Source organism: Vipera ursinii, assembly GCF_947247035.1.
Source record: "Vipera ursinii genome assembly, chromosome: 1".
Lineage (NCBI taxonomy): Eukaryota > Metazoa > Chordata > Lepidosauria > Squamata > Viperidae > Vipera > Vipera ursinii.
In genome coordinates this window covers 229,361,037-229,505,215 of record NC_139512.1, presented here as the reverse complement: position 1 = coordinate 229,505,215, position 144,179 = coordinate 229,361,037, and the positions used below count along the sequence as shown (strand labels likewise).

The window sequence follows — 144,179 nt, the reverse complement described above, 5'->3', positions numbered from 1 at the left end:
ACCTATACTATTTCAGACAAGTGACTGTCTAGTCTCTTCTTTAAAATTTCCAGTGATGGAGCGCCCACAATTTCTGAAGGAAGCTGTTCCACTGGTTAATTGTCCTCACTGTTAGGAAGTTTCTCCTTAATTCCAGGTTGCTTCTCTCTTTGGTCAGTTTCCAACCATTGTTTCTTGTCCTGCCCTCTGGTGCCTTGGAGAATAATTTGACCCCCTCTTCTTTGTGGCAGCCTCTCAAATACTGGAATACTGCTATCATGTCACCCCTATTTCTTCTTTTCTTTAGACTAGCCAAACCCAAGTCCTGCAGCCGTTCTTCATGTGCTTTAATCTCCAGGCCTTTGATCATTTTAGTTGCTCTTCTCTGAATTTTTCCAAGGTCTCAACATCTTTTTTGTAATATGGTGACCAAAATTGGTTGCAGTATTCCAGGCGTGGTCTTACTAGGGTTTTACAGTATAAAGTGGTACTAATACTTCGTGTGATCTTGATTCTCTGCCTCTGTTTATACAACCCAGGATTATATTAGTTTTTTTGGCTGCTGCTGCACACTGCTGGCTAATAGTCAAGTGATCATCCACTAGGACTCCAAGGTCCCTCTCGCAGTTGCTGTTTTTGAGCCAGGTCTCACCTAATCTGTACTTAAACCTTTGGTTTTTCCTGCCTAAATGTAAAACTTTGCTTTTCTCCACGTTAAAATTCATTTTGTTGGTTAGGGCCCATTGTTCAAGTTTGTCAAGATTGTTTGGATCCTGAGCTTGTCTTCTGGGGTGTTGGCTATTCCTGCCAGTTTGGTGTCATCTGCAAATTTGATGAGTTCCCCTTCAATTCCCTCATCTAAGTCATTAATGAAGATATTGAAGAGATGGAGTAAGTCACATTTGTTGGGCTGCCTCAAGACAGAATGCTGCTTCAAGGAGATGTTGCATCAGATTAAGGCAGAGCAACTGTGCTTCTGTGAGCTAAAATTCCTCATCAAGATAGATAGAACATGGCCTACTATGTAAAGTCTTTCTAGTTTTGCAGGTGTAACTTCTTCCTATTTCCTTCTTCTTCAAACTTTCACCTAACATGGCTCACTAGGGAGTATCCCAGGTCTTTTCTGATTCAGCCTTGTTCATCAGAAGCCCTCCGTCTTGACTTGGGATCTAAAATGTTCACCACTCATCCTGGACTTAGCAGAGACTATATCGGCAGGAAATTTGCTGTCCCCTTTGCAGTCCCCATTGAGCCTCTACTGCCCCTGTTCCTTGCCACTGTCAGTCACCCAATTTTTTCCCCAAGCAACCAAGAGTAGCTTATTTTATACCCCTTGAGCCTGCTATTAGATAATGTTGGAATAAGGAGAAATAGGCTACCTTAACATCAAACAAACTCAGTACAACTTAAGTCTGTCTCACTCATGGGCTGGGGATGAAATGGAAACATCACCATGGGAATTTGCAGAAACATAATGTTACCAGGGCAAGTGCAGAAAGGTTTTTTAAATTATGATTGGCTTAAACAACGTGGTCTCCTAACCCTATAAATTTTGAAGATATCAGCTGGATATTTCTGATATTGATCAGAAAACTAATTATCATGTACGACTTACAGGTAATCCTTGACTTATAGTACTACTATTTGTTTAGTGACCATTTGAAGTTACAGTGGCACTGGAAAAAGTTACTCATGACTGTTCTTCACATTTACAACTGTTGCAGCATCCTCATGGTCACATGATCATAATTTAGATGCTTGGCAACTGGCCTGTATTTATGATGGTTGTGTCCTGAGGTCATGTGATCACCTTCTGCAGCCTTCTGACAAGTAAAGTCAATGGAGAAGCCAGATTCATTTAGGGTTACTAACTTAACAACTGCAGTGATTCACTTAACAAATGTGGTCATAACATGGGGCAAAACTCACTTAACAACTGTCTTGCTTAACAACAGAAATTTTGGGCTCAATTGTGGTTGTAAGTCAAGGACTACCTATATATAACTCCAGTTTTAATGCTAACAACAAAAACTGTAATCCTGATATCCTATCCTATGGGGATTCAGATAATTATTTACCCCAACTTGGGCACTAATTCTTCTTATGCATGCACAAACTATACACATGTTGTTGTTGTTGTTAGCTGCGAAGTCGTGTCCGACCCATCGCGACCCTATGGACAATGTTCCTCCAGGCCTTCCTGTCCTCTACCATCTTCTGGAGTCCATTTAAGCTCACGCCTACTGCTTCAGTGACTCCATCCAGCCACCTCATTCTCTGTCGTCCCCTTCTTCTATTGCCCTCAATCTTTCCCAGCATTAGGCTCTTCTCCAGTGAGTCCTTCCTTCTCATTAGGTGGCCAAAGTATTTGAGTTGATTGATCTCCTCTAGGACTGACCGGTTTGATCGCCTTGCAGTCCAAGGGACTCGCAGGAGTCTTCTCCAGAACCAAAGTTCAAAGGATTCAATTCTTTGGCGCTCAGCCTTTCTTATGGTCCAACTTTCACTGCCATACATTGCAACTGGGAAGACCATAGCCTTGACTATACACACTTTTGTTGACAGGGTGATGTCTCTGCTTTTTAGTGTGCTGTCTAGATTTGCCATGGCTTTCCTCCCAAGGAGCAAGCGTCTTTTAATTTCTTGGCTACAGTCCCCATCTGCAGTGATCTTGGAGCCCAGGAAAATAAAATCTGTCACTACCTCCATTTCTTCCCCATCTATTTGCCAGGAATTGAGAGGGCCAGATGCCATGATCTTGGTTTTCTTAATGTTAAGTTTTAACCCAAGTTTTGCACTCTCCTTCTTCACCCGCAACAAGAGGCTCTTTATTTCTTCTTCACTTTCTGCCATTAGAGTGGTATCATCTGCGTATCTTAGGTTGTTGATATTTCTTCCGGCAATCTTAATTCCAACTTTTGATTCATCTAGCCCTGCCTTTCTCATGATGTGCTCTGCATATAAGTTAAATAGGCAGGGCAACAGTATACAGCCTTGCCGGACTCCTTTCCCAATTTTGAACCAATCAGTGGTTCCGTGTCCAGTTCTCACTGTTGCTTCTTGACCCGCATATAGGTTTCTCAAGAGACAAATAAGATGGTCTGGTACTCCCATCTCTTTAAGAACTTGCCACAGTTTGTTATGATCCACACAATCAAAGGCTTTAGCATAGTCAATGAAGCAGAAGTAGATGTTTTTCTGGAACTCCCTAGCTTTCTCCATGATCCAGCGTATGTTGGCAATTTGATCTCTAGTTCCTCTGCCTCTTTGAAATCCTGCCTGTACTTCTGGTAGTTCTCGATTCACATACTGCTGAAGTCTAGCTTGTAGGATTTTAAGCATGACTTTACTAGCATGAGAAATGAGTGCAATGGTGCGATAGTTTGAACATTCTTTGGCACTGCCTTTCTTTGGAATTGGGATGTAAACTGATCTTTTCCAATCCTGTGGCCACTGTTGAATTTTCCAAATTTGCTGGCAAATTGAGTGTAGCACTTTTACTGCACTGTCTTTTAAGATTTTGAATAGCTCAGCTGGAATACTGTCACCTCCACTAGCTTTGTTGTTGCTCAGCTTTTCTAAGGCCCACTTCACTTCACATTCTAGGATGTCTGGCTCGAGGTTAGTGACCACCTCATTGTGATTATCTGGGACGTTAAGCTCATTCTTGTATAGTTCTTCTGTGTAATTTTGCCACCTCTTCTTAATCTCTTCTGCCTCTGTTAGGTCCCTGCCATTTTGGTCCTTGATCATGCCCATTTTTGCATTAAACGTTCCCTTCATCTCTCCAATTTTCTTGAAAAGATCTCTGGTCCTCCCTATTCTATTGTTTTCTTCTATTTCTTTGCACTGTTCATTTAAGAAGGCATTCTTATCTCTTCTAGCTATTCTCTGGAATTCTGCATTCAATTGGACATATCTATGTTTTTCTCCCTTGCCTTTCGCTTCTCTCCTTTCCTCAGCTATTTGCAAAGCTTCCTCAGACAGCCATTTTGCTTTCTTGCATTTCTTTTTCTTTGGGATGGTTTTGGTTGCTACCTGTTGTACAATGTCGCGAACCTCTGTCCATAGTTCTTCAGGCACTCTGTCTATCAGACCTAATTCCTTTAATCTATTTGTCACCTCTACTGTATATTCAATAGGGATATGATTTAATTCATACCTGAGTGGCCTAGGGCTTTTCCCTACTTTCTTCAGTTTAAGCCTAAACTTTGCAAGAAGAAGCTCATGGTCTGAGCCACAGTCAGCTCCTGGTCTTGTTTTTACTGACTGTATAGAGCTTCTCCATCTTTGACTGCAGAGCATATAGTCAATCTGATTTCTGTGTTGACCGTCTGGTGATGTCCCTGTGTAGAGCCGTCTCTTGGGTTGTTGGAAAAGAGTGTTTGCTATGACCATTGTATTCTCTTGACAAAATTCTATCAGCCTGTGCCCTGCTTCATTTTGTACTCCAAGGCCAAACTTGCCTGTTATTCCAGTTATCTTTTGGCTTCCTACTTTAGCATTCCAATCCCCCATGATGATAAGGACATCATTTTTTGGTGTTAGTTCTATAAGGTGCTGTAGGGCTTCATAGAACCGGTCAATTTCATCCTCTTCAGCACCGGTGGTTGGGGCATAGACTTGGACTACTGTGATATTGAATGGTTTGCCTTGGATTCGAACTGAGATCATTCTGTCATTTTGAGGATTGTATCCCAGTATTGCTTTTCCTACTCTTTTATTGACTATGAAGGCTACTCCATTTCTTCTGAGGGATTCTTGCCCGCAGTAGTATACCTGATGGTCATCTGAATTAAATTCACCCATTCCTGTCCATTTTAGTTCGCTGATACCTAAGATGTCGATGTTCAGTCTTGTCATCTCTTGTTTGACCACGTCCAGCTTTCCTTGATTCATGGATCTTACATTCCAGGTTCCTATGGAGAAAAAATCTTTACAGCATCGGACTTTCCTTTCACCACCAGACACATCCACAGCTGAGCGTCCTTTCGGCTTTGGCCCAGTCGCTTCATTCTTTCTGGCGCTACTAGTACTAGCCCTCTGTTCTTCCCCAGTAGCATATTGGACGCCTTCCGACCTGAGGGGCTCATCTTCCAGCATCATATCGTTTTGCCTTTTGGTACTGTCCATAGGGTTTTCATGGCAAAGATACTGGAGTGGGTTGCCATTTCCTTCTCCAGTGGATCACGTTTTGTCAGAATTCTCGGCTATGACCTGTCCGTCTTGGGTGGCCCTGCACGGCATAGCTCATAGCTTCATTGAATTACACATGTACATATAACTAATCTAGTTTGGGTCTGAATTTCAAAGTGTAACTTATTCTCTCAATAGCAGTCATATGTTACATAAATTACATTATATATTCATTTCTGGAAATGTTAAGGAAACAAACAAATCCATCTTGTGAACTCAGAGTAATTTGTATAATGCTTGGTCAATACTTGAATTAAGCAGTTAAACCTCATCAACAATACAAATCGGTGGCTAGGATGGTTAGCATTTATTTTGCTAATGTGCAATATATTGAAGTATCCCTTAACCTTGTCAACGCTTCGTTTCACCTCTTACAAACTTAGATATTGTCAGATGGTTATGGATTGTGTATTAAATCTGTGCAGCAAAACTGCCCCATATTAATATTTCCAAAGAGAAGGAATTAATTTAAAACACACACATACATAGTAATAATAGAGATGCTGAGAATTCTGGGTCTGGATTCTACTAGGTACAAAGCACACTATCCTAAATAAAATAGGAAACTTCTGCCACTTGCCTGAAAAATTGACATCTGTGCAAAGAGCTTATTAAAGCCATGTGAATACAGATTAGAGGGCTGACCTAAGACTGATGCAGCCTCATTTTAACTATGAAGCTCCCTGGATTGCCTAGTACCAGTGAAATTCTCTCAGCCTAACTTATTTCCTAGAAATATTACATGCATTATTTATTGCCTCCTGCTGCCTTTTGAGGGAAGGAAAGAACAAAATAAAAATATAATTAAGAAAATGTATTTTCTCCCAAACTAGAACTAACATTGGAATAACGCAGAAATGCAGGGTACTATTGAAGTGGTTCTCGAGAATGGAAATATTTTTGTATCAAGAAACCCAAAACAAAACAAGAAGAGCTGCTTACGCTTCCATACCTAATGACTGAAAACATTCAGAATTGCTAGAGCACTTCTGCAGCAAGAAATCCTTGCTGACAAGTGAAGCCTGGAAAGCTGGGTGTCGAAAAAGTTACTGCAGCTAGTATTCTTATTAGGAAAGTTGGAAAAAATGATCCTTCTGAACATAAGACTTAACTCTTTCTTCATTACACATCATACAACCTGAAAAGTAAAGTACCCTCTATTCAGTGATGACAAAGGGGACTGGGAAACTAGATAAAACAGTGAATAATTATTATGCATTAAAAAAACTATGGAATAATATAGCTAGAGTGGAATTTTGCTTATATAAGCAGGGGGAAAAAGGCATTTGCAAATTTCAAAACATGCAAGAATGGGAATAAAGCTACTTCTGACTCATTAAAAGAGTTACAGTAGTAGCCAAAATTGTGGAAACCTTTTGGGAAAAGTGTACAGTAGGTTAGGTTTCCACCAATTTTTCTTCTAATTTCTTTATAACTGTAGCCTTGTTCACTTAATAATACTATTTTACATCACTTTCTGGGCAACCAGTCAACTCTTTGCACCATTAGTTTAATTTTATTACATTTTAAAAGTTCACTAAATGAAAGAACACAAAAAAACCTAACCAACTTGATAGCGATCACGTAACACACTAACAAATGTCCTCCTCTGAGCTTCAATACATGACATCAATCACTGAATCCTACTGTGATCCGATTGGCTCATTGCCAAAACAAGATGACACCTCTAAAAAGTTCCATTTAGCTTATGAGTAAATTTTAGATTGTTATAATTTAAAAAATTTTTATAAGTTGGATATATTAGAGTGCTTGTAATTATGTTATAGGCGGGTTAAAGTGTATTATGTATTTGGTTATTTATATAGTTGATTAATGTTAGTTAGATTATGATTATTATATATCTGTAACCCTGTAACCAGCTTTGGGAAGTGGGGGAGGGGGGTTTAGGGGGGGTTGTGGATGGGATAATATTGTAACCTTTATAAAACTTTTCAATTAAAAAAAAGATGACACCTGATTGGCTCTCTAAACACTCGTGCTCATTGGCTACAATCAGATGAAGGAAAGCTACCTGATATCAACCTAAGCAAGTTGTGCTTCTTTTTTCTGGTTATTTGGCTATAACTTTTCATAGAATACAGTACAGATAATTGAACAAACTTTACATTCCTGATTAAATTATCTTTCCATTGATATATAATTTTATGGTTCTACTCCCAAAAAAAAGTGGTGTTATTAGCCATCAAACCTCAAATGTACACTTTTCCGAAAAGGTTTCCACAATTTTGGTCAGTACTGTATATCACTTTCTATGGTTGTGCAATGATCCTGGAAGCAGATGTGGCTGTCTTAATGAATAACAGACAAATGCAACATTTTATTCTGAAGCATGTACTGAAGCATCTGTTTCGGATTTAATCTGAAATTCTGCACAGTCCTAGCATTTGCATAAAGGCGAGAAGGCTATCACAATAAGGAAATCTGTCTTTACTGAACTTCCCTTCTAAGTACTTCTATAATATTGTTGCAACTTTCTTTTAGATATCATGAAGTACTAGTGAGCAGAAAAACAAAAAAGGAGAAGAACATCTCTTTCTACTACCTTCCCTGCCTATAAAAATCTTGAATGCTCACCTCAAACTACCCATTTTTCCAAACAGCACCCAGTTGGACATAATAATAGTAATACAGAAATGTTCCAGAGATCAGAGGTCAATTGCCTCATTTTCATTTTGAAGCAATTTGCAAATATTAGATCTCACATTTCACTTGGTTTGAAGCTTTCAGAGCTTCAATAAGTAAACACCGTAGTGAAGAAATTCCGTTTTATTTTGTCTTATAAAATACTGTAATTTTAACATAAGGAATAGAATTGCTTGTCTATTTCAAAAGTAGGCCATTCTGTAAAGCTATTAGCTTCCCACAGCCCCTTAAATTACACATTGGCCTAGAAAAAGCATTTAACGTGGAGCTGATCTATCTTATCTTCCACTTTCAAAGGTGGATGTTAAACTGGAATCATTTTGAAAACATTAAAGAACTTCATTTCAAACCATAAGAAGTCAAGGACTTCCCAACAGTTGATATGATGTATTCTTCCTTCCTGTCTTTAAAAATATGTGCGGGTAGTCCTTGACTACGATCACAACTGAGCCCCAAAGTTACCTTGTTAAGTGAGGCAGTTTGTTAAGCGAGTTGCATATCGTTTTATAAGATTTTGCCACTTGGTAAGTGAATCACTGCAGTTGTTAAGTGAATCATGCAGTTGTTAAGCAAATCTGGCTTTGCTTGTAGGAAGCCAGCTGGGAAGGTTACAAATGGCCAGCACATGACCCCAGGATAGTGCAACTGTCATAAATACATGCCAAGTACCAACCACCCAGATTTTGATCATGTGACCATGGGGATGCTGCAACGTTGTGTGAAAATGGTCATAAGTCACTTTTTCCAGGGCTGTTGTAACTTTGAAACGTCACTAAATGAGTGGTTGTAAGTCAAGCACTACCTGCTATGCTATCATACACACATGAATGCACATGAATGTATAGCTATGCTATCATACACACATGAATGCACATCCAAATATTGGAATTATTTAATCTGTCTGTACTACAGTAGTGTGACTAAGTTTCATTGTTTTTTTCCTAATAATTAGTTGCATTACTAGAGGAAGAAGAATTAAGAACTGTTTTTAGAACAAGAAGGAAGCACCTGATAGTCTGATTCATTTTTCTTCCAATATGCATTAATGCCATACTGCAGGAGGTCAAGAACATATTTTCATTGTGGGTTCCAGGAATTAAACTTTTCCCAAGACTAAATCACTGGGTTATTGTCATATTTATCTAGCCAACAAATAGCAATAAAGAACAACCAATTCTTCGAATTGTAGACTTCAGGAAGCTTTTAAGGTAAATTGATTGATTTGCCACCCAACTCACTGTCATGCAATCCTGAGTGGCTTATTATCCTATCTTCTTATCTAGCATATTAAATTATCTTAAAAGTTTTTTCTGTTACAAACCATTATATTTTAAATCCAAAGAATTTCCACAGGGGTTTTTGGAAGGTGTATTCCAGTAACGGGTCATGTAAAGAATTCCTATTGCTAGTGCTATGCTATCATACGTAATCCTTTTTCTCCAGTTTTCAAAAACTGAAAATTTTCAAATTATTATCCAGGAATAATGTTATTCTTATTATTGTTGTTAAGTGATTGTGAAAAAAATATTTTACGTCGATTAAAAAAAACATTAGTGTGCAAATAGATGTGCATAGGAGGAACAATTTATGCATTCGTGCATTACTCCAAATTAGAAAAAAATGGATATTAGATCTGCATAAAATGTGCACATTATTTATGTATGTTGGTGCAGACTTGAAATAATGTATGAATCTGTGTAGAAATGCCAACATATTTCACTATACCAGAGAAGATGGTGGGAGATTACCTTGTCCGCCTACTCAGTCAGGTGTCTATTTGTCAACTGTTGATAGGCAATGTCATACTACCTGCTGCCCTTTCTTATGATTTTTGATACCTAAATTTCCTACAAATAGTCCTTTAAATAAATGGTTGTAAAGTAAGACGCTATACCATTCTAAAGTATAATGCTTGGAAACAAAATATTTGCTTCTTTAAAGTGGCTTGATGCCTAATGATGGGGTGAAACTGCAACAGGAATTAGTTTGCTGAGAGACACTTTTTTCGTGCAAACACCATTCTCACCTTCTTCTTCTTCTGGAGAACTCCAACGAGAGTGAGGGTCACAAATGTCTAAACCATGTGAAATAACTTGTAATTGGCAAGGTAAAATCAGAAGGGTTAATAAAGCTTGTGCAGGGAACCCTTTTGAGCGGGTTCTTTAAGATGAAAAGCTAACATGAAGGATTCAGGTCTGTGGAGTTCTGTCTGAGCTTGGTTGTTTGCTTGGAGATGCTTCATGACCCAACTAGTGTTGATGAAGCTATCTAGTTGGGTCATGAAGCATCTGCAAGCAAACAACCAAACTCAAAGAGCACTAAAAACTCCACAGTTCAACTCTGAACTACAGATATCCTCTAGTACCTCTACTATTGGAGATGCAGATTCCTGACAAGATATTGCAAGCAAAACAACTGGCAAAGCAAAGCCACATTAGTCCCAAACAAAACTCCCAAGAGGTTGCACACAAAGAGTCCCTCTCTAACCATTTCCATGTGCATATCTTTTCAATGAGTCAAAAAGGGGTCAAAAACTTTTCATAAGTCCATACGGAAATTACATTCTTTTTTTAAAAAAATCCTAAATTGCATTGTTTCTCAACTATAAAATCCCAATGGGGAAAAAACAGACATGTTTACCTTGTCAAGTTCTAGGTGCAATTCTTCTATTGTAGTCTTTTTTCCTCCTGCTTATTAACAGCCAAAAAAAATCCTTGAAAGTGTTTATTTTTTTGTTAGTTTTGGTACTTAGTAGAATGTGTGAATAGAACATTTCTTGCTCCTTTCTCATGCAAAATTGAAATTCCCTCTTTGTCAAATACTCATTCCCAAACTGAAACAAATCTGTGCTATGCTGATATTCTCAACCATGGTGGGCACTTGATACCAGCCTTCCCCAGTCTGGAAGCTGTCATCCAACAAACCTGAAGGGAATTCACAAGGATTTCAGGTTATATATGGCTCAGTGGGTTAGGACGCTGAGTTTGTCAATCAGAAGGTCGGCAGTTTGGCGGGTCGAATCCCAAGTGCCACGTAAGAGTGAGTGCCTGTTAGTCCCAGCTTCTGCCAACCTAGCAGTTCGAAAGCATGTAAAAATGCAAGTAGAAAAATAGGGACCACTATGGTGGGAAGGTAACAGTGTTCCGTGTGCCTTTAGCGTCTAGTCATGCCGGCCACGTGACCACAGAGACGTCCTCGGACAAGCGCTGGCTCTTCGGCTTTGAAACGGAGATGAGCACCGGCCCCTAGAGTCGGAAATGACTAGTACGCATGTGCAGGGGAAACTTTACCTTTACTTTATATGTTTGAAATCAGTAAAAATAAAAACGATGAACTCCGGGATATAATAAACAATTCTTCTTTATTGCTGAGCTTTCGTCAACAGGCTGTTGACATCATCAGAGCAAGGGCGTCAGTACATACACTTGTATGGCAGTTATAACGGTCAAATTGTGGAATGCGGGTGTGGCCTGTTCATGACAAGCTCACTCATGTATAATCACAGTGGTTCCGGCTTTGCTGGAAAAGTCCGGTCTCTGGTTGATTTTTAAAAGTCGCACCTAGCAGCTGCTTGGTGCATATCAGCTGTTAGGCGTGTAAGTCTCGTCACGTCGCATGTAGTCATGCGCTGGCTGACAGGCTCTTCGTTCGAACTAGAGTCAAGGAGGTCATCTCGTTCCCTCACATGCGGTCATCGCAGGCTTGATTCTGCTGTGGAAGGGAGCAGATGTCCTCGTGGAGTGTCTAAGTGATTCGCTCTCCGTGTTTGTTTACCTAGTTGCTGTAAAATCGGCTCTGTTGTGTGATTTGGTTTGTCGGATCTTAAAACTTTTAGTGTGTGGTTGTTGTGTGTGTGTGTCTTGTTTTGCATGGTTATTTGGTGTGTTTGAATGAAAGTAAGTGTTATGGTTGTCAGTTGTGAGTGATTTTGTGGGATGTTTGATCTGGCTTAGTTTTTGTTTTATTGTGCATGGTGGGACAGATTTCAGTTTTGATTGTGGTCTCAACACTCTGTTGTTTGGGTGTTTTGTGTGTTTGTTTTGTTGTGTGGTTATGTTGTGATTCAGGGTCAGCCTGTGGGTTCGGCAGTTGAGTTGGACGACTCAGAGGAGGAGGGCGGTGTTGAAGAGCTTGCTGAGGGGGTTGGAGAGCTTGCTGATGAGAGCCCTCAGCCAGGCCCCTCCCACCTGGTCACGACGCAGACCCAGCTGTGTGAGCCTGACAGCATGGATGAAGATGACCCACAGCTGGCCCTGTTCAAGGACGCCCAATGCAGGAGGCAGTCAATCAGGAGTAAACAGAGGAAGGCAATGGGGCACCTCGGAAGGAGGCAGAGAGAAGCCACGCCCTGAACTGTATAAAAGGGGAATGCGTGGGAGGGCTGGTTTGCTGAAGGCAACCACTTGAATAGCTCGTTTCATGGTTCGTGTCTTGTTCTGTTTGCTTTTGTATCCATAAATTTGGCAGGCTTAGTTCCAGCCTCTTGCCTTCTTGTAAAAGGGGTTGTCCCTGCCTTTTCTGCAGGGCCGGTAGCAGGCTGGTACAGAACAGGTTATTTAGTGAAGTTGCAAGGTTTGTGTCTTGGGTGTTGTGGTCAGAAGTAGTGTTGTCTTTATGTGTAGAAGTGTCAGATGGTGTGTTGGTTATGCAAGCTATCATTGTTTTGTTAGAATTGTCTGTTGTTTAGTTCAATTGGAATGGATTGTGTTACAATAATCTCATCTGTTATGGTGTTTGACAGGTGGATGGAGTAGTGTGTTTGTGTCTTTGTTGATTGTATTTAAGCGTTTGGATGTTTTGTGTTGTTGTAAATGCCTTCTCAGAGTTTGGTATGGTGGTAATAATTCGTTATGTCTATTAATTGAGTTATTATCAGACAACCAAGCCTCTTTCAATAGACGGCCACCTTTAGTGGGGTCTTGAGAGATGACCATAGCTCTTTTGAAATCAAAGGTACGGCCAGGTTCAGCTATATGGGCCCAGACTTGGGAGCATTGTTTTTGTCTTTTAACTGCTAGAATATGTTCATGTATCCTGGTTTTTAGTCTTTTGGATGTTTCTCCGATATAATTGCAAGAGCATTTGTTGCAGTTGATTTTGTAGACAATAGATGATAAATTGTCCTTGGATAACGGTTCTTTGAAGCGCATTACTTTAGAATGTAAAGTTTGGTTGTTAATATTATATGGTGCCAGGATTCTAGCAGTTGCTTCAGAGACTCCATTGATATACGGGATGGTTGCCCAGGTTGTGGTGTTCTGTGAATCACGGTTTGAATGTGATGCATTATCCTTGCAACATCGTTGGACAAATTTAGGTGGATAGCCATTTTGTTTGCATACGTGGTAAAGGTAAGCTTTCTCCTTGGATTTAGCTGTCCCTGTGCTGCAGTGTGTTTTGACTCTCTTGAACAGTGTTCTTATGCAGCTAGTTTTGTGGGAAGTTGGATGGTTGCTTAGATAGTGTAAGATGCAATCAGTGTGAGTACTTTTGCGGTAAACTGTGGTTGAAAGATTGCCATCTGGATGTCAGTGTACCATTACATCTAAAAAAGGTAAGGAATTGTTGCTTTCCTCCTCTGTTGTAAATTGGATGCTCGGATGTACTGAGTTGAGTTTTTGTAGGAATTTGGTGGTGTCACATCGTTTAATGACTGCAAAGGTGTCATCTACATACCTAACCCAAAACCTGGGTTGGTAATCAGACATGACTATCTGTTCAAGTTTCTGCAAAACAGCCTCAGCAATAATGCTTGATATGGGTGATCCCATGGGTGTGCCTTTAACTTGTTCATATATGGTGTTATTAAAAGTAAAATAAGTTTGAAGGCAAAAACCTAGTAATTGGATGTAGTCATCTGTATTGGGGGGGCAGGTTGTCATGGTTCTTCTCTTTCTAATAGATTTTTAAGAACAGAGATGGCTAGGTTTTGAGGGATAGAGGTGAACAAAGATACTACGTCAAATGAGATCATGTTCTCATCATCATTCACCCTTAACGCATGTAATTTTTTTACAAAATCTTCAGAGGATTTTACAGAAGTTGTAGAATCATCAACCAAGTGTTGGAATTTTAGACTTAACCATTTTGCCAGGCCAAATGTGGGTGTACCCCTGAAGGACACAATGGGTGTTAAAGGGACTCCTACCTTGTGGATTTTGGGGAGTCCATAAAAACGTGCCATGGCTGTAACTCTGGGTCGAGTGGTTCTGTGGTCTTCATTTATTTTGTTTTGTTTCTTTTAAAAAAAAGGTAAAGGTTCCCCCGCACATCTGTGTTAGTCGTTTCTGACTCTAGGGGCCGGTGCTCATCTCCGTTTCAAAGCCGAAGAGCCAGCGGACATCTCCGTGGTCATGTGGCCGGCATGACTAGACGCCAAAGGCGCACGGAACACTGTTACCTTCCCACCGTAGTGGTCCCTATGTTTCTACTTGCGTTTTTACGTGCTTTCGAACTGCTAGGTTGGCAGAAGCTGGGACGAGTAACAGGCGCTCACTCTGTTCCGCGGCACTCGGGATTTGACCCGCCAAACTGCCGACCTTCTGATCGACAAGCTCAGCGTCCTAACCCACTGAGCCACTGCGTCCTGTTTAAAGTCTTATTAAGTCAGTTGATGAGTGTATGTATGTATGTATGTATGTATGTATGTATGAATAAATCCTATTATTTTCTAGGCTAAATTAACTAGGGGCTAAGCAAACAAAATATGCATGCACCTTTTTACACAGTCAATTCCAAATGGGGCTTTTTAGAGTTTCTTGGCTGTTTCACTATTTCCCTGCATGCATTGGTTCTCAGTACTTTCACTGATGAAAGTCACTTGTAGCCTGGGAGGAGAGATGAGAAGAGAGAAAAATAACTTGCTTGGACTTCTTGGATTCCAGGCCTTATATCTGGCAATACTTGCTGTCTTCCCTCCAGAGCTGCAGTCTTTGCATTAGCCAGTCCCCACCCTGCAGATGTCTCCCTTGGTTCTACTCACCTCCAGCTGGGTCTTCCTCCCTGGATTACTTATTCCCTGATGCACACAGGACCCCGTTTGCATCACCCTGGGCAACTCACCCTGACACATCAATATTTTTGATTCCTCAGGAAGGAAATTGCCTGGGGAGGGACAAAGAGCTGGGAAGAGTTTTTCCAATGTTCTCTTATACAGAGAGACAGAGATGTTAACACAGTCTTCTGCTCAATCTAGAGTCAGCAAGACCAGAAAAGACAGTTGGGAGACCAAGCACAACATGGCATCTGAAATAGAAAGCCTTAGTTTCTTTGGGCCCCCTCCTTCTTCGCACGCTGTGTTCCTGCACCTATCTTCCCCATTTAGTCACCAAGCAGTATCACAGTAAGAGCTTGGAGCAATATAGCAAACAATTTCAGGTCAAGACTGAAAGCAATTGTTATTATAAGCTACAAAACAGTGCCTTAACAGAGGGCAACGAACACGGCCATTGATTTCAGAACTAAAGCAAAATTGGCTACCTCTCCCTTCCATTCATCAAAATCCTGTGGCTTTCATTTTAAAAGGAGGATGGATGATGATAAATGCAGTGCAAATTGCACACAGTGCAAACTCTTTCCACCAAAGGGATCTAGACTGAACTCACTGAATATATATATATATATATATATATATATATATATATATATATATATATATATATATGTGTGTGTGTGTGTGTGTGTGTGTGTGTGTGTGTGTGTGTGTGTGTGTGTGTATCTTTGGTTATTCGGGTTTTTCCCCACGTAGAACTAAAGGTGTAGGGGCGACGTTTCGACGGAATCCCATCCGTCATCATCAGGCTGGAGGCTTCTGCTTCCTTCTTCTGGGAGAAGCATGTGGCTGTTTGTTCCTCCTAACTATACCCAAGCACTCCGAGTTTGCTGGCGATGTTCACTTTGCTCTATGAGTTCATGCTGACTTAACCCTAACCCTAAGTGGGATTTTCCTACAATGGGATTTTCCCATATATTTTACCAGGAAACATAGATAGGGCAGCCTGGAAAAATAAGTGCCCTCCTAACCATACCCAAGCACTCTGAGTTTGTTGGTGCTGTCCATTTTGCTCTATGAGTTCATGGTGACCTAACCCTAACTCTAAGTGGAATTTTCCTCCAATGGGATTTTCCCATATAGGGCAGCCTAGAAAAGTAAGTGCCCTCCTAACTATACCCAAACACTCCGAGTTTGTTGGCGATGTTCACTTTGCTCTATGAGTTCATGCTGACTTAACCCTAACCCTAAGTGGGATTTTCCTCCAATGGGATTTTCCCATATAGGGCAGCCTAGAAAAGTAAGTGCCCTCCTAACTATACCCAAGCACTCCGAGTTTGTTGGCAATGTTCACTTTGCTCTATGAGTTCATGGTGACCTAACCCTAACTCTAAGTGGAATTTTCCTCCAATGGGATTTTCCCATATAGGGCAGCCTAGAAAAGTAAGTGCCCTCCTAACTATACCCAAGCACTCCGAGTTTGTTGGCGATGTTCACTTTGCTCTATGAGTTCATGCTGACTTAACCCTAACCCTAAGTGGGATTTTCCTCCAATGGGATTTTCCCATATAGGGCAGCCTAGAAAAGTAAGTGCCCTCCTAACTATACCTAAGCACTCCGAGTTTGTTGGCAATGTTCACTTTGCTCTATGAGTTCATGGTGACCTAACCCTAACTCTAAGTGGAATTTTCCTCCAATGGGATTTTCCCATATAGGGCAGCCTAGAAAAGTAAGTGCCCTCCTAACTATACCCAAGCACTCTGAGTTTGTTGGTGATGTCCATTTTGCTCTATGAGTTCATGGTGACTTAACCCTAACCCTAAGTGGGATTTTCCTCCAATGGGATTTTCCCATATATTTTACCAGGAAACATAGATAGGGCAGCCTGGAAAAATAAGTGCCCTCCTAACCATACCCAAGCACTCTGAGTTTGTTGGTGCTGTCCGTTTTGCTCTATGAGTTCATGGTGACCTAACCCTAACCCTAAGTAGGATTTTCCTCCAATGGGACTTTCCCATGTATTTTACCAGGAAACATAGATAGGGCAGCCTAGAAAAGAAAGTGCCCTCCTAACCATACCCAAGTATTGTGAGTTTGTTGGCAATGTCCATTTTGCTCTATGAGTTCATGGTGACCTAACCCTAAGTCCTTTGCAGCGAATCTATGGGACGCATGCCACAGGTGGCATGCAGAGCCTTCTCTGTGGGCATGCACGCTCTCACCCCAGTCCTAGGCCTTCAGCTGGCTTTTATCAAACCTTTTCGCTTTAGGCCACCACCGCCGTGTGCAAAACAAACACGTTCAATCAATCAATCAATTTCAACTTCTCACAGGAAAAAAAGTTCTCGCAAAGTTGGAATTGTTTGACCTTTTTAGTCCCACCCGGTCTGCTATTACTACCGCAGCCACACCCACCCAATGGGCCACGCCCACCTGGCACCCAATGATACATAAATGGGTTTTGGGTCACAGTTTGGGCACTGGGTCTCTAAAAGGTTCGCCATCATTGCTCTAGAACTTCTGAAGAGTATTACGTTGGGGAAGGTTGAATTAGCTCATTAAAACATTAAAACCTCGTTGTCTCTCCTTGCCAAATAGAACACCAGGCTTGAAAATGGTCCTAGTAGACACTTTGGCTTCATTGAACAGTCCTGAGACCAAAGTCTCTGACTGCTACTGAAGTAGGAAGAGTAGCAAGGAAAACTTAGCTTAAGTTCTTGCTGCAACTTCTGCTGCTGTTTTGAAGGCCGTTTATGACTCACCACTCTGTTCTGGTTTTGAAAACTAATTTCTTCATTGTCCTTTTTTTCTTCCTTTGCTCTTATGTGACTTACTTCATGTATCAGTCCATAAGCCTGATGCCTTTTTTTTCCCTAACTGAAGCAAGCTGGTTTTAAAAGCAACATTTCTCCCAAAACACATTAAAAATAAATAAATAAATAAATAATGAAAATGGACTATTTTCAAATTAACCAGTGTTTTAAATTTTTTTTAAAAAAATTAATTTTAAAAAGTCAGTTAAAAATAAAACTCTGCTTTTCTAGGTGGATTTCCCCCACCACCCCTTGATACAGTAATTTTCTAAGAGTCTAGATAGTTAGATTTCTATATTAAAATTCTAGGACAAGGGAAGGTAATCTCTGTATCCTGCTAAATTATAATTCTCGGCAGGCTCAGCTGTTAAAATTGATTCAAATTTTCTGTGATTTGCAGACTCCTGATAGGTAACTAAGCTGTAAAGTTCTGCTAAGAAAAGGCAGTGGAAAAAGTTCCTGTGCTCATTGCATAATAAAACTTAATAACGTACTATAAGAATTGCAGTCTAATATATAAATGTAGATATTACTGTGCTTTGTTTACAGCTATAACAGCAGCAGGCAGAAAGTCTACTGAGATCTACTGGTAAATTGTCTAAAAACAGCAACTGTAATATGATTCTGTCTCCAAATTACAGCACTGAAATGAAAAAGGTACAAGAACCATTAATTAGTTTTGGGATTAGAAACAAACCCCTGGCTTCAAATTCTCTAATTCTAAATTGGATCTTAGGTGTACAGGGAGAAAAGCATATAAGTCCTAGAAATATGGCAGTACTTACCTGGAAAAAATACATTATTAAAAAATAGTATGATACCTTATGACCAACCAAAAATATTATTAATGCAGGAACTTTGACCAGCTACATAGCATCCTCAAGTTGAGTTGGCTGTTCTTGAAAAGTGAAAAAGGGATCAGAACTGATTACAACTTGGATGGAGACTGCCAGGGTTGTAGGCTAGTCTTGGAAATTGAAAAGATACTCTGGAAGAAGATAAGAGACATAACGCTTAACATACAGTTGCCAGGATAAATACATGAACATACCTGTGAAGCCACCAGGAGTTGAACTCGGCTTTATGTTAAGAGATTATATGTGATAAGTCACTTGTTCTTGACTTATGACAACTGGGCCCAAAATTTCCATTGCTAAGCAAGACAAGTTGCTAAGTGAGTTTTGCTCCATTTTACAATCTTTCTTGCTACAGTTGTTAAGTGAGTCATAAAGGAAATATGGCTTCCCCCATTGACTTTGTCAGAAGCCGGCTGGGAAGGTTACAAATGGTGATCACATGACCCCGGAACAGTTCAACTGTCATAAATACATGCCAGTTGCCAAGTATCCAAATTTTGGACATGTGACTGTAGGGATGCTGCAGTAGTCGTGACGTATGAAAGCTGGTCATAAGTCATTTTTTCCAGCGCTGTTGTAACTTCAAACAATCACTAAAAGAATGGTTGTAAGTTAAGACCACCTGTTCATTTTAATTCTATATTCTCAGTGCCTAAAATATCTCTGCTGTAAATCCCAAGTGTTCTCATTATCAGATAGAGGGAATAGCTACATGAGTGGCAACACCAAAATTAGTGGAACGTATGCAAGGCAAACTGCTTCAGGTCCCAGTGCAGAAAGAATATCCCCCCCCCCCCGATGATCTAATCCAGGAATAGGCAACCTTTTATGACTTGTGGACTTCAAATCCCAGAATTCCTGAGCCAGCCAAGCTGAGGGGAAAGAGAGAGGTTTCCATGCTGAACCATGCTGGCTCAGGAATTCTGAGAGTTGAAGTCCACAAGTCATAAAAGAGCCAAGGTGATGGCTCTGATGATCTAATCCCGTTACATTTCAGGTTGTTCTTTTATAACACGGTTATTTTTCTACGTTGTCTTTAAAATTTAGCTTTAAAAAAAAAAGAAATTGGTTGTTACATGAGAGGTAAGTGCTTAAAGGGCAGAAAAGGCATTTCTGTAAAGATATATATTCTTGCTTTGAAATGATTGGCATTTTCAAAATGTTGAATCAATGAAAACAGCAAACACGACTATTAATGTCCTGACCGTCTTCAAAAAAAAAAGCAACAACAAAAAAAAGCTCATGCCATAGCAGGTAGGATTTTATTCCAGACAGTATTTTACTTTGGACTGGAGTGGGGCATACAAGCATTGTTTCTTTCTTCCAAATTTGTCCCAAAGCAGCATTGCTCACCAATCGCTCCATATATGTTGTAAGTAAGATGTGTCAACCTTGTCTGCTCTTGAGAGCAATAGATCCTGGGCTGTCCTGTTCTAGGACATCACCTTCGGGTAACAGTGCACAGGCATGAAATATTAAGAGCCCCAATAAAAGGTTACACCGATTCCATTTGCAGCAGCTTTCCTTTTGAGATGCTTATGAGAGGCACAGTCAATGCCGAAAGGTTTTTCTAAACCGAGGCAATTTGCCAACAGCAAAGCTGAAAATATGACAGCCTTTATCTTTCCACCTCTTTCCATTTCATGTTCTGTAATTCAAGCAACGTCTTTCTAAGAAATGGTCAACCATCAGGCACTTTTTTAAAAAAACAACAACACCCCAACGTTCTTTAAAAGGAAGGCTTTTTGCTTCACTCAGGAAGGAATAGATGGAGAGAACCAGAAATAAGCGATGTTTCAGAGAATTGATCTTTGATGGGGCACTGAGGTTTAACAGGAACAAATGCAACATGAATTTTATCCTGCAAGAAAATGATTTTTGTAAAAAACTGAAATGGTGGAATTATGTTATAATATGGACAAATGAAACAAAATTAATGCAGTTGCTATGTACATAATACAATCAGGGTTCATGCATCTTTTTAGAGAAGAATAGGAATAGGAATAGGAATAGAATAGAGAATAGCAACCCCAGTATCTCCTCCCCCTGAAAAACTATCTCCTATCACGTGTATTTAAGATGAAAATGTTGGTAGAGAGAAATTTGCAGCGAGGCAAGAGCAGACAACAGCCACAGAACTCCCTTTGCTCTTTCAACATGCAAGTACAAAAGCACAGCCTTTCTATTTAACCAGCACTATGCCTCCCATTATAATGGACACTTCATGCTTTTATTAGTCCTAGAAAACTCAGTAGTGTAGTTTTCACTGCATTTTTCCCCCAAAAGTGCTGCTCTATTATCTGAATTTTGGAAGCCAGTCCAGCTTCCAAAGGAAAGGTATATGGCCCCTACTTGGAAAAGGTTCCTTACAATGAAGGTTTCGTTGCTGCAAAGGTACATTTTATATTGCTTCATCTTGGTTAAAATCTCTCCCAATTTATTCTGAATCTGGATAAGGCTGCTCAGTATGACATAAGTTTCAGGGTGTGATTTAGTTTAGGGGTTAAGGCACCAGGCTAGAAAGAGGGAGCCAGTGAGTTCTGGTCCTGCCTTAGGTGTTAATGCCTCTGGAGGACTTTGTGCCAGTCACTCTCTCAGACCAATCCACATAATAGGGTTGTTGTGGGGAAAATAGGAGGCGGAAGGTATGTTGGCTATGTTCACCACCTTCACCATTGTTTGTAAAAATAATAAAGGAGGGATACAAATAAATAATTAAAAATAATACCAGAAAGTATAAACTCCAGGTTTAACTTTATCTAATAGTTTTCCTTTTCGCTTTTTAAATAATATTACGTTTTGAGAAGCTGTAAGAAGCTCAACACATCACCAAGATTCCCTAGGTTAAGCTTACATCTCCAAATCAAACCTTGTAAGCATGGGATACACAGAAAGCCTGTCCCAAGAGAGACAGCATGCACTCAAGTCACAGAGGATCACATCATGTCCAGAGAAATATATTGATGGTGTCGGTAAAACCCACTGAAAACAGACTATTTTGGTCTGTCAGGTTCACAGATGGCTACTTAGAAACCTAAAGAATATTTGTAGTGATGGTGGTATCATCCTCTTTTATACTCCTTCAGTGCTAGGTTAAATAATTGGAACTATTAAACTCCATAAACCAAAGAGAGAGCGAGAGCTTTTTAAAGAAGTTTAAAAAATGACAGAAGCCCACAATTATGAAAGACATACCTGTGTAGCAGCCAGTGATTTGGAAGACAAATCTTTATAGCTTCATATTCAATTGAGAATTCACTGCTTTCAAATTCTTAAAATGCCATGAATTGTGAGGAATAGCAAATATATTGCTTTCTACAGCTTCTGAATATGTAACAAGGGCATAACCGTTACAGCATATAGGAGCCTGCACTAATGGCAATTCATTGAAGCATTACCTGAAAAGTAATAGGATTACAACTTATATAGCAATTGAGATAACCTAATTACTGTAAATGCTAGAGCATCTCATTAATGGTTAAAAGTCTACTGCATATGTATACCAGTAGCAAAGATTTTTAAGTTTCTGCACAAAAAAACCCTCCACCACCTTCTGAGAAAGTTGCATACCTGCGCTCTTACAGCAATCATAGATGTAGCTAATAAAAAATTAATTCCACCAAGTTAATGGGGTTTCCTTCAATGTAAGTGGTTACAAGACTGAACCTGAGGCTACATTTACTACTTTCCTTCAAGGTAATTTTCATGAGATTTCATTCATTCATTCACTCTTGATTATGTAAAACTAATTTCATTCATTTGATTTGGTACTCTTAATGTAAAGTGCCCAAACTGATCAATCTTGAAATGGAAACTTTCATTGTAAGTATGTAGCCTTTTCATCGTAAATATGTAGCCTTTTTCAGATGCAAAATACGTGTTAAAAATGTCTGATTTTCATAATTATGCCTGGTTTCCAAAACACCCTTATCTATATTAGTACTTAGCTCTACTTCTAATGTACCCAGTTCATTGAGGCTTCTGTTTTTTGTCTTCATGTTTCACGTAGACAACTTTCTTACATGTAAAGAGAAATCATGGTTGGAACCTTAAAAGTAAATATAAAGCTACTCATTTTTAATTGTACAGGCTTTAATATGTAAATTTAACAACATGCATTTAAAATCTTGTTTCCTTTTGAAACAGGCTTTGCTGCTTGAAATCCCGAGCAAGAAGACTTTGCATTTTAGGAGGAATTCTTAAAGTAATCACGAATTGTTTATGATACAAAATATCTTGCATGAATGACCTAAACTGCACTATAAGTGTCTGCATTTCTCTATATTTCAAAATCAGTTCTACCAAGAAAAAAGACTTGGGAGTTAAAAGAAAATGAAATAGGGTAACACTATGATGGAAAGCCTACAGCTCTAGCATTTGCCCGTGGAAACAGAAATGTGACTTGAACTATTTTATTGCTCAATCTTGCAACTGATTTTTGTGCTTACAAGAAAAGTCTGTTTTTCAAAACTTTTTATATCGCAGTATACTGTTCCACACTTTCTATGTAGAACACAACTCTGCACATTTACAATGTCTTCATACATCATTCACACGGCACCGCTTTGTAATATAGGAAGATTATAGGAAGTAACCGGAAAAATGATAACATTATTTAATCTTCAGCAAAGTAATCCTCAAGTCCCTCCAGTTCCATTTCTTCTGTTGTACTTAAAGAGGGAGCTGTAGGTATATCTGCCCGTGTCCTGCTGCTGGGTTTCACGTGGGAGCTTTCAAATTGCCTGTCATCTTTTTTTATTTCTTTGGTGCCACCAAGTAGCTGCTGACTTTCTATAAAGTACTGATTGGGATGGCTCAGAGAAAAACCAATTTCTTTGACCTGTATAGGAGGAGGGGAGGGGGGGGGAGAAAGGGGCGGGAGGAGAGGGAGCATATTCAGTTATTATATTCTATAAAGTTTTAGGGTAAAATTAAATTAGCTTGAATGAAAGAATGCAATTTTCAGTATCTTCTTTTCCCTGTGTCCTCCCCACAAATATTTTTTTTAAAAAAAAAGATAACTAGAATCTAAACATCTACATATATACAGGTAGCATAAAAATCTAGGTGAAATTATTTCTTCTATTATTTTTATTGGTAATTTTTGCCGACCACCTATTCCTGAAAACCATACGGCATGTAAGTTTTCTTTAGAATGCACACTAACATTACACTTTGTTGAAATGTTGCAACAATTCCATTTCAAAGGATAGTTTGGCTAAATACTGTAATTGGATTTAACCATGTCTTTCTACCAGTGGTATGGACATAGTAATAGACCTATTTGGATTTTCCAAAGCAATACTGGGGTGCATATCAGGAAAAAAAGGAAGAAAAAGTAAATCTTCTGTATTCATAAACTTTTTTTTCTGGCCTCCTTAAAATAGCGATTTCTTAGAGTCACTATTTAAGAGAGGCTAGTTATGAGTCAAAGCATATTTTGAGACTTGGTTACCCGTGTTTTACTGCAAATCAGAGCAAAAATAAAGATTAAAATGTCAGACAAACATACAGGCTACATTGTAAAGGGCATTCATTTCTTGCTTTTCTATTTTTACAGATTATTTGATCAGGTGTACAAGCAGCAGCAACAAAGCTAAACTACATTCCCTGGTTGTATATTCAGTTCCTTGTGACTCTTGTTAAGAGACTTGTTTGCTGGTTCTTAATTTACAGTCCTGTATGATTTTGAAATAGGGACGCGGTGGCTCAGTGGGTTAGGACGCTGAGCTTGTCAATCAGAAGGTCGGCAGTTTGGCGGGTCGAATCCCGAGTGCCGCGTAACAGAGTGAGCGCCTGTTACTCGTCCCAGCTTCTGCCCACCTAGCAGTTTGAAAGCACGTAAAAATGCAAGTAGAAAAATAGGGACCACTACGGTGGGAAGGTAACAGCGTTCTGTGCGCCTTTGGCGTCTAGTCATGCCGGCCACATGACCACAGAGATGTCCTCGGACAAGCGCTGGCTCTTCGGCTATGAAACGGAGATGAGCACCGGCCCCTAGAGTCGGAAACGACTAGCACGCATGTGCGGGGGAACCTTTACCTTTACCTTTACCTATGATTTTGAAAAAAGATGCCTCCTTTCTCCCTAGAAGTAGCTGAAAAAGAAGGTTCCTATAACTGCTAAAAAGGATTTGAAAGGAAAACATCCTTTGGCTACTAAACAAATTGAAGATTTTGTCACTTTTTTCCTGGTATTGAATTGTTGTGTATTGACTTTTCCCCCCACTTTGGAACAAACCAAATCCTTTGGATTTATAATTTCCAGCAGATTCTGAATCCAACCTAACAGGCAACCCATAATTAAATCCAAGATGCCCTCTCCACTGCCTTAATATCCAACTGCCAATCTTTTGCTTCTAGAGAGAAACAAGCAACTAGACACATCATAGCTTAGAGCCTTCCAAATCAGAGTTTGTTACTACCAAATCCTTACAGTATTTTCTTCACCATAAAGAAAAAAAAACTTCAGATATTTTAAATCAAGGACATTATTTTCAAAAAATAAATGTAATTACATGCTTGTAAAGAAGTAACTTTTAAATTGAGGAGAATGGAAAATGAACTAAAAATTATCCCTATAGGATCAGGCCATGGTGCATCTTAGTTCAGAACTGTGTTTCTCCTAATGGCCAGCCAGATGCCTCTTAGTTATTTTTTTCATTTTTTACCTGCCTTTATTTTTGATCAACTTAAGGCAGCATACATACCTAGTGCTCCTGTCTCCTTTCCTTTCTCCACTCACTCCTTTGAGTTGAAAAAAACTTGAGGGCACATAATCAATCACTCAAACATGATTTGATATATCTGGATCATGTCTCCTCTCAATCTCATTTTTTTAAGAGTCCCAAAGTCCTAGCCTTTCTTTTATGAAAAAGTGTTCATGTTTTCTGATCATTTTTTTTACATTTTTTTCCCAATTCTTTTTTCAAACATGGCAACCGGAATTGCCAAGATGCAGATGTACAGGAACTTTGTTCCTTTCTTGGAAATAATTTAATTTAATTTATTAATATTTCTATACTGCCCTTCTCCCGGAGGACTCAGGGCGGTGTACAGGGCAAGAATAAAACACAGAAATTTACAAAAACTAAAAGATAATTAAATACATGCCCGATTAAAATACAATTAATACATAGTAAAAAAAACCCCAATAAAAATAATAAAAAAACCCCACCAATCCCCCCTCAGGCCAGGCCGGCTTGCTCGAACAAGTAAGTTTTCAGATCGCGGCGAAAGGAGCGCAGATCGGGCGCCGTCCGGAGCTCAACCGGTAACTGGTTCCATAGCTCCGGGGCGCCCACAGAGAAGGATCTCCCCCTGGGAGCCACCAGTCGGCATTCTCTGACCGGTGGCACCCTGAGGAGGCCCTCTCTGTGGGAACGCACAGGGCGCAGGGAGCTTGATGCCAGCAGCAGATGTTCCCTGAGGTACTCCGGCCCCATGCCATGGAGGGCTTTGAACACCATTACTAGCACCTTGAATCTCACCCGGAAGACAACTGGCAACCAATGCAGCTCACGGAGCAGAGGTGTAACATGGGAGTATCGGGAGACTCCCAACACAACTCTCGCGGCTGCATTCTGTACCAGTTGGAGCCTCCGGGTGGTCCTCAAGGGAAGCCCCATGTAGAGAGCGTTGCAGTAGTCTAGACGAGAGGTCACGAGCGCGTGAGTGACCGTGCATAAATCATCCCGGCTTAGATAGGGCCACAACTGGCGCACCAGGCGAACCTGGGCGAAAGCCCCCCTAGTCACAGCCACCATGTGATCTTCCAAGGTGAGCCGCGAATCTAGGAGGACTCCCAAGTTGCGAGCCCTATCTACGGGGGGTAATAATTCATAATCACTAGCATAGACTCTTTTTTGTGGCAGCTGTTCATTGAACCAATATCTTCAGTGAGAAAGATCTTTATTTCGGTTAGTTAAGACTGCTCTAACTTCATCAGTGTGCATGTCATTACACACTTCCTTAAACCGAACCACACCCACTTTCACATTGGGTTGACTATTCACCAAAGAGATCCTTTTGGAGTTTTTCATGTTCATTTTCGATCATTTCCATTCTGGATAATGTAATGCCAGCCACTCACTTGGTCAGCTTGCTTTGTATCCCTAAGTCAAAATCATTGATGGCAGCGTCCCCCAACCTTTTGGACACCGTGGAGAGAGGTTTTTCGGAGGACCGGAAGGCGCGTGATTTCGTGTGCTGCCTGTATCCTGTGGATGGGGCTTTGCTTGTTTGTGCAGCCCAGTTTCTGGCATGCTGCGGATTGGTGCCGGTCCATGGCCCAGGGATTGGGGACCCCTCGTTTATGGGACAGACATATGTATATGAGATTTTTTTTAAAAAAATTGCAATCTAAAAATCTACATATATATAGTACATATGTCTGAGTGTGGGGGGATGTTGTAAAAAAAAAACTAACTGCAATTATTCTTCTTTTTAGCTGAAATGGTAATTTATGCCCAAAAAACATCCCTAAAGAGTCACTTAAATAGAAACTAATCTTCTACCACTACTTTGGCCACAACGTTCTGCTGCACAAGGAAACTAAAACCAAACACATTTATTGTCTATACTTGAAAAACAAAAAAGCAAAGCAACCCTCCCCCAAACCTTCCAATACAGATTGACACAGCAATAAAAGACATTAGATTAAAAGCAGCTTCCTCTATTTTGCACACCTTGTGCTTCATCTTCTAAAACTAAACATTTTTACAGATTCTGTTCAATCTGAACTGTACCCTTCATGTAAAACCTGGCATTCTTTTGGTGTTATACTATGGGGCTTTAAAAAAAGCTGAACCCATGATGTTGAAGCTGTGTGATCTTACAGCTTTAATCAAGAAGTTGCAGAATGGCAGGTGATAACAAAGCAAGCTGTTATTACAAAAAAGGTCATATGGAATTATTTCTTACTTGCACACTTTCCCAAGCATATTATTTGATCAACCAAGAAACTGAAGTTTGATCACCAAAAAACTGAAAAGTAAATCAGTCTTTCTTCTTAATAAATCAAAATGCTATTTTTCATGAAGGAGAATCATTAGAAAGGCAACAGTTAGCACAATGTCAAATGCATTATGCTTGTGAAGCTACATTACAACTGGCAGTTTCCTTATAATCATGAATATGTGTGTTGCCGAATTTAATGGCAATTGCTCTAATTATTACTGGCTTTGACAGCTTACTAACATATTTCAACACACATTATATTTACTAAGAATATTGGCTCAGCCAAATCATTTATGATAGCAAAGCATTCAAGCACAAGAATCCATTAGTGGGGGTGTAAATGCACACGTTTATCAGTTAAGGCAAACAAATAATTGAGACAAGAAAGAAATGGAAACGTGAGGAAAACAATTATTTGTCTTGACTGGCAATACAGTCATCAGGCATTCAGTTTTCACCTTATGTTCTAGCAGTACTCTTATCTTACAAGACTCCATATTTGAATTTCTCCTTTCTTAGCCTACTAGATGTCAACGTGGCTAATATTGGGTATTCCTGCTCTGACAACTGATGAAAATGCAGCCATTTTCTCTTCTCCTTTAACATGCTTTTTCTTGCTTTTAGAAATTAGGTGCAGCGGGGGACGGAATGTAAGCTCAGCTAGCCATAATAATAACACTGCTGTGGGAACGCAAGGACAAGCTGATAACGTTTTGGCGGCTGAGGAGCTGAGGAGCAAGCCCGCGCTTTAAGCTAATTGGGGAATGTGCTTTATGACAGTTTATTGGGGGTGGGAATTGAAATTTGTTACTTTGTATCGGGGGAAGGGAATTTAGTTTTGGGGTTCAACTATCTAGTGCCGGTACTTTGTTTCCCGAATAAATATTCTTTAAGGAAGAGTTTTGCCTCAAAGTTCTTTTGATGGGTTTCATCTGTTGGAACCATGACACTAGAATTAATGGGCTCTGAGAACGAGAGGACACCAATTGCTGTAGAGTAGCCTTACTCAAGCTTTTTACTTCAGAAGAAAACTTCAAATAATTTTCAGATCTCAGTCAATCGCTGCATAAAAGTTATCTTTTCTCCAACTAGCTTGGCACTATAAATTTTGTTGTTGTTGTTGTTAGCTGCGAAGTCGTGTCCGACCCATCGCGACCCTATGGACAACATTCCTCCAGGCCTTCCTGTCCTCTACCATCTTCTGGAGTCCATTTAAGCTCACGCCTACTGCTTCAGTGACTCCATCCAGCCACCTCATTCTCTGTCGTCCCTTTCTTCTATTGCCCTCGATCTTTCCCAGCATTAGGCTCTTCTCCAGTGAGTCCTTCCTTCTCATTAGGTGGCCAAAGTATTTGAGTTTTAGCTTCAGGATCTGGCCTTCTAAAGAGCAGTCAGGGTTGATCTCCTCTAGGACTGACCAGTTTGATCGCCTTGCAGTCCAAGGGACTCGCAGGAGTCTTCTCCAGCACCATAGTTCAAAGGCCTCAATTCTTTGGCGCTCAGCCTTTCTTATGGTCCAACTTTCACTGCCATACATTGCAACTGGGAAGACCATAGCCTTGATTATACGCACTTTTGTTGACAGGGTGATGTCTCTGCTTTTTAGTGTGCTGTCTAGATTTGCCATGGCTTTCCTCCCCAGGAGCGTCTTTTAATTTCTTGGCTACAGTCCCCATCTGCAGTGATCTTGGAGCCCAGGAAAATAAAATCTGTCACTACCTCCATTTCTTCCCCATCTATTTGCCAGGAATTGAGAGGGCCAGATGCCATGATCTTGGTTTTCTTAATGTTAAGTTTCAACCCAGGTTTTGCACTCTCCTTCTTCACCCGCAACAAGAGGCTCTTTAGTTCTTCTTCACTTTCTGCCATTAGAGTGGTATCATCTGCGTATCTTAGGTTGTTGATATTTCTTCCGGCAATCTTAATTCCAACTTTTGATTCATCTAGCCCTGCCTTTCTCATGATGTGCTCTGCATATAAGTTAAATAGGCAGGATGCAGCAGCAGTGAAAATGAATGTCCTGCCCAAATTTTTATTTTTATTTCAAATGATACCGATTCTTAAGAAAGATTCTAATTTGGAGGAATGGCAGCGTGGTATCAATAAATTTGTGTGGGCAGGGAAAAAGCCACGAGTTAAACTTAAGATTATGCAGGATATTCGTGAGAGAGGTGGCCTTAAATTGCCTAATTTTAAATTATATTATGAAGCTGCTGCATTAGTAGGAATAAGTGATTGGATCAATTTGACGCAATCGAGGTTATTAAATCTTGAGGGCCATGATTTGTTGTTTGGCTGGCATGCATATTTGTTGTATGATAAGAAGGTAGGTACTGTGTTTAGGACGCATATTTTAAGACAGGCATTGCTGAGAGTTTGGAAGAAGTATAGACATAAGCTAAGTTGTAAGATACCATTGTGGGCAATTCCAAAACACGCAATAGAAAATATACATGCTGGTTTCAAACACGATGAGACTACCTACAAGGAAATTTTAAGTTTGGAAAGGAATGTTTGGTGCTTGAAATCATATAGCTTCTTGCGAGAAGAGAAGGTTGTTCAAACATGGTTTCAATATACTCAGTTACGGGCCAGGTGGAAAGAAGACCAGAAAATTGGATTTGCAACGATTGATGAAAATTTGATAAAGCAAATTAGAAATCAGGGACCTGCACACATTAAACGGATATATCTTGCATTGATAGAGATTGATTCAGAAACAGAGCTTGTTAAGGACTGTATGATAAAATGGGCCCAAAATATCCAGGAAGTTATTACAATGGACATGTGGGAGAAGATTTGGGTGAGGAATGTGAAATTTACTCAAGCTCAAAATTTAAGAGAGAATTTTTATAAGATGTTTTATAGATGGCATTTAGATCCTAAAAAGCTTGCAAGTATGTACCCGAATTATCAGCCTAAGTGTTGGAGGTGCGGGGTTGAAGATGCAACATATTTTCACATATGGTGGACATGTAAAAAGGTTAAGGCCTTTTGGATTAAAATCTGGTGGAATATACAGAAGATTTTTAAAAGGAGGATAAAGTTTTGTCCGCAATTTTTTTTGTTGGGAATAATTGTTGATGCTACAGTGGTGGACTCTAAGTTGACGCTGAATTTAGTTACGGCAGCAAGACTTTTGATAGGACAATATTGGAAGAAAGAGGAGCTGCCGACCATAGAAGAATGGACTTTAAAGGTTTCCGACCTGGCAGAGATGGCGAAGATATCGGCTTATTTGAAAGATCATTCGCAAGAACGTTATATTATGGAATGGAGAAAGTGGATTGAGTTTATCCAGAATAAGTATAGGGTTAAGAAGTTTTATCTAGCATTCGAATAAGTCTTCTTTCGTGTTTTCTCTTTTCTTTTCCTATTTTCTTTTTTATATATATTTAATAATGTTAAGTTTTGTTTGTTCTTATATAAGTTAGAGAGTGATGGATTTTAGAATTTATGGTTGTTAGTATATGGTTGCTTATGATTGCTTTTATATATATATACCTTGTATTTAGCTCTGGGAAGTCCGGGGGGGGAGGGGGGTGGGGGGGAGGTAGGGGAGGGAAGAGGGAGGGGGGAAGGGGGGAGGTAAGGGGGGAGGGAAGAGGGAGGGGGGAGGTAGGGAGGGGAGGGTGGAGGGGGATGGGGGTTTTTAATGGAAAATTGTATTGTAAAACTTTTCAATAAAAAAAAAAAAAGTTAAATAGGCAGGGCGACAGTATACAGCCTTGCTGGACTCCTTTCCCAATTTTGAACCAATCAGTGGTTCCATGTCCAGTTCTCACTGTTGCTTCTTGACCCGCATATAGGTTTCTCAAGAGACAAATAAGATGGTCTGGTACTCCCATCTCTTTAAGAACTTGCCACAGTTTGTTATGATCCACACAATCAAAGGCTTTAGCATAGTCAATGAAGCAGAAGTAGATGTTTTTCTGGAACTCCCTAGCTTTCTCCATGATCCAGCGTATGTTGGCAATTTGATCTCTAGTTCCTCTGCCTCTTCGAAATCCTGCCTGTACTTCTGGTAGTTCTCGATCCACATACTGCTGAAGTCTAGCTTGTAGGATTTTAAGCATGACTTTACTAGCATGAGAAATGAGTGCAATGGTGCGATAGTTTGAACATTCTTTGGCACTGCCTTTCTTTGGAATTGGGATGTAAACTGATCTTTTCCAATCCTGTGGCCACTCTTGAGTTTTCCAAATTTGCTGGCAAATTGAGTGTAGCACTTTTACTGCATCATCTTTTAAGATTTTGAATAGCTCAGCTGGAATACTGTCACCTCCACTAGCTTTGTTGTTGCTCAGCTTTTCTAAGGCCCACTTCACTTCACATTCTAGGATGTCTGGCTCGAGGTCAGTGACCAACTCATTGTGATTATCAGGGACGTTAAGCTCATTCTTGTATAGTTCTTCTGTGTAATTTTGCCACCTCTTCTTAATCTCTTCTGCCTCTGTTAGGTCCCTGCCATTTTGGTCCTTTATCATGCCCATTTTTGCATTGAACGTTCCCTTCATCTCTCCAATTTTCTTGAAAAGATCTCTGGTCCTCCCTATTCTATTGTTTTCTTCTATTTCTTTGCACTGTTCATTTAAGAAGGCATTCTTATCTCTTCTAGCTATTCTCTGGAACTCTGCATTCAATTGGGCGTATCTTTCTTTTTCTCCCTTGCCTTTCGCTTCCCTCCTTTCCTCAGCTATTTGCAAAGCTTCCTCAGACAGCCATTTTGCTTTCTTGCATTTCTTTTTCTTTGGGATGGTTTTGGTTGCTACCTGTTGTACAATGTCGCGAACCTCTGTCCATAGTTCTTCAGGCACTCTGTCTATCAGATCTAATTCCTTAAATCTATTTGTCACCTCTACTGTATATTCAACAGGGATATGATTTAATTCATACCTGAGTGGCCTAGTGCTTTTCCCTACTTTCTTCAGTTTAAGCCTAAATTTTGCAAGGAGAAGCTCATGGTCTGAGCCACAGTCAGCTCCTGGTCTTGTTTTTACTGACTGTATAGAGCTTCTCCATCTTTGGCTGCAGAGCATATAGTCAATCTGATTTCTGTGTTGACCGTCTGGTGATGTCCATGTGTAAAGCCGTCTCTTGGGTTGTTGGAAAAGAGTGTTTGCTATGACCATCGTATTCTCTTGACAAAATTCTATCAGCCTGTGCCCTGCTTCATTTTGTACTCCAAGGCCAAACTTGCCTGTTATTCCAGTTATCTTTTGGCTTCCTACTTTAGCATTCCAATCCCCCATGATGATAAGGACATCATTTTTTGGTGTTAGTTCTATAAGGTGCTGTAGGGCTTCATAGAACCGGTCAATTTCATCCTCTTCAGCACCGGTGGTTGGGGCATAGACTTGGACTACTGTGATATTGAATGGTTTGCCTTGGATTCGAACTGAGATCATTCTGTCATTTTGAGGATTGTATCCCAGTATTGCTTTTCCTACTCTTTTATTGACTATGAAGGCTACTCCATTTCTTCTGAGGGATTCTTGCCCGCAGTAGTATACCTGATGGTCATCTGAATTAAATTCACCCATTCCTGTCCATTTTAGTTCGCTGATACCTAAGATGTCGATGTTCAGTCTTGTCATCTCTTGTTTGACCACGTCCAGCTTGCCTTGATTCATGGATCTTACATTCCAGGTTCCTATGGAGAAAGAATCTTTACAGCATCGGACTTTCCTTTCACCACCAGACATATCCACAGCTGAGCGTCCTTTCGGCTTTGGCCCAGTCGCTTCATTCTTTCTGGCGCTACTAGTACTAGCCCTCTGCTCTTCCCCAGTAGCATATTGGACGCCTTCCGACCTGAGGGGCTCATCTTCCAGCGTCATATCGTTTTGCCTTTTGGTACTGTCCATAGGGTTTTCATGGCAAAGATACTGGAGTGGTTTGCCATTTCCTTCTCCAGTGGATCACGTTTTGTCAGAACTCTCTGCTATGACCTGTCCGTCTTGGGTGGCCCTGCACGGCATAGCTCATAGCTTCATTGAATTATGCAAGCCCCTTCGCCACGACAAGGCAGTAATCCATGAAGGGGGCACTATATATATGAAGGTTAAAAAAGATTTATTTGTAATTATTATTCGTGGAAATACTAACAAGAATGGGGACCAGCAGCTGAGTTGTAATGCATGAAAATATCAACATTTTAAGTGCTAGAATTTTGCAGAATGTAGAAGTTTAAAAAAAAACAGCACAACAACCTTTTGTGGAACTCTAGGGCTCCATACAACCTCAGTTGGGAAATGATGCTCAGAGCCAACAGTCATGATTAGGTCTCTACTGTAAATACTCCATTTAAGCTGCAATCCTTCATGTGCTGCTCTAGGAGGAAGTCTGACTGAATTCCACAGGAATTACATAGAAACACATTATTAAAAAATGCATGCATTTCTGTTTTAATATTATTGTTTTAATGTACTCAGGTATTCTGTGATCTCTGAGGGTCGAAAAGGACATTAAGTCAATAGCTGCTGACAAAGAACCCCCACTGAAACCCCCCACTTTCACTACAATACCTGCAATGCCATCAGCTTTTTTCACTAATCATATACAGGTAATCCTCAAGGTACAAACCATTCATCAAATGAATCAGACTCAATTTTACAAATTTTTAAAATCAAATTCATTAATTGAACCAAATGGGTCATTAAATGAGCAAAGATGTGACTTACTGTTTCCTCCAATTTGTTAATTGATTGCTGCCATTGTTAAGTGAACTGAGAGGCTTTCCCGCTGGCTGCCCATCAGCTGTTTCCGGTGCAGCCTTGGCTCAGGAACTAAATTGCTGCAAGCAGGCTTGCAGCCATTGCAGTTGCTTTTTTTTTAAAAAAAACCACTTGTTGCTAGTCAGCTCAAGCGTTTTCAGCTGCCGGGGGGGGGAGTTGCTTTTTTTTTTAAAAAAAAAACCCACTCGCCATTAATTAGCTTAAGAGTCTCTAGCCAGGTACCCAGAGGGAGATGTGGGCGGGATTTGCAGAACTCTCGGCTTGCAAAAGTAACAGAGATGAAAGGGACCTTGAGGTCATCTAAGTCCACTGCTCTCACAAGAGATTATTTCTGATAAATGCCTATCCAGTCTCTTCTTAAAAGCTTCCAGTGATGGGGCACCCACAACTTCTGGAGGCAATTTAAATTTAAAACCTACAAACTACAGTACAGTAATATACTGTAATCTCCAAAATAAAAGCAAGGAAACACAATATTATAGAATGTTTTGTGTAGATGCTACCTAGCATTTCTACAAGCAGTTTCAACACAAATACAAACAAAGTTTATCTTTGCAAAGTAGTGTACTTACAAACACAATACTTTGCAAAGTACAGTACTTAAAAAGCAGAGCAGTTCCCACACTACTTGCAAACAAACAGTACAATACTATAGAGTAACAAAAAAGAATATTTTAAAATACTTACAGAAGCAATTCTAGCACTCCAGTCGTCAAGGCAGCAGATTCTCCATGCAGCACCAAAAAGCCCCAAAAACAAACTCGGTGCCAGCTGCAAAAATCACCGGTTCGTTTGGCCATATGACCAGAGACAAAAACAAAAAACAAAAACCGCCAGCTTCTTGTAGCCCAGAATGGCACAGGCAAGTCACAGACTTAAAATGGCCACCACTGCAGCAGTGTCACATGGCTACAGAGGTCTCTTTTTGGTTGTAGTTTTGAATTTCTAACATAAGTACCCTTTTGGAATAAATTTGTTCTTGTGAAAATTCACTAAATAAACGCTCGTACCTGGGGAATTACCTGTATTATGCTGCAACTGTGAATGAGTCTATGCCATAAGTGGGTTAGAAGGTTATTATAACACTAACAGCAAAAAAAAACAACAACAACAATCCACTGTTACTACTTCAAGCTTTTTTGCTTATTTATAATAATTGCATTGTTTTCAGTCTAATGCTTAATTTGATATTTGACACCTAAAGGTAAATCCATTTGAAGCTCATGCTACTGTAATCACTTTCCATTCCTTAATATATTTTCAAAAACAGTACCAATTTGCATTTTAAAAAAGAACACACATGCTTTATTCTTTTAATGCTTTGTTTAGAATTTAATCAGTATTCACAAATATTTTCACTCAATATTGTTGGAAGAGAACTTTCATTTACTTGACCAAAATTTAAATCCAGATGTAAATACCAGAATCAACAAGAAGCTGACAATACAGCAGTTAAGAACAAGGCTAATAGTACCTAGAGATGCTCACTACAAATAAGCTATGCACAGTATTAAGAGTGTGACTTTTTCAGACAGGATCAAGCAGTTTGCTTGTGGTCTTCCCAATAAGCAAATACTAAACTTTGGAAGTTCTGCAATTGGCTCCAACACAGTCTTTAAGTTTTTATCAAGTAGAACTTTCACAAAGTAAAGATACACTGCTATTACACTCTGTGCTCAACATGTTCCTTAAATGTGTCTTCATTGCTTACAATTGTTTCTGTTCATACTTTGAAAAGCAGAGTCCTAAGAAGGTCAAACAAGCCTTCCTGTTAGAATATTTTTCCCTTTGTCTGTGAGATTCTGGCACTATAATGACCCAGGCCAAATGCGTATCCATTAGTAGCTGCTGACATGACTCCACCAGTGTTCTTCCCTCTTTCCATAACATGGCATTTTAGTATCCTAAAATAATATTTCAACTAGACTTCCGGTTTTGCATTGTAGCACACAGCTGAGGGATTGCGGAGCTCTGCACCCCACGGCTGATTTCACCTTGCCAGAGGACCTAAATGGGTCTAAGTCACCCCAGAGAGGCAATGAGGGGGCCCCCGTGGATTACAGAAAGATGGCAGTTGATCCGTTTGAACCGGGGGAAGCCTTCCGACAGGAGAAAGGCTAACTGCACACCAATGTTTAGCCCAAGCTACCAGCAGCCGAAGTCCAAAAGTACTAACTAGAACAACCGTGAACAGCGTGTTTGGAGCTGGGTGAAAATATCAATCTTCTCTCTTTTATTTTGTAACTGATTTCCTGGGAAAGATCCCCAAGAAGCAAAAAATTCTCCAAAAGATCCCTCACCCTTCCATAGACGGAAATGGCGAATTAATTTTTATGGGGGACAGCAATATATTAAAATGAACTTAATAATACTACAGTCTGGATAAATCTGAAAATCATGAAAACTGTTAAGACAACATTTGAAGGAGTATTGATGAAATTAGAAGAAAATAACATTTTGCTTTAAAAGTTGGAAAATGAGTGGCTACTGACATCTAGTGGAGGATTGGGGCATAGAACAACAGCTGCATTGACTCAGAAACTGGCAAGATGCCCAGAAATAAAGAACAACTTGATCCTTTGAACCTCAGTGGCTTTTCACCAAATAGAGAACAGCTGGATGGGAACAGAGGAAAGAAAACACACTGAGCTATCTACTACAAAGTGAGAACTATATTTGTTTTAAAAACTGCTGACCTTCTGGAATTATAAATACTTACTGAGCTGTGATTTCTAAGCTCAAGAACTGTTTGCAGAGAAAGAAAAACCTTGACTCTTGGCTAATCTTCTAGGAGGGAACTTACTGGAAAATTCCTAGGTGGTTAAATATTTTGTACTCTAAATCTGACTGACTGATAATTGTAAGACCCCTGAATAGAAGAACTATTATAAAATACTGCTTTTAACAGTGCTTTGATAATTGGAAACTCATTGGCTTATAAGAACCATATATAAAGACAAGAACTATATAAGGTTTGGTTGTTTGGACTTTAAGATTGGCTGGTTTGAAAAGCTAATTACAGAGACTATGGTACTGGTGAAAGACAATCTGGTGGGGGGGAGACAAAATGGATGTTACATACCTATCAAAAAGTGGGAGGAAACCACACCTAATATCTCCTTCTGAAGGCCCTAGCCTGAAACATCAAAGATCTGCAGGAGCAATACTTCAAGACAAGGCAAATATTTTCCAGGAAGAAATGTATGCAATGCTGCGACAGATTCAAATGACAATGGTTTCAAATCATGATGAGATTAAAAACAACTTTGACAATATAAATGAACACATCTTTAACTTAAACCTACAATTAAAAAACTCTCAGACAATGATGACAAAGAATGAACAAACAAACCAAATAACAGAATACAAAGTAGAGGACAGGGATCCAAAGAGGGATGCTACAAATGAAGAGAACTACAGTCTAATATAACAAAAGAAAACTTGCAAGATTTTCCCACAATGGAAATGGAAAAGTTATTTTATTTTTCAGAACTTCAAAATAAACTTGAAGATAGGAAAGAAGATCTAACAAAATGGATTATAGAGCAGCCAGCAGAATTATTATGAGTTTAGGAGACAAAAAACACAGATTCTACCTAACTTGTCTTTTTATTCCCAATAACATTCACAAAAATACAGGAAGAATCTCCTGGAAAACTGAATACACTGACTTGGAAAACTACTTAGCAAAAGAAGGCTAGAGTTAGATTCAAGAGATTTGATTCGACCTACCAGATGGAGTACTATATGATTAAACACTTGTTTCAATATGGTTAAAAGAATAGATAAATCATGGTTATAAAGGGGCCCTACAGTAAGAGGGATATGATATATAAGTAGTATAGTATTCTTTATAATATATGAAATATAAAAATATTGAGATGGTGTATGTGAATGAAAAGTTTGGATATTTAAAGGTAATTGAGAAAATTATGACTGATAAGAATGGTTTGAATATAGAGGGGAAATTAAGTTTAAATAAGAATCTTGAAAACAGGATATATAGTGACTTAATAAGATGATTTTTATTAGTATAATTGAAACATAAGCAGATCAGAAAAGATGTTATATGCTAACGTCACTGTTATTTGTATAAAAACAAGAAAAATATTTATATTCAACCTTGCATATATTGAAAATATTAAGAACTATATTTGCTTAATGTGGATAAAAGGAGAATGCTATTGGAAGAAGAGAAGATCAAAGAAATATTAATTAATAGATTGATTATGGAATTATAGAAATTATTATTTGTTTTTAAAATATATGAACCCAGACAATATGCTGTTTACTAAGCACTAAAGATTGTTATTATAAAAAATCAATAAAAAATATTTAAAAATATTTCGACTGCAATACAAGATCCTCAAGAGGACTACAGAACAGTATTCCATAGGAACTGTGTCCAAATCATGAAGATACAGGAATAATAACTAGAGTTAATCCTATGCACTAGAACTAAAGAGAAAACTGAAAACTGATGGTTAGAATTCAATTCTAGATGTAATTGGCAATTAAAAAGATCCTTTGAAAATAATAAACTTGGCCTTTTGCATTATATTCTAGGTATGTGATTATATTACAGTACTGTAATACAAATCAAAAGTTGAAATTTGCCTTCTAACACGTTTAGTGAATAGAGTGAAAAGCAACATTTAAATATAGCAAACCATTGTAAACCAGAGAGTGGTTTTCTGTCTTCTGCTGCCATCTTTTACAGCTCCAGAGTATGATGGCAACAAGGTTATATTATGCCCGTGATGATTTGCTTTTATTCTGATTTAAAAAATGGATAAATTATACAAGAGGTACAAAGCATAGCACTAGCTTTCCACTGGCCTAGGAGACAATTTTATCATTGCCTTGGGTTGAGTACAAAACTGTGTTTGCTGGCTAGATCCTTCATCCAGGGCTCCCTTCCTTGTAAAACATAACAGGTTATATAAAATTCTCAAATGACTAGGAAATTCTGAGAGTTGAAATCCGCACCTCCTAAAATTGATGAAGTTAAGATACTGTAGGCTATGATCAGAGATTGGAGCTGAGGAACCTGTAGAAGCTGCAGAAATTAGACCCGTTTCAGATTCCAGTCTCTGAGCTTCAAAAACACTTATGATCCACACTCGTACACCTTTCTCTAGGAGAAGAAAAGCAGAGAAGCTATAATAGTTTATAATTACCAATTGTTAATCGTTACATGGAATCAAAGATATCTGCTACTTAATCATTAGCTCAGCATAACTAATAATGGGTTATTATATAACAACAACAACAACAATGCCTGTGAACAGAAAACTTTCCTGGTTTTTCTAGAGGCATTGATGTGGTTTCCAAATACAACACTGAAATATATACTTACATCATGAGTCAGTTCAAAGTATTTTTGGCAGGCCAGCTGATAATGCATACCTTTCACCAAGTCCAAAATCTAAAAAAAGAAATTGAACCAATTAATACACACACACACACACACACACACACACACACACAAAAATTTACCCCAATTCCAGTCTGTAAAGAGAACACATATTTAGAAAGCATGATAGAATTGACATATGTGCTTCTATGCTTCTAAAAAAGACTCAAACTCAAATAAAAATTTAGAAAAAATTGTGGCTATTATATTTAGAATGATTATTTCCAGGATATATATTTCAAAAACATTTTTATTAGTTGCAAATGCATGTTTTGCATTTGAGAAACTGAAACATATATTACTCAACATATGTGAACACTCCTCAGCCATAGCTTGTTCACACATGGGTTACAATGGGACTGTGATGCCAACTAAGAAACTGTAGTAATTTAGAAAAGAAGTAGCGGAAAACCACGTGTTTCGCCTTTTGAAAACCTCAAAGTAAGTTGTTTCAAAGCAGCAGTTCCCCGAACAAGAAAGGAAATTGTCTGTTTTGAACTCCTACTAGAAACATTTTTCTATCTCTTGTAAATACAATTTGCTTTCCAATTCTACATTGTAATCGCTTCTGCCCAGCAAAAAGTACTCATTCTTATCAGCAGAAGGCAATGGCGTTTTAAAATTTAAGTTGCATGTCATTTTTTCCCCTCTGCTGATCCATAATTATTCTTTATACGTGCTGCTTATCAGCCATAGAAAACTGCTGTAACTGAGAGATAGCTTCAGTAGAAAGAACATTTTTGAGGAATGCAAATTTCTAACCCTTTTTCTGAGAGGCTGACCTTTTAAAGTCAAGAGTGGCAATAAACTCCAGCACAAATCCCTGCTGTCCTCATTATGGAGACTGCCTTATAGTTATTGACAGACGTACAAATAATATTTGCTGAATATATCAAACCACACTGCTGCCAAAGAAGTGCTTACTGGGTCTGTTTTGCTGTTACAAGCCAAACTGATTAAATATCTGCCTTTGCTGTCACCTCCTGTTAAGTACAATGTGAAAAACAAGTCAACCAGCCAAAAGAATCTGAAGCTTGGTACAGTCTCTTTGCTTTTGAACTGAAACCGGTTGCGGTTTTGAAAAAATAGCTATGCATTGCAACCAACCAAGATTTTACAATATTGTATCATAGATCTAACACATGTAGAAAACTTCCTTGGCTTACAGTAAAAGATGGACAGTATACTGACAACGTTCTGAGTGGCCTACGGGCAGTTAAATCTGAATCACAGGACCCAGGGTATGCAGAACTTCACAGCCTAGTAACGGGATGTTCTGATGTTTCCTAGAACATTTGATTTTTCTCCTGGAATGTGCATGTTGTCTTATTTTCTTCTAGAGTGTGCCAATTCTGATGGTATTTTGTTTTCTAGAAATGATCATTCCAGGTCCTTTAAAGCAGGGGTCCCCAACCCCCGGTCTGTGGACAGGTACTGGGCCACGGCATACCAGCAACCGGGCCGCACAAACAAGTGAAGCCCCATCCTCTGGATGCAGGCAGCACGCAAAACCATGCCCCCTCTATTCCGTAGAAAAATCTTTCTCCAGAGAACTGGTCCCTGGTGCCCAAAAGGCTGAGGACCTCTGCTTTAAAGCACAAATATTCATATTTTTCTATGTGTATTTTAGCAGGATTTAGTTATCTCATGAACCATAAATTTGGTATGGTGCTTACGGTGTAGACTGGGGTTCATTCCAATACCCATGATGCTGATTTATTTTTTCACACAAACATGGTTTCGTGTAATCTCTAAAATCCTGCTAAAGTCCCTATAGAAAACCATGAGTACTTCGGCTTCAAAAGGTCCCATTTTGTTAAAATTGCAGCAATGAACCTGGGAATCCTATAAAGCGTGCAGGTATTTATGCTGTAGAGTTAAATGAACTAATCCTGCAATCAAGTGAAAGATTTGGCAAATGACCTGTGAAAACAATATTCCAAGAAGCACTTTCTGGATCACACTTTTATTCAATCACTTTGTGCAGCCACTGTCATATAAAACTGTTGCATCTCTGAGGGCAAACATAGTTTCTGCCTGATAGGTAAGTTAAAAACTTTGCAGACCAATTTTACTTTAATCTCCATATTGCCTTGGCTTCTGAAAGAAATATAATCAGCAGCTGAAGCCAAGAACTCTATATCTTTAACAGCAATATAAAACAGGTTTTGTCAAATAAAAGGTAAGAAAAAAAAGGTAATCCTTGTTTAGTGACCACAATTGGAACAGGCAGCTCATTTGAGGCAACAGTGCTTATGATTTTACTTTAGTTTTCCTCTCCCCCCCCCCCTTGCTTTGGAATACTTATCCTGGCACTGGGATAATTAGTAAGTGAAATAATGTTTGTATTTTTATTGCATTTGGAGAGGAAAGGATTACAAAAGAATAAGCAAGTATACAAAGGGGAATCAAAAGTTACATGCTGGAGCCAGCAGCCCTGAGTGTGCTGGTGTGTTCCCCAATGTGTGCCTGCTTACTCTCTTGTAATCCCTTTCTCTCCAATCTACAAGAGGAAAAAAAAGAAAAAAAATAGGCGTAGGACAATGTATACTGACACTGTCTGCAAGTATGGATACATTCATGTGGCATTTCGTAAGAACACAAATGTATTGATTTTGACCCGAAAAATATTCCACTTGCAAAAGCCCACTACTATCTGTTTCTGAAAATGCTCTGACCTGAAGGACTGCTTTGATCAGGCAATGGGTGTGAATGAATGAATGAATGAATGAATGAATGAATGAATGAATGAATGAATCTTTATTGTCAAAGTACAACTATGTATACATTGGGATTAGCTGAGCCTCCCTTTGTGCTCCCACCCCCCAACACACAGTGACAACAAACCCTCCATCTTACTACACCATGTGAACCAACTACACCACACACCGGCCTCCCAAGTCAATTCTGCATAAAATTCACACAAGTTATTTCTCATTCAAAAGCCTGACAGCCCACGGATAAAAGGTGTTTTTCAGCCTGTTGGTGTGGCTGGCTATACTCCTTGATCTCCTACCCGATGGTAGGAGAGTTAAGAGACACCATCCAGGGTGTGAGTCATCCCTGAGAATTTTCCTCACTCTTCCAAGGCAACGAGCCCTGGCGATGTCATCCAGTGGTGTCAGGGGACAGCCCACAATGTCTTGTGCTGTACTCACCACCCTCTGTAATACTTTCCTATCCGTGGCTGTCAGACCAGCATACCAGACCACAATACCATACGAGAGGACGCTCTCTATAGTAGACCTGTAAAAGAGGGTCATTAGCCTGTTCTTCCGCAAGACCCTGAGAAAGTGAAGCCTCTGTTGGGCCTTTCTAGCCACCTGGGTTGTATTAACTTTCCAGTTCAGATCTTCACAGAGGTAGACTCCCAAAAATTTAAAGGAGGAAACTCTCTCCACACAGCCCTCCCCAATGTAAACTGGGGCAGGTTCCTCCTTTTTCCTCCGGAAGTCTAGCACCATTTCTTTCGTCTTGCCGATGTTCAGGTGAAGGTGGTGTATAAGGCAGGAAAGCTTGTTACAGTCTTCTCTGGAGCTTATCAATGAAATCAGATGATGGGCTATTCTGCTACATATAAGCTTAGCATGGTTAACTTCCTTTAGCTTTACAATCCTTGATCTCTTCATTTACTCAAAGTCAGCATGAAGCATTTTTCAAATAAAATAGTTACTTTTATTCCTAAAGTCTCAATCTTTCAATAAAGGCTTGCTGTATTTTATCTACTTCCAACATTCATTTTTATTTGAAAGGTGACTTTAAATGTGATTGAAGTGCAGCAACTGTAACATATTTAGAAACATTTTTGTAGTTCCAGGTCAGTTTCTCACTACCCCAGTGTAACTCAGCTTGTTCTTTAAGGGTTTTACAAAGACATTCATTTCTTTGCCTAGCCAAATCTGCCATCTGCTTTCTCTAAGGATTTAATTTTTAACATCCAACAGTGAAAATTATAGGAATACCTCTATTTATATCACTGAGGGATTTCACTTTATTTTTAAAAATCCTAATTTTTAATTTGGAAAGAAACCAAACAAAAACAATGCACTTCTATCTTCACAGACTCAAGGTAATTAGAAGAAATGGCATAAAAGTTTAGAACTTCTCTTGCCCCTTATCATAAGAAACTATATTATTCTATATACTATAGAAAAGAAGCAACATTTGTTCAACTATTAATAAAAAAATAACCATCTAGTTAGTACATTCTCTCAATCTTCTTCACCATGTAAGAGCTGCAATTGGTGTCATCAAAATAAGACGACAGAAATTAATTTTGTAAATGGAATTATTTAACACCATCCAGGTGGTCCTTAACTTATAGGCATTTGTTCAATGACTTTTCAATTATGGTAGTGCTGAAAAAATGGACATACAACCCATGCTAAAAGTTCCAGCCCCCACAGCACCCCTGCAGTCATGTGGTCACAATTCAATGTCCAGTTCACTGCTAAAAGTTGTGGGGAGTCACAGTCACATGACTATCATTTGCAACCTTCCCTGCTGGCTTCCCCAAGTCAATGGGAAAGCTGGCAGGGAAGGCTGCAAGTGGTTAAAACAAATCACTCCCACTTTTTCTCCCACCGACAGTACCTCGCCTTCATGTAACCTATGACACGTGTGGCCAGCAATGGCCTTCCAAGGCTCTCCTTCAGTCTCCTACAATTCATGTATGGCCAGCATTGACCCTCCCCAGCTTCCAAGTGATGCACGGCTCACATCAGTCCTCCCAAACCCTTCCTCAGCCTCTCCCACCCCTACACCACCGTGTGCTCCTTATCTGGGTTCCCAGCGCTTTCCCCGTAACAGTCTGCACATCTTGTGGTTACAACAATAACTGGACCTACCAAGAATCACTAAACAATGCAGTCATGTGCCATCATGCTTTACAACCACATTGCTTAGTGATGGCAACCCGGGTCCTAATTGGTGTTATTCCCCCAGGACTAGCTGCATTTATGAAATCATGTTTATTTAGACAGTCTTCAACTTTAGTAGTATTTGTTTTGTAAGAAACAATACATTACATAAAGCTGTGCAGATTTACACAGAATTGTTGCACAGGCCCATGGCCTAGGCTGATTTCTGGGCACAGTTTGAACCTGATGGTCCTGATGAAGTGCACATTGTCCTAGGACTTACGAGTTCAGCTGCGTATATTCTAGATCTTTGACTCTCCTGGTTGGTTAAGAATTATTGATGCTTCACATTAATTGAGTCCATTTGCCTATTAATGCCTATTTGCAGGAGGTGTCACGTCACCTCCTCTAAAAATGGTGACTATCTGCTTTCTCCTCAAGGAACAATCAATGGACCCAACAGAAATGGACAGTTTTTAGGGAAGACAATTGTTGAGAAGGTGGTTGGTTTGTAGCTCCAGAGGGCCCTGGAAATGATTTGAACCTCTTTAAGTTAGGAGTTAGACCTGATTACAGCACTGAGACAGCAATAATCACACTTGTCAATTAAAGATGTCGAGACTCTAGAAAGAGTACAGAGAAGGGCAACAAAGATGATTGGGGGACTGGAGGCTAGAACATATAGGGAACGGTTGCTGGAACTGGGTATGTGTAGTTTAATGAAGAGAAGGGTGAGGGGTGACATGATAGCAGTGTTCCAATATATCAGGGGCTGCCACAAAGAAGAGGGAGTCAAGCTATTCTCCAAAGCACCTGAAAGCAGGACAAGAAGCAATGGATGGAAACTAGTCAAGGAGAGAAGCAACCTAGAACTAAGGAGAAACTTCCTGACAGTTAGAACAACTAACCAGTGGAACAACCTGCCTCCAGAAGTGGTGAATGCTCCAACACTGGAAGTTTTTAAGAAGAGACTGGCCAGCCATTTGTCTGAAATGGTATAGGGTTTCCTGCCTGAGCAGGGGGTTGGACTAGATGACCTCCAAGGTCCCTTCCAACTACTTCTTCTTCTTCTTCTTCTTCTTCTTCTTCTTCTTCTTCTTCTTCTTCTTCTTCTTCTTATTATTATTATTATTATTATTATTATTATTATTATTATTATTATTATTATTATTATTACTGTGGTAGGGTTTGGGATGGGGTAGTATGTCCATCGTAGCCTTCGTTGCTCTCTTAGCAAACTTTGATATCTTCAATCATGGTATCCTTCTGGGCTGGCTCAGGGGTTTGAGAGTGGGAAGCATCATATTACAGGACCACTTCCAGGCTGTGGAATTCTGGGAGTTGAAGTCCACAAGACATAAAAGGGCCAAGTTTGAAGACCCCTGCATTCGGGGGGAAAGACTGAACTCAAGGCCCCCTGCTTTGCAGACTTCCCAAGGATTTTATTTATGGAAGTTCACTGAGCACTTCTACTCAGCATTTCTAACCCATACTCTTTCATAGGATCTTGAAGTCTGATTGTAAGGAAAAGCTGACAGGTATTATAGATGCTAGGGGGAAGGCAGAAGACAGATGTAATGCAAGACAAATTACATTTTCTCATTCATCCCACAATAAAGAATGTGAAAATATGTCTTGCCTCATATAACAGGTGAATTTAAAGGAATGAAAAACTGGCTACTTTTACTTCAAACATATGTTGATAGTAGGGCATTACAAGAAATGTAAAATGTGTCTTGAAACAAAATTTCCCATCAAAAATGGCCCACTAGCTATATTTTGAAAAATCAAAACTGCATGGGAATAGAAGCCAATTTTTCCTTATTCCCACTTTGAAAACCGCAGAAGCATACATACATACAGAACAGAACAGAACAAAATCAGCCCCTAAAAATAGCCTGGAACTTAGAGGGTAGATATGTGAGCTAGAGGCCTCCCCGAGTTTTTTGCTCCCTTTTGCACGCTTACTTTTAAATAAAACTTAAATCTAAAACAATGAGCCATTTTGCTCCCAATTTCAGGAAACTAAACTAGATTTGGGTGCTGGGATGACACTGACTTCACTGACTAAAAGTTTATCATAATGGATAGGGAATTAAATGGAATTCTTGGTTTAATTTTAGATGTAGGTTTTCATCTATAGTGAGACATCAGTCTTCAGTTCACTTAGCCCTGAAGGCTGGTTTAGTTCTAGCAAATGTACCTTGAAAAACATATTTTCTTCTTTATATGAATTTTTTTTTGCCTTTGCTTCACATATATAATATTTATCATATAGCCACCCAGAATTGGTTATAAGATGGGCAGCTATATAAAGGTGATATAGATAGATAGATAGATAGATAGATAGATAGATAGATAGATAGATAGATAGATAGACAGACAGACAGACAGACAGATAGATAGATAGATATAGACAGACAGACATATATGGATGGAATTGCAACATCTGATCATGCCCCAATTTAGTTTCTGTGCAACTGGGGGATTCTTTTAAGGTGAAAGAAACATAACATTTGGATGTTTTCTGATAAAAAGGAAATTTTCTGGGTCCACAGCTTTTTGATTTCCATTTAGTTGCTCTTAATATTTTTAAAAGATACTTTAAAATACGTATATACTTGAGTATAAGCCGACTCGAGTATAAGCCGAGACCCCCAATTTCACCCCCAAAAACTGGAAAAAGTTGTTGACTCGAGTATAAGCCGATCCGCCGTTCTGCAAGCCTCTGCCGCCAGCAGAGGCTCGATCCGCCATTTTGCAAGCCTGAATACACAGGAATACCCTGTGTGGCCGCGGCTCTCGGGGAAGCCCTGGCTGTCAGCTTCCTCGCTCCACGCTGCCATTCGGGGCCCGCGCGTTCCCCGGGCAAATCGCGGCGCCCAGCAGGCGAGGAAACACGCCCGCTCCAGTCGCCCCCCCTTCCCTCAGGAGACGCGAAGCAAGTGACCGCCCGGAGCTTACCGAGGACTTGCTTCGGTGCTTCCAGGATCGCGCGCACCTCTCCCAAGCCGCCGCCGTCCGGAGACCTGCCGAAGTTTGGGGAGGTTTGGGGAGGTGCGCGCGCACCTCCCCAAACCTCCCCAAACGTCGCCGGGTCTCCGTTCCTCCGCGCCCTGCCTGCCTGCTTCTTTCCACAGCGGAAAGAAGCAGGCAGGCAGGGCGCGGAGGAACGGACACCTGCCGACGTTTGGGGAGGTTTGGGCGCCTCCCCAAACCTCCCCAAACGTCGCGGGGTCTCCGTTCCTCTGCGCCCTGCCTGCCTGCTTCTTTCCGCTGTGGAAAGAAGCAGGCAGGCAGGGCGCAGAGGAACGGAGACCCGGCGACGTTTGGGGAGGTTTGGGCGCCTCCCCAAACGTCGCCGGGTCTCCGTTCCTCTGCGCCCTGCCTGCCTGCTTCTTTCCGCTGCGGAAAGAAGCAGGCAGGCAGGGCGCAGAGGAACGGAGACCCGGCGACGTTTGGGAAGGCGCCCAAACCTCCCCAAACGTTGGCAGGTCTGCGCGGAGGAACGGAGACCTGGGGAGGTTTGGGGAGGTGCCCAAACCTCCCCAAACGTCGGCAGGAGGAACGGAGACCTGCCGACGTTTGGGGAGGTTTGGGGAGGCGCCCAAACCTCCCCAAACGTCGGCAGGTCTGCGCGGAGGAACGGAGACCTGGGGAGGTTTGGGGAGGCGCCCAAACCTCCCCAAACGTCGGCAGGAGGAACGGAGACCTGCCGACGTTTGGGGAGGTTTGGGGAGGCGCCCAAACCTCCCCAAATGTCGGCAGGTCTGCGCGGAGGAACGGAGACCTGGGGAGGTTTGGGGAGGCGCCCAAACCTCCCCAAACGTCGGCAGGAGGAACGGAGACCTGCCGACGTTTGGGGAGGTTTGGGGAGGCGCCCAAACCTCCCCAAACGTCGGCAGGTCTGCGCGGAGGAACGGAGACCTGGGGAGGTTTGGGGAGGCGCCCAAACCTCCCCAAATATCGGCAGGAGGAACAGAGACCTGCCGATATTTGGGGAGGTTTGGGGAGGCGCCCAAACCTCCCCAAACGTCGGCAGGTCTGCGCGGAGGAACGGAGACCTGGGGAGGTTTGGGGAGGCGCCCAAACCTCCCCAAACGTCGGCAGGAGGAACGGAGACCTGCCGACGTTTGGGGAGGCGCCCAAACCTCCCCAAACGTCGGCAGGTCTCCGTTCCTCCGCGCCCTGCCTGCCTGCTTCTTTCCGCTGCGGAAAGAAGCAGGCAGGCAGGGCGCGGAGGAACGGAGACCTGCCGACGTTTGGGGAGGTTTGGGGAGGTGCGCGCGCACCTCCCCAAACCTCCCCAAACTTCGGCAGGTCTCGGACGGCGGTGGCTTGGGAGAGGTGCGCGCGATCCCGGAAGCACCAAAGCCTCGGCCGCGCACAAGTCCTCGGTAAGTTTTTTTGTTGACTGGAGTATAAGCCGAAGTGGAATTTTTCAGCCCAAAAAGTGGGCTGAAAAATTCGGTTTATACTCAAGTATATACGGTACTTTTTTTAAAAAATAAGATGAACAATACATGAGATAAGCTACACTGATTGCCAGTTTGCTTCCGGGTCAAATTGAAGATGTTGGTTCTTACCTTTAAAGCCCTTCATGGCATGGGTTCACGTTATCTGAGGAACCATCTCTCCTCAATGGGATTGATCCATCCCACCTGCACTGGCAGAAGGGGCATACTCCAGACCAACCATTCAAGAAATTTTGGCTGGCAAGCTCCAGAAGAGACTTTTCTGCTGTGGCTCATACCCTCTAGTGAGATCCACACTCACCCTCTTAGCCTTCTGAAAGGCCTGAAGACCTGGCTCTTCCAACTGGCCTGGGGTCCCAAAGGGGATAAGTCACTCTGGAGATGGTTAATTGACGAAAATTAGACCCCAGTTCCTTCCTTCTTCTTCCCCATCTTTGTCAATTTTAAACCAAATTTAATGTTATTATTTATTGTGTTAATGTTTTATATTGGTCCTTTATTGAATGTAAGCCACCTAAAGTGGCCTCCAGGTGAGATGGGTGGCATATGTTATATAAGGTAAAGATGTCTCAATGATTATCCTAAATGAAAGGTTTTCTGACTAGATTTTGTGCCAGCACCAGACTGTGATAAAATTGAACTCTGAAAAAACACACTATAGTTATTCAAAATGTAATTTCTTTCAAATTCAGAATCAGAAACCGTTTTTTTTAAATGTCTATGGAGATTCTCAGTCATCCAGGTCATCGTTATCCCAAAAATGCTTTCTTTTTCACGAAACAACTGGACTTTCTTTTTTCTTTGAAGACGTTTCACTTCTCATCTAAGAAGCTTCTTTAGCTCTGAATGGATGGTGGGGAATGAAAAGATTTATACTCCTTCCAGACAGCTGTTCATTTGCATTCTTTTAGTAAGTCATTAATGCTACATGGAGGCTTATCTGTATCTTCTAGGTCACCTGAGCGGTGCAAATGTGTGTGGAGCCTTCTTGGAACTGTTGAAAGGACTGCATTGTAGACTGGAGATAGATGATGTCGTATCCCTCCCCCTCTGTTGAGAGAGGGCTGTTCAGTTTTGACATAGATGGCCTCTTTGATCCCTCTTTCAAACCAGTGGTCCTCTCTGCCCAAAATGTGAACCTTACACCACAGAGTCAGAAAGAAGAAAAAGAAAAAGAAATAAAACACATTAAGGAAGCCCTCAGAACATATGGCTATCCCAAGTGGGCCTTCATCAAATCTCAAAAAAGACCTAGCAGGAATTCCTCCATAACAGACCAAGAAGAAAAAATCAATGAAGCAACGGAGCCATTCCATACGTTGCAGGAATATTGGAAAAGCTCAGGAGAAACTTCAGCCAATACAACATACGTGCACACTTCAAACCCAAGAATGTATTAAGGCAGAAGCTTGCCCACCCCAAAGATAAAATACCCAGACACAAACTGAGCAAAATGGTATATGCACTACAATGCAGTGAGCCATGTGCAGATCTGTACATTGGGGAAATGAAACAACTTCATAAATATATGGCACAACATAGGAGACAAACTCATCAGGACCAGATTCAGCTGTCCATCTGCATTTAAAAGACAAGGGCCATTCTTTTGAAGACAGCAAAGTTCATATTTTGGACAGAGGGGACTGCTGGTTTGAACAAAATTGAGCAGCCCTCTCTCAACAGAGAAGGAAGGAGATGACATCACCTATCTCCAGTCTACAATACAGTCCAATACAGTTCCAAGAAGGCTCCACACCCATTTGCACCACTCAGGTGACATGGAGGACACAGATAAGCCTCCAGGTAGCATTAACAACTTACTAAAAGAATGCAATAAGGGACGCGGTGGCTCAGTGGGTTAGGACGCTGAGCTTGTCAATCAGGTCGGCAGTTTGGCGGGTCGAATCCCGAGTGTCGCGTAACAGAGTGAGTGCCTGTTACTCATCCCAGCTTCTGCCAACCTAACAGTTCGAAAGCACGTAAAAATGCAAGTAGAAAAATAAGGACCACTCCGGTGGGAAGGTAACAGCGTTCCGTGCGCCTTTGGCGTCTAGTCATGCCGGCCACATGACCACGGAGATGTCCTCGGACAAACGCTGGCTCTTCGGCTTGAAACAGAGATGAGCACCAGCCCCTAGAGTCGGAAATGACTAGCACGCATGTGCGGGGGAACCTTTACCTTTAAAAAAATGCAAATGATCAGCTTGTCTGCAAGGAGTATACATCTTTCCATTCCCCACCATCCAGTCAGAGTTGAAGAACCTTCTTGGATGAGATGCGAAACGTCTTCAAAGAAAAACAAGAAAGTCCAGTTGCCTCATGGGAAAAAAAAAGCATCTTTGGGACTTAAAAAAAAAGAATTTATTTTAAAAATATAGCAACAAGCATGTATGTCTGTATATACACACCTACCCATGTACAAAGCTTAAACTATATCCCACCTTTCCATTTAAATGGGAACGTTAAAAGCATCACCAATATTCCTTGATGGTTACTTCTGTGGTTCTTGTCTGCAATATTACAGGTTTTAACAGGAAAGGAAGTATTTGAAGACCATAAGAGAGCCCCCTAGCGGTGTTTTCAAAAGCATGCACATACTGTATCTACTCAAGTAGGTGAGAACATCATAACAGGTTGTACACTTATGATTTAAGAGACAGTGGCATTCATTGTCCAAAATTGTGAAATAAAACTGAAAAGTTATTTCTGATGGCTTGTTACCAAAATATCAGAAGAATAGATTCTTTACCTGACTGATTCCAGAAGGAGGTATTTTATATGACTGAAGCTTCTGCTTCAGCAGCTCTGGGTCACTGTGGCGAAACGGGCATCCTAACAAAAAGAAAAAGGGTAGAGACATACCGAGAAAATTATTCATAAACTGGCATAGCAAAACGCCTGAGAATCTAGCAAACAGTGCTTATTTATTATCTACCAAATACAGAAAAATAACTACTCCCGTGTGCAAACCTTCCAACAAGATCTGCTCAGCATGAGTATTTGTGGTTCTTGGCCTATATAATCTGACACAATTCTCAACCAACATGCTGGCATTGATATGTGAAAGAAGTTCTGGCCAAACTGGAATGTTTCAGGTTAGGTAAGGCTATTCTGAGAGTTCAAAATACATAATTCAGTAGGTTCAGGCTGCAACAGGCATGAAAGATTGTACACATAAAACAGTAATTGTACCACCAGAAGAAACTGCAGCAGCTTACAAAATAGGTGGAAAGAAACACCTGTTAACATAGAGGACTAGCTAATAGTAATTAAACTTGGTGTTTCATTTCATTCATTTCACTGGAATTGATATGAAATTCTAGTATCACAGCTTAAATGCTAAATGTATTATTAGATTACTGCTAGTGAAAACTGTAGGCATCATTGGTTATGCACAACTTTCAAATATAGATGAAACTACCTTATCATACATTTGTATGTGTCTGAATGTACATATCCCAGCTATATTATTTTTACAAATAACTGAAGATGGTAAATCTATCCAAGGGGAATACATTTACCACCTTCATATTCCGTCCCTTATTTTCCCCACAACAACCACCCTGTGAGGTGGGTCGGTCTGAGAGAGAGAATGACAGGCCTAAGGTCACCCAGCTGGCTTTCATGGCTAAGGTGAGACTAGAATTCAAAGCCTCTCAGTTTCAAGTCTGGTGCCTTAATTGCTAGACTAAAGTGGCTCTCCTTTAATACTTTAAAACTTTAATGCTATTGATTTATGATGATTGCCTGGAAAGTCCCTACAGTTTTCTTGGCAAGATTTTTCAGAAGTGGTTTACCATTGCTTGCTTCCTAGGGCTGACAAAGAATGACTGGCTGAAGTTCATCCAGCTGGCTCCATATCAAATGTGGGACTAGAATTCAGGGTTTCCTTAAGCACAAACTGGCTGGCTGTCTAATCCTATAACTATATATCCTAAACAGTATTAGTGATATTCTAATTCTGCATTCAAGCCTGCATGACTCTGAGGAACAGAGATAAAAATGAGGATGAGACTAGATTATTATTTACCCATTTTATAAAAGAAAAAAATAGATTTATCAATATATCTTCCTCTTAATGCAATCATCTAGGCACTTTTCTATAGGAGATCTATACTCTACTGGACCTAGATGACTGAGAAATAATGGATGAAATAAACAATTCACTGTAATTGGCAAGTAACTTCCTTCTCTTAAAGGAAAAACTAAACATTTGGAAGAAAACCTGATTTTATGTAATTTGTGGAAATGTATTACAGTACTCCCCGTTTCACTCTAGAGACAATGAATCATTAGATTTACAACATCCCGTAGATTCTGGAGAGTGTCTGGTTTCTGGGGGGGGGGGGGAAATCAAATGATTTATAGCTCTTTGACAGTTTGCTGGCAAAAAAAAAGCGCTGAGGCACTTGTTGCTTTGAAACATTGTGGGGATGAAAACAAGCAAAAGAAGAAACGCAGCAAGGCTCAGCGGAGCACAGACTGAATGAACCTCTTTTGTCTGACCTGGTTCGATAATAAGACAAATTGTAAGAAGAGGAGCAGCACACTTGACGTGACAGCAAAGGCTGCCTTAAGCCGCAAATCCAACCTCTGCCACTAATTCAGCCAACCAATCCTTTGGCTTCTAAAGCTGCCTGTCAGGAAGAAGCACTCACCGTGATAATCCCCTTGGCCTGGGAGATTGGACAGGATAATTTTCATGCAACTATATGGAGTATAATCCGTTCTCTTGCCTTCTTTTCCATAGTTATGCCGGATGCTGTAAGCATATCCTTTGTCAAACTGAAGAGTGAAAACAAACAGTAAAAAAAGCAGATGGTTTACAACCGAGTGTGCACAGCGTATGCAATTTTAGTTACCATGAAGGATGAAATATTGATGCTTCGAGTAGTCATAACTGTTAAAAAGTTTTACAAGTGGAAAAATTCAAAAGTACAACAAAATTGAATCTATGTTATCAAGCATTTGGCAGAAAGGGAATTTCACCCGGATATTTCTGTAGGACTTTGCGTACAAAAAAATAGAAATACAGGGGTTTCCCCCCCCCTCAATATCTTCTTTAAATGGAGTTATTAAAAAGAATCAAAGGAAACAGGAGGAAACCAATTTAGTTGAAAACAATCTTTCAAGCTCTAAAAAAAGAAGCCCTTGTTAGGGATAACAGATGGCACATTTTTTTCAGTTAGCTCATTTTGTAACTTGGTAATTAAGATACATAGTTTCTACATAATATAAAAAGCTTGTATTTATTACAAACTATATTCTAGTAGATATTTGCTGTTATAATTATGTTTATGGCTTCCCATTCCAAAAGATTCTGAGTGTTTTACAACAACAAAACATCCAACTAAAAAGTTGAAAACAGGACAACAAAACACAATCAGAGTTAAAAGCAACTGAAGAAATAAAAAACATGACTGAGATTTTGCAATCACACTACCCTCCCCCGTACCTCGGAAGACAGCCATCTTGTAAGAAACTTCTGGAAGCCCAGAAGAGAATATGTTATCTTTATGGGATTACTATATTATATATTTGTATTTATAATATATTTATATTTATGTTATATATTTATCTTTATGTATGTATTATATATTATCTTATATTATCTTATCCCTGCCTTCGGACTGTTCTTTATTGCCATTCACATATCGGCCCCAAAGGATTCAGAGTTCCCTGGGTATTGGCCACAGTGAGAGGGTGGCCTGAACTTACATCTGCTGCCCCTAGAGGTGAGAGCTCTAGGGGTCATGCTGTACCCAGGACGGATGTTTCGGACTATTCCCCCCTGGTATAGGCTTTCCAACTGTCGTGAGAGGGCGGTGGTTGGCCTGTCTTGGGGTGACACCCAGCTGAGTGGCAGTGGCTGGGTGGAGGCTCGGGACATCTACTTGCTCTCTGTTTGGTTCCTCCTTAAATCAATTGATTATGGACTGCCTATATCTGGACTGCTTTATGCCTTGTTTGAGGTACTCCTCTACGGACTTGCTCGCCCTCAGGGGTGCTCCCCCCTCCTGGAGGCGGCCCGCCTTTCCAGCCGAGTATAATCTCGAGGAAGGTCCCATCTATTGGGATCCTGAGAGATGGCCGGGCACGGTTACGGACCTCCGACGTAGACCTAACAGGAGGTCTTTGATTTGTTTTCTGTCAAAATTTTTTTGGGGGTTAGGGAGGAGGGAGGGTTCTTTTCTTGGTTGTTTGGACGAGGGGGGCAGTCCATCTACCGTTGTTCAGGCTAGTGCTGAGGCTGATCGCGATGGGGAGGAGCGGGGGTCGGCTGCTTCTGGGGCTCCAGGGCCAGTCGTGGGATTGCCCATTCCCACGACGATAGGGAATGGCAGCAGGTGTAGGAACAGAGGGCCGTATCGGTCTCAGGGAAGGCCTCTCCGCTGCTTACAAGCGGTGAGGCACTCCGACCCTCTGGTTCCGCCCCGAGGTCCCGGGAGTGAGGATGTGCAGCCTCCTGAGCTCCGGCTGGTGTATTTGAATGCCAGGTCGGTCGTTAATAAGGCTCCTCTCGTTCGAGACTTGGTCGAGGGTGAGCAGGCTGACCTGGCTTGCATCTCGGAGACCTGGTTGGGCCCAGAGGGCGGTGTTCCTCTGGTTGATCTTTGCCCACCAGGTTTCCGGGTGCTGCACCGGCCTCGGGCTCAGGGTAGGGGTGGGGGAGTGGCTGTTGTTGTGAGGGAGACCTTGTGTCCGCGGGAGGCCACCGTTCCCCAGACAGTCGGGTGTGAGTCTCTCTTTTTGAGATGCGGCCCTGGTGCGCAGTTGGGCTTGCTGCTGGTGTACCTTTCGCCTAGTCACGCAGCAGCAGCCCTGCCTGAGCTGCTTGATGTCCTCTCGGGGCTGGTGGTTGAGTTCCCGAAACTTATAGTTTTGGGGGACTTCAACCTACCATCGCTGGGAGGATCATCTGAGTTAGCTCGGGAGTTCATGGCCTCCATGACGGCCATGGACCTGACGCAAGTAATTACGGGACCGACTCATGAAGGAGGCCACACCCTTGACCTTGTTTTCTTGGCTGGACGGTGGTTAGATGATCTTGGTGGGGGCTCTCCAATTATTATGCCCCTGTCATGGACCGATCATCATCTCCTGCGGCTGGTCTTCCGTTTTGCCACCCCCCGCCGTGGGCGTTTGGAACCACTCAAATGGTACCGCCCCAGACGCTTAATGGATCCCCAAAGGTTCCAGGCGGCGCTGGGGTCCCCACCTGCCTCCCTCACTCACAGCTCGGCCGAGGCCCTAGTGGAGGCCTGGGAAAGGACGGCCACTGAGGCCCTTGACCGAGTTGTACCCTTGCGGCCCCTGACCCGGTGCAGATCCCGTCGGGCTCCATGGTTCTCTGCGGAGCTCCGGGAGATGAAGCGTCGGAGACGGGGCCTAGAGAGCGGTTGGAGGTCCAGCCGATCCGAACCCGACCGATTGCGACTAAGAGCCTATATTAGGTCTTATCTCGCTGCAATTAGGGAGGCGAGGTCTAACCACTTCGCCACCCTTATTGCGTCCGCAGATAATCGCCCGGCCGCCCTGTTTAGGGTGACTCGCTCCCTCCTAAATCAGGAGGTGAGGGAGGATCCCTTGCAGGGACGTGCCGAGGAGTTTAACCAACATCTGTCGGACAAAATCGCTCGGATTCGGACCGGTTTGGACTCTGACTGGGCAGAGTCTGACGATCAGGACACGGATGGTCTTGTCGATACCATCTGGGAGGAGTTTGATTCTGTAACTCCGGAGGAAGTGGACAGGATCATGGGGAGGCTGAGCACCACCACATGTTTACTGGACCCGTGCCCTTCCTGGCTGGTTTATGCAGCCCGGGAGAGGACACGCAGCTGGTTCCAGGCAGTTATATCGGCCTCTTTGAGTGAGGGTATCTTCCCCGCCGTCTTGAAGGAGGCGGTGGTGAGGCCTCTCCTCAAGAAGCCTGTCCTGGACCCGGCTGTATTGAACAACTTTCGTCCTGTCTCCAACCTTCGCTTTCTTGCGAAGGTTGTTGAGAGTGTGGTGGCGCATCAGCTCCCTTTGGTCCTGGATGAAGCGGATTATCTAGACCCGTACCAATCGGGTTTCAGGCCCGGGTACAGCACGGAGACGGCATTGGTCGCGCTGGTGAATGATCTCTGGAGGGCTCGGGACAGGGGGCATTCCTCTGTCCTAGTCCTATTAGACCTCTCGGCGGCTTTCGATACCATCGACCATGGTATCTTGCTGCGGCGTCTCAGGGGATTGGGAGTGGGAGGCACAGTTTTGCAGTGGTTCTCCTCCTATCTCTTGGGACGTTCGCAGTCGGTGTTGGCAGGGGGGCAGAGGTCGACCGCGAGGTCTCTCATTTGTGGAGTTCCTCAGGGGTCGGTCCTCTCGCCTCTCCTGTTCAACATCTACATGAAGCCGCTGGGTGAGATCATTCGTGGCTTTGGAGTTTGGGTATCATCAGTACGCTGATGATACCCAACTTTTCTTTTCGACCCCAAACCACCCCAGTGATGCCCTCAACGTGATGTCCCGTTGCCTGGAGGCGGTTCGGGTCTGGATGGGGAGGAACAGACTCCAGCTCAACCCCGACAAGACTGAGTGGCTTTGCATACCTTCGTCCCGGGTTTATTCGGACATTCCACCTCTAGTTATGGGGGGTGAACTATTACCCCCCGTAGATAGGGCTCGCAACTTGGGGGTCCTCCTGGATTCACGGCTCACTTTGGAAGACCATATAGGAGCCGTGACTAGGGGGGCCTTCGCACAGGTTCGCCTGGTGCGTCAGTTGCGGCCCTATCTTAGCCGGGACGATTTATGCACGGTCACTCATGCGCTCGTGTCCTCTCGTCTGGACTACTGCAACGCTCTCTACATGGGGCTGCCCTTGAGGACTACTCGGAAGCTCCAACTGGTACAGAATGCAGCCGCGAGAGTGGTGTTGGGAGTCTCCCGATACTCCCACGTTACGCCTCTGCTCCGTGAGCTGCATTGGTTGCCAGTTGTCTTCCGGGTGAGATTCAAGGTACTGGTAACGGTATTTAAAGCACTCCATGGCATGGGGCCGGAGTACCTCAGGGAACATCTGCTGCCGGCATCAAGCTCCCTGCGCCCTGTGCGTTCCCACAGAGAGGGCCTCCTCAGGGTGCCACCGATCAGAGAATGTCGATTGGTGGCCCCCAGGGGGAGGTCCTTCTCTGTGGGCGCTCCGGAGCTGTGGAATCAGCTACCGGTTGAGCTCCGGATGGCGCCCGATCTTCGCTCCTTTCGTCGCGATCTTAAGACATTTCTGTTTGTACAAGCCGGCCTAGCCTGAGGGGGAGTGTTGGGGTTATTTTTATTTTTTGTTTTTTAACTTTTCTGGGGGTTTTTAGTGTTGTATTTATATTGTTTTTAACTAGGGCAATTTGTTTAATGTTTTTTTAATGTTTGTATTCACTATTTTATTCTGCCCTGTGAACCGCCCTGAGTCCTCAGGGAGAAGGGCGGTATATAAATGTTATTATTAAATTAAATTATTAAATTATATACATGGGAATACTGTTCCAGAGAGAAGCAGAAAATAAATACCTTGGCCTTCCTGTCTTATCACAAAACAAAGGAGCTCATGACTTTTAAAGACTCACATTTCATTAGGATTTAAACCAGGTGTGTCCTGGACACAGTAATGCAGTCCAGAAGATCGTAAAAATTTATTATGTAATTTATATACATTAACTATATTATATATTTTATATATGCAACCAAAGACAATTCCTCTTCACTCAGTGTGGACCAGGCAAGCCAAAAGGTTGGACACACCTGGTTTAAACCAACAGTATGAAGATTTCAGTCTTACAGTCTATTCTGTTTTAGGGTTCCCCAACAAGCACCTGGTGCAAAAGATATGCACATTTAAATAAATAAATTTAAAACTAAAATTGTACAAAAAGTATGTTTCTGGTTGCCATTCCTCCCCACATCAATATTTCAATCTAGTCAAAATCATTTCCACCATTTTGTCACTATTGGCTGAAAGAAAGTCAAGAAAGTTCTTTATAATGCTACCTATTCAATACCTGGAAAAGAATGTAAAAGCAGGATAGGAGCTCTATTCAACTGCATACACACCAAGGAGGAAAGGGACTCCAACCCAAGTCTCAGCAATGGACTATTTCCAAATGGTTCTTTGCACTTAGACAGATCTCTAAAGTGTCAATGCACAGAGACTAAAAAGAAAAACAATGAGGTGTGGCAAGGGAATAATATTACATCTTGAACGTATCTTCCAACTTAAATATTTTGGAAGCTCCAAACAACTCTGAAAAGTTAAAAAAAAATCTCCATATAGAAGCAAGAGAATTTGGACAACCAGGCTTACTTCAGGCTGAAAGCAGTTAACCTTTACCCTCAATTCTGGAAAACATGATGGTCTTCAGAGGTTCCATGTCTCTTGCAGCACAAGAGAATATTTACTCAGAAACACACACACACACACACACACCTTATTTTCCAAAGTGTGCTTTTAACTACACTTCTGAATACATTGCAGCATAGTAATTTGATTCTTTCTTCATAGAGAGTGAGGAAACCTGAGGTGTAGTGGTGTAGCCACGGCCACACTGGTGAAGACTGTCTCGCATCTTATGAGCCAATGTTAAATAATTCAGAGGTTTTCACCAGATTTTAAAGAACAGACTCCTCCCCCCCCCAACAAAACAAAGAGGTTAACGGACTTTGTCAGAGGAGTTCCGCAAGAGGAAGAGAGGAGAACTACCAGAAAAGTTGTGAGTTCTGAGGGCTTATGTGCTGCGCTGTGAGGGCGAAAAAGACGACTGCTGTTGATTATCCAGTGGAGTAAGGGCAGAGATTCTTGAGTAGCATGCACTTCTGAATTTTGTGTGTGTGTGTGTGTGTGTGTGTGTGTGTGTGTAAATTTTAGATTGCTAACAAAGAATTAAAGAATTCAAACTTATTTGTTTTCATCAGTCAGCCATACCCTTCTGAGATTCAAACCTGGGCTGATTGCACATTAGGTAGTTGTTTTAACCTCTAGGCCACAAGCTCTATCTCACTTTGTTAGCTGAGAAGCAAGGGAGATATGTGTTAAATGCTTGTTAACTATTTAGATTACCTTTCTAGGCCCCAAACATGGGACAAATCTTTATTTCCTGTTTCGGCCTAACCGAAGGCCATCGACAGGCAGTAGTCACAACAGTGACAGCTCATACTTGTGTAAATTTTAGATTGCTAACAAAGAATTAAAGGGAGACTGATATGCATTTCAAACTTATTTGTTTTCATCAGTCAGCCAAAGTGAGATAGAGCTTGTGGCCTAGAGGTTAAAACAACTGCCTAATGTGCAATCAGCCCAGGTTCGAATTTCAGAAGGGTATGGCTGACTGATGAAAACAAATAAGTTTGAAATGCATATCAGTCTCCCTTTAATTCTTTTTTAGCAATCTAAAATTTACACAAATATGAGCTGTCACTGTTGTGACTACTGCCTGTCAATGGCCTTCGGTTAGGCCGAAACAGGAAATAAAGATTTGTCCCATGTTTGGGGCCTAGCAAGGTAATCTAAATAGTTAACAAGCATTTAACATACACACACACACACACACACACACACACACACACACACGTATAAAGCAACCGGGTTCTAGAAAGAAGCCAATAAGGAATGCTAACAGAAGTGAAATGCCCTTATGAGTGTCCTGCTTTCCAGTTCAGCACCTCAGCCACAACATCAAACTGGATCTAAGCGCGTACAAATACAGGATTAAATTACTAAATCTACTAGCATTAATTATACTATCACATTATAAAAAAGGATATCCTAATTTGAAAGACCTATGGCATGTAGTAGGATAACACCTTTAAATAACACTTGTAAATTCAAATTAATAGGCAAGAATTTATTAAACAACTTCCAATATTCAGAGTGGCCTGTGGTGACAAGGGCAGCAAAATGTAATTATTTCTCTGCTCTTATCTTATTCTCCCAACTATTTTTCAGCCACCCTATTTAGGATGATTTTCTAGGGAGAGACAAGCACAGGATCATCTGCAGGGTTACTCTGAGAAATATTTTAGCTATTGGCAGATAGTCATTCAGACCTGTTCAGAGTTGGACAGATGTTAGCGCAAACAGAAGGATCAAGGGAAGACTTTTTCTACAAAGGACATAAATAAGCATGTTTCTAAGTGGTGAGAAGCAAAGGTTAAAAGGCAATGGTCTACCAACCCTATAAGAAAAGAATGGGAAAAAAGGAAGAGAGATGAATAAAAGAATGAGAGTAAAGAATTAGAAGGCAAGATAGATTAAAAAGTCTCAGCAATTATTTTGCTACCATCTCTTGTAAAACTGGAGAAAGAGAACTTTGGTATTATTTAATCCAGTTACAGTTGGAACTATTTAATGAAGGAGCCTAGTGCTACTAATAAGACTTGAATCAACACATTTTTACTACAATTACCAAAATCACTAGGTATGAAGAAAGAATATGCTTCAGCAGCTGTTGAATTAGCAAACTAGAAGTGACTGAAAAGTAACAAATATTTACTGAAGAGATTTCAGGTGAATAGATACTACATTTTGAAAGTAACTATTTTGCCTGCTCCAGTAAACTCTAAATACTCCGAAAGTTTGTTTTATGGAGATTGTCACTTATCAGAAGAGTGTTTCCTATAATCCCTCTCCAAATTATAGACTTAAATACAAATCTAATGGACTTAATTAGAAATGGAGATTCCTTCTAGGAACTTTTTCTACTATGAGAATTAAGAGATCTAATGATGTTCAAGTAGCCAAATGATAAGCTGTTATCAATACTTCTGCAAACAAAATTGTAAACTCATTGTCACCTGGTTTTAACTTTCTGAGAATTTGGACATAAAGCCTTTGATTGTGTGGATCATAACAAACTGTGGCAAGTCCTTAAAGAGATGGGCATACCAGACCATCTTATTTGTCTCTTGAAAAACCTATATGCAGGCCAAGAAGCAACAGTGAGAACTGGACACGGAACCACTGATTGGTTCAAAATTGGGAAAGGAGTCCGGCAAGGCTGTATACTGTCACCTTGCCTATTTAACTTATATGCAGAGCACATCATGAGAAAGGCAGGGCTAGATGAATCAAAAGTTGGAATTAAGATTGCCGGAAGAAACATCAACAACCTAAGATATGCAGATGATACCACTCTAATGGCAGAAAGTGAAGAGGAACTAAAGAGCCTCTTGTTGCGAGTGAAGAAGGAGAGTGCAAAACTTGGGTTGAAACTAAACATTAAGAAAACCAAGATCATGGCATCTGGCCCTCTCAATTCCTGGCAAATAGATGGGGAAGAAATGGAGGTAGTGACAGATTTTATTTTCCTGGGCTCAAGATCACTGCAGATGGGGACTGTAGCCAAGAAATTAAAAGACGCTTGCTCCTGGGGAGGAAAGCCATGGCAAATCTAGACAGCACACTAAAAAGCAGAGACATCACCCTGTCAACAAAAGTGCGTATAGTCAAGGCTATGGTCTTCCCAGTTGCAATGTATGGCAGTGAAAGCTGGACCATAAGAAAGGCTGAGCGCCAAAGAATTGAAGCCTTTGAACTATGGTGCTGGAGAAGACTCCTGCGAGTCCCTTGGACTGCAAGGCGATCAAACTGGTCAGTCCTAGAGGAGATCAACCCTGACTGCTCTTTAGAAGGCCAGATCCTGAAGCTAAAACTCAAATACGTTGGCCACCTAATGAGAAGGAAGGACTCACTGGAGAAGAGCCTAATGCTGGGAAAGATTGAGGGCAGTAGAAGAAGGGGATGACAGAGAATGAGGTGGCTGGATGGAGTCACTGAAGCAGTAGGCGTGAGCTTTAATGGACTCCAGAAGATGGTAGAGGACAGGAAGGCCTGGAGGAACATTGTCCATAGGGTCGCGATGGGTCGGACATGACTTCGCAACTAACAACAACAACAACAACAACAATTGGGATCTCATAATTTAAGATTCCTCTAGTGAGTAGAAGAAAAGATAAGGATGTAAGTTATATTTTAGTTTTTTTTAAGACTGTTTGGTAGAACTGGATTTTTGTGTCTGTTAAGGACTAATCAATTCAACATTTAAAATATAACTTCTATCACACTTCCTGGTAATTATTCAAAAGAGATGTGCCTCTGACTTTCACAAGCTGGAAGAATTCTACATGCACATGGCAGAAATTGATTCTGATAGAAAGCCTTTTTTAAAAAAAAATCCATAGGGTGCATTACAAGACACATTTTGATATAGCATTTATTAACAATAGACATTACTGAGTTTCATTATTCAAGTTAAGGAAAACTGATGGGTTTTAAATTTTCATACCAGATTCTTTCTTTAACATATTTAGAGTAAAATTACACCATTATAAGCTTGAAAAACATACATTAATAACATTTCAAAGAGAATATTACTTTAGTCACTGGATAGCAATGAAATTTGGCGCTATAATTTAGAATGCACACATATTTCACTTCAGGAAATTATGAATAACTTTCAACACATACACAAAGAATAAGGAAATTGTTTTTTCATCATTAGACACCATTTACTTGCTACTGAGTTTTCTGATTGAATTTTTTCAGAAGAAGCAATTGATAGAAACCAGACTTATTCTAATTTAGGAAGGGTATTAAAAACTTGTCAAATGTTTAAATACTTCTCAGAGTAAATAGTTAAACAATAATCTGCTGTTAGGGAACATTTTAAAAAAGATGGCAGAGAGTTAAATATAGACTGCAGGAACAAACTACACAGATGGTGTCACTAAGAAGGGTTTGGATTAAATGACAGTGGCTTACATTACCTTCATAAAGGACTCCTGGGAAGAGATGGACTACATCTTATGATGATTAGGAAGTGTCTGGAAGGTGGTACCCAGTCACATCAGAAGAGCATCAAGAGAAGACAAAAGGGCCAAAGCAGCAAAAACTCAGAGGTAAACACGTAACCAAGTATTAAGACCAGGTAATTCAAACATAGAGAACTTAGAAGCCAAGAATTTCTCAGGAAATTACAACAGAGAAGTCTGTAGGTACTGTCACTCAAAGCCTCACACATGCACTAAGTATTGGAAATAAGCAGGGAGAATTAGGGATTCTAAGTCAGGAAGACCAACATAATTTGATAGTCATCCCTGAGATAGTAGGATAATATCTGCGATTGGCACATATCACTGGAAAGCTACAACTAGCTTAAAGAACAGTCCCACTATAGTGGTATGTGGGAATGACCTTGAAAGTCCAGAAGAAGAGTCAAGACATGCAGGTTTTTGTTGCTGTAACCTTATAGTAAAGTTAGGATTATTACTCACAGTTTGCGTTTCTTGTCTAGACTACCTTGAAGGGCAGACACCAGCCTTCCAAGTCTGGAAGGACCTCTCCCCTCCTTTATTTTTATTTTCCAGCAACCTAGAGAAGTGCCTTTCCAAGATGCTTCCCGTATCCGTTTTTCTTCCGTGGGCTGAGATACCTTTTGCATGACTGTTGTCTAAGCTACAATTCTTCCTCCTGTCTCCCACGGTCATCCCCACCTACCATACCATTAAGAGCAATGGAAGACCAAAAATGTTGCACTATATAAAAAAGAAAAATGCGCATTTGCACAGACATTCCAGGACCAGAGTAGGGCGATCCCCCTGAAAGTGTTTGAATAAGAATAAAAGGGAAGAATCAAAAGTGATATCATCAGGGGAGTTTATTATAGATTGCCTGGGCAGCAGAAGGAAGCTTTTCTGTGTCAGACAACCAGTCTTTTAAAGAGGCGCGCAATCCTGATAATGGGGGATTTCAATTATTCTGACATCTGAAGGGAATCCAATTCTGCCAAGTTAACTTGGTTAACTCCAAAAAAATTCTTGCTGTCAATTTCCGTTGTCAAAAGTTGGAAGAAAGAACAAGTCTGCTATCTGTGCCTAATCCTCGCCAACAGGGAGCATTTCAAAGAAACGAAACTGACGACGATTGTGCTATCCTTCAATTTATAATACCCATGGAGGAGAAACTGAGAAAACTCAGATCTGCATATTGCATTTCAAAAGAGCAAATGTTAGTAACCTTCCAGGGAAGATAGGCCAGATTCAGGGGCTTTACGTTCTAAAGGAGAAACATGTCTAGGAAGACTAGAAAATCCCATAAAGTGATATAGTAAGCACATAATTATAAACAATGCTTATGAGAAGGAAACAGGACTCTGATCCAACCAAAGCAGATACACTCTCAAAGATGTCGAACACACACACACACACACAAATACATGAATAGAAATTAACAGGAGGAGGAAAATAAGTAAAAGAAATTAATACAATGCAGTCTCTGGAAATTGTAGACATTATATCAGAAAACTCAGAAGGCAATGAAGTTTCTGACTGATACAAAAAATAATAACAATACTCTATGATTATATGGAAAATGAAGGTCAAAGAGAGCATGGATGCATTGCAAAGATAAAATGGTGAATTGCTAATGGGAACAGAGTTAATGTTATCCTCAAAATGGCATGAAAAAAATTAAAGAACAGTGTGTGAAGGAGTATATGGACATAGTTAAATGGTTTTTAAGGATAGAAATGGATAGAGAGATATTATGAATTGTGTTAGTCTAGCTCAGTGGGTTAGGACGCTGAGCTTGTCGATCACAAGGTCGGTAGTTTGGCAGGTCGAATCCTGAGTGGCGTGTAGCAGAGTGAGCGTCTGTTACTCATCCCACCTTCTGCCAACCTAGCAGTTCGAAAGCACGTAAAAATGCAAGTAGAAAAATAGGGACCACTACGGTGGGAAGGTAACAGCGTTCCATGCGCCTTTGGCGTCTAGTCATGCCGGCCACATGACCACGGAGACGTCCTCGGACAAGCGCTGGGTCTTTGGCTTTGAAACGGAGATGAGCACCAGCCCCTAGAGTTGGAAACGACTAGCACGCATGTGCGGGGGAATCTTTACCTTTACCTTTAAAGTCTTTTAGCTATGATAGTGTAAAACTTTCAATTGTTTTCTTTTTCTCATTGTTTTGATTGGCTTACTACTTTTGCTTCTGTTCTGCTCTTTGCATAACATTGCTTATCCTGATAGAGAACAGCTTAATAATGGCTATATAACAAAATAACATTAGAAATCAACACAATATGCATCCCAAACTTGCATTCATTACTATTTGTTATTAATTAACATTTTTAAAAAATATCATCTATTCATATAGACTCTAGCTGGTTTACAAAATAAAAACATCAACATAAAATCAAAGCAGTCCTAAAGTATAAGTCTGATCTCCCCTTTAAATAACAACAAAACAACTCTAATGGACACCTAGTCATCACTGTTTTAATAACCAAATGACTTCTGAAAAAGAAATGTTCTTTTTCAGCACCTTTCAGAATGTCAAGAGTTAAAAGTTATTTCTAACAGATAGCTTTCTTTAGAATGAAAATTGACTAGCTATTTTAGTAGAAATGTATTGAATATTATCTGGCAGTTTTCCCCAAGTTCATTTAACCATGAGGTGAATGAGTCAATTACTTGCAAAAAAAAAGAAGAAGATATTTTAGGAAAAAACCACAGATATGATTAACATGCATCTACATTAACTACTGGGCTTAATTAAAAGTACATCACTCTTTTAAATCCACATAATTATATCCCTTTGACAGCCAGATTGGTGTAATGATTAAGGCGTCAGGCTGGGAACCTGGAGACAAGAAGTTCCAGTCCTACTTCTCATTGATTTTCTATAATAACCCTGATCTAAATGCACCACTGAGAGCTAGTATATAGTGTATAGTGATTAAGGCACCAGACTAGAGACTGGGAGACTGGAAGTTCTAGTCCAGCCTTGAGCACAAAGCAAGTTGGATAACCTTGGGCCAGTCACTCTCACTTAGCTCTAGAAAGGAGACAAGGCCAAAGCACTTCTGGAAAAAAAACCTTGCCAAGAAAACTGCAGGGACTCATTCAGGCAGTCTCCAGGAGTCAAGACTAACTGAAAGGCACCCCCCAAAAAAGTATAGCCCAAAGGCATTCTTATTAATCTATTTTACTTTGGAGGTAAACCAGAAGTCTTTTAAGTGTCAGCTTTCTTCAAGAACATGTGTACATATGTGCATATATTTATGCATACAGCATGCATGCTTGCGTGTATATGTATACTGAAATTAAAATGGCAGGGTTTTATATGAATTGACCTGAAGATCTAAGCACTCATTAAAATTTATCAAAGATCCTCAAAAGTAACCTTTTAAAAATCTATCAATCAGAGATTAACAGCACTAATAAGGAAAAAAAATGATATGCATTAATCTCTGGCAAGAGGACTACAAAAATATTCAAAATAACGTTTTTGAACTAGCAATTTGGCTCATCGTTCAGTTAGCAGATGAAATGTAGTTCTTTCAAGAACACATGACAGCCCTTCCTGTTAATTACTGCATTATTATAAGCAGAAGTTTGAAGATACATTTGCAGAAATTATACAGAGAAATCTCATTTAAAGAATCTGTTTGGGGGGATGTGTGGCGTTCCCCACTCTATGATCTGGTAAAAACAGAGTTTTCCTAAATTGACCGCATTTCCAGAATCCTGACCGCAGGATAATGGAAAAATTACACTGGTGACTGAACCAAACCTGGAATCATTTGAAAGCCCTTATGTGAAACATTTTATTTTGCTTACTTGTTCAGTCATAACATTCTCCAAACTATAGTTGGGATCATTACAGGTAGTCCTCGACTTACAACTATTTGTTTAGTGATAGTTTGAAGTTACAACGGCACCGGAAAAGTGACTTATGACTTTTCACACTTATGACCATTGCAGCATCCCCATGGTCACATAATAAAAATTCGGAGGCTTGGCAACTGGCATGTATTTATGACGGTTGCAGTGTCCTGGGATCACATGATCACCTTCTGTGAACTTCTGACAAGCAAAGTCAATGGGGAAGCCAGATTCACTTTACAACCATGTTACTGACTTAACAACTGCAGTGGTTCACTTAACAAATGTGGCAAGAAAGGGCATAAAATGAGGCCAAACTCACTTAACAACTGTCTCGCTTAGCAACATAAATTTTGGGCTAAATTGTGGTTGTAGGCCAAGAACTACCTGTATTACTTTGTACCGTATTCTCAATCTTTAATTGTTCACTAAGAGTTTATTATCTACATTGGATAAGGAATCCTTTTGAATGGGGGGAGGGGGCAGCAGTAGTGGTTGTTCAAATATGTGAACAACCGGTTCTCTGTGTGGGTGCCGCTTCCGGAAGTCCATTCTGGGCCTGAGCAACAAAAAATTAGCTACCGGTTCTGCCGAAGTGGTGTGAACTGGCTGAATCCCACCACTTGGGGGTGGGGTTAGGGGGCACTAATATGATTCATGAATTATAGTATATGAACCTTAAGGCACTTAGGTACATTTTTGAAGAATGTATTTGGAAGACAATATGCTTTGTGTGAAATACCCATTTCAGAATAATTTTAATACCTGAAGTAGGTTCTTGACCATGTATTTAGCAGTATTAAGTATAAATTTAACTAATGGCTACTAAAGCTGAACAAACAAACATTATTTTTATTAGGTCTGTACATTGCTTCAGATTACAGTGCAAAAAAAATTAAGCCAAAATGCTATGTGAATAGTCCACAACGTAAACCGATTATACCATTTCCTAGAATTATCTGATTGCCTATTCTGATTTTAATTGTTCATTATTTTATGGATCCTGGCTCTAGAGTTATGTTTATGTGTAGTATTTTTTAAAAAAAATCCTACATTTGTATAATACAAATAAAAAGGTGGGGTATAACTTCAACAAAATTTAATTTAAACTGGAGCTGAAAGCTTGCAATGCTTCGTGCCAACTGAGGAATAGAGTACTTGAATTGAGAATGTTCTCTCTTGGGTTGCCATGTATGAAATTCCTGGCAGATGTGACACCCTAAGGAAGACATTTCCACTAGCTTTTAAATGACAGTCAGAAACATCAGGGAGCAAGTACTTTGCTAGACAGCCATGACTTACGGTAAGTTAAAAAGAGCTCTGTATGTCATTACAACTTTGAACTTATTTGGGTAGTAAACCAGCAGCCAAGGTGCTACCTTTGAAAAAGGTCTAACCATTCACTGTAAGATGTTCCTTTCAGCATTTTATACTAGTTAGAACTTCTAAGCCTGGAGATTATTTGAGTTTACTTGTCAAATGTTACCTCAAAGGCTTGATTTTTTAAAATTCCAAATCTTTTAACCACTGAACAACTTGAAAGTGGTTACTAAGAAGTTGAAAATTGCTAAACTTCAAACACATTGTATTCTCCAGATCTGGCAAACAATTCTTATCACCTGTAAAGTTAGAGAACTGAAGACAATGCAGGCTGATAACAATGAAATCCAACCATATTTGCCTGTCAGCAGAGTGGACAACTTTAACAGGACCGATTCTCCATCCACCCTGCAGTCCATGTAAGATTTCTTAAAAAATGTTTTGAATAACCATCACATATGATAAAACATTCTTTCTTTGTTGTAGCATTTCCAGGTTTTAGAAAGAATAATTATTTGTAATTGTGTTACCAGAATGTTTGAGTCCAGGTGTATTTGGTTGTTTCATAATGAATAATCTCAGTTTTACTTCAAGATGTATTTATTTTAACCCAAATTACAGATTTGGTGAATTTGTACCTCAGAACCAATTCATTAGAGTAGTCTACAAACTCTGTAAATAAAAAGAAGGAAGGAAGGAAGTAAGGAAGGAAGGAAGGAAGGAAGGAAGGAAGGAAGGAAGGAAGGAAGGAAGGAAGGAAGGTCAGAGACTTGCTTTCTACAAGGCCACATTCTCTGGGTTATCATCCTGTTGAGGTCAGAAGAGAAAACTGCTGAAGATTCCTTCTCTGAGGGAATATCACCTACACAGATCCCAGCAAAAGAGCCTTCTTGGCAATGATTGTCTTTGAAACAGATGACTCCTTGATATCTGGTCATCCTCCACCTTTAGCTTTTGAAGGGACCTGTGACAAAGACCGGGGGGGGGGGTCAACCTATTTTCCAAAGCACCAGAAAGCAAGTCAAGAAGCAATGAATGGAAATTAGTCAAGGAGAGAACCAACTTAGAACTAAGGAGAAATTTCTTGACAGTGAGAACCATTAACAAAGTGGAACGGCTTGCCTCCAGAAGTTGTGGATATTCCATCACTGGAGGTCTTTTGAGATTGGACAGCCATTTGTTCAGAATGGTATAGGGCAGGGGTCAGCAACCTGAAACAGTGAAAGAGCCACTCGGAACCGGTTCCCTCACAAAAGGAAAAACTGGGAGCCGCAAAAAATGTGTGCACGTGTGCATGCATGCGCAAAACAGGGTTTGACTGAAGAGTGGAGCCAAGGCAAGATATGCACCTACCCTGCATATATGAATTGATTGTTTGAACTTTTTTAGTCCCACTTTTTTTTTTTTTTTGGACTGCACATGGCAGAGGACTGGGAGCCGCAGGAGACAGTGGAAAGAGGTGCATGTGGCTCCGGAGCCGTTGGTTGCAGACCTGTGGTATAGGGCCTCCTATTTGTGCATGGAGTTGGACTAGAAGACCTCCAAGGTCCATTCCAACTCTGTTATTCTGTATTCTAAAGACTCGGCTGTTTAAGAAGCCATTTGAAGATATGGACATTTGGTTCAACACTATACAATGGTGTGTGGCAAGTCCATGTTTTAGATTTTTATTTTTATTTTAATATTTACTGTAGCATTCTGTAAGCCACTTAGTCTCTGGATATTGGGCAGAAGAGAAGCATTAGTAAATAAATAAGATAAATAGTGGCATCATTGCTTTTTGAACATAATAAATAATTCCTATTTTCTTTTTGTAATCTTTGTAAACATAAAGTAAACTACCCATACAAACTTATGAGAAAAGAATTGTGATGAGATCCAACTGTGCAGAGGCTGATGTGAAAACAACTGCTGCTTATGTAAACTAAATGTCAACTTCAGGGAGATTCCTAATTTGTTGCTCTCTCTAGGGCAGGGATGTGAAACTGCCGGCCCATGGGCTGGACGCATCATCCAGAAGCCGCGCCCACCCCATTGTTGGCAATGGCAAAACCGTCCCGATACGTTGCCCGACGTCACATGATGTCGCGAGTTTGACATGTCTGCTCTAGGGGATCCAACTGTCAACACTGTAATGATCCTGGCTGAAGCCATTTTAGCTTTGTTTTCAGTTGCCACAGTACTGGGAGGGGAGGATGAGTGGTTTTAAGGTTAGATTAAACAATAAATTGTCCTGTGGGAACCAAGGACATTGCTGCCTGACTTTGGCATTCTATTATAGTTTGGCATTGTGCTAATCACAGACTAGAATTATCAGTAGGTGATGTTGTCAAGGAAACGTCAGGAATAAATAGATTCAAATCATTTATTGATAAACTTTACGTCATATACCATGCTTCGGCAAAGAATAAAGAGAGTTGCATTTATGTGCAGAATTATTGAGGGCTCTATCCTTGGAAACTCTATCCTTGGAAAATTTTACGGGACTGGAGGCTAAAATGTATAAATAAAGGTTGCTGGAATTGGGTATGTCTAGTTTAATGAAAAGAAGAACTAGGGGTGACATGATAGCAGTGTTCCAATATCTCAGGGGTTGCCACAAAGAGGAAGTCAAGCTATTATCCACAGCACCTGAAGGCAAGACAAGAAGCAACAGATGGAAACTAATCAAAGAGAGAAGCAACCTAGAACTAAGGAGAAATTTCCTATCACTTAAAACAATCAGTGGAACGACTTCCCTCCAGAAGTTGTGAATGCTCCAACACCGGAAGTTTTAAAGAAGAGATTGGACAACCATTTGTCTGAAAATAGTATAGGGTTTCCTGCCTGAGCAAGGTTTTGGACTAGAAGACCTCCAAAGTCCCTTCCAACTCTGTTATTCTGTTAAATTTTGGATGAGGTATAAATCCATGTATTCAGTTACAGTATACTCCAAGGATGGTTTCCAATGGGAACTGAATTCTACATCAGATTTACTTGTAAGGTAGAAAATTATTCTGTATATCAACACAAATTTCCTTAGCTTGGTTAATGATTTTTCCAAGGTGGAAATCAAATAATCTTTCCAATACAAATATATAATATCCTTGCATCAAAAACTGACATTATATTGATTTGCAAGATGTATGATGGGCCTGACATTAACATAACATTTCTAGTGTCAAGACAAGAAGCAGAACCAGAAATGCTAGTTGTACCTACGTTAGAGTTTATGTTAACAGAATCATGTAAGCTTGAAACTATCCCTCCCATCCCTCACTTTTACCCTCTCAAAAACTAGGGAGAGAAAAATAGCAAATACAAATATAAAGGTCCATAAAAATAGATATCCTAAAAAAAACTAGAAATCCCATAGTTGAAGGAAATGTCAGGCCCAAGACCAGAAACGGCACAGCGAAATCCAATTGAGTTCAATCCTTTATTTGCTTAAACCTAATCGACAGAATCTTGCCAAATTCAAGCTATAACCTTCTAACTTACTAGATATACTCTGAGAGAATCTTGTGTGAATTCAATCTACACTAAAATTCTTTCCTGGTCCCCCATCCAGCTCGGGTCTGCGCAGTCTCTTGATCCAGGTCTCTTTCTGGGAGAACTCTTATGTTGCCAAATCTCTCCCCCCTGCTCCTTCAGGTGCACTTTCCATCACACTCAGACCTGGTCTTCTTAAGGGCTTTTTGGAAAATTGCCACAATACAAAAAAGATGCTGAGAGTCTAGAAAGAGTGCAGAGAAGAGCAACTAAGATGATAAGAGGCCTGGATGCTATGTCTAGCCCATCAAAGAGAAAGATTAGGGGTGACATGACAGCTGTCTTCCAGTAATTGAGGGGCAGCCATACAGATGAGGGGGTTGACTTATTCTCAAAACCACCTAAGACCTGGACAAGAGCCTTGGTGGAGCAGTGAGCTAATGCCTCCTTAAGTAACACCAGCTGCCTGCAATTAGTGCAGGTTCGCATCCCACCAGGCTCAAGGTTGACTCAGCCTTCCATCCTTCCAAGGTAGGTAAAATGAGGACCCAGATTGTTGGGGGCAATAAGCTGACTTTGTAATAATGCCGCTTGGGGGGGGGTGAAAGCCCTAATAAGCAGGCATACACATAGAATGAAGGCTACTGCTAAGCACATTGATTTGTGCTTAGATTGTAAGCCGCCCTGAGTCTTCGGAGAAGGGCGGGATATAAATGGGATTTAAAAAAAAAGAAGAAGCAATGCATGAAAAAAAAAGAAGAAGCAATGCATGGAAGCTCTTTAAAGTGAGATCCTAGTGCAATTTACTCTGCCAAGCACAGAAATCCCTCCAGGTCTGCTCATTCACCACCGCAGCCCTTTTTCACTCTCAGCTGTGTTTTATTTTTCTTCTTAGCTCATCCTCTGATTGCACCAAACACATCAGCAGGATTTTGTAGTTACATTTCTATCGATATTGAAAAATAGATAAAACCCTTGGGTAGCATTCATTGAGCCATTCAGTTTGCTCTGCTTTTCCCTTGTGAGTGTACAACAGAATATTTTAAGAAAAGCATATTGTGCATGCACTACTGCTTCAATCCCTAATGGCACACATGTTTTATATTATAAATTGTTACTTGTGGGGTGATCTGACTTGGAATATGATCCGTGCATGACCTTACTTGATGGATCAATCTTGGACTGAGTGGCTGGTGACACCTTGATCCAACCTCTGGGACTCCTTTTAAATCTCTTGACAGCCTCTGGGTGGAATAGTAGCTGCAAGGAACCTGTTGTTTTAATCTTAGGGAAAACTGTATTCAGAACTTCAGAAGTGCTATTTACAATGTATGCCTGGAAGAAATTCCAATGCACCCCAAGTGGATCTAAATGCAAGGAGTGCAAGACCCCAAGGATGCCTAATCCTAATCCACAAATAAGTCCGGATGAAAAACTGTCACCTCTGCTTTCCGGTCAGAACCTCTAATTAATTAATTAATTTATTTATTTATTTTATTGGATTTGTATACCGCCCTATTCCCATAGGACTCAGGGCAGTTTACAGGGCAGTTAAAACCATGAATACAAAAAATTAAAAACAATTAAAACAATTAAATTAAATTTAAGCCCCAAGAGTAAATCTAAAACCCAGTTAAATTAACAACCCCACAGTCTGGACCAAACAGATCAAAGAGCCAAGTTTTCAGGTCCCGGCGAAATGAGCAAAGGTCGGGGGCAGTCCTAAGTTCTGTGGGTAGTTGGTTCCATAGGGCAGGCGCACCCACAGAGAACGCCCTTCCCCTGGGAATAACCCGCCGGCATTCATTAACCGGCGGTATCCTGAGAAGGCCCTCCCTGTGGGGGCGCACAGGACGATGGGAAGATGATGCCGGCAGCAGGTGTTCCCTTAGATAGTCTAATAATCTTCCCCTATTACTTTTCAGGTCTGGCTCCAAGGAGACCTAACTCTAACCCTGGTTTAATTTTCATTGGCAATGGGATTTTGCTATGTATTTTACCCTAGTCCACAAATGAGTCCAAACAGCACACAGTCACCTGCTCTTTGCTTGGAGAACCTGTCAGGGAGTCCTCCTTAAGACCTGTTCCCAAAAAAGCACCTGGTCTCCTTTTAGTACAGGGGGAGACCCATTATGCAATAAAACGAATTCTTGATTCTATGTTGTACAAAGGAAAATTACAATATTTAGTACAGTGGAAGGGATACCCACTATCAGAAGTAAAAAGTACTGACATCAAGGCAGATAGATTGATACGCAGATTTTTTGATAAGCACCCTCATAAACCTCGGGGAGATTCCTAACTCTAACTTTTTTTGTCTGCAGGATTTGTTCTCTCTCTAGGGGATCCAACTGTCAACACTGCAACGATTCTGGCTGAAGCCATTTTTGCTTTGTTTTCAGTTGCCACAGAACTGGGAGGGGCGCATGAGTGGGGTTAAGGTTAGATTAAACAATAAATTGTCCCATGGGAACCAAGGTCATTGCTGCCTGACTTTTGGCGGGCTGAGCCTTCTGTTAGAAAGTCCACCAAAGTATTCTATTGGGGAAAGTGGATAATGACATAATGATGGGGTGGGAAGTTCAACTTTGTAACACTGCAACGCTTGGAAGGGAACTCCAGACTTGGTTTCACTTTTGACTGTGCTGATACGTTGTAGGCAATAAATATGTTCTTTAAATAAACCTCTTGTCTTGGAGTTCTGCTTTTACTAGTCTCATCTATCGGAACCATGACACTACACAGATATTTTAGTGTGCACGGACACTGGTTGTGGACTATAGAAGTGTTCCGAGGAGAACTGTGAAGAACTGAGCATTGTTCTCAGCAAACCATTTACCTTGTCTGCGTCTACCTTTCCTCTGATGAATTCAGATTTCCAGAACTGCAGAGCTTGCTCTAGTGTTAAGCCAATGCCCTTGAGAAATAAGCCATATTGCATACGGCCTCCATGACGGAGATGATGGTTATCACGCAGAGCTTTGTGGAGCTGGCGCATGCAGAGAGGAAATGATTTAACCGAAAGCTGTAACAAGAAAACTTGGATTAATGATCTGCTGACTACATTAACTTACAGTCTGTATTTTGATCACCAACCAGAAAGGTGAAGAATTTTGAGAGAATGTTTGCATATAGTAGACTACAGGGAAGAAAGGAAAACTCTATTTCACAATTTCAATATACTGTCAACATTTAGTTGTAATTTTTTTTGTGTGCAAATGTAAGAATAAATGGAAAACAGATGTTAAAAGATATTAAAATTGTATTAGTTACAGTAAAAAGCATAAATCAATATAAGTAATTAATCCAGAGTCTCATTCTATTTTGAAAGCATCTTTACTATCCCTCCCTTTAATATATTCTAAATTAATGTCCCAGATGTCAGTTGTCTGGGGCTATTTTTCTGTTTATTTAAAGCTGTTTACCATATTTACTTAAAAGGAAGACAAGGCTAAATTTGATTGCCTACCACTAACACTAGGAAGTATTCATAGTGGGGGGGGGGAGGAAAGACCAACAAAAAAAACATATCTATGTCTGACTTTCTTACTTTGACAACTTTGATATCATCAACGTCAGCCAAACCAACTTCTGACCTCGAGGTATATGTGCATGCAACATACTTATATTTGTAAAAATATCCATTCCAAAAGAGAGCAGGGCAACACACAAATATCCATTTTTCTTAACTGAACTAGCGACCACTAATTAAAATTGATTTCTTGTAAAATAACACCCCATCACCTGTAAATACTAACCATTCTGTCCCACAGAAATGCGTACTACTATACACACACACGCTCCTTCCTCCTTCCAGCAAAACAACAAGCCAACAACAAATATTGGCTAATAAGAAACATGAAGTAGGGTTTTAAAACCAGATGTAGTATGCCCAAGAGATAAATTTTTCAGACAGCCCAGTAGGGCGTGGCCCTCTGACTACTGCAGGACATTGAACTGCAGGAAACTGAACAAGGGAGAGGAAGGGAGGCTTGGGTGATTGAAGAGGTAAGAGGATAACTTTGCTCGTCTGTTACTATGCAGCAGCAGCGGCTGAGGAAAGCTGTCCTAGTGGTGATAGTTTGGTTTTCTCTTAATAGCTATTGCCAGGGATTAGGGTTCAATGCCTGAATCCCTCACAAATGGGCATGGGCTCATGTGAAAGGTTTGCTTTGGGCTAGAGAGCTCTACTTATGCTCCTGACTGTTACTCTTCTTGTTTCATTTGTTTTAAACCTGCTTTCATTCATTTAAGCATACATTGCTCTATCAGTTCTATGTTCTATTCTTCAATTCTTTACAGACCATTGTAATCTCTATGTGAATGTTGCCATCAGTACGTTTGAGACACCATAAATACACTGCAGTGGATGGACAAAATTATTCAGTTTAACGACAGTGAATTGGAGGCAATATACTTACAGCATCAATTTGTTCCAATGAAATTTTGCCCATTGCTTTTTCAATGTTATAATCTGAACCAACATATGCGTGGCTATGATGTGGGGAAAAAGAAGAAAAGAAATAAATGTTATTTTTAGAATTTAAAAGGACATTTTTGTTGTTACTATGGGAACGAAAGGCCGAGTATTTTTGTTTGCATAAATTTTAAAGAATATATTTCAAAACTGGTGTTCAAGAAATTAATATGACTTTAAAATAATTCCTTCACTTTGGAGAACTTAAGATTTTTTCTTTATGTAATACATTTCTGATTAACAGAATAGATTTATTTGGAAATATTTCTACTACACTTTAGAACAGGGGTGTCAAACTGCCGGCCCACAGGCCAGATTCGTCACGAAGAAACCATGCCTACCCCATTGCCAGCAATGGGGAAAAAAGCTCCGATACGTTGCGCGACGTCACAAGTTTGACATGTCTGCTTTAGAAGAACATTAGAGTTCAAGTAGAAGCAGATTATCTGAACTCTAATGAATCGTATGAAAACAATTGTTGAATACTTTTTTTGTAAAATGCAGGTATAACCTCTCAGATGTTTGTTATTAAGGGAGACAGAATAATAATCTTTTCTTGAATTTTTAAACTGATTTCATTATTTAGTAATATGAGGAACTAAAACACAAAGATAAATAATATGCTGCTATAATTCCATTATTATGTTTGTCAAAAGGTTCTGAGAAAAGGGGAACATTAAAATGAAGCCCCCTTTTCAAGGGCAAAATATAATTTTACAAATGTGAGTGAACGATTACCTAAGGGAGAAATCTGAAGTGTTGACTGGAAGCAGATGTTGTATGTCAACAATATTGCTAATTATCTGCAGGGCACGTTCATTATGTTAAAAAACACTCCCATTACTTCCTCATTAGTGATACAAGTATTGAAATAGTATCTTTGAAGATAAAGTTGCAATGAATCCACTGCCAAGTTAGCCATTCCTAAATAAAAAGCTTATTAATATCTGATTTATTCTTTTTTATTTAAAACATTTTTATTGCCTTCCCCTGTAAATTTCATGGTTTGAAGAGTCTAAAGAACACAGTGCTCTTCTGTACAGTATATGAGCTCCTCACTCACCCTGTCCCCAGGATTAGATTGTTCTGCAGGCAGAGTGGATGGACCCAGTTATGGGAAGAAGTAAAACAACCCCTCTGCTTTTGGGTGAGGACACAGGACCAATCAATCCACTAGGCACAACGCCTAGACCACAGGTCTGCAACCCGCAGCTCCGGAGCCGCATGCGGCTCTTTCAGCCATCTCCTGCGGCTCCCAGTCCTCTGCCATGTGCAGTCCCAAAAAAAAAAGTGGGACTAAAAAAGTTCAACCAATCAATTCAAATATGCAGGGTAGGTGCATATCTCGCCTTGGCTCCACTCTTCAGTCAAACCCTGTTCTGCGCATGCGCACATGTATGCGCATGCGCACACATTTTTTGCGGCTCCCAGTTTTTCCTTTTGTGATGGAACCAGTTCCGAGTGGCTCTTTCACTGTTTCAGGTTGCTGACCCCTGGCCTAGACCCTACAAAAATGTCTTCACATTTTTTTAATCCGAAAGAATTAAAATGAAATTCCCTCAGCTAGTGAAACCAGACCCGATTTGTACAAACGAGTCAGATTGTGGACCTTCAGAAGTAACGGACTCCAAAAGGTCCAGCAAATTGAGGTTCTGCTGTGTTTCTCATTACCTGAGGTGATTGAGCAGGGGTTGAAGTCTCTCATCAGTCTGTACTATAGGCAGTGATCGTGCTGTTAGCTAAAAGAGAACAAATACAAGAAGTTAGCTGAGGAGCAATAATGCGCAGGCACACACACACAAACATACACATAGATACAGAACAGACATGTACAGTGTTACATGTAAGACAGGGATCTTATTTGCTAACTCATCAATCTGATACAGAGCATCAGCTTTTCACTATGCCTTTATCTTCATTTTCTTTCCTGCTGATCTTATCCTCAAGACACAACAGACAATATCTATTTTCTGTCATTGTTACCATAACTCTTCAAGAAAGTTGGTCTGGGACTGAAACAAATAATTAATTGGTCTGTTACATCCTGTATAAGCATCTAGGTCAGGGGTGGTGAACCTATGGCACATGTGCCACAGGTGGCATGTGGAGCCGTCCCTGTGGGCATGTGTGCCATCACCCAAGAGGGAGGCGGGGCCAGGCTGCCCCACCCCCTCTCCACGTGCTCCTGCGCTCTTGCTCTCTTTCTCTCTGCACTGAGAATCAGGGATCAGCTGCAAGAGCTGGGCAGATCCGAGCTGGATAGTGGAGGCAGCTGCAGAATGAGTTCAGGTAAGCCTCCAGAGCGATTTTGGCCCGATCTAGGGCTGCAGAGTGATTTTATTCTCCCCCCACAACCAATCTGGGCAGCAGAAGCATTTTCAAAGCTTCTGGAGTTCGCATCCATGGCTGTGGGGTGATTTTACGATGCTCCAGAGACCTGATCCAGGCATTGGAGGCCTGCAAAATGCTTCTGCTGCCCAGATCTAGGGGTGCAGAGTGATTTCGCTCCCCCCCCGGCCGATTTTGCAAGCCTCCGACGCCCAGATCGGGTCGCTGGAGCATCGCCCACTTGGTGGCCACGCTCTCGGCACCCAGCAATGCATAAATGGGTTTCAGGTTGCAGTTTGGGCACTCGGTCTCAAAAAGGTTCACCACCACTGATCTAGGTTTACCATTCATGCAAATAGCAGTATGCATTGTTATTCCTCAATAATTTATGATGGACCAGACTGATGTTTAATAAATTGGATTTGCACACAGTTACATACTAGTTCAAATCCTTACCAGTCACATTAGTAGTAAAGATGGATATAAGGGATACATCTGGTTGATTGTTTTTCAGTAAAAGTATTTTGTGCTTTTCAATACAAGTATTTCGTGTTTTTCAGTGCTGATTGGGATCATTTGATTAATAACAGGACAAACAAAAGATGAGCTTGACCATTGATCACTTTCTTTCATAACTGACATTATTATTATGCATTTTATTCCAAAGAAGAATAAAAGGCCAGTACATTAGAACAATATTCCTGAATTTCACACTGCTCATGTTAAGATAATATATACAGTCTGTTAAAAAGTCAGAGATTCACAAATTGCAGGAGAGACTATAACATCAGCACAAAATTCTGTTAAACAGCAATTATGATAATGAGTTATCATATTTCAGTGCAGTAATGAAATTTTGTTAAATGCAGAAAAAATAATACATAAAAATTCAGTTGAATTATTTGCATTCAATTATTTCAAAACTTTCTTCACTAAGGAGAAAATGATGCTAGGAGATTGGTGCATTTCCCCCACCCTAAAAATCTAAAGTGCAGGGTTGGGTGGGGGAGAGGATCTAAAGCACTTCCTCTTCTAGTTCTTCTCCCAGATCCTTTTTTTTCCCTCAAGTCATTTTTATGTTTGGCATCATAGACATAGAATGAGAACGGTCTCAGCATTTTACCCACAGATCCTTTTAGATATTATGTGTCACATACTTTCTTCTGCTTTATTCAAATTTGAGTAGAGAAGTCTTTACACAACTCACCTCTACCTACAAATCATGCTGGTTTGTAATGTTCAGCATCTTAGCCAGCACAAGTGGGTTTAGGGCAGGGGTCTCCAACCCCCAGTCCGTGGACCGGTACTGGGCTACAGCATGCCAGCAACCGGTCCTCACAAACAAGCAAAGCCCCATCTGTAGGATGCAGGCAGCACACAAAATCACATCCCCTCCAGTCCACAGAAAAACTTATCTCCACGTAACCGGTCCCTGGTGCCCCAAAAGGTTGGGTTTTAGGGCAATCAGAGTTGAGGTAAATCACATCTGCAGGACTCTACACTGGAGCCAACTCATATCCAAGGATGTGCTAAGCATTCTACTCTCTCACACAAGTATTACCTCACCATCCACAACTCTTACTGAATTCTTCAGCTTTCAACTCCTGCAAAAATTCCATAGCTCACTTTATCACATAGTTTCTTCAAGTCAACAATATGTGATAAAACTTCTTTCTCAGAAGCATATGGTATTTTTCATTGACTTGCTGGTTTGCACATTCCCTGCCTGGCAAAACCTCAGATTGCACCTAATAATTGTTTTCCTTATTTTCACCTCTCATGTCCTTTCAATCAAAATGCTGCCAAATATTTCCCCAGGGATATTTAACTAAGTCTCTTGTAGTTTATGCCTTTGCTACATTTCCATTTGTATTAAAAAAAATAACAGCGTTTTTTCTGTAATTAGGCATATGTGCAATCTTCAAATAGATATTTCTATATTTTAAAAGTCTTACAACCACCCCATAAGTTTATTTAACATTTCTCTGGTCTCACCATCTATGCCTGCAGTTTTACTATTTATCTACCTTCTCACAAATTTATGATTTCTTTCCACTGCTTGTCAAGAATAATTTAGCCTCTGGGATGACTTTGGACCAGTAGCTTTTCCCTTCTATAAATTGCAAGTTTGCTATTACAATAAAATGTTAGGGCTGGGAAAATGCAAGCCCCTCTGAATTTCTGGGAAGGATGGTGGTATCTCTAACATCAGAAAGCATTAAGAAAAAAAGGGGAAAAAAGAGATAAATTTATTTATATAGAAAACCTAAAAAGAAATGCAAATTAGTTGCCATAGGAATGTATTAATCAAGTCTATGTGCATGAATGTGAGAGCACATATGCACAGACACATGCATAATTTATATATGAGATTGCACTGTTGAAACTATTTTGCCTGCATGTGATGCTTGATAAAAAATACAATTTTCTATCTGTATTTACAAATTATATCTTCTTCACAATTCATGCTCCAGACTTAAAATAATTTTAAAAAATATATAGAACTTTTGCCCAACAGTTAATATGCAATTTGAAATAGGTCACACTGAGTGATTGTTTGGCATGTAATACCAAAAAATGATTGATCAAAAAACAACTACTTTGTTAATGTTGAAGCCAAATGTCACAATGCAAATGTTATGCAACCAGGGAAATCAATATTAGACCACGTTTTTGAATGCTGGTATGCTGCCACAACTAGATAGCTGACATTTCAATGCTGATCCATTTTTAGAATTTGATTTCAACCTTTAATACCTTTCTGTTCTTGAGAAATACTGAAAATAAGCAACTAGAAAAAGCTATATTTTAGGGCTATGCGTTTCTAGATACTGTAGCTCAACTTCCAAACATACTAATAAAAGTAATAGAATTCCCATTTAAAGACCAGGTTGGGTTGGCTTTTCTTAAAGGAAAACCAGGATCTTTTATTATGAAGATAAATCAGATGGTTGAATAAACAGCTTTAATACAAAGTTAAGCTTTGGTTTCTGCTGTTGTATGTAGTATGTTTTAAGTGTGTTATGTATATGTACACTTTAATCTCCTGACAAGTGGCTGGCTCCTCTATTAACAAAAAGAAAAGCAAATCAATGTATTCAAAATTTATACAAATGCAAAGCAGAACAGAAGCATAAATACTGAGACAGAATTACTAATAATATTCTCTACAAAATTATTGCTATTTACAATTTAATGATGGTCGAACATTTCAAAATAAAGGCTTAATTCCTAGTGGGTTTGATATTTGAGCCTAAGTAAGTCAGCAAAAAGTTCTTCCTTATCCTACATTAGTAGATTTGGAACACAATTATTACTTCACATACCCAATATAAACTTGCAACAGCAGACCCACCCACAGAACAATCTATAGGAGAAATCTCATTATGAACCAAAACTGCATTCCATTATTATATTTTCGTGTCACTCTTAACATGCTGCAGAACAATTTACATATTTACATTTTGGACTATACCCACTGCTTTATTTATTATTTGTTTGGTTGGTTGGTTGGTTTATATACCGCCCTACTCCCGAAGGACTCAGGGCGGTTTACAAGGCAAAATTTAAAAACAATACAATATAAAATTAAAATTAAATTAAATTAAGTCTAGCCCCCAAAAAATTAAAATCACAATTTAAAAACATTAAAACACCTCAGTCCAGACCAGATAGCTCAAAGATCCAGGTTTTTAGGTCCCGGCGAAATGAACGAAGGTCGGGGGGCAGTCCGGAGTTCCGTTGGCAGTTGATTCCATAGGGCAGGTGCGCCCACAGAGAACGCCCTCCCCCTGGGGATCGCCCGTCGGCAATCCTTGACTGGCGGTACCCTGAGGAGTCCCTCCCTGTGGGAGCGCACAGAACGATGGGAAATTGACGTTGGCAGAAAGGTGCTCCCTCAGATAATCCGGGCCCATGCCATTTAGGGCTTTATAGGTCATCACCAGCACCTTGAATCTCACCCGGAGGGCAACTGGAAGCCAATGCAGCTCGCAGAGAAGAGGTGTTACATGGGAGTATCGGGAGACTCCCATCACAACTCGCGTGGCTGCATTCTGCACCAGCTGAAGCCTCCTTTCTTCCAATCTGAAAAAACTCTTACAAAGCTTGCTGTTTCATAACTTTATTTAATCCTAATAAAATTATTCTTTAAGGTTTTTTTTATTTTAAAGTAGCTGTAAACACATTCCCTTAGAGCTTTTTTTAAAAAAAAAAATCATTGCAGTTATAATTTTTCCATAACTGGGTATATTATTATTCTTGCCCTATTTTCATAACTTACAGCAGAGTTGCTGTAGTTTACAGTTGCTAAAATTTCATTTAGCTTGTGATAAGCCACGGAGGGAGGGAGAGAGGGAGAGAGGGAAGGAAGGAAACAGTTAGCTATATACATTTAAGATTAATTGCATTTTTTTAAAAAAATGGTATTAAATAAAGGAAATATATGAAACTAAGGCTCAAGATTATTTTTTCCAGATGAAATATTTTGTAACGGAAGTTCTCAGAAATATTGTGAAGATATTTATGAACCACAAATTCACACGTATTTTAGCTTTGAAATTCTACTAGTAGCACTGTCTCTGTACCTGATTCATGGGTTTCCCCACACTCTCTGTGCAGCTGTCCCTTTGTCTTATTAGTTAGTGTTGAGGCAACATGTATTCTGAATCTGCAGCACAAGTCCAAGCTTAACTACATACTAAGCACACACTTTTGGACTCATTCAGGTGTTTATATGAACACTTGGACAACTCATAATTGGAGAGAGAAGGGTTCTCTCTAAAATGATCAGTCCTTTATTCCCCCTGCCCTCCCCCCAATGCTTAGTCAGGAGCTTACCTGAATTAGCTTGAACAAGTGCAGTTACCAGCAAGGTAAGAGACTTTACTGTATTTAGGTCCCTAATGAGGAGGAAAATGGCAGTCCACATTCAAGCATACAGAAGTCCAGCTTTCATTTTAAGACAACCTGTCTAAATGTATGTATGTATGGAGGACAGAGAGAGACTAGGAATATAACCAAAGCAAGACCCCATCCTCTCCCACTCTGAATTCACCAAACAATCACACATACCCCTGAACAAATTATTTCTGTTCTAGGAAAAAAATCCTACTTAGCTATTTTGCATAAATAACTTCCTTCTTCTCCAAGTCATTGCTTGTAAGTGATCCCAGTAAATTCATAAAATAGCAACAGAACAGTAACTTTCCATATTTTAAAATGATATCTGCAACCCCATTTTGGTGCAGGAGTCAAACTCTGGCTTTATAAAATCATTATGGGAAAGTGGAAGAGCTGGAGAAGTGATAGTAGAAGAAAAGTTGTTAGCATTAAAAATAAGACCAAAATGGTAGTAGCTTCTTTGGGGTAGCGGATATTAATAAAACTAGGTTTATTTTGTTTGAACAGAACAATATTTTAGAAGATATGGATAGTTTAGAGAATGGGGGTGGGGGGAAAGGAAATGTCACTTCCTGATTTATTCCAAAGGAATTAAGGATGAATTGTGTCAATTCAATAAAGCATTACCAACATCAACACTAAATCCTCTTTAAGAAAAATAATAAATCTTTCCTGCAGGACAGGGCTTTTAGAGGTACACTGCTACCACCAAAGCATCTTTTCTCAAAATACTGAGACAACCAAAACTTTTGTTGGGAAATCCAATGAAGTGAACTGCATGGACACGTATGTGGAAACACCTAGGAAAAGCTCTCAAGCAACTGTACCAGGCCCCCGGGGGTCATAGCTGCCTCAACACCTCAAGCCAAATGTTCACACCAAATGCATTTGAAAAGCTTCTCCTGTCACTTGCTTTCCATGGGCCTATGGCTTTTGATTGTCTATATTTATACAGCACCTTTGCACCAAAGCAATCTAAAGGACAGCTCGCTACTGCTAAGCTTGTAAGCCGCCCTGAGTCTTCGGAGAAGGGCGGGATATAAATGGAATTAAAATAAAATAAATAAATAAATATTAAAAAGTCCATGCAAGCATCGGAAAATTATATGTGGACACAAGAAATATATTAAAGAAGACCCAAAATGGACTGGAGTAAATTCACATCAAAGATCAAATAAGCAACAGAAAAAGTAAATGAATAGGTTTTTAGATATTTTAAAAGCCAAAAACAAAAACAAAAAACACAAAAACTTGAAAAATAGCAAAAAAACAAAACAAAAACCCAACACCAAAAACCCCGATGCCATGGGTATCATGCAGAAAAATAAAATAGGGAAGTCACCCAGAGAAGAACTCTGAAATAAACCCCGACTTTCAGACTATCGGATCATATACATGTTACTGTCATAGCAACAATACCATTGTGTCCAGCTTTGGTATGTCGTAACGGTCTCTATTTACATATCAGCCCAGTCTGAACCTGCTTCGCTTTCTTGAGATCAGCTATGTGCTGTTGTTGGAAACATATATATCTAAAATTTGTTGGAAACATATATATCTAAAATTTGTTGGAAACATATATACGGTATCTAACATTCTGCAAGGGTGATACTTCTTTTTTTAAAAAAACCCTTCAAATATATTACAAATAGAATTTTCAAGCTAAGAAAAAAGTTTTAAATGTTGGACTGTTCAAAATACATTGATGCATAACATATTTTATTTTAGGAAGCAACGATTAATGGGAAGATACTTGCTTCGCCAAGATAACAAGTTGTCATTTCAAAGGAAATAAATAGCTACTAATGCATAATCTTATTTTGAAATTTCACAATTTTGTCTGGTTGTTTTTAGCCCAAATACGAAAACTAATTATTTTAAGCATGACAGCATATGTATTTTTCCTCTTCATATGTAGTAAATGTAAGTAGGTTTAAAAATCATTAGATACAGATTCAGTATGCTCTATTCCACAAATGTCTTTACTATAGCTTTTTTAAAAAAATAAAAAAAAGCTTCCATCTACAGCAGGGGTGTCAAACTGCCAGCCCGCGAGCCGGTTGCATCATATGGAGACCGCGCCCACCCCAGCTCCAACAATGCAAAGTCTCGATACGTTGTGACACGTCACGTGACGTGGCGAGTTTGACACCCGAGATCTAGAGAGTTGGAAACTGTAAGTATAATAATTAAAATAGGTCCAGGTATTTCTTGTATGCAGTTTGTCACAACGAACACATTTTGTACTGGAACTGCCTGTGTGATGGACAGTGAAGTAACCCAATTTGCATTTAATAGATTTAAATAAGCCTGAATAAATCTTCACCTTTATGTGACAAGCAGTCAAGACTGACAAGTAATAGTAGGCAGGTAAAAGTAAATGAATAGAAATTTGAATTGCCCTTGCCACTTATCTTGGTCTTGTATGTCGGGAATCCAGCTCAGGAGGGAGGCATCTTGAATTTCACTATTCAGCCACTAAATGAAACTGTCTCCCTCAAAATGATAGTTCCACTACAGCAGTGATACATTTCCTCATTTTAATTAACCTAATGGTCTATTCGCCCACAGTACTTGGAGGTCTTTTTCATTACCCTGAATTAACATTTTCCTTCCATTAAATATCAGATAAAAGATACCAATTGCACGCCTGGTTTACAATTCATTTAATCAGTACCATTTTTTTAAAACTCAGCAATAGCAATCTACTTAAAGAATTCAAAGACCAGAATGTATAACAGCCAAATTACTAATATACCAAAAAGAACACAAAAGGAAAGAGATGGACACTGAATCTTACTACAGAATACTGTTTCGTCAACCACGCAATGATTCTAAATCCGTTGTCAACATGCTAAAAGTATACAATGGTGGTGTTATTTTAGTAAGTAAACTATTATCACAGTAGATGAGACATTCCAAAAACCTCTCAATTTTTGAATGCTTTTAATCATTTTTCCCTCAAAGAAAAAGGATATGGAACTTTTTCTAACGAGGGTTTAGATTTTTCAAGAATGATGTCAACCTCAAATTCATTATTATCTAAAAATAGCAATGTATTTTTCATCTTTACCTTGCTTCAGTTGTCCTCCTGGTTTCCAACATTCCTTGCCACTACTTTGCAACATACTTTAAATTTAAAATAATATTTAACAATATACTTTAAATCTGAGCTGATATGATTCAGAAGAGTCGAGAAGGTACATTGAAAAATACATTAGACACACAATAGAATCTATATCTATCTTTTTCCTAAAAGCATCTAATGCTCTCCTCCCAGAACTAATAGGTTCCCATGCAACAGTGTTTTCCAACTTGGGCAAATAACAGATCTATTAACTTGAAGTCTCAGAATTCCAAAGCTAGCATAGCCATTACTAAGAATGCTGGGAATTGCTCCGCTTAGGAAACGCTGCTATGAAAACTTTCATTAGAGATATGATTGATACATAACAGACAATTTTTCTTACTGTTTTTAGATAGCTCAGAATTTCCAGGGATCCATCATCATTTGTCATATTTGATTATGGTCAAGGAAAGACACTCACCTTGGTGAGTATCTTCATATTCACATTATTGTGCACATTATTATAAAAATATCTTGAGAAGCAAAAAGGACAAGGATTATGAAAAAAAAATCAATTAAGTTTTCTTTTCTGGAAAGCTCTGGTTCTGAGGAACCAAAGGACCATTCAGGCTGGCAATCAGCACAAAGATGAAAAGTGTTGCTTCAAATTTTCAAAAAGATAGTTGAATTCCTTGCTTAGGAACTTCAATTAAATAACGCTATAGGTACAAATTAAGGAGACATTTACTTGGAAATCAGAGATGTAATTCTGTCTGCAACTTATGAGGCTGGCTAAAGTGGTAACTCACTTGATATAGTTCAAGAAATAATTATTATGAGCCAGGAAGCAATTTGTCTCATGTGCAAGGATACATTATGACCATTTCTCGCGTCAAAAAAATAATAATGATAGTCCAACCAAGATAGGAATTGCCTCTTAATTTCATTGCTTCAGTACAGATATTTTAAATTAAACATCAAAAGATTTAAAATAGATATCAAAGTAATATAGTGTGACAAATATTAATACTTTTTGTTTGTTTCACAATTTTTATGTCATTGCCGCAAAAATTAAGTCGTTCATTATAACATTCATTGATATGTTGTGCATCTCAGTGCTGCAGAATACAAAGGAGTGGAGGGTTACTGGGGAGAAAAAATGGACTAAATAGGCTTTGGAGATTGCATCCATTGGTCCCCTGGAATGCAAGAGTGAAATTGTTGCAACAGAGTTTAAATTTAAAGTAATATTTAACAATATACTTCTTTTCCAGTCCTAGGTATACCACCTAGGGTTGGAGGATAGTCTGGATGCCAAAGTAAAGTGCTCATATACATGACTTGGGGACATTTCCAGTAATTTGTTTGGGTAAAGTATATATAAAGTACTTGGTCTGATCCGGCCTATTGTCTTCATGTTATTGTGTTATTGCAGATGAAAGGGAATGCTGCATACACAAAGTTTTTATTGAAAACCTGTGATAAAGTATTTCCTGTTTGTTCAAGTTCTCCAGCATACTCTTACACATATTTAGTCAGAAAGAAACTATTATATACAATGGCATGTTCTAGATAGCTTCATAAAACTGTGGGTTTAAATATATTTTTATATCCCTGAGCAGTGCTTCATCCACTCCATTTGGCCCAGTGAGTTTTTAATATCTTGAGATATTAAATCTTAAGATAATAACCGAAAGTTTCATTTATTTTTATGATAGGTTCAATAACCTGACTCGCAAAAGATGTTCTGCCATAGAGCCAAAGTTTCCAAACTGCACTGTGGTGCTTCAGGGCGCTGCAGAAAGCCCACTGGGGCGCTGTGGGATATTTTACATTTTTGAGGGAAACATAGCAGTACTCGACATCTGTCAGACAATGCCCAAAATATTACCTTGAGGTGTTTCACAGTTTTAGCTTAGGGGCCCTGTGGAAAAAATTACTGAAATACTAAGTGTGCCATAAACCAAGAACATTTGCCATAGAGCATAATTTATAAACCATAATAGCTGGATTCACAAATCAAGCTAAATCAAAATTAAACAAATCACTTTATATGCAAATGAAGACACTAGCAAAAATAATTAAATGCTATAAACAGTTCTGATAAAAATTTTTAATGAAAGTTAAAATCACATCAGCTAAATGAAACTGAAAAGATCTGGTTAAAAAGAAAGTCTTAAGTCCTTTCCTGAAAGCAGAAAGGTCACTCAGCCTATATTTTCCATAAAAGGCTCTCTCCCTGCGTGCTGGACAAATAGAACTTGGAAAGTGAGTGTATTTTTAAGAGGATTTAATATCCAGAAAAAGCTCGTAATGAAATACACTCTGCCTAACATAATTAAATATCAGCCACATTTACCTTTAAGGTCAAAAAAAGAAACTTCAATTGTGCCAGGAAAATATTGTATATTGCAAAAGTCCAAAGCAAAATAGATATCAAGCACTTCAAGGCTTTAAATTAACTGTGGTAAAAAAAAAACCTTATCAGGCTGGAACTTGCAAAGAACATTCAAAATTATCAACATATTGAGAAACAGAAGTACCAGCATTCATGTACACTGCTCTACTATTTGTCAATTAAAATAGATATAAAATTATGTGGCAGCAATAACCTCAACCAAACGTTTCCTGTAGTTGCAGATCAGACCTGCACAACAATCTGGAGTAATTTTGGACCACTCCTCTTCACAAAACTGTTTCAGTGTAGCAATATTCTTGGGATGTCTGGCGTGAATCGCTCTCTTAAGGTCATGCCACAGCATTTCAATCGGGTTGAGGTCAGGACTCTGACTGGGCCACTCCAGAAGGCGTATTCTGTTCTGTTGAAGCCATTGTTTTGTAGAATTACTTGTATGCTTTGGGTCATTGTCCTGTTGCATCACCCATCCTCTGCGGAGCTTCAGTTGGCGGACAGATGGTCGTACGTTTTCCTGCAAAATGTCCTGATAAACTCTGGAATTCATTTTCCCATCAATGACAACAATCCGTCCAGGCCCTGAGGCAGCAAAGCAGCCCCAAACCATGATGCTCCCTCCACCATGTTTTACAGTGGGGATGAGGTTTTGATGTTGGTGTGCTGTGCCTTTTTTTCTCCACACATAGTGTTGTGTGTTTTTCCCAAACAACTCAATTTTGGTTTCATCTGTCCACAGTATATTTTGCCAGTAGTGCTGTGGAACATCCAGGTGCTCTTTTGCAAACTTCAAACGTGCTGCAATATTTTTTTTGGACAGCAATGGCTTCCTCCTTGTTGTCCTCCCATGTACTCCATTCTTGTTTAATGTTTTCCTTATTGTAGATGTGTAACAAAAATGTTAGCATGTGCCAGAGATTTCTGTAGGTCTTTAGCTGACACTCTAGGATTCTTCTTTACCTCATTAAGCATTATGCACTGTGCTCTTGCAGTCATTTTTACAGGACGACCACGCCTAGGGAGAGCAGCAACAGTGCTAAACTTTCTCCATTTGTAGACAGTCTGTCTTACCATGGACACATGAACATCAAGGCTTTTGGAGATACTTTTGTAACCCTTTCCAGCTTCATGTAAGTCAACAAATCTTGATCATAGGTCTTCTGAGAGCTCTTTTCTGCGAGGCATGGTTCACATCAGACAGTGCTTCTTGAGACCAGTAAACCCAAAACAGGTGTGTGTTTTTAAAGGGCAGGACAGCTGTCAGCAACACATCCAATATCATCACACTGATTGGAGTCAAGGTTGGCTCACTCCTGGCTCCAATTAGCTCTTGGAGAAGTCATTAGGCTAGGGGTTCACATACTTTTTCCACCCTGCACTGTGAATGTTTACATGTTATGTTCAATTAAAACATGACAACAGCTAATGTTTGTGTAGTATTATTTTAAGCAGACTGTGTTTTTCTATTGTTGTAACTTACATGACGTTTAGAGAGCATTTTATGGCCAATTCATGCAAAACTCCACGTAATCCCAAAGGGTTCACATACTTTTTCTTGCAACTGTAAGTGACATCCAGAGTGCAATTTTCTGACATGCATGTAATACACTACAGTAGTTGTACCAATCAGCAAAAAAACATTTCTACTAGCTAAAGCTTGCAGTCTCTTCCCAAAAGATACCCCTCACAATTTACAGTCAGGAATATAAGTCAGGCATGGGTGACTCTGATGAATATTATCCAGCTTAGGAATGATATCAGCTAGTAATTGTAATTATGCAAGCTGAACTCCAAACCAAGAACCTAGTTTCCTACTGACCAATAATGTGTCCACCTTAGCTGGATTTTAATGATAATTAAATAAATTTAATGAACTAAAATGATTGTTCATCTAGCTAAAATAATGCTAGCTATTCCATGTATAAGAAACTTCCAACATTAAGCACAAAACATTTATTTCTGTTGCTAAAGACATTTGCCTTCAATTGTAACCGTCATGGCAGGATAAAACCCACCGTGAGAAGACCTCCTTTCTCAGAAGCCTTTTGGCTTACATTTCCTGCTTTGCCTTCCTGTCCTAGTATGGGAAATCCTTGATTTACAACCATTCATTTAGTGACCATTTGTGAAGTTACAATGGCACCAGAAAAAGCGATTTATAACCGTTTTTCACATTTACAACCTTTGCATCATCTCTGTGGTCATATAATCAAAATTCAGACGCTTAGCAACTGGCTCATGTTTATGATGGTTGCAATGTCCTGGGCTCATCTGACCTTCTGACAAACAAAATAAATGGGGATGCCAAATTCACATAACCATGGTGTTACTGACTTAACTGCAGTGATTCACTTAACAACTGTGACAAGAAAGGTTGAAAAATGGGGCACAACTCACTTAACAACTGTCTTGCTTAGCAACACAAACTTTGGGCTCAATTGTGGTCATAAATCGAGGACTACCTGTATAGCCACTTGGTACTTAGTATAATCATCTATGTTCCAGGAGAATGCCTTTACCCGGTGCCCTCCCTACTAACCCCAGCATAGGAGAGGGACAGGAATCCCACAGCCTGTGTGCCTTACGGGCAAGAACGTGAAAGGGAGTAAAAATGGAATCAGGGCCACCTTCTGGTGCTTGTAGTTTATATGCATGTAATTAAATAAATCACACACACCCCTTTTTTTGAGGGTGAGGTAGAGTTAGACAAGAATCGCAAATGTAAAATCAACTATTAAGAAAAAGAGAATGTGAGAATTCCTTTATAGCTTCAGGTAAATCACATATAAAAATCAACGGGAAACGAAATAAAAATACAATACACTAAAATCACGAGTAGCACCTTAAAGGAGTCTCACCTAAAAAGCCATAAAGCTTGAGAGGGATTATAAGGGGATGATGTATCTGCTGCTCAAAGATCCCAAGAGGCATCAAGTATACTAGAGGTCCCCAAACTTTGGGCACTAGGGACCGGTTCTGTGGAGAGAGATTTTTCCCGCAGACCAGAGGGTGCGTGGTTTTGCGTGCTGACTGCATCTCGCAGATGGGGCTTTGCTTGTTTGTGCAGCCCGGTTGCTGGCATGCTGGTCCTGGTCCACGGACTGGGGGTTGGGGACCCCTGAATTATACAATCAATGAGCTTGCATAGATCAAGACCACAGAGAAAAAGAAATAGAAAATAATATTTCATAATCAAGCCAGCTAGATGATTTTAAGTATTAGGTATTTGGGGTGCTTTTAGTGTTGTTAATCAGCCATTTAAATAAGTTCTGTATGCAAGAAGCACATTACTAACTGAACCTAAGAAACATCAGCGTCAAAAGATTGAGAAATAGTAAGGAGAAGCCTGTTTTGTATATTTTAATCAACAAACACACTGCATAAACTAAGCAATTAGTAATCATTATAACAGTGAGAAAATGTAAGTTAAATCCACACATACTATAGACCGGTGGTGGCGAACCTTTTAGAGACTGAGTGCCCAAACTGGAACCCAAAATCCACTTACTTATCGCTCGGTGCCAAGTGGGCATGGTCCACTGGTGGGTGTGGCTGTGGTGGTCATGGAAGATTGGGTGGGTGTAGCCAAGGTGGGTGTGGTCACCTCAATGTTGCTCGTGGGGAGGGACACCTGTGGGGGGTGGACAGGGTTGGGGAAGCTCCAGGAGGTCTTTGGCAGGTGGGGCGGTAGGCAGGAGACTCATCCTGTGGGGTGAGGCGAGGCAGGGTGGGGGTGCCATTGCCATGGGGCAAGGCAAGGGCTGGGGCAGCTGCTGCCTGACACCATTGGCCCCTGCACACAGAGGCCAGCGAGCGCATGGGGGCCAACGGTGTCCATCAGTAGCCACAGCCTGCCGGCCCCTCGACAGGCGCACTCTGGGGCTTCGCAGCCCATCACCAGTAGTTCAAAGAAGCTGCCTCCAAGATGGATGGTCGGCCTACAGCTGAGGAGGTGATGGAGTGGGTCGTGCCTGGGAAAAGGAGAGCATGCGAGGCCAGGAGGGACAGGATGGTGGGGGGGGGGGAAACCAGCCATGCCGGGATGCATTCAGCCATGTGGGACCTCGGCAAATTAGCAGGCGGCTGGTTGAAGAGGCACAATTGCCACCTCCAGGGCATGGCGCAGGTGCCCACAGAGAGAGCTCTGAGTGCCGCCTCTGGCACTCGTGCCATAGGTTCACCACCACTGCTATAGACTGAACAAAGACTGTACATTAAACAGGAAAGGGGAATATAACTAACACATCATATCAATCTTTAATATCAGTTGATATTGAAACAACTGTATAAACCTGGGGTGAAACATTCGAATAAATTATTAGAATGATCATCACCTCTAAAAAATATCATTATGTGCCAGCTATTGCACCTATCAAGGAATCTGAAATCCTTGAATAACAGTTTTCTGCAAAATATTTATACATTGATTTGGTGTAAGCCTCTGACTACAATTGCTCAAAGAATTGAGAGGGAAAAAACCAACCAAAATGGAAACAGAGAATTATATATGATACCATACAAGCGGACTTCTGCTTAGTCAATAAAATTTCCCATCACCTCTGCTAAAATCTCCAGATCCTGCTCTGAAGAATCTCCCAACTTCCAAAATTGAATTGGGTGGAAGTGACACTGTTGGATGCAATCCTCAGATCTCAAAATTTAGATAATTATTTCTAAGTGAACTACTACTATAAAGCAAAGTATCAAGATGATAATGATGTTATCCATTCAGACATGTCCAACTCGTGGTGATTCTATGGGCCAGGCCTCTCCATATCTTCCAATCTTGCACTAAAAGAAGGTCCTTCTATAAAAGTACAACATTTAAGAAACTGAAGTTGTATATAAAAATTTTGGTATATTTTTCGTTTCTGAGCAAAAATATTTGATATTCATCTTGTCATACAAGTCTTATTTATTTATTTTGTCAAATGTTTTGCAAGACTATATATCTCATTGATTTGTGGTTCCCAATGATTTCTTAGTATGCACTATGTACTTTTAATTACAAAGCAAAATCTAAAGCATGGTATAAAAATATCTAAACCATGAGTTACTCTTTTGAGCTTTATCAGGTAAAAACAAGCAAACCAAATGTGTTTATTTTTTTGTAAACAAGATTCTCAATTCTTTATAAACATATTACCATGCCAGCACATTCTAACTCTGAGTACTATTTTTAGCTTGATTATCTTTCTTAAATTGGTTTCACAGAGTTTCTGAAGCGTATTTTAATAATATCAGAATGAAGATTCTTCAGAAACATTCTAAAATAGTATTTATTTTATTTCCACCTGCCTAGGGCATGGGAAATAGGCAAGTAATCTCCTTCAGTTGTTCCATGTGAGGAAAAGAAGTTTTGAGGTCACTAGTTTACTAGAATCGCTGTTGCATCATGATCAACCAGCCTACAGACGACAACACAGTGGCGTAGCGTGGGTTGTCAGCACCTGGGGCAAGGCAAGTAATTTGCGCCCCCTAACCCATGGATTTTAGCACTCGAGTCTCTTCCACTAGCTCAGGAATTCTGGGAGTTGAAGTCCATGAGTCATAAAAGAGCCAAGGTTGCCTACCCCTGAGTTAGGTTCAAGGCAAAAAAGGGTCTCTGGAGAAGAGGGAAAATGCTAGTTTAAAACTGAAACAAGGCAACTTTAAGGTGCCTCAGCTGTGATTTAGGATGAGACAAAGAGAGGACATGGCGTTGAAAATGGTTAATGGGGCATGTTTGTTCCACTCTTAGTGGACATCAAGATAAACCCCACGAGAGAATGACCTTACAACAGATGTGAATAGGCTTGGACTACGTTTGTAGATTGAGTGCATACATCACATGGAGCGATGATGGGCTTCATCAAGATTTATGATCCCACAATTGGTTAGTTTTCTCCATCTTGTTATGTCATGTCATGTCATGTTATGTCATGTTAGGCGACAAACAATGACTTCCAACTTACAATGCCTCAGCTTCCCAAGGTTATTCCAAAGCCGGAAAAGCCAACCAACCCACCCTGCAGCTTTGCCTGCTTAGGCTGAACCCCAAGAGTTCATACTTGCTGCAGCGCCCGACCTATTTTCTGCCCAGACGCTGCTTATCCAAGCCAAGCCGCCTCCTTCTCTTTGGCACCTCGCCCGAAAAGATTCGCCGGCCTGGCTGGAAACTCTCGCTGCTGGCGACGTGTGTCGGGGGGGCGGTCCCGATCGCCTCCTGCAGGGGGAACCGAGTGGCCGCAGAGAGTCAATACAGCAGGAGGAGGAGGAGGAGGAGCAGCAGCAGCAGCAAGCAGCCGCAGGTGTGGCAGCTGCAGTTGTTACCTTTGCCTCTGGGAAAGGAGGAGACGGGGGCGGGAGCTGGGGTGGGGGGGCCGGGCTTGCAGGTTGAGAGCCAAGCGGAGGAGAACCGTGGTGGGAGAAAGAGGGAGGCAAGACGCCGCCAAGCCTCCCCACCCCCACCCGAGAAAGGAGGCGATCCGTAGCCGCGAGAGGACGGGATCCCGCTCTGGCTGGGCGCAGCGAATGTGGTTGCTTTCTACGCTCCGCCCGCTCGCTCGCTCCTCCAACCCTCGGCGAAGCGGAATCGTCCCCCTCCGGCGAGCTTAATGGGCGCCCCCCCAGATGTTGCGCCTGGTGCAGCCGGGCCCCCCTGCACCCCCCACGCTACGCCACTGCGACAACATGCTAGACTCATTTTCAGTGATTTTACTTCAGAAAGTCATTAGAAGCTTAATGTTAAGCTCGGTTTTTGAAATGGAACCAATGTAATGTTATAGCTAAATCAATGATAGCCCTCTAAAAAGAATTGTGTAGTAAATCTAAGCACTTTGTTCTTTAACAGCTTGCCATCTGTGAACGTTCCCACCAGTTAAAAATAGATGGTTGACTGAAATGAAACCATTAGAATTACTATAGATTGTATGCGACAGATGGCTTGTTCATGTAACAGTTCCAAGGAACACATTTGTTAACGACTTCTTTTAAGTTGCTGCTGTGGTCTACGGCCTAACAAAATATCTAAACCACGCAATCGTATTTATTTCTTCTTCGACTATAAATGAGGGGAATACCTAAAGGCAATAAGAATTTTGACAAAGCTTGAGAAATTCAGATAGTCTGCTAACTAAGCATACGTAAGTAGTTTTCCATTGCCTTCACCTGGATTACTTTATTGACTTCAGAATGTCACCTACAAACCTTACATTACCAACCATTCAGGTCCAGTGCTGCTTAGCTCTTTCATTTTAAATTACTGAGGCCTGGATGGGTGCTGCAACTGGCTGGGGGCTACCTGAAGTAATTTGAATAATAACATTGTACACTCAACTCAGAATCAACATGGAACTCCAAATCATCACAGAGACCGATCAGTTCCATTTCTGTCAAAGTGTACTGTAAATATCCTACTTGAACTATTCTCCATGTATAAGAGAAAGCTAGGGAAAAGACGGAAGATGTCCACCTATCAAGATTTTAATCTGAAACCTAGCTGATACTTGGCAAAGGACTCTAAAGCGCAAGGAAAGTCTTTAACGAAGTAGAATTTACCAGTACTGTATTCCTCGTGTATAGTTCATTTCAATTACCTGCTCAATAGCTCCCTTGTATCTAATTTTACTTTATTTTGGCATAGGCACGTTGCGCATTGTGTCTCCTACAAAGGCCTTGCAAGGAATAATAAGTGATGCACTTCATTGTACAGTGACTGAAACTGTTTAGAAATTTTAAAAAACATTGCAAGTGCCTTGAACTTCCAAGCACAGCCTAACAGATTCTAACTGCTCCATACTACCAGAAATGCAGAGAGAAAAAAATAATAAATGGCACCACAATAACAGGAAGGCATTAAGTGAAATTATACTAAAATGAAAGCACTTCTCTACTGCACTTCAGCATGAGGCATCCATAGGACAAAGTCATTTTAATCATGTTTTATACTGCAGTGTCAAAGTTATTACCTTGTAACCTTGTGTATGCATATTATAAAAATCATCCATTTATGTTACAGCGAATTACTTTGGGTTAACACTCAGAAGTCAGTACACGAAACAAATCTCAAGAGACAAGACCCTCATTAATCATAATTTTCAGATATTAAAGCCGAAACACTTAAAGCCTTCTTCACAGTTTGAAACTTCAGGTGATCAAATATTATTGAACACCATCTGCACAAAACTGCATACCCTTACTCTCAATTCCCGTCAGAGAATGAGGTGGCTGGATGGAGTCACTGAAGCAGTAGGCGTGAGCTTAAATGGACTCCAGAAGATGGCAGAGGACAGGAAGGCCTGGAGGAACGTTGTCCATAGGGTCGCGATGGGTCGGACACAACTTCACAGCTAACAACAACAACTCCTCTCAATTCCAAATAGAATTTACTGGCAAAAGCTACAATGATAGATGATGTTTACAGGTCCAAATAGTGGAGGTGGGGAGGGCAAATCCTTGACAAAAAACATGACAATATTATTCCATGTGGAAAAAACATTAAGCCTTTCAACTTCTAAGCTTTAAGCCAGAGATTCCGAAACTGTTTTGTCTGAGGTTTTGGAAGTAAAATAAAATGTATATATTTCTTAATAGCTATTTATCTCCCCCACTCCTCTCTGATATCACCATTAAAAAGCTTCAAGTTGTATTTGAAAGTACCTTGTGACTCTCAGCACAAAAAGCATCCTATAAATGAGAGATAATGGGCAAATACAAATAATTAACGTATCGTTGAGATGCTAGAATTTGGTCAAGGGGTATACAAAATACAGTCAAGAATATTTGGTTGGTGGCTTTCTTATTTACCATTATCAGAAAGTTTTAAAGTAGACAAAAGAGTTTGTAAAGTAGACAAAGGACAGATTTTGAAATAGAATTGTATACAAATGTGATTGCCAAATGGTATAAACTTGTATTGAAATTTGAAACAGAAGAAAAACAAATGAAAAATAAAGGTATGATAAAATGGATTAAAATGTTGGTTATAATACACAGTTAGAACAAAGGAAAATATACGGTTGAAAGGATTGAAATTTATACTACGTTATAATCTTAAAGAGAATTGTTGGTATATGACAGAACTCCCCAACCTTCTAGCTTGGCGGCCTGGAACAAAAGGGAGAAGGAGGGAAATGTGCGCGCACACAGCGGCGGTGCTAGTATGCATGCACATACAGAAGCAAGCCATGTGCACCTGTGGCAGTGCACTGGCATCCACACGCATGTACAAATGGTCACTGGCGCCCGTACAAACAGGTTGCTGGTGCCCATGCACATATGCAAATGGGCCACTAGCACCTGTGTGATGCTGGTGGTGGTGCTAGTGCACCTGCGCATGTGCAAACAGGGCCACTGGTGCCCATGCGACAGCGCTACCATGAGTGGGGGGCTCGCCAGCTATTCCCGCAGCCCGGTGGCTAAGAGGCCACAACCCAGTACCAGGCTGCAGACTATAGGTTGGGGACCCCTGATATATGACACAAAGTAACTGTTTAGAATGCATAAAGGGACTTTGCATTCTGTTGGAAATATGAACAAGAAGGGTTGTGATCCACAGCTTTTTTGCTCATTCACCAAGCATCATACGGATGTTACAATGCTTGGTGGATGTGCAAAAAAAGTGGATGTGGATGTGCAAAAAAGCTAGAAATTATCTATTTTTTATGATGCTTGGTAGATGTGCAAAAAAGCTAGAAATTTTGGATTTAAATGCATACACTGATTCAGAGGTTTTAAAGATTAATATATAATTGACACTAGAATTCTTCTGCTTGGCACTTATGGACAAAGAATTGGAAAAAAAGACATGGAACGTAGTTGTTGTATATAATCGCAGTGACATTATTGAATGCACAAAGATGGAAAGATTTGTCAATACCTACAGTGGAGGAATGCTTAAAGATGATAGAACTTGCTAACGTGACGCAATTGACTTGTCTGGTTAGAGAAAGAACAAAATCTATGTTTATTGCTGACTGGAAACCCCTATACACTTTTTGCATAAAACAGAAAAAAATATACTTATGATTTATGATTTTAATAGTTAGATAAGGAAAAGAGTCCCAATGTGATTTTTAAGGAAAGAGGTAAATTTATATATGTACTTATAACTGCTGTAGAGAAGATTGGAAGTCACATCATCTTTTTTTCTTTTTCTTCTTGCTCTCTCTCCTCAATTTCTTTTCCTTCCCCCCTATCTTACTCTATATTAGTTTGTATGAGTTTTTATCTTTGTTTTTAAGACTTCCATAAAATTATATTTTAAAAAATCTCTTCCTCCTGGAACTTTCCCTGACAGGGAGGGAGGGAGCAAGGGAGGAAGGAAACAAGGAAGGGAGGAAGGAAGACCAGATTAAAGTTTCTAGAAAATGGTAACTTTTTTCACTTACTTTAAGAAAGATACACTTTAAGGTAAAGTTACTGAGATTCATTGCAATAATAAAGATATCAACGAGAAGCTACTAGGACATTTTCTGCTCATGCAATATATATTACATATATATTTCAGCACATAAAATCTATGAATAACAAATCTCGATGTTGCTGATAGCAAACAATGTTTAGCAAAATTATGATAGCATATTTGTATTCCATTCATTAGCAACTTGCTTGGAGTCTGGCATACGTTGAAATATTAAAAAATAAAGTGATCTTGACTGCTGTATGGATTAGTAAACATAATAATGGATACAGATATACACTACCAGATAATAAGACATTAGAAACAGATCTAGTTCTGGTGGCAGATATCTGGATTACTTACAATAGATTGATTCAATTCCCAAGTATTTGACAACAGCAATAAAATAACCTACCTCCTGCTAAGCAGCCCCAAATTACACTGTTGAAATGTAGAAATCAGTTTTGATAAGCAATCAATTTCTGACTGAGAAGAGTGAGAGCTGTTCAGTTCTGGCACTCAGAACAAATCCCAAGCTTTAGAAACTCTTTAATTCTAACTGTATATTTTGTACACATGGATTTTAGGATTTATTGGAATACTAGCATACCCTCTGATTTTAAGTTAGTATATCTAACGCTGTAGGATTCTTCTTTTATGACATTTGTTTACCACATGTTCCTTCTAAAAAAAATAATGTTTTGTGACCTGTGCAATGTCTGCTTTTCCTTCTGCCTTGGCTTTTTGGAAGCAGCAACATACGTTTCTTTTGGCTTTCCTCCAAAAGGTCAAGAAGACGACAAAGAGGATTTAACAACATGGTGTTGAACCAATGGCTGGACTATCTTTTTTATAAGCTACTGGTATAGAGCAGAAGGTTAAGGATTATGTTAGTTTTAGTTCAAAACATCTAGAAAGTTCTGGATAATATATTATTATTATTATTATTTATTATTTATTAAATTTTTATACCGCCCTTCTCCCGAAGGACTCAGGGCAGTGAACAGGGCATATCTTAAAACTACAAAAATACAAAAATTAAAAAAGAATTAAATTATTGCCCACAATATAAACAATAAAAATATACATAAATATTAAAACCCTAAGTGATTCCCCATCAGGCCAGGCCAGCTTGTTCAAATAAATGGGTCTTTAACCCGCGACGGAAGGAGCGGAGATCTGGTGCCATCCGGAGCTCAACCGGCAGCTGGTTCCACAAAGCCGGAGCGCCCACAGAGAAGGCCCTCCCCCTGGGGGCCACCAGCCGGCATTCTCTGACCGGAGGCACCCTGAGGAGGCCCTCTCTGTGGGAACGCACGGGGCGGAGGGGAGTTGACGCCGGCAGCAGGTGGCCCCCGAGGTATTCCGGACCCATGCCATGTAAGGACTTAAAGACCATCACTAAGACCTTGAACCTTACCCGGAAGACAACTGGTAACCAATGCAGCTCGCGGAGCAAAGGTGTAACATGGGAGTACCGGGAAACTCCCAAGACAACTCTCGCGGCCGCATTCTGTACCAGTTGGAGCCTCCGAGTGGTCTTCAAGGGAAGCCCCATGTAGAGAGCATTGCAATAGTCAAGACGAGAGGTCACGAGCGCATGAGTGACCGTACACAGGGCATCCCGGTCCAGATAGGGCTGCAACTGCCGCACCAGGCGAACCTGTGCGAAAGCCCCCCTGGTCACGGCTACTACATGATCTTCTAAGGTGAGCCGTGCATCAAGGAGGACTCCCAAGTTGCGAGCCCTATCTACGGGGGGTAAAGACTTATGAGGTGAACAGATGGGATAATGTTTCTCTTGCCCTGCTATGACTTTTGGCAAGGCAGGAAAAGAAACAACTTCTTACTTTCAAAACTTTTCTTCTAATTGAGAGGTAAGAAACGGATTCATCCTCAATAGCAATAGCAAAAGCACTTACACTTATATACCGCTTTACAGCCTCTTAAAGAGGTTTATAGAGTCACCATATTGTCCCCAACAATCTGGGTCCTCATTTTACCGACCTCAGAAGGATGGAAGGCTGAGTCAACCTTGAGCCGGTGAGAATCGAGTTGCCAAACTGCTGGCAGCCGGGAGTCAGCAGAATTAGCCTGCAGACCTGCATTCTAACCGCTGCGCCACCACGGCTCATCCTACAGCTTGCCAATAAATGGCTGACCACTGTTATATTTATTCGAGCCCTTGATTTATCCTTCCTCCATTATCTCTCTAATGTACCATATTCAACATGATACAATTGAAGACTGAATTGGATAATCAGAACACAAACTGTGCCCTCGCCTCCCACTGAATAAAAGTTCTATGAATTTAGCTGCCTTTAATAAAATTCAACTTCAGGTCCATTTATCAAAATATGTATTCGTAAAATTATATTTTATGCTTTAGCAACTATAAATTGAAAGGGATATACCATACTAAATGCTTTTTTTGCATTTGGACACCATCATGCAAAAATTTTGAAGTGAAAATGTGCGAACGTTTTCTACAATTTTCAAGTACAAAGTTGATGAATCAAACTGCCAAAGGGTTTGCAAGAAGGAACTATTTTATTGTTCTTATGTTTCCTAGCAACAAATATCTTCTCCATCAGAACAAGATGATTTTGTAAACAGTCTGTTCATGTTCGGGGGTGACTATATGTCAAGCAAAGCAATGTGGAGACACGTGACTTTCTGAACAGAAATAGTAGACATGTGCAAAATGTTTCAACCTCAATATTCTAACCTCATAGCAGCTGTGTTGAATTTTCTGAGCACGGAATAAAGTGCTGTGATTTAAAACATCAAAGTAAGTTTCAGTGTTTTTGAGGGGTGCCGTTTTAAGTGCTCCAACTGTTCCAAGCAGAGCAGTCTGGCTATAGTTTTGTAACAAGCAAATGGACTGTAATTTCCTAGGCCTTTTCCAGCCTAGCAGGGACTAGTCATGACTTTTCTGCTATTAATTTAGACTGGATGGGTAAAATGGGAGGGGAATGTTAAGAGGGAAGCCGCTAAGACGGACAATGGATGGCTCAACGATTGTACAACTGCTAGCCTATCAGGTAAATTATTGTTCTGTTTAAAACAAAACAAAGCCTTTGTTAAGTCAAAGTTAAGAGTTCCTAAGGTAGGTGACTTCTAGGAGCTTGTTCTGCTCTTCATTCTGCAGATAAGCAATGCAAAGGTCATGTATGAATGTGCACACATACATTGCAGAAGCAATGTACCTTTTCCTAAAGTTTTGCTTTGTTTAATTTTACTGGGCATGCCCACCCTAGGCTTGATCCCAGCTCTTCTTCTACTGTTAATGTTATTCACGCAATCAAGAACCAATAGCTTCCCCTTTTTTTTCTTTTTTCATTTCTGCTTGTAGACAAAGCCACAAAGCAAGGAAAAACATCAGCAAGAACGATACAGGTGCTCTTACACTTGGCAGGCAAACTGTAAAAAAAAAAAAAGCAGAGCCTATAATGAAACCAGCCAAGGGCATTTAAAAAAAAATATCAAAACACTCAGGAAACTGCCTAGAGAAGATGTACTAACTGAAAATAAAATTCAGAAGAACGTTCATTGAATATTCTCTTTGGTCATCCAGCAAATATTCTGCAGTGATCCAGAAGGTTTCTATTAGGAAACTGAAAAGACCTCTGTTCTTTCTGTTATGGCAGACAGGGCTGTTTTTTTTTATTACAGATGCTAATAATCTAAATCGGACATGTCAAACACAAGGCCCGGGGGCCAGATCCGGCCCGTGAAGTGGTTTCATGTGGCCCGCGAAGCCATCTTGGCAACAGTGAGGGAACGGCCCCCACTGCCTTGGCCCTGGCCCAGAGACCCTCCTCCTGCCAGAGACCCTCAGATCTGTCCCACTCCTGCCCGGGCCCCCATAGGCACCCTTGATGCCAATGATGTAGAGCTAGCCACGCCCACCCAGTAGGCCATACGCACTCCAGCCACGCCCACCCAGTAGGCCATGCCCACCCTGGCCATACCCACCCGGCCCCCTGAGGGCAACCGCAATGCTGATGCAGCCCTCAATGAAATTGAGTTTGACACCCCTGATCTAAATTATCTAGAATGTTTTCTAAGCCGTATACTTAAGTAAATTTTTGTAATTTACGAACAAGTACTATTTGGCGTGTGCTACAACTTCATCTATTCTTACAGCCCTGGAATGGTAAACAGGGGGCAGTGTTAAATGATCATAAGTCAAGGAGTACTTGTAATAAGTTGAATGCAGTGGGAAATGGGCTTCTTAAGCTGCATGTGGGTTAGTTAAAACAAGGGGGGAAAAGAATCAGGAATTAACAGGTGCTAAATAAATGTGGATCGAATAGAAAAGCAAGTGGCCAATATGAAAGGATCACATTGAGGTGATTTGTTCATATAACTAGGAGGAATGAGGACAAAATCATAAAACAAATATATGAAAGATGAGGAAATGGGCTGAAAAGAAGAAAAAAAAAACTCTTTTTTCGCAGGAGTCTTCCCAGACTGGCAGTTTGCACCTGGGCCAGCCTAAATAAGGTTTAATGGCATTTAAGGGGAGGAGAGTTGAACTTTGCCTTCTCGCGCCTACATAACAATTCCAGACTAATTCCCTACTTGACTCTCCCTCGGGCTCAGCTAGTCTTTCGTTCTTTTACCAAGATAAACTAAGGAATTAGAACATAGCACAAGGTCCTAATTCTTGTAATTTTAGATTATTTCTGGGATTCAGTGACATCAAGTCTAATCTATTTCAGTATTATACAACTTGGAATAAAATTTAAAAAAACAACCTTAATTAATAAATCTTGAATCCTATACAAAATGTCATTTGTTTCCTGAATATTAAATAGTTACGGGTCTTATTTGATTTATTTCCCTTTTCCAAGAATCTCCTTAGTGAGAATAAAATATACAGCTTGTAAAATTCACACATAATAGGCACCAAAGATCTGTATCAGTTAAGAGATAAAGCCTCCCTAAAAATTTTAACTTTAGCTAACAGTTATTTCTGGGTTTTATGTATGTTATAATTGGGCATTATCAGAGATGGCATAACTGGGTTTCTGCTTTGTGGGGCAGGGGGAAATCTTCTGCCATTTTTGGTTGCATCTGTTTAATAAAATCCTTATCACTTAGCAAACATCCAGTCTTTAAGTAGTTCTTGACTGTATTCATATTTGAATCACATAAAGCAATAAACTTCACAGAAGCATGAATTGTATTGGTATTCATATCACATACTTTAATTTTAGAATATCAAATGGCATCAGGAAATAATCTAGCCAAAAAAGAATTCCTACGTGCAAAGAAAAGAAAGCATATTCCAACTGGAGTGGATTAATAGAACACTAAATAGCACTAAATTAAATTGAGACATGCAATGTAACATGCTTAATATACAGACGTTAGGGGAAAATACGTACTTTTTCCTCAGGAATATGAGATGAATCCAAGACAACTCTGACAACACAGGTTAAAATACAGCCTTTTCTATGTTTTTCAACAGCTTAGAAAATCTGTTAATTAAAATCATAACACCTTTTGATACAGAGTTAGTTTGGTGTAGTGGTTTAGGTGCTGGTCTAGAAATCAGAACACAATGAGTTTTCGTTCTCCTTTAGGCAAGAAAGCTGGTTTTGTGTGACTTTGGACCACTTACTCTCTCACAACCCAACCCACTTCCTAGGTTGGTTGTTGTGTGGAAAATAGGGAGCTGCCTTGAACTAACAAATAAAAGCAAGATAAAATAATAATAATCCCCACCAAAGGAATGGTAATACCTCTCCTAGTCTACACATCCTGGATCTATCTCCTATCTTAGTGTAGCATCTTGGTAATTTTCTGCCTTACCACCTACCTTATAGAAAATCTCCTGGATTTGTAACCTAATATGTGATTAGAGGTTCCAGGAATTTCTATCCTAGTATAGGACAAATAAATCTGGCAAGAGGTAAAAAATCAAACTGTATTTCTTTTAAAAAAGGAATCGAAGAAATATATGAAACCCAATTTAAAAAATCTATACGAAGTTCCCAGTAGACCACAAGACACTGTTCGCCCACGATAATTAATGACCATGGGATAACGATGGCTTTCATCTTAAATATCAGCTCCCAAGAAATTAAAAAGCAGAAAAGTAAATCTTGAACTCAAATTACACAGAATGCCCTAGTTGTACAGAGAAAAAAGATAAGAGAGAATAAGGCTTCCAAAGCATAAAGACAAAATGAATTTAAAAATACAATCTCTAACTGGAGCAGGGGTCTTGAAACGTGGCTCTTTTATGACTTGTGGGCTTCAACTGGCTGAGGAATTCTGGGAGTTGAAGCCCACAAGTCATAAAAGGGCCATGTTTCAAGACCCCTGAACTAGAGCAATTCTTTATTCCTTAGAAGTTACTTCAATGCTGTACTATAACAAAGTTCTCTGATTTTTTGGCTTCATGGTATACAGTAATCTCAGCCACTCATCAGAGCAATTGGGCTGAAGATACTCTCCACTTATTTTCTTAACTCAGACACAAAAACCACTTGCTCCATACCTCCTTCTGCCTCTAGTTTTAAAAGAACACAGTTTTGTCCCATCCAGAAAATGAATCTCCTGAGTGTATGCTATAAAACCCATGACTGAGAAAAGATGTGTATCAAACTCTGATACTGCCTGGCATTTAACTGACAGGGTGATTGTAGGATTGTGCACCATGATTGCCTATTTACATCATTCTTCATCTCATTAATAATACAAATTTAACAAACTTGCTCCCACAATCCACAATTCTGGCCATCTAAAGCCTATTACAATATAAAGATGTTAATTAAGAGTTTAGGAGGGATAGATCACTTCCCAATGACAAAGATTTAGTCTATCAGCAAGAATAATAAGGTGCTTCATAATAATACTTCAGGTTCAAGATACCACTATACCATTTCTATGCCTTCATTTCAAAGTTTTACAAAGCTGGCTGTAACAAAAATGAACCGGTTGGCATTAAAAGTCGTCATAAAAAATAACTATGAATATTAAGGCTGCCATTAACCGAAGGGTTCTAATTATAGAGTATACAGTAAAATGGAAGTGGTGTAGAATAAGAATAAAGAGTTTATTATAAACGTGCACAAAAATGAGAAAAATGTTTTGTCTTCAACTTGGAACAAACCATTGTGTTCCAGAAGTTCTCCTAAATCAGTGTTTTGCTGCTGGGAGCTCTTTCATGGTTTGCAACAAGTGAGACCTTGGAATTGCTTTGAATGTTCCAGGATTTGGATGAAATAAAATCTGAAGAGGGAGTAAAGCAAAACCAGTGTTGTTGCCTTTTCTTTCCTCAACAGCTTACAGTTTAGTCTATCCCATTAAACCAGGGGTGTCAAAATGCCGGCCCGCGGGCCGGATGCGTCATGCGGAAGCCACGCCCATCCCATTGCCGGCAATGGCAAAACCGTCCCGATACGTTGCGCGACGTCACGTGACGTCGCAAGTTTGACATGTCTGCATTAACCTGTCCCCACCTCCATCTTCCCAGTACCTTCCTTTCCCATTCTCCACTACCAGTGGCTTTTTCTCTGTTCTCTTTCTTCCCCCACCCCCTCACTCCTACTTGGATGAAAACAATGCCATTTTGTTCTGTACATGGACCGCTGCTAAAAATATCAGTTGGGCACAGATCACCCTGCACCAGTCGCTCTATATGCTGAATGGTTTGTACATACAGTAGAACCAATAGGAAAGAACATCAGCTAGCTGTCGGAAGTCATGCTCAGTACAGGTAGTCCTCAACTTACGACCACAATTGAGCCCCAAATTTCTGCTGCTAAGCGAGACATTTGTCCCATTTTATGACCGGTCTTGCCACAGTCGTTAAGTGTATCACTGCAGTTGTTAGTAGCCCAGTTGTTAAATGACTTTGACTTCCTCATTGACTTTGCTTGTCAGAAGGTCACAAAAGGTGATCACATGACCCTGGGACACTGTAACCATCATCAATATGAACCAGTTGCCAGGTGTCTGAATTTTGATCACGTGACCATGGGGATGCTGCAATGGTCGTTAAGTGTGAAAAATGGTCATAAGTCTTTTTTATCCCAATGCCACTGTAACTCAAATGGTCACTGAATGAACTGTTGTAAGTTGAGGACTACCTGTACTTCTTACTTGCACAACACACAGACAGACTTAACCTTAGTTTCAACTGGGAAACTGTGAGCATCCTAGACCAAGCGAAGTCCAAAACTGCTAAAGAATTCCTGGAAGCCCGGCACTCGGACGAATCAGCCAGCAACAAGTACACAGAGATAAGCAACACCTTGGTGGAGCAGTGGGCTAATGCCTCCTTAAGTAACACCAGCTGCCTGCAATTAGTGCAGGTTCGCATCCCACCAGGCTCAAGGTTGACTCAGCCTTCCATCCTTCCGAGGGAGGTAAAATGAGGAACCAGATTGTTGGGGGCAATTAAGCTGACTTTGTAATAATGCCGCTTGGGTGTGTGTGTGAAAGCCCTAATAAGCAGGCATATACATAGAATGAAGGCTATTGCTAAGCACATTGATTTGTGCTTAAATTGTAAGCCGCCCTGAGTCTTCGGAGAAGGGCGGGATATAAATGGAATTAAAATAAAATAAATAAATAAAATAAACACCTGCATATCATTCAAAAGAGGCAATCAGAAAGCTAAAAAGAAAACAAAAAGACCAAAATTGTTCCTCGCCAGCAGTCAATACCCAGATAAACAGAGATGATTACCAGGATTAACAACAGACACAACCACCAAAAAACAACAGCTTAATCAAAGAACTACCAAGAACACTCCCACCAATGTGGACAGGGCAAGCCAGTGCTTTTTTTGTAAAAGAAAAAGGTGCCGGAACTCACACATGTCATACAACCCGCCTTGACTGCCCTACAAGGTTCCATCCAAAAAAGGTGCCGGAACTCCGTTCTGAGCGTTCTATGAGAAAAAAAGCCCCGGGGCAAGCTATTAACAGAAAACAAACCCCACCCTCTTCTAGCACTGATGATGTTTACCTCGTTGAATTATAAAACACCTGCAAGAAAATAATCCAGTTCAGAGAGCATTCAGGATCCCGCAATAAGAGTAAAGCTTTTTCACATGACTATAATTTCTAAGCTTAAAATACTTCAATGCCGCAAGCTAAATCTACCCAGCTGAAATCAGTCTTTTCCCCTGACTGGACACAAAGCTGATATTTGTGAACAGAAAACAAGTAAGGGACCATAGAGAACACGGCAAATTAGGAAGAAGAAGAAGAAGAAAAAAATACATACTGCCAGAGCTTTTGATAGTTTGGTTCTGTAATTGTTCAGGACAATGGTAACAAAATCCTGCTGAGGAACATAGGCATATCCACCAAGCAAGTAAACTTTTCTTACACGAACTAAATCCGCAGCATCACAGAAAGAGACCTGTTTTTTAAAAAAAAGTATGATCTGTAAAAAGAATAGGCTACAATTTTATTTCAATTAATTATACAAAAAAGCACTATTCAAAACTCCAATAAATCACTTTTATCCCGCCTAGAGTTGGATAATAACCTGGTACCAGCCAGCCAATATATCATTTGACTTTTTGAGGTGTGAGTGATGGCTCCTGCAATCCAAAACATCTGGAGAATTAAAATAAATTAATTTTAAACACCCAGAAAGAAATGTTTGATTTCAAGCCATGTGATGTGGAATTACAATCTAGTTCTCATCGGATTATGTTGAAACTAACTTTATCAGTCATGCTGGCTGGAAATTCTAGGCACACAGTCCTGATATGATCTGGATTAGGGAGAACTAAAGTAAGAATATCTAGATCAGGCATGTCAAACTTGCGAGGTCGCGTGACATATCGGGACTTCTTCCCCGTTGCCGGCAATGGGGTGGGCGTAGTTTCGGCGTGACACATCCAGCCTGCGGGCCGGCACTTTGACATGCCTGATCTAGATGTCACAAAGTATGTATTATACAACTTCATGAATTTGTATGTAAATTGACATGATTGCAAATTGCTGATCAGATATTTTTATTTCACAAAAGATACATATTTAAAACTAAATATGTTGATATGCAAATTCACCAGAATGAACCACATTGTTTTAGTACCCATTACTTCTGACAGTCTTTCCTGAGACAAATAGAGACCAATGAAGATGGCCACATGAATCTGGTCGGGATATCACACAATGTTTAGGAGGGTGGGGTCATATCACAAGAGAGCAAGTTGTCAATATATATATACATAGGAGCCAAAGTATAACCAAAGAAGAGTTTCTGTTATTTTCAGATATTAAAATTATTTCTAGAACTCAGAGCAATCAAGCCTGCTCCCTGAAGTAGGACACAAGACCTTGTTGAACGCATTAATGAGCTCTGTGAAGCAGATCTGAAGTAGCACTTGTAAGTTCAAGTTTCAGCAAAAGCTTCTTCAGACAAAGTGCAACTCTTTCTTAAATGTAAGTTACATTTCAATAGCCTGACACTTTCAGTACTTTCACCCTGGGAAAATATTCATAAATTTTTAGCACAGCTATTGGTAGTTTACTGCAGTATTAGGATATAGATCAGTACAAGTAGTCCTTGAGTTTTGACCACTTATACAGAAGAGCAGGTAGAGCTGGAGGGTGGAGTTAATTGTGTCATCACTTTGGATCTGTTAAAGGTAAAAGGTAAAGGTTCCCGCGTACATGCGTGCTAGTCGTTTCCGACTCTAGGGGCCAGTGCTCATCTCCGTTTCAAAGCTGAAGAGCCAGCACTTGTCCGAGGACGTCTCCGTGGTCATGTGGCCGGCAGGACTAGACGCCAAAGGCGCACGGAACGCTGTTACCTTCCTACCGTAGTGGTCCCTATTTTTCTACTTGCATTTTTACGTGCTTTCGAACTGCTAGGCTGGCAGAAGCTGGGACGAGTAACAGGCGCTCACTCTGCTACGCGGCACTCGGGATTTGACCCGCCAAACTGCCGACCTTCTGATCAACAAGCTCAGCGTCCTAACCCACTGAGCCACCGCGTCCCGTTACGTTGCCACAAAGAATCCACGTCCAGCCTCCCTTGAATTCGGTTGACCCTTATCTAGCGCCAATTTAAAGCTGACCATTAGTTCACTAGATTCTTATGTGTAGGCTTGAATAATAAATATTCTGAACTGAAACTTAAGGTGTGGTCCTTTGGACCTGACAGTTCATTCAGCAACCACTGAAAGTTGCAGCAGCAATGAAGAAAGCGTTCCTGAGGTTACAGCCATTACAGCCACATGAAACAAAATCGGGTCGCTTGGCTGTCCGCCTGCACTTATGACTGCAGCGGTGGTTCAACTCTCCCTCCCTGCCTATCTCCCACTATCTGTGCCCTTTTGGTCTCCCTTCTGCTCTGCCACCCCAGCTGACTTTTCCCATCTTCTTGCTCCCATTGCTGGGCTGATCCAGGCTGATGCAGCTGGGGCTTCACAGGGCAGTTGCAGTTTCCTGCTGCGCTGCTGGGTCAGGGTGGCTGCAGCTTTCCACGGTGGCTGTGGCTTCATGATGTACAGAGGCTTGTGGGTTTCTTACAACCTTAGAGCCGCAGCATGCCAAGAAGCCCCTGCACCGCAGCTTTGCAACCAGCCACCAAGCAGCGTGGTTCTGAGACTCTTACTGGCCTACCAGGCAGGGTGCAGGTTGGCCCAAAGGGCGTAGGTAAGGGGAAGAGGCAGTTGGGGGGAGTTGAAGGGGAGGCAGTGACAGTCCTTGGAAGGACCGAAGTTCAGAACTGGGAGGGACTAAGCTGGGAATGGCTCGGAGTGGGGTAGGTTCTTGGCTAATGACTGACAAAATTTGGTTAATGATGGCAACGAAGACTGCAGGGATTGCTATCAATAAGCAATGTGATCACATGACGTTGAGCTTTTCAACGGCGTTGTTTAGCAAGGGAAATTCCAGTCCCATTTGCCGTTGTAACTTGAGGACTACCTGTAAATCAACCACCCATATCCTTGGCGGCCCATATTTTACACAAAAAGAAAGAACCGGCATATGAAACAACAACATTGTTCTTTTGAACAGAAAAATAGTAAAATCAGGAAGGGAACGATAGAGAATTGTAACTTATCATCACAGTTGCCATCTGCTGGCTTACCTTGTAGAAGACATTATTTTTCAGTTCATTGGCACCAATTCCAGGTGTTGCATTGATTAGCTTGTCTACCATGTTCAGCTTTTCAGTTTCTGGAAGCTAAAATAATTGACGTATTTTTAATATTCATTGACAGTTCTTTTAAGGCAACTGTACCTGAATAAATAACTCTAGATTAACTCTACAGAAGTGTGAAAATTATAAGATTTAAAAAGATATTAAGGGTTAAAAAGGAAGACATGCATGAAAATGATAAAAAGTAGCACATAGTCTAATATAATTGAGTAGCAGCAAGCTTCATGTACACATACTTTCACTCTGTTCCCATATTGTGGAGGCTTTTGCTTAGTTTTACTTAGCAGAGCATCGTCTTGTCATCCTGAACAATGAATGGTAATTATTTAGACCAAAAAAACCCCGAACCAAATCCTATTTTACGGACCAGGATCATTTCAACATCCCATGGTTCATGTGGATCACAGCTCCAAAGCTCACTGAAGCTTGGGCTCGTCATGTGGAAACTATGACTTACCACTTTATTGGAATGCAATTATGGGGGTGCATGTAAAATACAGTTTCAAAACCAAAAAAAGTCATTGTATCCCAGCAATTCCGCTGAACCTTCATTCTGACCACAATTTGGCCGAAACAAAATCTGAGGGCATCCCAGGATGATCATTTGGATCAAGCAGAACAATGAAATGTGTCACTCTCTGTGTCCCTTCCACCTTCCCATGTCCTGGGTGTCACCCCATCTTCACAGCATTCTCGTTTCTTTCCCTCCCTCCCATCAACCACTGCTACCACTGGCCTGTGCAACCATTTCTTCTCACAATGGTCTCAGCAGTAAGGAAGAAGCTCCCAACATGGCATTTCTGCTCAAAACATTTTGGTCACATTCAGAACAAATAACCCAATTTCACTCTCTATATGGACCAAAACATCTAAAACAATCATATTTCAGTCTAAGTATTGACTACCCCGAAACCAGAGTTATGTACAGACTTTTTCATACATAGAAATGTTGCAGTCGTTATTTCTTTGGCTGTAGAGTATTTTAAAGCCATAAAATATTCAACTCATCACAACTTCGGCAAACATCAGGATGAGGTATAATAAGTGGTGTAAAGCTTCAGAATGAAGATCCGAACTGTAAAATTCATCCCCTCAAACTGTACATAATCATAAGAACACGTGTAGAAATAATACATGTTCTGTAATGTATTGTAAACCGCATACATGTTCTGTAATGTAGTGTAAACCGCACACAAAGGCAGAAGTTTATAAAGTGAGAACACAATGTTTTAATAAACCTTTTTGAACATTTACAATGTCTAATTTTCAAATTGCTCAGTTACTGAAGAGATGGCTCTCTCACTGCTCCAGCTCATCCAGGAAATCTGATGAAAGGTTAAGTGCAATGATTTAGAAAATCCCAAGTGGTATCAGATTAGAAAACAGAATGTCAGTTCTAACAACTGGCATTCACATATGCACATATTAACCACGCATTCAGCAATGAAATTCTCATATTCTCCAGTTTTGTTACAGTGAAGCAAATTTTTGAGTTCCAAAGTGATTAATATGAGTGCTACCTTCCAATCCACTAATACTACAGCACATAGCTCAAAACATGTACAAGATATTGAACTGCAAGGGAAAAGAGGATTTGTGCCTTTCCACAGCAAAATTAAAATGAGCTCTGCATTATTAAAGCTATGTTATTCTTTGTATGAGTCTGATTTTCCAGGATTCTGTATGTTAGCATTGTGAACATAAAATAAACAAAACATTTTATTTTATTCAGACAGCAATTCACTGAGCATTTCATTCATTAAGAACAGCAGTAGGTATTAGGCGTAATATACAAATAAGCTGAAGGTGCTACAAATTTCTACGCCAATGTCTTCAGCTTCATTTAGAACCAACTGTAAACAGAGGTCGGCAGAAATTGTTGCATTTATACTTAAACGCTTCATACAGGTCAATCCTTCCTGCTTTATTATTCCTCTGAGTGTACTGTGAATTTGTTTTGCTGTTGTTTTTAGTCCTTAAACATGTATTTAAAACTTCTTTCACTAAGGATGGAAGGAGACTCACCTAGTGCTAATAGCTAAAAAGCAGTTGACATTTATTAGGTTTAATTTATTACGGGACCACAAAAAAGACCTTCCTGGTGGTTAGCCTCTTCTCTATGGAATATCATTCCATCAAAGGTACAATTGGTTGCTACCTTTCCTAAAAGGCCCTGAAGATGTAGTTTTGTCAATGGACCTGGGGACCACAAATGGAAATAGAACTGATCAAGTGGCTGATTGAATTTAATTTAATTTAATTTAATAATATTTCTATACCGCCCTTCTCCCTGAGGACTCAGGGCGGTTCACAGGGCAGAATAAAATACGAAATACAAACATTAAAAAGAGATTAAATGATTGCCCAAGTTAAAACAATTGGAATACAATTCTAAAACCCCAAGATAAAATTAAGAAACCAAAAATAAAAAAACTACCCTGGGAGGGGGGGGGAGAGGGGGCGCTGTATGGTGTGACTTGTATATCAGTTGGGTGGCCATATAAATTTTTCATAAATAAATAAATAACAACCAATTTCTGAAAGTGACCAGAAAAGGAAATATGCAAAGTTAGTGACCTTTCAAAGATACAACTGCTGGTTGAGGGAGATGGCTATTCTCTCATCTCCTAACCTGCTTTCCTTGTTACCTTCTGGGAGGAGGGGGCTTCGTGGTATCCGCAGCAGAACATCCAGATTCAGCCACAGTTTCATTCCATACAGCATTAACCTTGTGAACTCTCAGGCTTCCTCCTTCCGTTATATATTCAAGATGGACAGTATCTAATATTTATTTGTTATGTATATGTAGGGGTGTGGGTCTATACATATGTTGACTATAGTATGTTTAGGTGTGTATCACGTATGTGTTTCACTTTGAGAGCGGGCAACTAAATTTCATTTCTGATGTGTGCCGTTGTGTCCACAGTAAAAAAAAATGACAATAAAGGTTATCTTATCTTATCTGAGAGCTGTAAACCCATGAGAGTCTACTGTCTTGCAATCTCCTCACAAGGAGCAACTGTCTGGAGCACTTGTGGATAATCTCAAGTCCTTTCTCTGTCCAGGAAGAAATTATCAACGAGCAGGACTATTCACCAGCTCTTTATTCTGTCACGCTTGTCAGCTCCACTTCGCACTGAACCATTATCCATCTGCCATTTCTTCCCCGAAGGTCAGCATACCACATGCATTTGTGCCAGGTGAACCTTGCATTATGAAACCCATTCTATCAAGTAGCCTTTTCAAATTATTTTTTAAAAATATTTTTTTTTAAATTTAGATCTGTAAAGTCTTTGCATTTAATTTAATTTAATTTAATTTATTGAGATTTCTATACTGCCCTTCTCCCTGAGGGACTCAGGGCGGTTCACAGGGCATATATAAATAACTATACAAAAATTAAAAGAAAATTAAACCAATGCCCAATTAAAATACAAGAATGATAAAATAATAAAAACCTATTAAAAACCCATATACCCCCATCAGGCCAGACCCGCTAATTCAAATAAATGGGTCTTCAACCCGCAGTGGAAGGATCGGAGGTCCGATGCCGTCCGCAGCTCAACCGGCAGTTGGTTCCATAATGCTGGAGCACCCACAGAGAAGGCCCTCCCCCTGGGGGCCACCAGTCGACATTCCTTGACCGGAGGCACCCTGAGGAGGCCCTCTCTGTGGGCACGCACAGGGCGGAGGGGAGTTGACGCCGGCAGCAGGTGGTCCTCGAGGTATCGCGGACCCATGCCATGTAGGGACTTAAAGATCATAACCAAGACCTTGAACCTTACCCGGAAGACAACTGGTAACCAATGCAGCTCACGGAGCAAAGGTGTAACATGGGAGTACCGGGAAACTCCCAAGACAACTCTCGCGGCTGCATTCTGTACCAGTTGGAGCCTCCGAGTAGTCTTCAAGGGAAGCCCCATGTAGAGAGCATTACAGTAGTCTAGGCGAGAGGTCACGAGTGCATGAGTGACCGTACATAAGGCCTCCCGGTCCAGATAGGGCCGCAACTGGCGCACCAGGCGAACCTGGGCAAAAGCCCCCCTAGTCACAGCCACTATATGATCATCCAGAGTGAGTCGTGAATCTAGGAGGACTCCCAAGTTGCGAGCCCTATCCACAGGGGGTAGAAGCTCACCCCCCATAGAAAGCGATGGAACATCCCGGGTGTCCCGGGATGCCGGAATGTACAGCCACTCAGTCTTGTCAGGGTTGAGCTGAAGTCTGTTCCTCCCCATCCAGATCCGAACCGCCTCCAGGCAACGGGACATCACAGCGAGGGCATCACTGGGGTGGTTTGGGGTCGAAATAAAAAGTTGGGTATCATCGGCATATTGATGATACCCAACTCCAAAACCACGAATGATCTCACCCAGCGGTTTCATATAGATGTTGAACAGGAGAGGCGAGAGGACCGATCCCTGAGGAACTCCACAAGCGAGAGTCCTAGGGGTCGACCTCTGCCCCCCTGCCAACACCGACTGCGAGCGTCCCAGGAGATAGGAGGAGAACCACTGAAAAACTGTGCCTCCCACTCCCAATCCCCTGAGACGCTGCAGCAGGATACCATGGTCGATGGTATCGAAAGCCGCCGAGAGGTCTAATAGGACTAGGACAGAGGAATATCCCCTATCCCGAGCCCTCCAGAGATCATTCACCAGAGCGACCAATGCCGTCTCCGTGCTGTGCCCGGGCCTGAAACCCGATTGGTAAGGGTCCAGATAATCCGCTTCATCCAGGACCAGAGGGAGCTGATGCGCCACCACACTCTCAACAACCTTCGCAAGAAAGCGAAGGTTGGAGACTGGATGAAAGTTGTTCAATACAGCTGGGTCCAAGGCAGGCTTCTTGAGGAGAGGTCTCACCACCGCCTCCTTCAAGACGGTGGGGAAATAACCCTCGCTCAAAGAAGCAGATATAACCGCCTGGAGCCAGCCTCGTGTCCTCTCCCTAGCTGCATAAACCAGCCAAGAAGGGCACGGATCCAATAAACATGTGGTGGAACTCAGCTTCCCCATAATCCTGTCCACTTCATCAGGGGTCACAGAATCAAACTCCTCCCAGATAACATTGACAGGACCGCCCGTGTCCTGATCGCCAGACTCTGCCCAGCTGGAGTCCAAACCGGTCCGAATCCGAGCGATTTTATCCGACAGATGTTGACTAAATTCCTCAGCACGACCCTGCAAGGGATCCTCCCTCACCTCCTGATTAAGAAGGGAGCGAGTCACCCTAAACAAGGCGGCCGGGCGATTATCTGCGGACGCGATGAGGGTAGAGAAGTAATTACACCTCGCCACCCTCATCGCTGCGAGATAAGACCTAATGTAGGTTCTTAACCGCAACCGGTCGGATTCAGATCGGCTAGACCTCCAGCAGCCCTCTAGGCCCCGTTTCCGACGCTTCATCTCCCGGAGCTCCACGGAGAACCATGGAGCTCGCTGGGATCTGCACCGGGTCAGGGGCCGCAAGGGTACAACCCGGTCAAGTGCCTCAGTGGCTGCCCTTTCCCAGGCTTCCACTAAGGCATCCGTCGAGTTGTGAGCAATGGAGGCAGGTGGGGACCCCAGCGCCGCTTGGAATCTATCAGGATCCATTAGGCGTCTGGGGCGGTACCATCTAATTGGCTCCGTACCCCCACGGCGGGGGGTGGCAAAATGGAAGACCAGCCGCAGGAGGTGATGATCGGTCCATGACAGGGGCATAATAAATGGAAAGCCCCCACCAAGATCATCCAACCACCGTCCAGATAAAAAAATCAGGTCAAGGGTGTGGCCTCCCTCATGAGTTGGTTCAGAAATTACCTGCGTCAGGTCCATGGCCGTCATGGAAGCCATGAACTCCCGAGCGAGCTCAGATGAGCCTCCCAGGGATGGTAGATTGAAGTCTCCCAAAACTATGAGAGAATGTGCATAGTTAAGATTTGGTTCATTCTGAACTATTTTTATAATTTACAACTTCAACTATAAAAGCACTCTGGGGAGAATCTATTTAGATATCTCTTGAAAATCAGCATCTGTTTCTCATCAAACCGAGAAAATTAAGAAATTGAAACTCTTAATGAGCATGGTGTTTTTCACCCTAAGTTGCTTCCATTATGTTTATGGCGGTAAGAAAAGGCAGCTGTCCAGTTAGGCTTCAAACACATTTTGCTTTTACCAAAACTGTCAAAACTACACCATATGCCCATCACAAGCCCAGTCAAAGACAATATTCTCAGAGCCCCCTTCATTAAACTTCTCCATGAACAACGTAGATATCACTGAACATTGTAGAACCAAGATAATAAAACAAACTTAAGCACAAGTACTGCATGCAAAATGTGTAGAAAATAACCACTGCTACATGTTGGAATAGCAGCAACGCAGAATTAGGAACAAAGCAACTTTGCCGGCACTATGCTTTGACAGGTGGAAAAGGGAAGGTACGGTATTCTTTTCAATGATTTTGCTTTCTTCTCTAGCTTCTCTATTCATTTTTTTTTCTTTCCCTTCCACCCCATCAAGCCAACGTGCAATTTTCATCAGCCACAAGAAAAACCCTGGCCTGCCACTATCTCTGGTTTTCCCATCCATGGTTCCCTCTTTCCTGCCATACTATCCATTCCTCTTTCCTATTTTTCTCAACTGCAGTTCCCCAACCTTGGGGCATCTATTGCTCTTCACTGTCCCACTGATGTTTCTTCACTTTTGCTTTGATTAACCAAGGTCCAGCACTGACATTTCTAGCACCTGCCTGGTCTTCCATGCCATTGCCAACAATTTGCTTGCTTACTGATGCTGTATATAGCCGTAATTAGCAATTCCCAGCCGGGTCTCCCTATTCCACCTTTCACGGACTGCAGGACATACTTCCCATTGAAGGCCTGGCTTGTAGAAACCTACCAGTTTCCCTCATTATTGCATCTCTGGGGCACAGCATGTAAACTGAAGTGTGAAAAACTAAATAAAGGCCAAGACTTTGGCTTCGAGCATTTGAGGTTATCTTCTTTTTGTAGGAATGAGAAATAAATATAGGGACACGCCGGCGGCACGGTGGTATAGATACCAACAGTTGGAACAGCAGATACACTTGAACAATAACATCTAATGGAAAAACAAGAACTGTGCTTTAATAAAGCAAGGCAGTGACACATTCCCTGGAAGCAATAGATATTCTATCTAAATCGCTTGGTTATTAAACAAGATTTGTATAGAAAATAAAGCCATGTGCCTTCTGCTTCCTGTCTTCTTACGTCTGGTCTTTCCAACACTATGATTCTGTCACTGGGATAATTAATTAATTAATTAATTAATTAATTTCTTGCTAAGATTTATGACACATCTCGATCCAAAGACTATAGGCAATGTACCAAAAAACCCCACCTTCCCACAATATAACAGCAAGAATAATAAAATGGAAAATTCAAGATCACATCTCGCAACAACGCCAAGTAGCATCTTCACATTTGGCATGGATTTTACTCCAGTCTGTTTAACCTCCAGGTCTTAGCAATGCCGTTCTTGCCTCAGACATAAGTTGTTCCAAAGGAAGAGAACTAATACTCAGAATGCCTGCCTTTGTGCACCCTTTGTTGGACCTCCTGACAGGAAAGGGACTTCAAGAGGCAATCTTTATTTTTATCCAAGTTACACAGGTAGAATTTGCAACTGTCTCCATGATACGTAAACCCCAAGCAATACAGAGCTTTTATAAGCAATAGCCAGCAGTTTCAATTGCAACTAACCCATAAACTCCAATAACAATGGTTTCTATATAACAATACTGTGATTAGCCAGTAGACTGAAGTTTCTGGGTGGTCTTCAAAGCAGTCCCACATAGTGAAAATAGCAGTACGAGGTCATACATACAGTAGAACCAGTAGAAAAATCAGAAGTCATACAGCAGAACTAGTAGTAGTCGGAAGTCATGGTCAGTACAGGTAGTCCTGGACTTACAACACAACTGAGCCCAAAATTTACATTGCTAAACAACAGTTAAATGAGTTTTGCCCCATTTTATGGCCTTTCTTGCTACAGTTAAGTGAATCACTGCAATTGTTAAGTTACTAACACAGTTATTAAGTGAATCTGGCTTTCCCACTGACTCTGCTTGTCAGAAGGTTGCAGTAGGACAGGGGTGTTAAACTGCCGGCCCGCGGGCTAGACGCATCACCAGGAAACCGTGCCCACCCCATTGCCGTCAATGGAGAAAAAGCTCTGAGATGTTGCGCGACGTCACGAGTTTGACATGTCTGCAGTAGGAGATCGTATGACCCTGAGACATTGCAGTACTCATGAATGCTTGCCAGTGGCCAAGTGTCTGAATTTTGATCACATGACCATTGGGATGCTGCAACAGTTGTAAGTGTGAAAAACAGTTGAGGACTACCTGTAATTCAAACACCAAGTGATAGTTTGCACATCTTCAGTGTGTCCCATTCAAGATAAAACCAAAACTGGCACACCAATGAGATCTGAGCAATGTCTCTCTTGACCATTACTTCCACCTGTTCTTTCAGCAAGAGCTGAGTCCAGAAGGATCCCATAACTGAGAGCTGATTTAAAATCTAGATGTAAATCATAGCTGGCACTATGGGTCTTGCAAGGCCACCTGGGATTCATTCAACCTCCTGAACCTCTTCAAATTTGGCACTGCCAACTACAAGATAAGTGAATTATTCGTTTATCTATTTTATTTATTAAATTTATTGGCCGCCCATTTTATCACAGGGTAATTCTGGGTGGCTTAGTGATGGGTGAGGAATGGTGGAATGCTACAAAGCTTGGATTAGATCCAGTAGCCCTATGTTATTTATTATCTATAGTATATGAAACCATTGGAAGAAGTCATCCATCACTTTGGGATGATGGGGTCTATATATCTCATTCCAGGTTGAGCTGAAGTGACAATCTTCACAACAATTTTTAGACTCTGAGATAACTGGATAAGACAAAAGACAAATCTAAAACTTAATCTGAGCAACGGGAAGGTAGTTTTCTCACTGAAAACATGTGGGTTTGAATAGGGACACATACCTCCCAGAAGGTAACAAGGAAAACAGGTCGTGAAGAGGATGAGTAGAGTCCCAGACAATCTTGTGGACCCTGCTCAAGCAACGCTTCTGTGCTATGTCCTGGATGGAGGGGAGGGAACTGCCAATAATCTTTTCTGCCATCCTCACCACTCTCTGCACCGCCTTCCTGTCTGAAGCAGCGATGCTGCCAAACCAGACTGTAATGCTGTATGACAGGATGCTCTAGATCGTCCCTCTTTAGAAAGTGGTAAGGACAGGGGAAGGAAGATGTACTATTCTCGTGCGATGCAACCAAGTTGCAAGTACTGCATTGGTTGCTGATGTGTTTCTGGGTACAACTCCAAGTTCTAATGTTAACATACATGGCTTGCTCTTTCTCCCCATTTTCTCAAAATAAAATAAACTTCTCTGTTCAGTGTCAAAAGGGATGACTTTGGTCCTTCCAACAGAAAATGAGCAGATGAAAGCCCAGAGTCATCATTATGGAATAGCTTGCCTACAAAGATCCAGATAGTTCCTTCATTTTTAGGAAGACAGGGGAATATGGTTATATTCCATAGGCTTAAACAACCGGACATAAACAAGCGTTTACTGGGCTGCCTACCTTGGAACTTTAGACTAGGTCATCATTTCAGAGATATTTCTTTACCTGAACAGAGAAACCAAATGACCATTGGTAGGTAAAAAAAGCAATGGGAGAGGGAATAATTCCTGCCACCATCCCTATTGAATTTCCCTGTGGGAGGTTGGCAGGAGCATCAGAAACCTTCCTTCCTTCCCTCCAACTTTCTTTCTTCATCCCTCCTACCACCCCTTTCCCTCTCCTTCCTTCCATCCTTTTCCTCTCCCTTCCTTCCTATCTTCCTACAAAATTCAGACTTAATCTATAAACGTTTTATGGTATCTTGAAATGAAGCTCGTAATTCATCATCTAACCAAATTTCAATTTCTGTAGGCCTGCAACTTTAAAGCAAAATCCTTTATAGATCTGCTCAAAAAATGCTCCCAAAATTCAAAGAGGCTTTCTATCAGTATGATACATAGGATTACAGACAAAATCAACTGATTTAAGGAAGCCACAAAAACATTAATGTAGCATTTTTTTAAAAATCTTCATCCGGCAGAACTGTTGGAGGTATTCAAAATCCAGAACTTCCAATATTGCTTAAGCTACCCAGAATTAGAATACTTTTTCTATTCTCTCTTCACTGTGCCAGTTCTGGGGCTTGATGTACAGTGATTACCCCTACTGAGCTTAGTTAATGGACAGCTGATACCATTATTTTTCAGCACTGCTCTTGCTTTTAATTGGCATCTGTCTTCCCCTCATTCAAAATCGACAGCAGACTAAACAACATTCATGGAGGAAATGTTCCAAAAGGACAGGAGACGGGCAGTGATTACATTTGGTAAGTTTAGTTAAATGGAAGACCGCCAAAAAAGACTAGGCACCAAATTGCCTATGTATGATTGTAGCAGATTAGAGTACACAATTCAAGTCCTTATAGACTTAATTGTTGAGAAGCTGGGCCAAAATGAGATGCATCCATAACGGTGAGGCCCTCAGGCAACTACACATCCCTGATGAGAAATAAAAAATACAATGATCTATAATTAATCTAATAACCCTTACTTAGAATCACAATAGACCCAGAGATAATAGTGTTTAAGAAGATTCAGAAGTTAATTTCTGAAATACCACACACTATTTATTTAGCCACTCATCTCACACATACGTGATCTGGGCACACGTATCCTTACAAACTGTAAACAATAAATAGTCCCAAATAAACAACTAAAATGAAAACCATTGAAAACCAATGAAAATAGTTAAAATTTAATTTGCAAGGAAGTATCATCCATACAATAACTAACAACAGAACCAGCTAACAGCTCCAAACCACCTTTGGATCCCCAGGCCCAATGACAAAACCATGTCTTAAGAACCAGTAGGCCAAGGTCAGTTTAATCTCAGGATGGTTGTTGAGTGCAGAAAATGTTCTTCTCCTGTGTCCTATCAGGTGGACATTCCTTGGTAGATGGAACCCATAAAACACGCCTCCTGCTGGCTGTGATGAGACAAGTAGATGCAACCAGGGAAAGAAAGTCCCTCAACTTGGCTTCATGCTATGTAGGGCTTTATAGGTCATTGCCAGCATCTTGAATTTAATCTAGAAGCAAACTGGCAATCAATGCAGCTCGTGGAGCAGCGGTATCATATGCACTGATCAAGAAGTGCACAATGTAACAGTCTGCACGACTGCATTTTGTATCAGCTGCAGCTTCCAGGTGCTCTTCAGGGCAGCCCCACGTACAGCATGTTACAGTAATCCATTCTGGAAGTGACCAGGATTTGGGTGACTAAGAGTAAAAAGGTAAAGGTAAAGGTTCCCCCGCACATGCGTGCTAGTAGTTTCCAACTCTAGGGGCCGGTGCTCATCTCTGTTTCAAAGCCGAAGAGCCAGCGCTTGTCCGAGGACGTCTCCGTGGTCATGTGGCCAGCATGACTAGACGCCAAAGGCGCACGGAATGCTGTTACCTTCCCACCGTAGTGGTCCCTATTTTTCTACTTGCATTTTTTATGTGCTTTCGAACTGCTAGGTTGGCAGAAGCTGGGACGAGTAACAGGCGCTCACTCTGTTATGCAGCACTCAGGATTCGACCCGCCAAACTACTGACCTTCTGATCGACAAGCTCAGCGTCCTAACCCACTGAGCCACCGCGTCCCTGACTAAGAGTAGAGCCTCCCAATCCAAGAATGCTTAAAGATAGTTGAGTATTTCTCTGACTTTGAAAACCTGCTCTAATGAAATATATAGGGAGGAAGTGTGATTGATTGTTCAGTGATAACAGGTGCATTAATATAACACATTAAGCAGGGGTGTCAAACTGCCGGCCCATGGGCCGGTGGCATCGTACGGAGGCCACGCCCACACCAGCTCCGTCAATGCAAAAACAGTCGCGATACGTCACAACAGGTCAGGTGACGCTGCGAGTTTGACGCCCGTGCAATAAGCTATGGCTTGGATTATTTTTTAAATAAATAAACTAGGAACGAGCCAGTCAGATACCACCGGAAACAAAACTGAAATAATAAAGGAAATCAAACGAATTGGACCCTCATGGAAAAGTTTTTTTCTTCAACAAAGAAACTGCTCTTCAGAGTCTTGAACTACGGTAACTAAAACATTTTTGGTTGGGCAGTTTCCAAAAGGTTTTCCAGGCTAATTTTTGCATTATTGATGGAACAGTAACTATTAGCAGCTGCCTTTTAATTTATTTTAATTTAATTTATTAATATTTCTATACCGCCCTTCTCCCGAAGGACTCAGGGCGGTGTACAGGGCAAGAATAAAAACACAGAATTACAAAAGTTAAAAAGTAATTAAATACATGCCCATTTCTAAAAAAACAATACATAATAAAAACCCCAATAAAATAACAATAAAAACCCCACCAATCCCCCCTCAGGCCAGGCCGGCTTGTTCGAACAGGTATGTTTTTAGATCGCGGCGAAAGGAGAGAAGATCGGGCGCCGTCCGGAGCTCAACCGGTAACTGGTTTCATAGTTCCGGGGCACCCACAGAGAAAGATCTCCCCCTGGGGGCCACCAATCTACATTCTCTGATCGGTGGCACCCTGAGGAGGCCCTCTCTGTGGGAACGCACAGGGCGGAGGGAAGTTGATGCCGGCAGCAGGTGTTCCCTAAGGTACTCCGGACCCCTGCCATGTAGGGCTTTAAACACCATTACTAGTACCTTGAATCTCACCCGGAAGACAACTGGTAACCAATGCAGCTCACGGAGCAGAGGTGTAACATGGGAGTATTGGGAGACTCCCAACACAACTCTTGCGGCTGCATTCTGTACCAGTTGGAGCCTCCAGGTGGTCCTCAAGGGAAGCCCCATGTAGAGAGCGTTGCAGTAGTCTAGACGAGAGGTCACAAGCGCGTGAGTGACCGTGCATAAATCATCCCAGCTTACTGTTGTTATTTCTTTAATATGCTGTTTGGGAATTTCTCACTAGGGGAATATGGATGGATTAGATGTGCTGAACTTGATCCAGCCTTCAATTGTCTAATTATTTGCAGATGATAATCACCTGAATCCAAAATGAGCAATGCAATGTTGATCAGTGGTGGGATTTAAATATGTGAACAACCAGTTCCCTGTGTGGATGCTGCTTCCGGAAGTCCATTCTGGGCCTGGGCAAGAAAAAATTAGCTACCGGTTCTGCCCAAGTGGTGCGAACTGGCTGAATCCCACCATTGATGTTGATTGATTTCACATGGTTAGGAAACTATATTGCAAAAGATCAAAGCAAAATAGATATCAAGCACTTCAAGGCTTTAAATTAACTGTGGTCAAAAAAAAAACCTTATCAGGCTGGAACTTGCAAAGAACGTTCAAAATTATCAACATATTGAGAAACTGAAGTACCAGCATTCATGTACACTGCTCTACTATTTGTCAATTAAAATAGATATAAAATTAAGTGAAAGAGGCCAGAGCGATTCATTGATAAACTGGAGAAATGCCATTTACATTGCCTAACCCAGGCATGTCCAAAGTCCGGCCCGCGGGCCATTTGCGGCCCGCGGGGCGGTTTAATACGGCCCGCAACAGCCCTCCCTGCTGTATGTAAATGCGGCCCTCCCTTCTGATTGAGGGCCGCCCCTTCGGGAGCTGCTCCCACCTCCCCCGCCAAGGGGCCGCCCCAGGAAGCGTAGGCCAGCCCAGCTGCCGCCCCCACCCCGTCAGCCAGGCTCCGGGGCTCCACGCGGCTTCCTCCGCCTCCTCCTCCACCAGGCCTGCTCGGGGCCCGGGGCGGCTCCAGTGCGCAGGGGAAGCCCGCGGAGAGCGGATCGCGCCCTCATCCCGGCCGGAGCGCAGCCCAGAGAAGGAGCCGCTGGGCCGGGCATGCCCTGAGCGGCCGGGGGTCTCCGGTCGGGCCATGCGGCACTGTGGGCGAGGCGGGGGTGGCCGGCTGGGGTGTCGGCCTGCCCGCCCATCCCGCTGAGCACCTTTCCTGCACGCCGCGTCTGCCCATGGCGGTGGCTCCGGCTCCGGCGGCGCCGGGGCTCCCGGGCGCGGGGGCTCCGGCGGTGCCGGGCTGGCCGCTCCGGTACCACAAGGACCTGAGCCGGGCGGCGGCCGAGGAGCTGCTGGCGTGGGCCGGGCGGGCTGGCAGCTTCCTGGTGCGCGACAGCAAGAGCGTGGCCGGCGCCTTCGCCCTCTGCATGCTGTGAGTCCGGGGACCCGCGGGCGCCGCCTTGGGGACGGGCCGCGGAAGGGAGGGAGGGGAGGGGAGTGGGCCAGGGCGCGCCTACAGAAGACTCCCCCCGAGGCTGGGCATTCTGTGGTGGCGGCCCCGGAGCCTGGAGCGGGGTCCAAGCCTCCGATTTCTTTCTTTCTTTCTTTCTTTCTTTCTTTCTTTCTTTCTTTCTTTTCTTTCTTTCTTTCTTTCTCTCTCTCTCACTCTCTCTCTTTTCTCTTTCTTCTTCCTCTCTCCTGCCTCCATTCTCTTCTTCCTTCCTTCCTTCCTTCTCTCTTTCTCCTTCCCTCCCTCCCCCCATTCGTCCTTTCTCCTCCCCTCCCTTTCTCCCCCCCTCCCCCTCTCAGCCCTGCCTGGCGTTGGAGTCCCGGGGGTGACCTTCCGCCATGGAATCCGAGACGACATTTTCAGCTGCAGAAATGTCAGCCTCCCGGGACGGGCTGGGCGACCCCCCGGCGGGGAGAGGTGACTCCCATCCCCCTTCTAGTGGCTTTCCCGACTCCGGCCGCGCCGATCTGCCGCTCCTCCGGTGGGTTGAAGGGCCGGCTGCCTGGCCGAACCGCCGTGCTCCTTCCCCTCGCCCCGGGCTTGGTGCGGCGTCTGTGCTGGTGCAGCGAGGCTGACGGTGCGCGCCTGGCCTGGCTGAGCGCGTGGCGGTTCGGCCAGGCAGGAAAAGGTGCAGGAAGCGGCTGCCGCCTGGTAATGGCGCCCGGGCTCACAACGTGGAGGCGGCGAGCAAGCGCGCGCTGAGGGCGAGGCGGCCGCGGTCCAGTGAGAGAAGAGCGCCGAGGGAGTTGCCGGCCGGGCTGCACTGCTGCCGAGCAAAGCTCGGCCGGGGCGCCCGCTCTGCTCTGCCTGGCGCCAGCTCAGAGACTCCGCCCGCCAGGCCCTTCTCCCGCTCAGCCAGGCCAAGTGCGCACCGTCAGCCTCGCTACACCGCCTCCACGTTGTGAGCCCGGGTGCCGTTACCAGGTGGCGGTCGCTTCCCACACCTTTTCCTGCCTGGCCGAACCGCCGCGCTCCTCCCCCCCCCGCCCCAGGCTTGGCGCAGCGTCTGTGCCGGTGCAGCGAGGCTGACGGTGCGCGCCTGGCCTGGCTGAGCGGGAGAAGGGCCTGGCGGGCGGAGTCTCTGAGCTGGCGCCAGGCAGAGCAGAGCGGGCACCCCGGCCGAGCTTTGCTCGGCAGCAGTGCAGCCCGGCCAGCCACTCCCTCGGCGGTCTTCCCTCACCGGACCGCGGCCGCCTCGTCCTGAGCGCGTGCTTGCTCGCCGCCTCCACGTTGTGAGCCCGGGCGCCGTTACCAGGCGGCGGCCGCTTCCCGCACCCTTTCCTGTCTGGCTGAACCGCCACGCTCCTCCCCCCGCCGCGGGCTTGGCACGGCGTCTGTGCCGGTGCAGCGAGGGCGCGCCTTCTTTGCCGCCGGAGCTGCCCCGGCTTCGAAGCCCTCTGGCTCCCCTGGGCGAAGGCGACATCCAGGGAAGGGCGTGTGTGTGTGTGTGTGTGTGTGTGTGTGTGTGTGTGTGTGTGCACGTGCGCGCATTCTGTGTTTCACAGCCATTTTATGGGCTGGGATGTGGGGAGCTGGACAGGGGTAGGTAGGGCCCTGGCCTAGCAGAATTTGTGAAGTGGTGGAAGTGTGTGAGCTGATACCAGAGAGTCTGACCTTGTCAAAGTAAGTTTGACAAGGTCAGACTCTCTGGTAACAGCTCACACAGTAAGTTTTTTTTTTAATTTATTTAAAATACATTGTGAAAACTCAGCTGTCAGTTGATCTTATGTTATAAAATGAAAAGTATGCCATTTGCAATTAACTTGGCATAAAATAATTCATTTGCTTTTAATTGTAATTGTTCAAAGAATGTTCGGAAAAATGTTCGGCCCTCCAGCATGTTCACTTCATCCAATCTGGCCCTCTTTGAAAAAAGTTTGGACACCCCTGGCCTAACCAAACTCTCCAAAAAGATTTTTTTTAAAAAAACTGACAGCAGCAAAATCAAAGAGGAGCTCCCTGGAGAAAAATCAAATTTCACTCACTTTAGCATCTCCCACCCCCATCCTGTTTATCCTTCCTCCTTCCTTATCTAGTATGTCAGTAACAGAAACGCAGAGCATTAGCTCCTCCAGCTGACTATCCAGGACATTGTCTTCTTCCTTCGATACAACTAAGGTACTCTGAACAGCATCTGAGTGTGTACTGAACGCTATATGTGTGTATGTACTGAAAAATTCATGTACAAATCTGAAAAACTAAGATACCAGTACAGTTTAAAGAAGAGCCAGTTTGGAGAAAAAGACCAAACACAGTTCAGTAGAGATTAATAACAATATTACACAATTCAATTTCATTTTTCCTTATATTGCACCTTAGCCTTTAATTTGCTGCAAACATGGGGTGGGTATTTTTAAAAATTGTTCAATTTAAGTTAATCTTTTAAAAAGAACTTGTTTCTTTCCTGTAATTAAATACAGGATAATTTGAATTATTCTCTCTCTCTCTGTCTCTGTCTCTGTCACACACACACATATACACACACACCCAACCATTTTTTATATTTACAACTGTTGGCAGCATCCCTATGGTCAAGTGATCAAAATTCAGATGCCTGGCAACTGGTTCATATTTATGGCGGTTGCAGTGTCCCGGGATCATGTGGTCACCTTTTCTGAACTTCTGACCAGCAAAGTCGATGGGGAAGCCAGATTCACTTAACAATCATGCCACTCATTTAACAAGTGCAGTGATTCATTTAACAACTGTGGCAATAAAGGTCATTGAATGGGGTAAAATTCACTTAACAACCGTATTGCTTGGCAACAGGATCTAAGACTCCACCCCAATTTAACCACAACGTTAAAAAAGATACATAATGGTCTAACAAAGACCTGGTTAACTCACAATGCTAAAAGAGAAACCATTGTTATAAACCATAGTGGCTGAGTCCATACATCTCACTAAGCAAAAATCAAACAAACCACATTAGAATTTTTTATTTTTTATTTTATTTTAATTCCATTTATATCCCGCCCTTCTCCGAAGACTCAGGGCGGCTTACAAGCTTAGCAGTAGCCTTCATTCTATGTATATGCCTGCTTATTAGGGCTTTCACACACACACCCCAAGCGGCATTATTACAAAGTCAGCTTATTGCCCCCAACAATCTGGGTCCTCAGATTGACTGAACCCAGCATTTTCTCACAAAAACATAAACTTCATATTCAAAATATTAGGCATTATTTTTCCTCCTTTAAAAAAAAACAGTGCAAAAGCAATTGTTGAATACCTGCTTGGGGTAGCCATAAAAATCTTGTAGTTACTTTCAACAACAGATATAGTAATGCTTTTTAATATTGCATGTTAAAAACACACTTTTCCACGTTGTCCTTTGGAAAGCTCCATCATTTTAAATGAAAACATTTGTTCACATAGAGTGGCTCCCAAGAACAGTTCCTCTTCTAAAAATGCCTGGTAGATTTTGTAAAGGTTTTACAGTTAGTCTATATACCTTTTAAAATTTCAGTTTTGTAAATATATTGGGATAGCTGTAAAGATGCTTTTCTTCTTGAAAAATAGCCAAAACAGTATATAACAAAGGCAAGCTCAGTTTTGACCTCTTCTTAGGAAAAACAAACAAACAAACACAAACCTAAAGGCTCCCAGACAAATCTTATTAAATTTTGACATTTAGTTACATTCTACTATGAAAACTTTGTCAGCCAAGCTAAGCTTCAGAAACACCAGAGCAACCTAATCTAACATTTGCTGCAAGTTGTTTGTGTTCTCAGCCAACAACATGGTATATTTATACAAGAGTAAATCATACGGTGGCTCAGTGGGTTAGGACGCTGAGCTTGTCGATCAGAAGGTCGGCAGTTTGGCGGGTCGAATCCCGAGTGCCGCGTAACAGAGTGAGCGCCTGTTACTCGTCCCAGCTTCTGCCAACCTAGCAGTTCGAAAGCACGTAAAAAGGCAAGTAGAAAAATAGGGACCACTACGGTGGGAAGGTAAAAGCGTTCCGTGCGCCTTTGGCGTCTAGTCATGCCAGCCACATGACCATGGAGATGTCCTCGGACAAGCACTGGCTCTTCGGCTTTGAAATGGAGATGAGCACTGGCCCCTAGAGTCGGAAACGACTAGCACGCATGTGCGGGGGAACCTTTACCTTTACTTTAAATCATAGGAAACCAAGGTCTCTCTGATGTCACGGTAAGCATCCCTTATACATTTATTCATAAATACATTAACAGCCAGAGACATCTTACATATTTGTTTTGAAGTCCTGAGTGCTGAACTGCTTGCTAAGCAGTCTATTTATTTGCAGGCATGACTTCTTCCATCCTATATTATTACGCTTATTGACTTCCAACATCGCTTCCCTTCACATACACAATACAGGTAGTCCTCAACGTACAACAGTTCGAAGTTACAACGGAACTGAAAAAATGATGTAGGACCATTTTTCACACTTAACAACCATTGCAGCATCCCCGTGGTCATGTGATTTACATTTGTATGCTTGACAACTGGTTCGTATTTACGACAGTTGCAGTGTCACGAGGTCATGGGATCACCTTTTGTGACCTTCTGACAAACAAAGTCAATGGGGAAGCCAGATTCCCCTAACAACATTGTTACTAATTTAATAACTGCAGTGATTCACTTGACAACTGTGGCAAGAAAAGTCATAAAATGGGACAAACCTCAGTTAACAAATTTCTCACTTAGCAACATAAATTTTGGGGTCAATTGTGGTCATAAGGACTACCTGTATTTCATAATTTAAGTCTATTTGCTTTACCATAGCTTTCAATTCGCTCTTGCTATCTTTAAATTAAATACTGTTATTGTTCTTTCATGCAGGTTTGGTGATACTGTTTTGTGTGTGTATAGTCACACACAGTCTAGAAACTAGCCAATGTTGTTCATGTCGTATTTTTTTTAAAAAGTATGCTATTTCCCTTACATTCTTTGTTGGAATTTCAAAGTGTAAAAGATTTGGGATGCGGCTTGTGGGGGGCTTGAGATAACTACACGAATGATTGCATATTTGCTTTATATAAAATTCGGGTGCAGGATGCAAATGAAGACAATATTGTTCAGTTTGTACCATAAATTGTTCCTGCAAAAGTCAAGCATTGGCTTTTTCTTGGCAGCTAGGCTGTAAAAAAATATCAAAATATGTCTTTCAATCTGCTGCCTGCAATCTGTATACACAAAGCAGAAAATTAGGTTGGGGGCAAACTTTAATTTTTTAAAAAAAGCAACTAAAGAAATCTCACTGGTCTTCTTGAGTAAGATTTGTTTACGTAATTGTTAAATTTTAGTGTTAAGACCAGGAAGTACTAATGGAAAAAGCACTGATGAGATTACCGTATCCTTTCCTGAAATCATTTATTTCCTATTGGAATATTTCAAAGCCTTCAAAAAGTTTTTTAAAAACCCTTCCTTTTGTCAATCTTTCTTCAGGTTGGCTGGCAGACAGAGGTCACAAAAAATTGCCACTCCATCCACTAGAGTTGTAATCTTGGGTGCAAAACATGGAGCAACAAGTTTTGGCCACTCTATTTTGTAGCATTGGAATGTTCAGACTGTTTTGAGTTTTGCCCATCAAATTGTGGCTAAATTGGAATGAATGAAATGAAATATTTTGAGCTATTTGGGTCTCAAGCTTGAAGCAAAACATATTTTGTATTTCTTGAAAATTCCTGCTAGGTTTTTGAGTAATGTATGCAAAACCAATATAAGATATATGGCACTTTTTTGAGCGGTGGGGGGGGGGAGAAGAATGCCTTCAATTTAGTCTGGCAATGACATGAACAAGTCCATGAAGTTTTCTAGGGAATAGGAGTAGACCTCGATGTATGTCCATAATGGGGCCTGTCTGCCTGCCTGATTTTAAGTTTTTTTGCAATGGTCATTAAGCAAATACAGTGGCCATAAAGCAAACACCAAGCAATCATTAAGCAAATCATTAAGCAAATCAATGCTTCGCTATGGGTGACGTTTTGCTGAAAGCTCAAAGTACTGGTTTTGGGCAAAACCATTGAAATATGCAGTCATGTGACCATAAGGACACTGCAAATGGCCATAAATGTGGGCAAGTTGCTGAGCACCCAAATTTTGGTCATGTAACTGAGGAGGGGACCCAACCATTAGAACTTCAAATTTGGCTTAAAAGTCCCCTTTTGGGGTTGATCATTAATTTGATTGATTGTAAATCAAAGACTACCTGTATTTTTCAGAAGTGGTTTTCCATTGTGTTCCTTTAGGGCTGAAAGGAATGTACAGTCTAACTGTAGCATGTGTGATGCAGCAAATTCATAATTGGGTAAAGTAAAAAACTAGCAGATCAAAATGAAGAGGAGCCCAATACCAGCAATTATTTTTGCACCCCCATATATACTTTTTGTAAGAGTTTTGAAACTAAAACCAATTATTGGGTTATTCAAATATACAGTACTTACGATATCATACTCCAAGTTAGCATACTGAAGAAACCTTTCAACTAAAGGATAAGATAGCTGATTAAATCTGTAACGGAAGAGGTCTATTTCTTGTTGGATAAACCATCTCTTAAGCTCCTCCCTGTAATAAAGCAATGAACACATAATGAAAAGCAGTTGATTTAGACACATGCAGTAAATAAAGTTTCTCTAGAGACTTAATTTCAGTGAGATGGAAAAAAAGTTTATTCACATTTAACTTTCTCTTTTTACAGCTAATTGGAACAAAATAGAGTTCATAAGTCCTCAATGTTATTTGTAAATTCTTGAGTTCCTATGAGTAGCATTTTGCTTATAAGAGTGAAACTATTTTTTCTGCCTCCTTTTTAGAGCCATCTGAATATCTGTATTATAGGAAGCTACAATAGAATTTCAGTTGATACTGCACATGGAAAAAGCACTTCCTTCCATGTGTACCACATTATTTGGTCCCTGTGTTAATCCTAGCACTTAAAGAGATTAATAAATAAAATGTATTGCAATCAAGTTTTTTCACTACTAAATTTCCAAAAGTTTCTAAGCATTCATAAATCCAATTCCAGTTTAAAACTTTGAGGAGGCTATTATTATTAAAAATCATTGCCTTTCCCCTAAACAACAATTAAAATGTGTTTAAAGTAAATTTCACTGAAAGCAATGAGAATTGCAACGTACAATTGCACTTCAATTACAAGGCTTCTGTCAGACAACAGCAAGTTTGAATACAGCTTATAATTTTAAAATTATTTTATTCAACCATGCAAGAAATTGTACAAAAGCATAATTTATTTAGAAATGCAGAATGGTAATTGACCAGAGTTAAAGGTTTTATTTATACTGTTTGGCCCTGATGCCCTTGCACTCTCTGAAAGACCATTTGGTATTAAATCTTCTACTTATATGGACATGGCAATCAACTACTACCATTTAAAAAAAATCAAAAATAAATTTGGACAACGTACAAAAAATTTGAATTACAGAATCGAAATATCCTATATTACCCAAACAATGTATTCAGGCTTTATGGAATATTAGATATGTGTCTTCTCAAAATTAGAGAAGGAAATATTAATATTAAATTATATGCCTCAAATCAACAATTGACCCTTGTTATTATGTACTCATAGAATTTCAGTTGTACAATATCCCAGTATATAAAGAATACCCTTTGTATGAACTCTGTACTTTCAGATGGGAAAGACTGGACCATATGCTTCTATATAATCTAGATTCAATTTTTTTGTTTAAAATAAAATCACAATATAGAGAAATTGAATAAAATTATGTAATCTCTAATTTGTGTATGTAAATAATATTATGTATATTCAAGTCATGCATTCCAAGTCATGCTAGATTGCCTAAATCTTTTTTTGAAATGAAGGATGATTTGGAATTGCGGGACATTTGGCGTGAGAGACATTTGCAGGAAAAAGATTATACTTTTTATTCTGACAGGCATCAATCTTTTTCGAGGATTGATTTTATTTTGATGACTAATGATTTTTTTTTGAGGACTAAAAGGGTGAAGATCTGTGCAAGAACTATTTCTGATCATAGCCCAGTTTGGTTGGAGATTGATAAAGAGAAAAAGGATAGGCGCTCTTGGCGTGTAAATGAGAACTTATTTAGGAATCAGAGAAATGTGGAAGAATGTAAACAGCGGATGAAAGATTTTTTTGAAATTAACATGAATAAAGGTACCTCTATGGATATGGTGTGGGATGCTAGCAAGGCCTATATGAGAGGGGTGCTGATATATATGAATAATAAACATAGACGTGCTGTGGAAGCTAGGAGGAAAGAACTGGAAAAAGAAATAAAGGAAAAAGAAAAGGTTTTGATTTTGAATCCAGAAGATGTGAAGACCAAGGAGGCTATTAAATTGTTAAGAGGACAATTTGATAAATTAATGGCTGACCAAGTGGCAACCAATTTGCGGTTTGCCAGGCATAATACCTTTTGCAACGCCAATAAACCAGGTAGATGGCTAGCTTATAAATTGAGGAAAAAACAAAGGGCTTCTAATATTGACAAGATTGAGCATAAAGGACGGGTTGTGTTTCAACAGGATCTTATTAAGGAGGCATTTGTGGATTTTTATTCTAAATTATATGTCAAGGAGAAAATTAATGAAAAAGACATTGATATATATTTGGAGAATGCTAGCATCCCGGTTCTTACGCAAGAACAAAAAGAGGGGATTAACCAATTGATTACAGAGGAAGAAATTTCTATAGCAATTAAGGAATTGAAGGTGGATAAAGCACCCAGTACGGATGGCTTGACTGCGGCCTATTATAAAAATCTGCAATTAGAGATGATAAAACCGTTAAAGGAACTGTTCCAGACAATCCAGAGGGGGGGAAAGGTGCCACCGTCGTGGAGAGCAGCTTTTATTTCCTTGATTCCGAAGGAAGACCAAGATGCTACTCAAGTTAAAAATTATAGACCAATATCGCTTTTAAATACAGATTACAAGATATTTGCTAAGGTTTTGGCTAATAGGCTGATGAAGGTTCTACAACAGGTGATTCATGGGGATCAAACAGGGTTTATTAGTGGTAGGCAAATGAAAAACAATGTGAGGCATATAGTTGATGTGTTAGAGTTTTTGGAAAGGAATAACCAGATCTCTGCGGTGCTAATTTTTTTAGATGCTGAAAAAGCTTTTGACCAACTGAATTGGCAATTTTTGTTGAAAGTTCTAGACAAAATGGATTTTGGGGGGAATTTTTTGCAACCGATTAGGGCATTATATCAAAAACAAACTGCCCGAATTATAGTTAACAATAGCCTGACAGAGGCATGTAATATCGAGAAGGGCACAAGGCAAGGATGTCCATTATCGCCCTTGTTATTTGTGTTAACGTTAGAGATATTATTGGTTAAAATACGGAATTCGGAAAAAATTAAGGGGATACAAATTGGAGGTCAGGATTATAGATTGAGAGCATTCGCAGATGATCTGGTTGTTACAGTTACCCAGCCAGAGAACTCTGTTGTGGACCTGATGGAGATAATAACACAATATGGAAAGGTTTCTGGATTTAAAGTAAATATACAGAAAACTAAAATTTTGGCCAGAAATATGACAGTTTCGCAAAAGGCTCTCTTAGAAGGGCTCACTGGATTTGAGATTGTTAAAAAGGTTAAATATTTGGGGGTGTTTTTGGCGCCCTCTAATACAAAGTTATATAAAAATAATTATGAAATATTATGGGGGAAAATTCAGAAAGAATTGGAGAGCTGGGAAAAATTGCAATTGTCTTTGCTGGGACGGATTGCAGCAGTGAAAATGAATGTCCTGCCTAAATTTCTATTTTTATTTCAAATGATACCTATTCTTAAGAAAGATTCTAATTTGGAGGAGTGGCAGCGAGGTATCAATAAATTTGTTTGGGCAGGGAAAAAGCCACGAGTTAAACTTAAGATTATGCAGGATACTCGTGAGAGAGGTGGCCTTAAAATGCCCAATCTTAAACTATATTATGAAGCTGCTGCATTAGTAGGAATAAGTGATTGGATTAACTTGACACAAGAAAGATTATTAAATCTTGAGGGTCATGACTTGTTGTTTGGCTGGCATGCATATTTGTTGTATGATAAGAAGGTAGACAATGTGTTTAGAGTGCATATCTTAAGACAGGCATTGTTGAGAGTTTGGAAGAAGTACAGACACAAGCTAGAGTGCAAGATACCATTGTGGGCAATTCCAAAGCATGCAATAGAAAATATACATGCTGGCTTCAAACACGATGTGACCACGTACAAGGAGATGCTAAGTCTGGAGAGAAACGTCTGGTGTTTGAAGTCATATAGCCTATTGCGAGATGAGAAAGTTGTTCAAAACTGGTTTCAATATACTCAGTTACGGGCCAGGTGGAAAGAAGATCAGAGAACTGGTTTTACAATGACTGATGAAAATTTGATAAAGCAAATTAGAAATCAGGGTCCAGCACACATTAAACGGATATATCTTGCATTGATAGAGATTGATTCTGAAACAGAGCTTGTTAAGGACTGTATGATAAAGTGGGCTCAAAACACCCAGGAAGTTATTACAATGGACACGTGGGAAAAGATTTGGGTGAGGAACGTAAAATTTACACAAGCTCAAAATTTAAGAGAGAATTTTTATAAAATGTTCTACAGATGGCATTTAGACCCTAAGAAGCTTGCAAGTATGTATCCGAATTATCAGCCTAAATGTTGGAGGTGCGGTGACGAAGATGCAACATATTTTCATATATGGTGGACTTGTAAAAAGGTTAAGGCTTTTTGGATAAAAGTCTGGTGGAATATGCAGAAGATTTTTAAACAGAGGATAAAGTTTTGCCCGCAACTTTTTTTGTTGGGAATAATTATAGATGCTACAGTTGTGGACACTAAGTTGATGCTTAATTTAATTACGGCAGCGAGACTTTTGATAGGCCAGTACTGGAAGAAAGTGGAACTGCCGACTATAGAAGAATGGACTTTAAAGGTTTCCGACCTGGCTGAGATGGCAAAGATTTCGGCTTATTTGAAAGATCACTCGCAAGAACGCTATATCATGGAATGGAGAAAATGGATTGAGTTTATCCAGAACAAGTATAGGTTTAAGAAGTTTTATGTAGCATTTGAATAAGTCTTTCTTTTCCTTTTTTTTTCTTTTCTATTTTTGTTTTTTTATATATTTAATAGATATATATATTTATCTTATATAAGCTAGAGAGTGATGGATTTTAGAGTTTATGGTTTTTAGTATATGGTTGTTTATGATTGTTTTTCTTTTATATATACCTTGTACTTAGCTCTGGGAAGTCGGGGGGGGGAGGTGGGAGGTGGGAGAGGGTGGGGGGGTGAAGGGAGGGGGAGGGGGGAGGGGGGAGAGGTAGGGGGGGTGAAGGGAGGGGGGAAGGGGTTTTAAAGGAAAATTGTATGTTAAAAACTTTTTAATAAAAAAAAATATTATGTATATTCTTTATGTATGTAGAGTAGCATTTATATATTATATTATTTATACTATCTATATAAATAAACTGTAAAATTGATGTATCACTATATAAATGTATTTCTATCTATACAGTTAGGATATAATTTAGATATTTAGGTGTTTCACTTTATTAAATTAATTTCTGTTTAATTTAGAGGTTTTCATTTTTTCCTATTTTTCCTGTCTCCATTTTATTTTTTTAGATTTTTCCTCCGCCTTCATAACTCAAGATTTCTTTTTTAAAGTAGTTAGTTCATATAATACTAATATAGTTACATCACATTAAACAAATTATTTTTAAAATCAATTGTAATATTTTTACATTCAATAAAAATGTGTGAAATAACACATAGAACATTTATTTTAGTAAAGCAGCATTTTGTTTAAACTTAGATATGGAATATGTCAAATATATAGCCAGCAATAGTGTTCTCTTTTGTTCATAGACAAAAAAATTAAAAACAAGTAATTGTGATATCAAACTATAATATCAAATATTTTTGAATAAAAAAAATGTGTCAATGTAAGTTTTGCCTCATGGTGGCACTGTTGATCTACTAAAATCTCTAGCAGACAATCAGCTCTAGCTTTCTCACCATCATAATTATCACATGTATTGTAAAATTATGCCTGTTTTTTCAACTTGTTGTGTACCACCTTAACATTAAGACATCACATGATACAAAAAGGTTATTTCGAAGAATCAAACATTCATTGTAAGCATCTGAAGCTTACAAATAAATCCTAAAGGCAACATGGTAATTATTTAAATAGTTGCCAAAACGCCTGATGGAAAAGCCAGGATTCTTCTGATAACTTCTTTCTTCTTTTCTCAATTTGAGCTCTATAATTTTTGAGCCATAGCTTTCCCCAATATAGGCTTAAATGCAGATTCCATCAATTGCTCTCCACAGAGAGGGGGGGGGGAAATCCTGAAATTTTGTTTATTTGTCTGTGAAATTTGTTTAAGATGCTCACTGAAGTGCGCATGCATATACAGGTAGTCCTCAACTTACAACCATTTGTTTAGTGACCATTCAAAGTTACAACAGCACTGAAAAGTGACTTTTGACCATTTTTCACACTTACAACTGTTGCAGCATCCCCACTGTAACATGATCAAAATTTGGACAGTTGGCAAATGGCTCAGAGTTATGATGGTTGCATAGCCCCGGGGTCATGTGATCATCATCTGCAACCTTCTGACAAGCAAAGTCACTCAACAACCGTGTTACTAATTTAACAACTGCAGTGATTCACTCAGTAACTGCGGCAAGAAAAGTCATAAAATGGGAGAAAAAACACTTAACTGTCTTACTTAACAATACAAATTTTGGGCTCAATGGTAGACATAAGTCAAGGACTATGTGTACTTAAAAGAGCATCTGGGATTATCTCCTGAAGAATTAAATATTTATAGACTTTTATCGATCTTTTGACAAAGAAAAAAAAACACTTTCCCTTCACAACAATAAATGATTTCCATTTTTCCCCCAGAAATCATGCATTATAATAGCATCAACTTAAGAGGTATTATATTTAAGGAAGACCATATCTACAGCCAAAATGCTGGCTGTTAATAATAAAGCTAGCATAGGGCCTTATTATTTGAGACCCTACTATCTGTAACTTCTGCTGGTCCCATTCAGTCCAAGAGGGTTGGCACACTCCAGGTTTCTTTGATCAAGCAATGCCACCTGTCAGGACCCTAGAATGAGGTTCCCCCTGTGATCTGGGTAGCTCTGACCCTACTGGCATTTTATCTGAGGATTCACCTTTCCCCAAATGGGACAAGCCCGCCCCACTCGTGTCAGTGGAAGAGGCCTGCTACGGATGCCGTCTTCTCAGGAACTGAAGCGGGTGGGGTCAAGAAGAGTGTTTTCCACTATTTTTTATTTTTTATTTTAATTCCATTTATATCCCGCCCTTCTCCGAAGACTCAGGGCGGCTTACAAGCTTAGCAGTAGCCTTCATTCTATGTATATGCCTGCTTATTAGGGCTTTCACACACACACCCAAGCGGCATTATTACAAAGTCAGCTTAATTGCCCCCAACAATCTGGGTCCTCATTTTACCTACCTCGGAAGGATGGAAGGCTGAGTCAACCTTGAGCCTGGTGGGATGCGAACCTGCACTAATTGCAGGTAGCTGGTGTTACTTAAGGAGGCATTAGCCCACTGCTCCACCAAGGCTATGGTCTCACCCCTGTGGAACAGTCTAGCCCCAGAGGTGAGAACTGCCTCCTCCTTTTGGCCTTCCAGAAGGATATTAAAATTTGGCTTTGCCAGTTGGCTTGGGTCCCCAGGGGGCGCTTATCACTGAAGTTGGCTGGCTGGCTGGGTAAGAAGACCTCATCTCTGCCCTGTCCATCTCTGGCCTCTTTGAGTTTCAGTTTTAGTAGTTTTTAATGATCTTTTAGTTTCAAGGATTTAATTATTTTTACTTGCTTTACAACTTGTAAGACACCAGAAGTCACCTTCTAGGGAAGATGGGTGGCATTTTTTATTTAAAAAAAAAGGAAAGAAAAGAAATTAAAAAATTGGATGATCTTAAAAGACCTGGCTTTTCATCCAGGCTTTGAGGTAGGCATTTCTGCCCAATTTCGCACATTCCTTTGTCTTACTGGTATTTTTTTCCCTGTGTTTTTAATTTGTGAACCACCCATAATTGCTGGGATTCAGGCCATGCAATAGAGTATTTTGATCATATCTGCAAATAAAACACTTTCTTCCTCCTGCCATACTCACTTACAGAGATTTTTCTAGCCATTTTGGAAACCACAACATATACAATATCAAATACATCTGAAAATCATAATACACTATAGGTGTTAACATCTGGACCTTATAATAACTAGAGAGAAATAGCACTTACGATTGGCAGTAGGCAAGGCGCAGTATAAAATGAGAAATATGGTCTTTTCTTCTTGCATCATAATCAGTTTCAGCCAAAGCCTAGTTAGAAAGAAATACAGCAGTAAAACAAAACCTGCATCACAAACAGCATAGCATACTATATATTAGTGAGTGGTAACATCACCATGTAAACAGAAGGCAAGCTCAGATAACTAGGTTTCCTCTTTCCTACTTTCTTTTCCTACTTTCCTACTTTCAATCTCCTGCATCCTCAAAGAATCGAGGTACAAAACAGTTCAAGTTGTATTTTATTTATTGCAATGCGGGGGGAACGTTTACAAGATACTTTTGTCTAATTTGACCAATTACACCCACTGTAGACCCAACACACAAAGATTGTCCTGTTTGTCATCACCTGAACTCCCTGGAAAAGTATTTGGGGTAGTTCAGAAGTCTACCAGGCAAGGAGGGTAGGATGTAATGGATAAAAGAAAAGGAAAGAATAATCCTAATCTACCTTTTGTTTTCTACAATTTTGTATTTTACTGACCTTAACACTTTGCTACAGGGAAAGATAAAAAGCCAGTCATTTATAAGGACAATAAAAGGGCTAACTGCAGGGTTTATTACAAGGGCCATCAATTGGAACCCGGTACACAATAATCATTTGGAAGTATAGGAGGAAGCGCCAAATTCAAAAGTGAAAATTGCATTACATCCAAGATCCATTTAAATTGGGTCTCTCCTCAGATGGTATTTTCTTTTATCCTGGGTGCCAAGCTTCAAGGACATATTATTCACTTCTACTTACATGATATGGAAATTTAAGGTGCCGAAGTTCCAACTGTAGCTTTTCTTGGTAAGAGTCACCACCTTTCACATAACTCACACCCAAGTTCTCAACTGTTTTGAGTACTGCAATAACCACACAAGAGTCTTGAAATATGACAGTGGAGCAGAGATTAAAAACATACAGTATCTGAAAATATTAACTTTCATGCAATCAACATATTCTAGCACTAAGAACCAGATTATACCAATCACATATATTATGAATGCTATCATATTGAACAGAATTAAAAATGTATTAGTTCGGTTAACTCTCAAAAAAGATGAAGATATATACAATTCCACCAAAATATGAACTTGGATCATTCTGAAAAGCTACACATAATGAAACAACTATTTTGTGTTATATACTCTATATACTCACATTTTAATCTATCTACTGCAAAACTTTCGAACTCCATCAGAGAAATATTTTCAGTAGGGGGCTGCAGATAGAACTGGACACTAAGAGGATATGACTCTTGTTTATCCCCCAATTTCAAAACTCCCCGTTTGACATATGAAGAAAACTGCATTTTTCCACATAAACCTATAAAGTATGTTGCAAAACTTTAATAAAACATGGAATGAACAATCAAGACAGAAATAGATAAGCATGATTCAGAATATTCATTACATATATCACAATACAAGTTTTATTCTGGGATCGAATTGCTTCTAGGCTTGGTTACATGTTTTGATGTTATGATTTTCTCCCAAACCACAGCTACATACTTTTAAAAGCAATTCAAACTTTACATTTTGTAAAAATCAAGACACTGACAAGGAAATAGCATGAGGCAGTCACCAGGAATTGAACTCAATTTGAGGACATCTTTACTGTACAGTAAATGAACAACATCCATTCCTGACCCCAAAGGGAAAATATAGATTAGAGGAGGCTAAACTCCTCTCCACAAATACTTTTATAAAAGTGGATTGAGGCTATTCTCCTGCGGTATACTGTTACAGCAAAAACCTTTTATTCCTTAGTTACTGATAGCAATTTAATGCTCAGTTTAAAAGAAGCAACAAGAATGAATCCTGTAAACCACATCTGACCCTAAATGACTAGAGACTTATGGCTAAAAGAAATATGATTTGCTATTGCCATATTATCTAATATTTGCTAAACATGCCAAGACATGGATAAACAATCTATAGTTGCACACTTAATCCAATCAAGTGATTCCACACAATATATTGAACCATAAATTATCCACAATGAATGAATTCAGCTCATCCAATAGAGTACAAGTAGTCCTCGATTTATGACAATGCAGCCCAAAATTACTGTTGAGACATCTGTTAAGTGAGTTTTGCCCCATTTTATGACCTTTCTTGCCACAATTGTTAAGTGAATCATTGCAGTTAAGTTAGTAACCTGGTTGTTAAGTGAACCTGGCTTCCCCATGGATTTTGCTTGTCAAAAGGTGATCACATGACCTTGGGACATAGCAACGGTCATCAATATGAACCAGTTGCCAAGCATCTCAATTTTAAACACACGATCATGGGGATGCTAAAAAGGTCATAAATGTGAAGAATGGTTGCAAGTCACTTTTCTTCAGTTATAACTTTGAACAGTCACTAAATGAACTGTTGTAAGTCGAGGACTACCTGCACAAATTCTGCAGGTGCCTCGTTTAAATGGGAGGAGGAATCATGTTGTCAGCACCTTTCATATCTGCCGGAACGAGGTCTTCTCTCTGGAATTATGGTCCCCACACATCCGAAAAGAGGCAGAGAGCCGACAGAGGAGAATATTAATTTGCAGCTCAGGGTTTGGCCCTGGTGCTCCCCGATCTCGGAGGTTTTCTTGCAGACGCTTCATTACCAAACATCATCAAGTGTGTAATGTTGCCTAATGAAATGCCTGCAAGAAAACCACCAAAGGTTCAGGGGGCACCAGGGACCCCCCAGAAGCAGAAATGGACCACCGCAGGGTTTTGGTGCCGCACTTGTATAAAAGAAAACCCTCCAGAATTCAGTCAAACTAGCTAACGAATAAAACGCGTGGAGGATCCCACTGGTGTGACAACACCTAAACAAGAGCGGGGATCCACTTAAGAAACTACTCACCGACTAGCAGCAATCTGTAGGATAAGCACCAGAAAGCCGACTAAATCTCCCGCGCGAAATCAGTACGCGGTGGGCCCTCCTCGTGTCGTCATCTCCTCTCCTCCGTTCAATCGTCCATCCGATTGGCTCTTCCGACTGCTTCTAGGGCGTTGCCATGACAATGCCCTCGCCTTCTTCCACGTCTGTCATTTAAGGGCTGTTGTGGGCGGGCAAGGAGGCGGGGGGGGGGGGAGAAAGGCTGAAAATCGAATGAGCTGCGCGCGACAGGCGAGACCTAGCCGGAAGTAAAGGGCCTCCAGTGCGGAGAGGGCCTCCCTGTGTTTTGTTTTAGAGGAGTCTCTGGTTTTCGAGCCATCAGTTTGAAGTGCTCGTTAAGTACCATAGAGATAAATATGTGAGCGTCGCACACAGCCCCCACTTCCGGTTTCTAATTTAACGCGGCCACCGGAAGGATAAGAGAGGAAATCGTGCGTTGGAATAAAAGAATTCTGCCCACCCACCCCCCAATAATTCTGAAAAT

At 40.8% G+C, this 144,179-nt stretch overlaps 1 protein-coding gene across 1 annotated transcript; it reads right to left on the bottom strand.

Moving 5' to 3' along the window:
* Positions 1-22,649: 22,649 nt before the first annotated feature.
* On the bottom strand, positions 22,650-143,827 carry PRIM2 (DNA primase subunit 2). The gene is made up of 14 exons (XM_083350368.1): positions 143,660-143,827; positions 141,963-142,127; positions 141,561-141,664; positions 140,769-140,848; positions 132,901-133,021; positions 112,078-112,173; positions 109,249-109,386; positions 78,577-78,644; positions 76,850-76,922; positions 75,268-75,453; positions 53,603-53,729; positions 51,694-51,776; positions 39,554-39,622; positions 22,650-23,340 (listed from the first exon to the last, which is right to left on the bottom strand). Exons 2-14 carry the CDS (start codon positions 142,111-142,113, stop codon positions 23,116-23,118), a joined length of 1,521 nt encoding a protein of 506 aa, XP_083206494.1. The 5' UTR covers positions 142,114-142,127; positions 143,660-143,827; the 3' UTR covers positions 22,650-23,115.
* Between the last annotated feature and the right edge of the window lie 352 nt (positions 143,828-144,179).

Excerpts from the sequence above, each read along its gene's own strand:
- PRIM2 (XM_083350368.1), bottom strand. The coding sequence starts at position 142,113 with ATGCAGTTTTCTTCATATGTCAAACGGGGAGTTTTGAAATTGGGGGAT. Across the intron at positions 141,665-141,962 it reads TGCAGTAGATAGATTAAAAT|TACTCAAAACAGTTGAGAAC; the intron begins GTGAGTATATAG and ends TGGTTATTGCAG. Across the intron at positions 39,623-51,693 it reads CTCCTTCTGGAATCAGTCAG|ATTTTGGACTTGGTGAAAGG; the intron begins GTAAAGAATCTA and ends TTCTTTTTTTAG.